Genomic DNA, 144,179 nt, shown 5'->3' with positions numbered 1-144,179 from the left:
AATGAGATTTTTTAAATTTATTTTTCAGATAGTTCACTGTTAGTATATAGAAACACAACTGATTTTTGTATGTTGGTTTTCTACCCTGCAACTTTACTGAATTCATTTCTTAGTTCTAACAGTTTTTTTGTGGAATCTTTAGGGTTTTCTGTATATAATATCATGTCATCTGCAAACAAAGACAGTTTTACTTCTTCCTTTCTGATTTGGGTGCCTTTTGTTTCTTTGTTTTGTCTAATTGCTCTGGCTGGCACTTCCAGCACAATGTTGAATAGGAGTGGTGAGAGTGGGCTTGTCTTATTCCTAATCTTTAGTGGGAAAGCTTTCAACATTTCCCTATTGAGTATGATGTTAACTGTGTGTTTGTCATATGTGGCCTTTATCATGTTGAGGTACATTCCTTCTATACTCAATTTGTTGAGAGTTTTTTATCATGAAAGGATGTTGAATTTAGTCAAATGCTTATTCTGCATCTATTGAAACAAGTGTCTACATTTCTTTTTTTCCAGCTTTATTTATTTATTTATTATTTATTTATAATTGACATATAACATTGTACAAGTTTAAGATGTACAATGTAGTGATTTTATATATATATATGTATAGTGACCATGCTGTATCCCCAGGACTTATTTACCTTATAACTGGAAGTTTGTACCCTTTGACCCCCTTCACCCATTTCCCTTACTCCTTGCTCCTGGCAACCACCAATCTGTTCTCTGTTTCTGTGAGTTCATTTTTTTTAGATTCCACATATAAGTGAGATCATACAGTATTTGCCTTTGACTGACTTATTTGACTTAGCATACTGCACTCACAGTCCATCCATGTTGTTGCAAATGGCATCTACATTTCTAACAAGCTTCAAAGTGAGGCTTCTGCTCCTGGTGTGGGGACCACACTTTAAGTCATAAGACTTTGAGCTATCTGCTAAATATTGTATGCATGTACATTTTTTGAGAGGAGAAGATTCATAGTTTTCATCAGTCTCAAGCAGTCTGCGACTTGAAAAACACCAAGAACCACTGCCTTAAAGAAAATTAAGGTAAAACCAGCTGAGTTAAGAAGTCTTTATGACATTTGAAAATACGAATTTGGAAAGAGGCTAAGAGAGATACCTATGGTGGGGGCCCACGGGAGTCTCTTAGTTGGGGGAGGGAAGAAGGCTGATTCTTCAATGTTCCTTTCCTCTTGAGGGTGAGGAGAGGGGAGGGAAGAGGTTTTCTTTATCTCCGTGGTCCATATGAAGCTCAGTGCCTCAGTTGTGCTCTTGGGCCCTTCAGACTTTCTGGTCCCCCTGCTTCTCCCTCCGCTGCCCCCACACAATTCCAGAAAGCAGTGTAAGGAGATGGAAATTAAACAAAAAACCAAACCTTTGGGGGGCCGGCCCCGTGGCTTAGTGGTTAAGTGCGTGCGCTCCGCTGCTGGCGGCCCGGGTTCTGATCCCGGGCGCGCACTGACGCATCGCTTCTCCAGCCATGCTGAGGCCGCATCCCATATGCAGCAACTAGAAGGATGTGCAGCTGTGACATACAACTATCTACTGGGGCTTTGGGGGAAAAAAATAAATAAAATTATATATATATTAAAAAAACAAAACCTTTGGGGACATAATGATCACTGGAGGTGGCTTTAAAATGCAGATTTCTAGGCCTCAATCTAGATTGCCTGGATCAGCTACAGAGGTTGGGTGAGCCTAGGAATCTGCATATTTAAAAATACCTCAAATAACTCTGATGTGGCCCTCCCCCACCACCCTGTGAGAAACCCTGATCTATTATTTTCCGAGCATTATGCTGGCTTGAAGAAAACAAATTAAATCTCTAGGCACATAACAAATCTAATTTCTCAGCTACTCGTGGTTATGAAAGCCAGGCATCTTTCTTTTTTATTACACTTCCAACTAGGGTCATTTCCTCCTAAGATTCCAGATCCCTTGTGCCCTGAGGTTAAGTCAGAGCATTTCTCCTTACTTGCCTTCCTAATTGCTGGGAACAGCTACTGTGCCAGGTTTTGCAACTTCTTCACCGTACCCTGGAGGGGTGCCATCTCAGTGGTGGGCCTAGTACTTTCTTTCTGCAACATGCTTTGTAGAGTCAGCAAAGTTTATAAAGTGCTTCATGAGCTATTTGGACCTGAGGCATTGCATAAAGAGATTATGCAAACAGAATGGCATCCACATTGCAAGCAGGTGGTGAAAATTTCCTCTCCTCCTCTCCTACTTGCCCCAGCCCTGGGAAGAATTTGAGTGTGGACCTGCTGGGAAGCCTTTGCAGAGAAAGGCTGAGCTGTTAAAAGAGTAAAGTTGAAAACGTAAGCTGGTAACACCTGCAGGCTGGAGGGAGCATCACGGGATGAGATGGATTGAGAGGTTGGATGTTATGCTTTGAGTACAAAAATCTATCAGCTGAGGGTATAATAATACTGCCATTTACTGAGCATCTACTATAGGTCAGGTACTGAACTAGGTGCCCACTTATATACCTTTCTTATTCCATTTTCATCACAATGCTGTGAGGTAACGCACTTTTATCCCCCTACCACAAAAAGGGCAACTGAGGCTCAGGGAAATGTGATGAGTTGGCTCCCTGTAATACAATTACCAAGTACAAAATCTAGGATTCAAAACCGTGTTTCTTAATCACAACTATCTTCTTGCCACTATACAGCTCTGCATCCATTAATATCTGGGTGGAAAACGGAAAGGAAGGAAGGGGATGACAAGAGAGAAGATGTAAGATTGATGCTATAATCAACACAAATCCTTTTCTGGCTTATCTTTATGCCAAGTTTTGGGATATTCTTGCTATTACACAGGCACTATTTCTTTTATGTCATACTTGGAAAATGTTTCCATTTCTGCTGAAGCAAAAATATAATTTTTAAGGCAAGTAGATGGGGATAATATTTTGAAAATCATAACTCAATATATTTTTTATTTCCTTGTAGGTGTTGCTCCCCTTCCACTATCTTGTGAGTCATAAGGTTTATGGCCACGGAAGGAATGGGAGCAATCACAGATCATATACAAGGAGGAAATGGGGGAGAGAGCCTCTATTTCACTGGGACAGCAAGTTCTTTTGGTTCTGAGAGAAAGACCCAAGGAAAGAGAAAGGGGTTTAAGAGATCAGATGCCAGTGTCCATACTTCTTCCCGTGCTAATCGCTGAATCTCATGAGGTGAAGATGCACTAGTAAAAAGTTCCACAGTTTGGTGGGTGATGCCAAAAAGAGGGGGGCTCATGTCTTGCTTCCTATTTAGGACTCTGGGAAGAAAGCTCACAAGGCACCCCTACAGGCACACAATACTCATAGAATATTCCAGAAGATAACCTAGGTTTTATTGAGTTCATCTTTTTGAAATCTGCCATAGAGTTCTCATCTAACTGCTTTGGACAGCTTTTAATTTAGTTTTGTTAGTACAAAGAGTTCTTTTCACCAATTGTATTTGGGAAACACACACATGGTTTCTTTCTTTACTCTTTTCACTCTAGTAACATAACACAATGAGTCAAATTTCATGAAAGGCCAGAAAAATCGGACATCTCCTATGGATGCTGAACTTGTGATTCCTTATATACCAAGGGGTAGAATTGGCTTCCCACTGCCTGCTCCCATTCCTGACAGTACCAGCATGGGTGTGAGCCATGCCGTTAACACTTTGTGTTCACAGTAACAACACTCACATATAGGACAGACAGAGGTGGCAGTGCCCCCTGTGGATTAAGGGCTTTTTAATTTGAATTCATCTTACACACATGGGTTGACCTTACTTTAAGGAAATAGTGTAGAATATTGCAATTATTGGATGTATTGAAAATAGACAATGACTCAAGAATGTCTGAAGCTGCCTGGTTTTCATGATGGTGGTTCTTTGATGTCATCACTATGTCATGGCTATCAGCTTCAGATGCTTGGTGAATTGATTGTAAGGACGGTTCAATTTGTTGACAGTTTCTGGTATCCATGTCCCTTAGAGGTGTCCTCCCTCATGAATTGGGCTTAGCCTTGTAACTTGCTTTGGCCAATGGGACAATAGCATATATGACACAAGCAGAGACTTGAAAAGTGCTTGTGCATTGGGGTTGTCCTCTTGTGCTCTTTTGATCTTGCCACCAAGCCCAGGCTAGCCTACTGGCGGATAAGACACCACGTGGAGGAGAGCTGACAGTCAGCCAGCCCCAGTCAGCCTGGAAGCTGATTACAGCTACATGTGTGAGTCCCAACCAAGGTTGACCAGTGTAGCTCAAATCAGCAGAATCAGCTAGTTTAGCCCAATCTAAATTGATTACCCACAGAATCATGAGCTCAATAAGAAGTTGTGCCTTTAAGCCACCCACTACATGTTTGGATGGTTTCTTATGCAACCAAATCAATACAGATATCAAGAACATGATTTAGTGAGTCTACTCAGAATTGTTTGGTATTGGGGGGATGACCTCATGAAGGACAGATGAATAAAACAATGCAAATTTATTAATATGTTAAACAGCAAGACTGATAGGAAGACAGGATGATTATCAGTGCATTTTCTCGTTTAGGAGAATTTTCATGGAAATCCAAATTATATTCAAAAGGCAGCTTTGATAGCAAAAAATCAGCCTGAGGGAGGTAACTGTTTGATCTCAGTGCTAGCTTGCTGTATCCATGTCCACTCTCATAGTATAGTAGATTTACAAAGGAGATGGGGGGAGAGGAAGAGGGTGAGATGGGGGGAGAGGAAGAGGGCGAGATGGGGGGAGACAGAGCGAGAGAGAGAGAGAGACGGAGAGAGAGAATATCATGTCCTCACGTCCAGGTGTGGTCAGAAGCTCCTCTTCCCCGGAGAAGCTGGAATTACATGTACAGATTCTTCCCCTTCCCTAGAATCCATGAGAACTGCATCAAATATGCCTCTCTGAACGTTACTTTGCTTACACTTGGAAATTATCACATCTTACAAATCAGCTTTTATTATAGGTTGTTTCTATGGCATTTTATGTTTAAAGTTTTTAATTGTATATATTTTAATGTTATGTGAGGAATGGATTGGGTTAAAATGGACTGGTTCATGGAGACCAATCAAGAGGCTACTCTAGTGGTCCAGGCAAGGGAAATGATGATTAAGATTAAGCTGTTGGCTGTGCAGATGGAGAGAAGTAGATGGACTTGAGAGTTTGGAAGTAGGGCAGTCAGGACTGGATGAAGGTGGGGGAAAGGGAGGAATCGAGGGTGATGCCTGGTTTTAGGATGGAGCAGTTTGGTGGTGCTATTTGCCATACGAGGTAAATATCTTTATCTTTGTCTTTTGCTCTATGGAAAAAGAACAGGGGCTCAGAAGTGTTATTTAATTAGAATGACTTGGGCACAGTTCTGGCACCACTAAGCCCTTAGTAAATGTCAGGTTTTATTTTCATTGCCTAGTCACACAGCTAGTCTGACTTCAAAGTCTATACTCTAAGCCAGTGTTGCTCAAACTTTAATGTACTTACAAATCACCTGGAAATCTTCTTAAAATGCAGATTCTGATTCAGCAGGTCTAGAGCGGGGCTTTAGATTCTTTATTTATCATAAGGTTCCAGGTGATGCTGATACTGCTGGTTCACAAACCATTCTTTGAGTAACAGGGAACTGGAAGACTTACATGAACATGGATTATCATAAACACTTTAATAATAGTAATGATGCCACTTTGGCAGCAATAAGAGCTGAACAGTATGTTTCACTCCTTTAGAGTGTGGGTAAGGTATGACCAATAGCTACCTGAGTTTGTCTTTGGGGCTTCAATTCTAAATTGTCAGTGTAAGCATTTGGGGTGGTTCTTGGAACGGAAGAGGTAGGGTATGACGCTTTGACAAGGTAAGAGATCGGGACACCCAAAACACGTACTGAGTAATTTGTTTTAATGTTGTGTATCCAAAGCCATGGCTTTTAACCTTTTTTGGTGAAATTCAGACAGGAATTAATCTGAATTTTCTAGGAAGAAACATCAGAATAGTTCTCTTTGGAGCAAGGTATAGCAGAACTTTTCTGAGCATTCCAACTGAGACCTAGGGCAGTCTTGCATAGAATGCCCTTGAAATGTAAGTGACTGAACCACATTTGACATTCTTTAATGCATAAAGACTCACCCTTCTTTAAGAAGCTATCTCCAGTAGTTGACAGAACATAAAGAGCTAAAGAAGCTATCGCAGGCTGTCAGAAAATATTCAACTACATTAGTACAGGATCGGTTCGCTAGCTGAACAATTTAACCCAGGATGCTGTTGACAGATTTCTTAAGCAGCTCCATCAAACCGCATGCAACCTGACAGCATTTTTAAGTACTAAGCCCACATTTTTGTCAAAGAAAAACATTTTAAGTTGATTTCTCTGGGGGGTGTCAAGGTGTAAAATAGCTTTCATGGGCTGTCAGAGGAATCATGGTGAGTTAGAATCACAAGTGATTTTGATCACTAAACTTTAGGGCTGAAAAAAATTTAGAATCCATAGAAGTCACAGAATCTCAGAGCTGGTAGGAACTGAGCATAACCTTTCATGATGCAGTTGAGAAAGGCGAGACTCAAAGAGGTGAAAGGATTTGCAGTGTCATACAACTAGCGAGTGACCATCCTTAATATAGTTTCTTGACACTACTGATTGAGCAAAATAATCATATTGTTAAACTCTGAGAGAATTTTGCAGGGCCCACATCTCCCATGGAAAGATTTATTAAAGCATTTGGGGAACTGGGAAAAAGATGGGACCTCCACATCCAGATGGAAGGCTTTGACCGTCTTCTGTCCTTGATAAATAAAACAAAGTTTAGAAACAGTCCATGTTTCACAGATAGGAGACTCCTAACATTATCTCCTCCTTCACAGGAGAATTTAAATCAGACAAAGAAATTTCTTCTCTCTTCTGGAGGTTAACACAACCTCAGAGATGCTCATGGGAAAGAAGGGAAGATGGCCCTTGCTTGATAAGGGCTCCTGTCTGAGAGTTCTTTAGGGATGACAAATACGTGTTCCATACATTAATTACATAGCAGAATTGTTTAGTTTCTATGCCTTTGATTTTCTCTGGTTGTAGTTCTATTTTTCCTGCCTTAGTTGTCTAGCAAAATTCCTGTAGAAAAATATCGAGCGCTCTTTTACATGGCCTAAAGGAAGAAGGGTATTGGTTCATACCTAGGTTACAACAAACAGCCAGGACCCTCACTTTCAGGATTAAAGTATAGCACCCAGCATGGCACGCAAGGCCATTAATGATCTGGCTCCTGCCCTGCTGACACCCACCTACTGTTTAGCGATGGGGAACCACATTTCTTTTCAATGTGCATCTTCCTTTTCCCTAACTTCGTGTCTTTGCACTTGCTATTCAATCTGCCTGGAATATCCAAACCCCCTCCTCCCTTCTACCCTGTGAACATTTGCTCATCCAATGAGACCAGGTCAATGTCCCCTCTGTCAAGACCTCTGCAGGGTCCCTGGGCAGCGGCAGTGGCTCTGTCTTCATGCTGGTTATAGCACTCTGCTCTTACCTTAACCATTGGGTCTTTTTTTTATTTATTTATTTTTTAATTTTTTGTTTATTGCAGACCATTGGGTCTTATAATTACTCATTTACATGTGTGTCTCTCTGCAGTGATAGGCAAGCCTGGTCTGCTTATTTGAGTCTCCTTGGGGAGCCCCAGAAAAACTACCACTGTCCTGGCCTCACCCCCAGAAATTCTGATTCAAAAGGTCTAGGGTGGGGCAAGGGCACTGGTATTTATGCTGAAGCTCCCCCAGGAGATTTGAATGTACAGCCAGTGTTTGAGAAATACTGTGATTAGAATGTCAGCTCTTTGCAGAGACTATGCTTATTTGTCTTTTTCATTATCCCTGCCTACTACATGCCCAGCACAGTGCCTGGCAATGGGACTTTTGCAAGCCCGGAAAGTGAAGCCAGTCAAAGTAGGCTCCTGTCAATACATGGTTGCTCACTTTGTTGAATGATCCACATTCTCAAAACGGATTTAAGTCCAGTGGGGGAAGACAAGTACACAAGCAACACAAAGAGGAAAATGTGGCCAGCTTTCATGTTTTTAGTTGATTTGATTGACATTCAAATATGCTATTTAAAAAAATAAACCTAAAAGGAAGCTGCCTAGAGAATCATTTGCTTGCTGTTAAGGAGGGCAGAAGTGGGAGAGGTGGGGTTGAGGTCTGTAGTTGGGGGTGGTGTCCTGGTAGGTAACAAAGTGCTTTGGCAAGGGCAGTTCAGAACAGCCTAAACAAGAATGAATGCCAGAGCCACACTGACTGGGTCCAGCTCTCAGCTCTGTCACTTACTAGTTCTGTGATCTTGGTCAAGTTACTTCACTGACCTCACTTTTTTAAAAAGTCTGTCCTCACTTTTTCCCTCTGCAAAATGAGATGCTGATGTTAATACTGCTAACTGCTTCCTAGGATTATCATGATAACCCAATAAGTTTCGTAGGCTTCCTAGGATTTTCCTGGCTTCCTAAGATTATCATGATAATCCAATACATAAGGCACCTAGAACAATGTCCAGTGCACAGTAAGCTGCCAATGTATGTTAGCTGTTATTATTATTATTATGGGATGAGGAAGCTTTGCTGGAGCAGAAAGCTGATGAAGTGAAGCCAGTCACCTAGCACAGAAGTAGATAAATGCAGTCTTATTGTTGTCTGTTCTCTTTGTTTGTCCAGCATCCTTGATCTAATGTGTTAGAAGGAGCTGCTTCCTTTTATCTTTAAAGTATAATGAAAAAGTGTTTGGGAGATGCCTTGGGGCACCTTGTCCATTCAACTAGAGAATGACCGATGATGGCACTCAGCTTTTCAAGGGAAGCCTCAAGTACATCATTTAAGCACAATTGGCTTGGGGCCTTTGGCCCAGAATACCATCACTTCCCTACAGTCCTACTGGGGACAATTTCTGGTTTAATGATTTATATATATATATACACATATATTTTTTCTCTATCAATTGTTTTTCTTAGGCAACACTGAGAGCATAGCACATATTTCTGTTAAATTCCTTTCCTTTGGAAATGATATTGATTCACAAAAAATATATTTTATGACATCTTTCCTGGACTTCTTTCATGACTTTATAGGAGAATTAACACTTTGGCCACCACCTATTCTATCTAGTGTAGGATATAGCCATCAACTACATGCCAGACAGAAATCATGAACCCTCTGGGTTCAATCTCAACACAAAAATCAAATTTCCAATTGACAATCCCAATTTAATTCATTAGGAAAACAAAAATGTATTTAATATATTGGCCTAGGAGTCCCTCAGAATGTGACTGTATTTGGAGACAGGGCCTTTAAGAGGTGATTAAGTTAAAATGAGGCTGTTAGAGTGGGCTCTAATCCAATCTGACTGGTGTCCTTAAAAGAAGAGATTAGGACACACTGAGAGACATCAGGGGTGCACACTCACTGGGGGATGACAATGCAAGGCGGGAGGCCTCAGAAGAAACCAACTCTGCCAGTACCTTGACCTGGGATTTCCAGCCTCCGGAAGTATGAGGAAAATAATTTTCTGTTGTTTGAGGCACCTAGTCTGTGGAATTTTGGTTATGATAGCCCTAGCAAACTAATAAAGTCCCCTTCCCCCAATTCTGATCCCAAGGTACAGCACTATTCTGGTCTGCTCTTTCTGGATGATTGTGGCTGGCAACAGGCATGATGGTGACAACTCTTTTGTCGGCATCTGGGTGACCCAGCCTCAGGTGTGCAAAGCATCATTTACACGAACAGGTCACATCCCACAGGTCACACTCAGAGCAGTCCCAGCCTCTGAGCGGGGCTGAGTTCTCATGTAATGTTGCTCCCTCTTCTAACCCAGCCTCCTTGTCCCATCCTGCAGAGCAGGGCAGGGTCTTCGCCATGACTATTAAATCAGAATTGAGAGCTTATTTCTCATTGGTTCACTTTCTGTAAAATCCACTTGAGAGATGTAGGGCTGTAATTACTGTTGCTTAACTGCTTTATCTTGCTTAAGAAGACAAATTTTAGCAATGCTGGGGAGTAAATCATTTTCGTGGCCACACTGTGCTGACTAATATGACATAATCTCAAATTAATTTATTCAAAAGAGTACATTCCCAACCCACGCATATTCAGCATGTTGGCAGTTTTCCTTTATCCAGTGTGAGATAATCAAAGCATCCATTTTGACTTTTCCATAATTCCCAAAGCTAAATATGTAACATATTCTTGAGAAGATTCCCCATATATTAGCTGATGCTTGTTTTCCTTTCCTCAACTTCCATGGAGAAATAAATTACAATAATAGCAATTATTCTAATAACAACACAGAATGATAAATAAGTTCTGAGCATTTCCATGGGTGGGGCATTGTGCTATGACTTAATCTTATATTACCTCATTCATTAATTTTAAAAATAATTTTATGATTTAGTTGCTATTAATATCTCCATTTTGCAGATGAGGAAATGGAAATACAGAGAGGTTACCAAAACTGTCTTACTATAGAACTTTATGGAATAAAATACCATCTTTATCTAGCACTTTATCTCTTGTCCATGTTACCGTCAGTTTTGAATATATTTTATTTTTAATAATAAAAAATGCTTTAAAAATCTGTACATATCTGGGGAACAGTGTGGTGCAATGAGGGAAAAAACAGTCTTTAGAACCAGATAAGATGAGCTTAAAATGTTAGCTCTGCTCTTGACTAACTCTATGACCTTGGAAAAATTACTGAACTTAGCTAAGCATCAGTTGATTCAACTGTCGTTGGGGCTCATATTACACCCCTCACAGGACGCAAGTCTTTGTGTAGACATATATTTTCACTTCTCTTGGGTAGACACTTAGGAGTAGAATTGCTGGGGTGTATGGTAAATTTAAGTTTAACTTTTTAAGATACTACCAAACTATTTTCTAAAATGGCAGCATCATTTTACACTCCTATCAGCAATGTATGTGAGTTCTTGTTTCTTCACACTTGTTATTATCTGTTGTATTGATTACAGCTGTTCTAGCCATTGTAGTGGGTGTTAAGTAGTATTTCATTGTGATTTGAATTTGCACTTCCCTAATGACTAATGATGTTGATCATCTTTTCATGTGTTCAATATCCATTTGTATACTTTCTTTGGTAAGATGTTTATTTAAATCCTTTGCTCATGTTTTAATTGGGTTGTTTGTCTTATTATTAAGTTGTAAGAGTTCTTTGTAGATTCTGGATAAAAGTCTGCTGGAATTCTTTTACATTAATTCTGAATTTTCCAATATCAAGTGCGACACACTATACACGATACCTAATAAAATATTTGACAAGAATGATTCTGTTGATGCTATTCAATTCAATTTTGCTCAACAGATTTTTATTGAGTGATGACTATGTGCCAGACATATTCTAGGCATTGGAAATTCAGTAGAAAACATAACAAAATCTCTGCCCTCAGAGAAGTGAGGAGTAATGGTTAATTGTTGCATGGCTATTGGGTGGAAAAAACTGGAATTTGGACCAGGCAGTCTTCTCTGAGGCTCAGGCTCTCAGCCCCACTCTAATCAGCCCAGGCACAAGTCCAGTAAAATATGCTGAACTTCTGTTTAAGAATCCGATTCTCAGCGTGACAAATATTTTTGATCACCATTTGGTAATATGGAAATCCCAAATTCCAGAAGTTACCTATTTAAAAGTGAAAACTGGCATGGAGTGAAACTTGATTTATTTAGTTTAATCCTATAGAATAGATTATCTCTATACATGCCATATATATTGAAGGGCAGCAGAATGTGCCACCCCAAAATATGCCACTTGGGCATGTAGACCTGACGGCAATCAAGACCCAGCAGACTCAGGAAAAGCTTTTCACCTCCCTCTTCACTGCCTAAAAGAATTTAGAAAGGAGGCCTATACAGGGAAGAGAGCTGTTACCAGAGATCACTTTTTATATGGGAGAGGCTTTCTGCATGGCAGAGCAAACTTTGTTTACCATACATTTCTTCTTCTCACCTTCCTGTGAAATTCCTTTCTCCCCTTAGAAGCCTCAGAACCCTGCCCCTTTCCTTAGCTCAGGATGGTGTATCAGCCTCAATTGTCTGGCTGTCTTTGGAGTTTCAGATCTTTCTGGGGTTCCCGTATGTACATACATGTGTATGCAATTAAAATTGTTTGTTTTTCTCCTGTTATTCTTTCTTCTTATTACTGGGGGAGTGGGGGGGGGGGAAGAGGTCCTCAGCCAAGAACCTAGAAGGGTGGGCGGAAATTATTTCTCCTCCCCTACAATATGCTACCCTATGTTTTCCTCTGAAGGCTTAACCTCCACCAGAAACTTACTAGCTGGCTCATAGTTCAGCTCTCTTTCTCTGACACAACACTCTCCTTTTCTCTTTTTCCATATTGTTGGTCTACGAAACTCCTACTCAGAAGTTCTGAGGACCAATCCCACCAGATTTATAGGTAGGGAATTTTATTCCATATCTTTAGGAAGCAGGCTACTGAAAGCTCAGTGAAGTCAGTTCTTTGCCTTGATTTCAAGAGAGTTTTCTCTTGGGATGGCAGAGAGGTTGGGAAACGTTTGATTACTTCTCCCCAGCCTGCCCTTCTATTAGCAGCATCTTCAGCAGCCATCTCCGGTGATGGTGGTTCCCTGTATCTCTGGTCACAGCAGCTTCCAGGGACATCTCCTCCTGGTGGCAGCAGCTTTCCCAATGGCAGCTCCCAACTGCTTCTGTTGGCCGCTCTCTGGAGTTCTACCCTCCCAGACCATTTCTGGCAACTTTAAGTATCTCCACAGAAAGTTCCCTGTTGAACCTTCTGCTCTTTCAAAATGTGCTTTACATAAAGCTGTTTTTAGGATGAGAGCTGGCTGTCACATCCCAGGTGGCCACAACTGGAGCTGCTCCCTCTGGCTGCACTGTGACCTTTCTGCTTTTTTCCTGCTCAAGCCCTCCTGGGAGGGAATAGACCGGGCAGGGAGGCAGCATCCTCATGGAAAGGAGGATACAGAATTTGGCATCAGGCAGACCTGTTATCCAAGGCAGGCTCTGCTTTTTTCTAATTGCATGATCTTGGGCAAGTGACTTAATCTTTGTAGTCCTCAGTTTCCTCATTTATAAAATGGGGAAATAAGTTTTCCTATCTCATTGGGTTATTTTGCGGATTAAATGAAAAGCACTTTGTGTTTGGCACATTATAAGAACTCAGTAAATACTAGCTACTATGATACTATTTGAAGCTGAATAAATATTGCTTGAATAACTAAACTATGGAAGGGACTTGCAAACAGCACTAAATTCTTCACATTGGGTTCAAGGACATCCTAGAAAACTGGCAAAAGAAACAGCTGCTTGTTCTTTCCAGAACACTGCCGTCTCTTGACTCCCACCTTTCCCTTTGGGTAGCTGGAGTGCTCTTCCTCCCTCCTTCACGGAGGAATGACTCAGCTTTCAGATCCAGCTCAAATGTCATATCATGTGTGACATATGCCCACAGGTTTCCCCCATGCGTATACGTCTAAATTCTTCCTCCTACAATTGCATTAGAGCAATCGTTTGTCTGTGTTCTTTGCCAGACTTTGAAAGCTTGAGAGACAGGATTTTGCCTTACTTATCTAAACATTTCATTTTAACACGTACTCGATATAGAAAGCTATTTATGAGATATTCTACATTCTTCTTTTGTGTGTGTATTATGTCTTCAAAATCCTGTATGTATTTCATGTTTATAGCACATCTCAATTTAGATTAGACACATTTCAAGTGCTTCATAGCTCCATATAGCTAATAGGTACTGGATTGGACAGCACAGTTCTAAACGCTTCATCTTCTATATTCTCATGGCACTTTATGCATGTCTCAACTATAGCACTTAAAACAGATTATATTACAAATTATCTGTTCATGGGTCTGTTTCCTATGAGCATTTCTAGGGTGAGGATTTTATCTTACTTGTCTTTGTATCCCCATTCCCTAATGTAGTACTTACCATATAGTAAGTTTTCAATAGATAATCATCAAATGGAATATTATAGCTATCACTTATTGAGCAACTACTAAGTGCCTGGGTCTTTATACCTCATATTCCATTTAATCATTACAAAGCCTTGATTGGTCAGTAGTCATCCCCAGTTTGCAGATAATACAATGGAGACTCAGAAAATTTAAATAACTTCTTGGAAGTTATGAAGTAATAAGTAGCAGAGCTTGGATTGAACACTTCTGGGTCTAAAATTGGAACACGACTCTCATCAATGCATGTGGGTTCTAGCCTAGCTTCATTTCCAATTGGATGATCTCCAGCATAACATCGAACCCCTTGAGCCTCAGGTTCCTATTTGTAAAATGAAAGCATTGAAATAACTAACATCTAGGGTCTCTCTTAGTTTAGGACGCTGCAATTATAACTCCTTACATATAATTGAGTCAGTTTTCCCCCACATCTAAGTTGTTTTCCAGAGAATAAAATATCTCCTAAATTAGGCATACCTATGTCACTTGGCTATTTTCAAAGAGTGACTATATATTCATCTGATTTTATCATAAGAAATATGAATAAAAATTAAATTTTAATAAATGGAATTCTTTTTCTTTTCTATCCTGCATGAAAAAGTAAAGGTTTTTACTGGCATTCTTACTTGATCCTAATGCTTTAAGACAGATTTCCCCATTTAATTAATTTGAAGAACTTTAATGAACTTTGTGAGGCTATGCGTAATTTTAACAAGGAAAGCATTAATTTTTCCCTGAATATTCTCTCCCTAATTCTCACAATCTTCCCTTCAGTGGCTAACATTTATAGACAAAGCTCAGGGGTGCAAAAAGATGCATTTACATTGAAATAAAATCAAGTGGGAATATTTTCCATATTAATTTCCTCATTGGACCAGGACATACCAAAGTCCCTTCTAGTTTTAACTTCACAGAAGATTTTCCCACAAATTGTGTAATAATGGCTTTACATTTTCAAGGTTTTCTGAAAGTGGAACTCATAAGCAGTTAATGATGGGGAATGTAATTTACTCTATAGTTCTAGAGCGGGTGTTGGCAAACTTAGCCTGTGGGCAAAATCCAACCTGCTTGCAGTGTTTGTAAATGAAGTTTTATTGGCACACGGCCATGCTCAATTGTTTATGTATTGTCTATGGCTGTTTTCGGGCTATATATGGCTGGTAAAGCTGAAAATATTTATTATCTGGTCCCTTACAGATAAAGTTTGTTGACTTCTGTCTAGAGCACATTGCTTTGGTCTGCTAAATATCTATGGGAACAGCCTCCACTGTGAGGCACATCAAGATTCTGAAGTGATGTTTTTCTTGGAGGGAGTTCACAAAAGACGCAGCTGGAATACAAGTCTGGCAAAAGTTTGGGAAGAAGAAAGAGGAAGTCATCTCTGGACTTACATTGCTGGATGATAAATTTACTTCATACTAGTTGAGATGCAGATGGGAAACAATGTGCTGCAGTTGTTAGGAGGGGTTCAATTCTAGAATTTTTTACTTATCATTTCTGTGGCCTTACTAGGTAAAGAAAATAATTTTTATCTGCCTCCTTTTCTTTAATTATAATATATGACTGATGATAGTATATACCTCCTGGGGCTGTATGACTCTTAAACAAATTAATACATATAAAGGAATTAGAACAGAGCCTGGCACTCAAAGAACATTAGTTGTTATTAGGTAGTTATTTCAAAGGAAGCAAAGCATACCAGGAAAATATTTTTCCCTTGAAGTTACTCTAGATTTCAATTTAGAGTATGGACTAAAGCAGTCTCCACTAAGACTACATTTATTTTCTTTGTCATGTAGAATCCTATGGTGACATCACACAAGAAAAAATTTATGAGAGAAAATTAATTATGTTTGGCAGGGACCCTATTTGTTTATTATTAAAATATGTTCTGATGATGCTTTAGCTGCCATAGCCAGAGGGAAGTAATGTACAAACCCAAGCAAATCAGCAAATTTGAACATTATTTTCTGAACACAATATATTAGGGAGCGTATGTTGTTTGACAGATACCAAGTCTTTGGGACTCCAGGAGAGGCATCCGTCATCCTGCAGAACAAAATGAAACTATAAAATGGGGGAAAACATCACTATTTACTCTAAGTGTCACCAGTGCCAGCTATCATTTTGGCTTAAAGGAAATAGTAGCTATTATTAGTAGTACCCCACCCACATCCCTTCAGCACTGATGTATGTGTATGGCAGCTTGACTTTCAACCGCCAGCATCTGTGAGCTTTGAAAGATCTCTCTGACCACTGAATCCCTTCCGTCTACTCACATACAGTAGGCCATGCTAGAGACATGCTAGGGAATTAACACCCTCTGGATGCAGTCCTCAACCAATATCTAATGGGAATTGGTAGACAGATAACCCAGCTTTCTTGCCCTTCAGATGCGATATTTCTGAGGTGTGTGGAAGCCATTTTACACTGGCTCCCAGAGCTCCCCAGTGGGATTAAGCTCCAGTTTTCCAAAGTAGTGACTTGCTTCACCATAATCCCTTTCTTGGCTTTCTTCCTTGTCCCATCTCACTTCCCTCTCCCCTGCAAACGTTCCTTGAGACTACCTCTGAAATATACTTCTTGTACTTGAGTCCTTATCTCAGAGTTGGCTTCTGGAGAAACCAATGTGAAGACAAGGTGAGAGCCTGTTGTACAGTTTTTAACCGTATCTTATTGGTGCATTTCTCTTTATTATTTATTGGAGAACTCATAAGCACATAATTGAATAGGTTAACTATGTAATAACCATTTTTACCATAAAAACAATTGGTTTCCATACAACAATCAACTGGATCAATTTTCACACACAAGATAAGTAGAAGTGAAGGCACAAGTATGGTGGATATAGTTTAGGTTCACTTAGAAAAAGACTTTGAAAGGTCTTAAACCTTTTCCTAAGTTCAGAAAGTGATCATAAACCTGTTGAGGTATGCACAGAAATATATTTGCTTTGGTATCCAAACCTATTTCCTTTCTATAAAATTTATCCAAACTTTCTATGTTTCAGCTTGTTTTCATTTTTGGAAACAAAATAAAAACAAACAGGTATTTATAGCTATAGAAAGGATTTGGAGCAGGGATTCTTAATTCTCAGTCTGTTGATAGCAATGATTCACAGCTGGGCTTCAGGGGATCAGTGAAATCTCTGGAATTGCCTGCAAAATGGGACCATGTACATTTTTTCTGAAGAAAGTTTTCTGACCTTACGTTAGATTCTCAAAGGTGTCTATGACCCAAAATACATGGGAGAGGGCAACCACACTAAAGATACCAGAATTGATTAGCAAGGGCCTTTAGATGCATCCTCAAGGAAATCTTTGACAATATTAAAGCATAAAAAATTAAAGACTCTGGTTCTGATCAAGGCAGATTATGGCTATCAGACTTACCTTTATATCATAAACAACTATGAAACTGGACAAAATATATGAAGCAACTGGTTTAAGGCAGTAGACAAAACAGGATTTTGATCTTTGAGAGAAGGAGATACATGAGGTAAGCTCCATATTTGCTTTGCTTTCTGCTTGAGTGAACTTTCCAAACTACAGCACGTGGAATAACCCAAACAGAGAATAGCAGTCTTGCTGGGCTCAGGAAACAGAGATCAGATTTCTGGATTGCTAAATTGGCTGGAATTTACTGGAGACAAGGACTTGAGCAGAACAGGAGTTTCAGAAATCTGCATAGGTGACCCTTTGAGTCTTTGGTCAAATACAAGCTGTACAAGTATAGGGCAAGACTCTGCAAGGTCTAGCAGAGAACAGCTGCTGGGAATGTGGGAGATGAAAGAGACAGAGGAGGTCCAATTGGCCAAAATGAAGAGATGTTGCTCAATACCCCAGTCACTCAGTTGAGACCCTAGAAAGACCATGCCTGGGGATAGGGTGCTCTAGTCCTAGGGGAAGGGCTACTATAGATCCACCCTAAGGAGGTCTAAAACCAAGTTTCAACAGGTTCAAGCTGACCCACCAGAAATCATCTACCAGCCAAAATAAAATATAACACTCTTTATAGGAAGACAACAAAATCCAGACTTTAAAAAACACAGCATTCATGATGACAAGTATACATTTAAAAAAGTTACAATGTGTGTGAATAAACAGAGAAATGTGAAACATAACCAGGAGAAAAATTCAGAGATCATAAAGATACTGAAATTAGTGGGCAAGGATTATAAAATAGCTATTACAAATAAGAATATTAAGGAAAAAATGGTCACAAGGAGAGAACATGTGAAGAATCTCAGCAGAAAAAGATCAAACTATAAGAAAGAACTAAATAGGAACTGCAGAGTTAAAATGTACAAATACGAAATGAAAAATTTACTAGATGGCTTTAATAGCAGATTGGACACAGCAGGAAAAAAAATCAATGCTCTTGAAAACATGTCAATAGAAACTATCCAAACTGAAGCACCAAGAGAAAAACAAGACCGAAAGGTAAAATACCTGTTGCACAATACCAGCAGGTATAACTATATGTATTTTTAATTTAAAAAAGGGAAGAGAAAGTGATTGGGGAAGGATAAAGATTTGAAGAAATAATTGCCCCCCAAATTTCAAACTTGTTGAAAAATATCAACTCACAAATCCGAAGAGCTCAAAAAACCTCAAGCAAGATAACTACAAAGAAAATCACATTCAGGCAAATTTTAATCAAATTTCTGAGAACCAAAGACAAGGAACAAATTTAAAAATCAGCAAGAGATAAAACGCATTGCACACATGGGGACAATAATAAAAGTAATGACTGATATCTTACAGAAACAGTGCAAGCCAGAGACAATGGAATGACTTTATAAAGTATCAAAAAACAAAACTTTTAACTTAGAATTCAATATGCAGAGACACTTTACATCAGAAAAGAAAGAAAAATAACGAAATTTTCAGATAAACAACAGCTAAGAGAATTCATGATATCAGACTTGCACTATAAAAATTCTTTTTTTTTCACTCCCACTGTTTTTATTTTTTTATCTTGATCTCTATTTTATTTTATTTTTATTTTAATTTTTGTTTATTGCAGTAACATTGGTTTATAACATTGTATAAATTTCAGGTGTACATCATTATACTTCTATTTCTGCATAGATTACATCATGTTCACCATCCAAATACTAATTACAACCCATCACCACACACATGTACCAAATTATCCCTTTCGCCCTCCTCCCCCCCCCCTTCCCCTCTGGTAACCACCAATCCAATCTCTGTCTCTATGTGTTTGTTTATTGTTGTTATTATCTACTACTTAATGAAGGAAATCATACAGTATTTGACCTTCTCCCTCTGAATTATTTCACTTTGCATAATACCCTCAATGTCCATCCATGTTGTCACAAATGGCTGGATTTCATCGTTTCTTATGGCTGAGTAGTATTCCATTGTGTATATATACCACAGCTTGTTTATTCATTTGTCCCTTGATGGGCACTTAGGTTGCTTCCAAGTCTTGGCTGTTGTAAATAACGCTGCAATGAACACAGGGGTGCTTGTATCTTTACGCATTGGTGTTTTCAAGTTCTTTGGATAAATACCCAGCAAAGGAATAGCTGGATCATATGGTAGTTCTATCCTTGATTTTTTGAGGAATCTCCATACTGTTTTCCATAGCAACTGCACCAGTTTGCACTCCCACCAGCAGTGTATGAGAGTTCCCTTCACTCCACATCCTCTCCAACACATGTTGTTTCCTGTCTTGTTAATTATAGCCATTCTGACGGGCATGAGGTGATATCTCATTGTAGTTTTGATTTGCATTTCCCTGATAGTTAGTGATTTTGAACATCTTTTCATGTGTCTGTTGGCCATCTGTATATCTTCTTTGGAGAAATGTCTGTTCAGGTCTTTTGCCCATTTTTTAATTGGGTTGGTAGTTTTTTTGTTGTTGAGATGCATGAGTTCTTTATATATTTTGGAGATTAAGCCCTTATCAGATGTATGGTTTGCAAATATCTTCTCCCAATTGTTAGGTTGTCTTTTCGTTTTGTTGATGGTTTCCTTTGCTGTGCAGAAGCTTTTTAGTTTGATGTAGTCCCATTTGTTTATTTTTTCTATTGTTTCTCTTGCCCGGTCAGATGTGGTGTTTGAAAACACGTTGCTAAGACCGATGTCGAAGAGCGTACTGCCTATGTTTTCTTCTAGAAGTTTCAGAGTTTCAGGTCTTACATTCAAGTTTTTAATCCATTTGGAGTTAATTTTTGTGTACGGTGTAAGGTAAGGGTCTATTTTCATTTTTTTGCATGTGGCTATCCAGTTTTCCCAACACCATTCGTTGAAGAGACTTTCTTTTCTCCATTGTATGTTCTTGGCTCCTTTGTCGAAGATTAGCTGTCCATAGATGTGTGGGTTTATTTCTGGGCTTTTGATTCTATTCCATTGATCTGTGTGTCTGTTTTTGTGCCAGTACCATGATGTTTTGGTTACTATAGCTTTGTAGTATATTTTGAAATCAGGGAGTGTGATACCTCCAGCTTTGTTCTTTTTTCTCAGGATTCCTTTAGCTATTCGGGTCTTTTGTTGTTCCATATAAATTTTAGGATTCTTTGTTCTATTTCTGTGAAAAATGTTGTTGGAACTTTGATAGGGATTGCACTGAATCTATAGATTGCTTTAGGAAGTATGGACATCTTAACTATGTTAATTCTTCCAATCCAAGAGCACGGAATATCTTTCCATTTCTTTGTGTCTTCTTTAATTTCTTTCAGCAATGTTTTATAGTTTTCTGTGTACAGCTCTTTCACCTCTTTGGTTAAGTTTATTCCTAGGTATTTTATTCTTTCTGTTGCAATTGTAAATGGGATGGTATTCTTAATTTCTCTTTCTGCTACTTCCTTGTTAGTGTATAGAAATGCAACTGAGTTTTGTATGTTGATTTTGTATCCTGCAACTTTACCATATTCATTTATTACTTCTAAAAGTTTTCTGGTGGATTCTTTAGGCTTTTCTATATATAAAATCATGTCATCTGCAAATAGTGACAGTTTCACTTCTTCCTTTCCAATTTGGATCCCTTTTATTTCTTTTTCTTGCCTGATTGCTCTGGCTAGGACTTCCAGTACTATGTTAAATAGGAGTGGTGACAGTGGGCATCCTTGTCTGGTTCCTGTTCTTAGAGGGATAGCGCTCAGTTTTTCACCACTGAGGATGATATTAGCTGTGGGTTTCTCATATATGGCCTTTATTATGTTGACGTACTTTCCTTCTATACCCATTTTATTCAGAGTTTTTATCATAAATGGATGCTGTATCTTGTCCAATGCTTTCTCTGCATCTATTGAGATGATCAAGTGATTTTTATTCTTCATTTTATTAATGTGGTGTATTACGTTGATTGATTTGCGAATGTTGAACCATCCCTGCATACCTGGAATAAATCCCACTTGATCATGGTGTATAATCTTTTTAACGTATTGTTGTATGCGATTTGCTAGCATTTTGTTGAGGATTTTTGCATTGATGTTCATCAGTGATATTGGCCTGTAATTTTCTTTTTTTGTGTTGTCCTTGTCTGGTTTTGGTGTCAGGGTAATGTCGGCTTCATAGAATGAGTTAGGGAGCTTCCCCCCCTCCTCAATTTTTTGGAAGAGTTTGAGAAGGATAGGTATTAAGTCTTCTTTGAATGTTTGGTAGAATTCACCATGGAAGCCGTCTGGTCCTGGACTTTTATTTTTGGGGAGGTTTTTGATTACTGTTTTGATCTCCTTACTGGTGATGGGCCTATTCAAATTCTCTACTTCTTCTTGATCCAGTTTTGGAAGGTTGTATGATTCTAAGAATTTATCCATTTCTTCCAGATTGTCGAATTTGTTGGCATATAGCTTTTGGTAGTATTCTCTTATAATCTTTTGTATTTCTGAGGTGTCTGTTGTAATTTCTCCTCTTTCATTTCTGATTTTACTTATTTGAGCCTTCTCTCTTTTTTTCTTGGTGAGTCTAGCTAAAGGTTTTTCAATTTTGTTTATCTTTTCAAAGAACCAGCTCTTGGTTTTATTAATTTTTTCTATTGTTTTTTTGGTCTCTATTTCATTTATTTCTGCTCTGATTTTTATTATTTCCCTTCTTGTACTGATTTTGGGCTTTGTTTGTTCTTCTTTTTCCAGTTCCTTTAGGTGCATTGTTAGATTGTTTATTTGAGATTTTTCTTGTTTGTTGAGATAGGCCTGTATCGCTATAAACTTCCCTCTTAGAACCGCTTTTGCTGTATCCCATAAATTCTGGCATGTCGTATTTTCATTTTCATTTGTCTCCAGGTATTTTTTGATTTCTTCTTTGATTTCTTCGTTAACCCAGTCGTTGTTCAGTAGCATTTTGTTTAATCTCCATGTATTTGTGGTTTTTCTGATTTTCTTCCTATAGTTGATTTCTAGTTTCATACTGTTGTGGTCAGAAAAGATGCTTGGTATTATTTCATTCTTCTTAAATTTATGGAGACTTGTTTTGTGGCCTAATATGTGATCAATCCTGGAGAATGTTCCATGTGCATTTGAAAAGAACGTGTATTCTTCGGTTTTTGGATGGAATGCTCTGTATATATCTACTAGGTCCATCTTTTCCAGTGTTCATTTAAGGCCAATGTTTGCTTATTGACCTTCTGTTTGGACGATCTATCTGTTGGTGTAAGTAGAGTGTTAAAGTCCCCTACTATTATTGTGGTACTGTCTATTTCTCTTTTTATGTCTGTTAATAATTGCTTTATATATTTAGGTGTACCTACATTTGGTGCGTAGATATTTACAAGTGATATATCCTCTTGTTGGATTGTTCCCTTGATCATTATGTAATGCCCTTCTTTGTCTCTTTTTACAGTTTTTGTTTTAAAGTCTATTTAGTCTGATATGAGTATTACTACCCCAGCTTTCTTTTCATTGCCATTTGCGTGGAATATCTTTTTCCATCCCTTCACTTTCAGTTTGTGAGTGTCTTTAGGTCTGAAGTGTGTCTCTTGTATGCAGGACATATATGGGTCTTGTTTTTGTATCCAATCAGCCACCCTATGCCTTTTAATTGGAGCATTTAGTCCATTGACGTTTAAAGTAGCTATTGATAAGTATGTACTTACTGCCATTTTTTAACTTTTTTTTTCCTCAGTGTTTTAGTAGTCCTTCTCTGTTCCTTTCTTCTTCTATACAGAATTGATGGTCTCTTTAGTTTGACCTCTGTCTGAAAGCTGTACTCTTTAACTCCCCTCCTCCCTCCTTTTATGTTTTTGATATCATATCTAACCTCTTTTTTGTGCATTTGTATCCATTACCCTGTTACCATGGAAATAGATAATTTTTCCTATTTGTGGTCTTCTCTTTTCCCCTTAAATCAGTCCCTTTAACATTTCTTGTAGCACTGGTTTCTTGGTGACAAACTCCTTTAATTTTTGCTTGTCTGGGAAATTTTTTCTCTCTCCTTCCATTTTGAATGATAACCTTGCTCGGTAGAGTATTCTTGGCTGTAAGTTTTTCCTTTTAGCACTTTAAATATATCGTGACACTCTCTTCTAGCCTGTAAGGTTTCTGCTGAGAAGTCAGCTGATAGCCTTATGGGGTTTCCTTTGTATGTAACTTGACTTTCTCTTCCGGCTTTTAGGATTCTCTCTTTATCTTTAATTCTGGACATTTTGATTATGATGTGTCTTGGTGTGTGCCTCTTTGGGTTTATCTTATTTGGGGCTCTCTGTGCTTTCTGTACCTGGATGTCTGATTCCTTCCATAGATTAGGGAAGTTTTCAGCTATTATTTCTTGAAATTGATTCTCTGCCCCTTTGTCTCGCTTTTCTCCTTCCGGGACACCTATAACACGGATGTTAGTGTGCTTGATGTTGTCCCAGAGGTCCCTTAGACTGTCCTCACTCTTTTTAATTCTTTTCTCTTTTACCTGTTCAGCTTGGGTAATTTCCTCTAGTCTTTCGTCCAGCTCACAGATCCGTTCTTCTGTATCCTCTACTCTGCTTTTGAGTTCCTCTAGTGAATTTTTCATTTCCAGTATTGTATTCTTCATTTCTGATTGGTTCTTTTTTATATCTTCCATTTCTTTGTTGACATTCTCACTGAGTTCATCTATTCTTCTCCCCAGATCAGTGAGCATCCTTAACACTCTGTTTGAACTCTCTGTCGGGTAGGTTGCTCATTTCTGTTTCACTTAGTTCCTTTTCTGGGGTTTTGTCCTGTTCCCTTACTTGGAATGTATTCCTTTGCCTTCTCATTTTGCCTCTTTCCCTGTGCTTGTGTCTATGTATTAGGTAGGTCAGCTACGTCTCCTGCTCTTGGATAGGTGACCTTATGTAAGTGATGCCTTAGGAGGTCTGCCGTGTGCGTCCCTCAGTTCTCAATGTTCCAGGGTTGACCCCTATGTGGGCTACGTGTTTTCTTCTGTTGTGGCCTGTTTGCTCTCCCTGTAGGCGCCCAGGGAGGCCGAGTTATGCTCCTGGCCAGCTGTTGTAATGCTCAGCTGCTTGTAGTTGTTGTGGGGCCTTCAGTCTCTTTATCAGGTGTGGGGAGCCCCAGCACAGTTGGCTGCAAGTTCTAATACCACATTTGTGTTGCAGTATTTCTTTTAAGTGAGTAGGCCCCCAGTGTGGCAGGTTGTTAGGCTCAGGGCCTTACAATTGCTATAAACCTTCAGCCTTTTGGTCTCTTATCAGCTCTCTGAGGATTGCAGCTGGGTGGGGCTGGCCTCAGGCACAGGAGCACCCAATTGTTTCAGGCTTTGGAAGGTGGGGCAAACCTCCTATGTGGGTCTTTGAGAAGCACAAGTCTTCTGCAGCTGACAAGCCCTGCCGCCCACAGGTCCACACACACAGTCAACACAGTCCTGCCCCGTGTGCATGCCCTGACCTCCCGAAGCGGACCCAGTCTCTCCATGGCGGGAGCCCCACACACACCACTACTGCCCCACACTCTCCACCCACTCCTTGTGCATGCCCTGCCCCACTGAAGTCGGCTCAGTTGCCAGGCTGCAGAGAATCCAGTTACCAATCTATGCAGGCCCACAAGTTGCCTGAGGGCTTGTTGTTGGGTGGGGCCAGTGTCTAGGGTGGGCTGGCTGCTCTGGCTGAGCTGGATTAAATTGGTGCTCTAGTGGGTGGGGCAGACCTGGGCTATCAGCCCCCAGGGAGAACTCCAATGGTTTCTGTGTCAGCACGCCCACACCAGGCCACAACAATGGCCACTGCCAATGTCCCAGTCCCTGGAGAGGTGTCACCTCTCACCGAGATGCACTCAGGGCCTATTAGGTGAGTCTCTTTTCACCAAAGCACTGTGCACCTTTCTTTCTGGTGATTTTAGGTTGCTTTCTTAAATGGGTGAGTTTGCGCATGGGCCCTTTAAGAGCCAGTGTTAATTTCTTTGTGAACCAGCTTTTCTGGGGGTGCTCCCCAATGTTTTAGTAGCAGGCAAAGTCAGATATCATGCCACTCGTCTTGATTGTGCTGGGTCCACAAAATGCCCACAGCGGGGGCGCTCCCCGGCTCAGGGCCCCGCTCCTCCAGGGAGGGCTGCTCCCGGGCGGCCGTGAGGCGCTGTGGCTTGTGAACGCAGTGTTTTTTCTCTGCAGAAGGGAGTTTCTGCCTCTTCTACCTCAATTAGGATTGTGCTTTGTTGCAGGAGTTCCTCTTATCCAGTTTTCAGTTCTGTCTCAGGGGTAATTTTTCCATGAGTAGTTGTAAATTGGCTGTGTCCGCTGGTGGAGGTGAGTTCAGAGTCTGCCTATGCCGCCATCTTGACTTCGTCTCTCTATAAAAATTCTTAAAGCTGAAGGGAACTAAGTACAGATGAAAATTCAAATCTGCCTAAAGTAATGAAGAGTGCCAGAAGTGATAAATATGTTAGTAAATATAGAAGACTTTTAAATAATAATTCTTAATTTATTTAAAAGATAATTGATTATTTAAGGCAGAAATAATAACAATATACATTTCATGGATTAGAAGAATCAATATTGCTAAGATTTTACTTCTCCCTAAATTTATCTATACATTCAATGCAATCCCAATCAAAATCCTAACAGGTCTCTGTGTAAGAATTGTCAAGCTGACTCTAAAACATGTATGCAAATATAAAAAGATCTAGATTGGCCAAAATGATCTTTAAAAACAAGAACAAATTTGGAGGATTCACACTCTCTGATTTTAAGAATTACTACAAATCAATAGTAATCAGAGTGGTATTGGTATAAAAATAGACAAGTCAATGGATCAGAACAGAAAGTTCATGAAAAGACCCACACACTATGGTCCACTGACTTTTGGCAAAGGTGCTAGGTATTTCAAAGGGGGAAAGGATAGTCTTTTCAACAAATGGTGCTGAACAACTGGTTGTCCACATGGGAAGAAATGAAATTTGACCACTATATCATATCATATACATAAAGTTAATTCAAGATAGATCAGAGACCCATAAATAAAAGTTAAAGCAGTAGAAATTCTAGAAGAAAACAACAGAAGAATATTTTTGTGATGTTGGGATAGGCAAAGATTTCTCAGACAGGACACAGAAAGCACCAACCATAAAAGAAAAAAATTGATAAATTGGACTTCATCAAAGTTAAAAACTGCTTATCAAAAGACAATGTTTAGAAAAATGAATAGACAAGCCACAGCCTGGGAAAACATATTTATAAAACATCTATCAGACAAAAAACTAACAACTAAGATCTATAACGAGCTCTTATAACTCAAAAGTAAAAAGACAAACAATGAAATAAAAATGGGCTAAAGATTTAAACAGACAATTTACAAAAAGAAGATATACAATTGGCCAATAAACACATGAAAACTTGATCAACATCTTTAGTTATCAGGAAAATACAAATTTCATCCATGTTGGGATACTACTACATACTCATTAACAATTGAAGACGGCATTGAATAACTGGAACTTGCATATAGTTTTTGTGGGAATGTAAAATGATATGACAACTTTACAAAACTATTTGGCAGTTTCTTATAAAGTAAAATGTACACCTATCCTATGACCCAGCAATCCCACTTCCAGGTGTTAACTCAAAAGAAATGAAAATGTGTTCACAAAATGACTTGTTCAAGAATGTTCATAGCAGCTTTATTCATTATAACCTTAAACTGGAAATAACCAAATGTTCATCAACAAGAGAATGGATAAAACAAATTGTATTATATTTGTACAAGAGACTACTAATCAGGTAGAAAGAGGAATGAATCCCTGATACACCCAACATGGATGAATATCAAAAGCATCATGTTGTGTGACAAAGCCAGATGCAAAAGAAAACATACGGTATCATTCCAGTCATATCATGAAGTTCCAGAATAGGCCTAAATAATCTATGACAATATTGCTTACAACAGAGGTTGCTTCTGGGGGTCTGTGCTGATTGATTGGAAGGGGCACAAGGGAATACTCTGGGGTCATGCTAATGTTCTATCTTGACAGGTGTTCGGGTTACACAGCTGTATGCATTTATTAAAACTCATCAAACTATGGTCCTAAAATCTGTGCATTTCACTGCATGCAAATTACATCTAAATTTAAAAAATGAGAATAAAAATTAAAGCTAAGCACATTTCTAGTGTAATTGCATACTTCCCTTGCAGATAGTTTTTTTCTATAACAAAGGAATTGAACAGGTAACACCTTGTCTGCTTTGTGCAGTTCAGTGTGCTAAGTGTAGGTAGACTATGAAGATGAATGAGGCACAGTCTTTGCCCTCAAGTTGCTTATATGCTTGTAACCTGGGAAGGGGAGAGTTGAGCAGAGATTATGGAAGGAAAGGAAAAATAATGCAGCAATATTTCCCTGACAGCTGTGAGCCTAGGCACCGCTATAGCTGGAACTCTGCTTGGCCATAGAGAGTATTAATTAGGTTTAGCTTTTCACCAGCTTAGTGCTGAAAGGGCCATGGTGATTAATGGGACTAATTAGGCCAGCCCCAAGGGCAATATCTGCATGTAAATATAATAGGATTATTCTTTATGCCTCTCTAGCATGTCACCTTATATTACTATTGTGAAATGTTTGGGGCATTTAACCTAATCACTTGTCTAAACTTGTCTTCAAGATAGACAGGCTTTTCAGATTTTATTGTAATTCTTACCAAAAGCAGAAAAATCAGATTCAGTCCAGGTAGAAGCAAAAGAAAAAAGGGAAAATATTCCCACAATCTGGCCTCAAAAGAACCTAGGGAACATGTCATATGTACCACTGTTATGAATCCAAAGCCTGTCAGGAAAGTTCACCAAGTAATGCCTTTCAATTCCCACTATTCTGGAACCTTCTGCCATTGTTTTCAAAATCTCTATTAAACCAAGCCCCTATATTTCTGCAATGGAAATGGTTTATAACAAACTTTTAGATCCCATAAATAAACATCATAAAAATTCCATGTAGAATTAAGCTACACATCCTACCCTGAGGTTTCAATTGCTCTAGTTTCTAGAAGTTGAGAAAGACTTTCTGTTGGTGGTCATCACTATGACCTCTATAGTGATGTTGATGTAAGCATGGGGGTGAGTGGAGGTGAGAAAAAATGCAATGAAAATATGCCAAAATTGATAGTAACATGAGTATAAATATTACTTTTTAAATCTTTTTATTGTGAAATGAAATACACATACAGAAAACCACACAAATGTGCATCTTAGTGCATTATTACAAGGTAAATGCGATTCTAACTACTAACCAAGTCAAGAAATAGAACTTTGCCAGTCACCCCCTGAAATTCCCTTTCAATATTCTCTTTCTCTTCAAAAGTAACCACTATCCTCACTTGTTATAGCAATCCTTCCTTGCATATATTTGTGGTTTTATTGTCCAACTGGGCATGTCTAAAAACTATAGCTTAGTTTTGCCCATTAAATAAAATTGATATGTTTTTAAAGTCTCTTTTATTATACAGGTACCCCCTCAATTCCCTTCTTTTCCTACAATTTACCTCTTTTGACATACAGAATTTCACACATTCTGGGTTTTGCTGATGGCGTACTTGTGGTATGGGTCCATATGTTTCTCTGTCCATTATATTTCCTATAAACTGGCAGGTGGATCCAGAAGTTGGATCAGACTCAGGTTGAATCCTTTGACAAAACCAGAGAGGATGGTGTGTTTTTCCTTCAGGAGACACGTGGTTTTCTGTGTTTTCATGATGTTAACAGCTGTTATTTTTCAATGGCTAGACTCATTAATTTCAATGGGGTTGCAAAATGGTGCTATTCTAATTTGTTATTTATTTTTTTATCATTAATTTGAATACTTTTACAGGAGATACTTATCATCTCCTCTTCAGTTACCCGGTGGTACAGTCCATATAGGAAAGGTAGGATAAACGCTTGATTCTTTCCCTTCATTTACATGATTTCAAGGCAATGAATTGGCTCTCTATCATCCTCATCACTCAAAAGTGACAGATTATATTAAAAATATTATTATATGGTCATGGATTTACAGATATTTGATGGGTTTCAGTTAGTTGCAATTACAATTATTTTGAAACTCAAATTGTCCCATCTTTGGCTGTGGGAGCTTCCTCAAGTTAGCTCCTGAGTCCTTTTGACTTGACCCTTGCAGTCTTTGATAGCTGCCTCAGTATCTGGGATAATAAAATATTCCCAAGTCATGCTGTACATTTCTAGTCCCAGAGCTGGAATCATTTACTTCTCCAGATCACCCTGGTTTCTTTTATTGGGAAATATTTCAGGACCACAATTGTTTGCCATTGCTATTGTGTTGGTTATTGTTTCTAAGCCTCTTCAGTGGACAGAGCTAGGAAATACATATATCTATGCAGTTTTTTTAAAGATAAAAATAATTCATCTGGTCTTACTGATATTTTCATTTCAAATTCAGGAATACAGTCCTTTTTTTTGCTCAACCTGTCCGATACTACATCTTGTCTTCTTTCTTCTACACAGAGAATCTTGGTTCTCAAGGACGCAGGAAATTATAGAATAGAATGTCCCATAACAGCTTATTTTCTTTACCTCACATTTCATACACAAAAGTCTTAGAATAACAATACTAATACTCAACCATGAACCTAATTGCCAAAAGACAGTTAAACAGTTTTTGCCTATGTTTTTCCCATTGTTCCCTCTCCCCATTTTTAACAGTTGAACTACATGCATATTATGTTTTTTTTTTTTTTGAGGAAGATTAGCCCTGCACTAACATCTGTTGCCAATCTTTCTCTTTTTCTTTTTTCTCCCCAAAGCCCCAGTAGATAGTTTATGTCATAGTTATACATCTATCTAGTTGCTCTATGTGGGACACCGCCTCAGCAGGGCTTGATGAGCGGTAAGTAGGTCTGTGCCAAGGATCCGAACTGGCGAACCCTGGGCTGCCAAAGCAGAATGTGTGAACTTAACCACTACACCACGCGGCCAGCCCCTATATGCATATTATCTGAGCATACAGATGTTGCATACAATACTCTCTCCCTTCTAACCCTCATTTAGTCTTCATTGTACAAGTAACTATGCACCAAGGGCTCACCAGCAGTCCTTTTATCAATATCTTTCTAGTCATTTTGATTATCTGAAGTTTATTGTTTAGTAGATTTCTAAAGAGTCAAGCAGTAGATTACTAAACAGTTAGGCTCATGGGGACAATATTCCCTGTTCTTGCATGTTGATAATAGTTTTTGCCCTTTATAATGGAAAGCCAATTTTGCTGGACATAAAATCCTTGCCTCACATCTTTCCTTGAGAGCTTTAAATATGTTACTCTATTTTCTTCTGGCTTAAAGCATTGACATTGAATGTATGATAATAAGCTATTTTTTTCATTATAATTCACAGGCTCTTTTTGCTTACATGATCAAAGGATTTTTTAAAAATTTTATTTAAAGTCTAGTAATGTTATTAAAATCTTGGTGTTGGTTGTTCTGGGTCAGTGTTCTCAGATGAGTAGTGTCCTCTTTCAGTATGTAGTTTCAAAACAGTAAAAATTATCGTTGTAGTAAAGTTTTCTTAAATAATGGTTTGTAGTATTTATTTATTTTTCTTAAAGTTTTTTTCTTTAGGAATTCCTACAATCTATACGTTAAATTTTCTTTGCCTATCTTCAATTTCTGACACTTTTTCTCAAATCCTTTTTATCTCTGTATTCATTTTTGTAAAAAAAAATTTTTATTTCTGTTCACCTTCTATTTCACTTAAGGTATTGTATGTTGCATTTATTCATTCTTGATTTCCTTCTGATTTAGCCTTTATATTTGAAATAAAATTTTCTTTTATTTTAAATTCCACATTGAATTGTAACCTTACTTCTGTGTTTTTCTAATTCTGATCTTTTCATGTGTTTTATCTTTTGCTTAATGCCTTTTATGTCATTTTGAGTTAGAAAGTTCAGACCTGTTCCGTGGGTATGCCTTTCTTGCATGATTACATTTTCTGTAGTGATGTTATTCCGCTCCTTATTCTTTTAAAAAAATTTTTTAATGGCATTTCTTACTTGTTATGGCATTTGGCTTTGATAATTTTTGGTTGCTTATCTTTATATGGAATTAATCATCTTGAACTTTTTAGGAGAACGTGGGGTTCAGCTCTCCTAGCTTCACAGAGCTCCCTTGCGCATTGGTTCCACATAGTGTTCAAGCACGTGGTAGTTTGCCTTTTGCTATTTTTTGGTTCTGTTCCTCTCCCCCTTTTATCTGGACCCTGTCTTTCCTGAATCTGTAAATGTTGATTTCATTCCTAGAAGTTTTTCTAAATTGTGGGACCTTGTCCTGGAAAAGAGCCCTGGCATATCAATTTTGAGAGTCCATGGGGTCTTAGCTGCTCCAGCCCCTTTGGTGTTCTTACCAATGGTCCTTATCCTCATTTCCTATTGGAGTGGGCAACCCCCTGCAGTTTCAGCTGGTGTTCTCAACTCCATCTGTCCTGCTTTCTCTCAGCGGAACACTTTGGCTAGTTGGGCATTCTTTGGTCCTTCAGACACCGATGCTTCTTCCTGCTTTCTCACACAAGCTGGTACCATGCAGGTCTCAGAGTTATTAGTGATTTTTTTCCCCACCTGCTTGTATTTTTGGATTCCTGGGGATAACATCAGCTAGTTTGTTTGAAAATATTGTCTGTGAGTCTTTTTCTCTCTAATTATTCTCTCTCTCTCTCTTGTTTTTTTTGTTTTTTGTGAGGAAGATCGGCCCTGAGCTAACATCTGCCAATCCTCCTCTTTTTGCTGAGGAAGACCGACCCTGGTCCAACATCCATGCCCATCTTCCTCCACTTTATATGGGACGCTGCCACAGCATGGCCCGACAAGCGGTGCGTCGGTGAGTGCCCGGGATCGAACTGGCGAACCCCAGGCCGCCGCAGCGGAGTACGTGCACCCAATCGCTTGCGCCACCTGGCCAGCCCCTATTCTGTCATTTTTATGTGAGGATTTGAAAAGATTCAGAAATGATGTCACTGCCATGATTGCCATCTTCCCAGCTTTTTCTGTTCTTTCAAACATTAGTCTTTAAAACTTTCTCTTGAAGAGTGAAAATGTTTTATATCTTTCTTCAAATACTACTACCAACATTTTTCTGGTGGCAGATAATAAGGCACTTTTAGACCAATACTTATGTCTAGAGTTGATTATATAGTTGAATTTCTGTCATATTATTCAACCCATCATATGTGGAAAAGTGCAAGCTATATAAGAGGGACTTATGTGATAGCTAGATACTAATTACAGATGCACGGGTCTATAATTTCACAGTAAGACCCCAGTGATGCCGTCAAGTGAAGTCTTTAGGGGTTAAGCTCAGCAGGTAAGGGGTGGTGACTGTGATGGAGCTGGGGGACATGTAGCATAAGAGGGTACTCTCTTACTGTGAATGCTTGAGTATTACGAGTATTCTCACTGAAATTGATTCCATCTACAAAATTTGGACAAAAATTTACTGAGGTCTTACAAAGAGGATTTCAACAGTTTTGGGGAATTCAGCAGAGTGGTTCTAAGGGTTATAAAAGTTGTCTTTTAGGCAATATTCTCTCTCTCAGCGGGAGAAATATCACTGAACCTACAGAAAAAGTGCCTCCTCGGGTTCCCTTAGGTGTGCTATGCAGTTTGCTCTTCTCCTTTTGCCCCGGGTCTGTGTGACTACACTAATATATTGTATTCCTCTCTGCTGCTTTTAAAATTTACATAAGACGTGATTTTATTCATTTATTGAGGAAAATGTACAGGGAGGTATTAAGAGGTAACTCATTTCCCTTTTATTTCTTGTTTATTCTGAAGGTGCGTTAGAAGGGCCCCTTAGTTACTTGGAGGTTGCCAAATGGCTGAGCAAATTTACAAAACCCGTGGAGAATGACTTTTTAAGACATGAAAATCTGAACATGCAGCCTTTTAGATTTTGCCCTTGTATTCATAATTCCCATCGGAAGACAGAACTAAAAACCTGAGGGTGACTTTAGGTAAGTCATTTGATGTCTTCAGCTCATTTTTCTTTGTCAATTGATAAGATACGTATTTTCAAAGTTCCCTCTCTTCCATTTGTAATTACCAATGATCTTAAAATGTATTGAAAAGAAACAATCATAAGGTCATTGAATTTCACATTAAGGCTTTAGCCCATATACCATTTTGAAGTATTCAACAAGTGCCCAAGCTTCAGGGTATAGATGGAGTTTGGATAGTTGCAGGGAGATCCATTCTGCTTTAAGGTATTTGAACTACTCATCTTTCATCTCCTCAAATTTCTTCATGGTGTTTTTTGTTAAACAGAATTTTTAAATTTTGATATAGTAAAATTAATCAAATTTTTATGCTGTAGTTTGTCATAGTTTTAAGCTCTTCCCCTCACCTACATCACCAACATATTCTCCTACCTTATCTTCTATTATTTGATAATTTTAATTTTTCACACTTGGGTATTTCATTAAGCTCGAGCTCCCATTTGTATATGGTGCATAGTAGAAATACAGTATTATATTTCTCTGATTAATGAGCCAATTTTCCCTGAGGCCATACAAAGAGCAGTCTTTCTTCCTTCATTAAGTTGTGGTGCACTTTCAGATATTAAGGTTTTGTACATTTGTGAGTCTGTTTCTAGAGCTTCTATTTGGTTCCATTGGTCTATCTGCTTGTTTTTCTGGCCAATGTCTTACTGTGTTTATTACTATGGGATTTATGGACATCTTAAATTTTAGTTAGGCTAAGTCCTCCTCTTTGTTCTTTTTCAAAGTTGAATAGCTATTTGTGCATATTTATTCTTTCATATAAATTTCAAAATAATTTTATCAAATTCCTAAAAAAATCCACCTGTAATTTAGATAGAAATTACATTGAGTTTATAGATTAATTTGGGAAGAATTGATTTCTTCACAGTATTAAGTTGACCCAGCCCAGAACACGAAATCTCTCTCTATAAATTCAGATCTTTCATGTCGTGTAATATAGTTCAATAATTTCTCTATTGAAGTCTTGTCTTTTCATTTTATACATTGTATTGCCATTATGAATGGCATATTATTTTTATTATATGTTCTAGTTAGTTATTGCTGTTATAGGAAAATATTGATTTTTGTAAGTTGATCTTTAATTAGTAGTTTTGCTGAGACTTCATTTTTTTCCAGCTTTATTCGGGTATGATTGACAAAAGTTGTATATATTTAAGGTATACAATGTGGTGTCTTGATATAAGTATACCTTGTGTAATGATGACCACAATCAAGCTAATTTTCATATCTGTCACCTCACATAGTTACCATTTTTTTCTTGTGGTAAGAACACTTAGGATCTACTCTCCTAGCAAATTTCAAGTATACAATACATTATTATTTACTATAGTTACCAAGCTGTACATTAGATCTCTAGAACTTATTCATCTTATAACTGAAAGTTTGTACCCTTTGACCAACATATCCCCATTTTCCCCACCCTCCAGCCTCTGGCAACCATATAAGTGATATCAGGTAATATTCGCGTTCTGCGTTTGACATTTCACATAGTATAATGTCCTTCAAGTTCATACATGTTGTCGCAAATGGCAGGATTTCCTTCTTTTTTTTTTTTCTTAATTTTATTTATTTATTTTTTTTCCCCCAAAGCCCCAGTAGATAGTTGTATGTCATAGCTGCACATCCTTCTAGTTGCTGTATGTGGGACGAGGCCTCAGCATGGCCGGAGAAGCGGTGCTTCGGTGCGTGCCCGGGATCCGAACCTGGGCCGCCAGCAGCAGAGCGCGCGCACTTAACCGCTAAGCCACGGGGCCGGCCCATGGATTTCCTTCTTTTTAAAGGCCAAATAATACTCCTTTATATATATATGTATACACCATATTTTTTTTATTCATCTGTTGACAGATACTTATGTTGTCTCCATACCTCGGCTATTGTGAATAATGCTGTACTGAACATGAGAGTGCAGATATCTCTTCGAGAAACTGATTTCATTTCCTCTGGATGTATACCCACAAGTGAGATTGTTGGATCATATGGTAGCACTGTTTTTAATTTTTTGAGGAACTTCCATATTGTTTTCCATAATGTCTGTACAAATTTACATTCCCACCAACAGTGCACAGGATTCCCTTTTCTCTACATCCTTACCAACACTTCTTATGTCTTATCTTTTTTGATAATAACCATCCTAACAGGTGTGAGGTGATAGCTCATTATGGTTTTGATTTGCATTTCCCTGATGATTAGTGATGTTGAGAACACCTCTTCATATACCCATTGTCCACTTGTATGTCTTCTTTGGAAAAATTTCCAAAGAACTTCTAACTTTAGGAGAGTTGATTTATTTCTGGTTTATCTTTACTTCCAGAGTGTAGCCCTTTGTTGTCACAACTGTAAAACCTGTAGTGTTCATCAGAATCTCCCCCTTTTTGGCAGGCCTTGAACTCCAATTTTTGTCTACCTAATACCAAAGGTCCGTTAAAATCTCTGCTCAGTAATTAGTATTTGGGTGGTGAACACGATGTAATCTATGCAGAAATATAAGTATAATGATGTACACCTGAAATTTATATAATGTTATAAACCAATGTTACTGCAATAAACAAAAATTAAAAAAAAAATCTCTGCTCAGTTTCACAGTCTTCCAGCCACTATTTTTTGAATTGGAAATTAGCCTGAGTAGAAATGAAGCCCCAGATGCCAAGCTCATTTCTCTTGAGCTTTTCTTCTCTTTTGACTCTTGGTCTTGTCGTTCTTCACTTCCTTTGTAGCTCTCCAATGACTTTAAGGAGACATTTAAATACTTGTCCAGTATTTTAGCTGTCCTCAGCGGGAGGGTAGGCCCAAAACAACCTAGTCTATTATTGCTAGAAGCAGAACTTGACAAACCACTTTTGATGAAGCCCCTAAGCGGCTACTCCACAGGAAACTCCTCTTACTGAGAATTCAATAGTAAACTCTTAGAAAGAAGCAGCACAAGAATGAGGCAATCTCCTCCAGCCTTGGGGGTTTGTAGGAATGGGGGTGAAGGAGTTACTATTAAGGATATCAGAGTCACCTGCACCTGTTTTACTTTAATTTCAGATTTAGAGAAAAGCTGCAAAGATAGTACAAAGCGTTCCCATATACCCTTCATCGAGCTTCCCCCAATGTTATTATCTAACATAACCATGGTATATGTGTCAAATCTAAGAAATTTACATTGGTTCAATACTATTAACTAAACTACAGACTTTATTCCCACTTCACCAGTTTATCCACTAATGTCATTTTTTTCCTGTTCTACTATCCAATCTAGGATGCCACATTGCATTTATTTGTCATATCTTCTGATCTGTGAGAGTTTCTCAGACTTTCCTTGTTTTGACTGACAGTTTTGACGAGTACTGGTTGGATATTTAGTTGAACGTCCCTCAATTTGTGTGTGTGTGATGTTTTCTCAAAATTAGAATGGGGTCATGGGTTTTGGGGAAAAGTACCACAGAGATAAATTTCCATTCTCACTGTCATATCAGGGATACATGATATAATTATGACTTATTACTGATGATGTTAACCTTGATCACTTGGTTAAGGATGTGTCTGCCAGGTGTCTCCACTGTAGAGTTACTATTTTTCCCTTTCCAACCTATACCTCTTTTCATTAGCTCTTCACCACGGAAGAACTTCTTTGCTATCTGGATATCACCCTCACAGACCCCTAGCAGCCTTAATTTCTCTAGCGGTGGGACAGGCAATGATAGCCTCAAGGTAATGTGAAGAAACAGAAAAAAGAGGAGAACTTTAAAGCTGTCTTTCAACCTACCTTCCATTGCTGCAGCTGCTGCCTTCCACACCAGGAAGCTGCCTTCTCATTACTCCACTCATTTATGACAGACTTCCTCTTAGCCCCACAGGGCATCTTAAGATTTTCATGATTTTACTTCTTCAGTTCCTGGTTTCATCTTACTTTTGTAAGAGGTGGTTTGTCAACTTGTCAGAAACCAGAAGCCACCCTTGGGTAATTTTCGCAACCCTAAGGGATTCCATAGTAGTGATGACACAATTTTACAGCCAAAGAAATTGAGGCTTAGAGAGGCTAAGGAATCTGCTCAATGTCACAGAGCTACTTATTGCAGAGTTCGGGTTCATACCCAAGCCCTGGATTCTAACCATTGTAATATACTACCTGTCAGACACCAACTCGAGCAGCACATACTCAAAACTATGCCCTCTCCTTTCACACAGAACTACTGTCCTTAGGTGAAACTTGAGTACCAAGCTCAACTGTGTTTCCTTGGGATGTGTTATTTTATGGGAGACATTGTCCTCTTATGTGAAGAGCCCTGGTAAGTCAACCCACAGCCCTCCAGACACCTGCAGCCTTATCTGAATCTGCTGGATCTTTATGGCTGGGGCTCTCAAAATAGCACCCCTGAGACACTTGTTTAAACCAATGCTTCATCTCTGCTGCTCTGAGTATCTCTCTTGAGCAATGTGCCAAGGTCCTCTTCAGACAAGTAGTTCAAGATAGTCTAAGATGAAATTTATCCTGCAAATATTTGTTGAATGCCTATTGGTGAAGAGCTGTGTTAGGTGCTGGCTGAGGAGGAGTGTAATTTGAGGAGAAATAAAGATGCCCAAGACACAACTCCCAACTTCATGGGGTTTAAACTATGGCATTACAGTCAAAAAGTATATATTTCTATCTCCATCTCTATATCTATTTTTATCTCTCTCCACACACACACATACACACACACACATGCACACACACACACACACACACACACACACACACACTTATATAACCGGTTGCAAGTTTTTTCCATTACCTTAGAAGTCAGAGAAATATTTTCTGCACATGGATATAGAAAAAAATGACCAACAAATGTAATTCTGTTGCCAACCCACATGCGTTGTCAGCCTTAGAGAAGTTTTCTGGGTTAGGAAGCTACAGAGTTTTATTTTTTTAAAAACTTAATTCTTTTTTCTATCTGTGCATTTGGTGACAGATCTTGTTTCACTTTCCTTGTTTCTTTGATGATGACAATTTCCTCTTAGAAACATGTTTAATTTTTCCTGTCCCATATGTCATTCCTGTGCAAAATCATCTTGTTGATTCATTCTGATATTATATGGAAGAGAAACCTGGTGGCTTCTTTTTGGTCTCCAGAGCATAATTAAAAGGAAATTCCTCCGAATCTCTTCCATAAGAGAACATACAGTTTGCTAGAAATAATGGGCTTAAAAGGACACATATCATCTCTCTTTAATTATCATTACAGTGGGCCTTCTGGATGCATGCATTTTAATTTAGGTTTTTATACTATCTATTGAAAAACAGCAATTTTCTTCCTCAGCCAGGTAGAACCAATGCTGGGGGCAATTTAGAAACAGACTGTGGCTTTTGTGACATTTACTGGCAATTTTTGGCCATAATGACTGTTCCACTGTACCAGATTCTAACAAAGGATGAAATGTTGCTGGAGAAATGTTTTCTCCTCCCTTTATATATTCTTACCAATTCATTTGGCTTCTGCTTCACAAATATATTGCTATGTTTTTATAAATTGGAGTTCTTATTCTCATGGTTTGGAAAGTCCTTGAATCCTGGTGAATTGAAGCTTTATTTTAATAGTTTCTGTTTTTCATCCCAAGAAACTGGCAGGTTTAAAGATGTGTTATGTGGTGCTTCCCTAGTAATTTCCAAATATTCATGTTTAAAAAAGACTACTTTTTAGCTTAATTAGGAATTTCTCTAGAGATAGTTAGAAAGCAGATCAGTGGATGGGGAAAGTGGTTGTTGAATGGTGACAGAATGCTGGTGGCAGAAAGGTGCTAGAATTTATTCAAGTATGGGTATTTAATTTATGTATATATATGTACATTACATATAACATATATGTACATATATATACAATTTGGTATCAAAAATTAGAAAATTCAAATAACTGGATTTAAAAAATATGTTAATTTTACTTTTATGTCAAATTACCCATGTAAATAAAATCCTAATATCAGATTTTATGTAGTAAATTATGTGCTGGAGTCAGAAGGTGTGATTCAACCCCTGAGATCTACATTAACTATGTATTCTGGTAATTGAGGCAAGCTGTAATGTTAGTTTTATTTTAATGTAACTGAAGACAAATCAGTATTTTAAAGCTATGGGATCACTTCAGAATATGTGTAGAAACCTAATGGAATGACCATTTTCCCAGATCAGCCAGATCAATCCAACAACCTGTCAATTAAGGGAATAGCTTCAACATTCGCAAATAAATCAACGTAATACACCACATTAAAAAAATGAAGAATAAAAATCATTTGATCATCTCAATAGATGCAGAGAAAGCATTGGACAAGATACAGCATCCATTTATGATAAAAACTCTGAATAAAATGGGTATAGAAGGAAAGTACGTCAACATAATAAAGGCCATATATGAGAAACCCACAGCTAATATCATCCTCAGTGGTGAAAAACTGAAAGCTATCCCTCTAAGAACAGGAACCAGACAAGGATGCCCACTGTCACCACTCCTATTTAACATAGTACTGGAAGTCCTAGCCAGAGCAATCAGGCAAGAGAAAGAAATAAAAGGGATCCAAATTGGAAAGGAAGAAGTGAAACTGTCACTATTTGCAGATGACATGATTTTATATATAGAAAACCCTAAAGAATCCACCAGAAAACTTTTAGAAGTAATAAACGAATATGGTAAAGTTGCAGGATACAAAATCAACATACAAAAATCAGTTGCATTTCTGTACACTAACAAGGAAGTAGCAGAAAGAGAAATTAAGAATACCATCCCATTTACAATTGCAACAAAAAGAATAAAATACCTAGGAATAAACTTAACCAAAGAGGTGAAAGATCTGTACACCGAAAACTATAAAACATTGCTGAAAGAAATTGAAGAAGACACAAAGAAATGGAAAGATATTCCGTGCTCTTGGATTGGAAGAATTAACATAGTTAAGATGTCCATACTTCCTAAAGCAATCTATAGATTCAGTGCAATCCCTATCAAAGTTCCAACAACATTTTTCACAGAAATAGAACAAAGAATCCTAAAATTTATATGGAACAACAAAAGACCCCGAATAGCTAAAGGAATCCTGAGAAAAAAGAACAAAGCTGGAGGTATCACACTCCCTGATTTCAAAATATACTACAAAGCTATAGTAACCAAAACAGCATGGTACTGGCACAAAAACAGACACACAGATCAATGGAATAGAATTGAAAGCCCAGAAATAAACCCACACATCTATGGACAGCTAATCTTTGACAAAGGAGCCAAGAACATACAATGGGGAAAAGAAAGTCTCTTCAACAAATGGTGTTGGGAAAACTGGACAGCCACATGCAAAAAAATGAAAGTAGACCCTTACCTTACACCATGCACAAAAATTAACTCCAAATGGATTAAAGACTTGAATGTAAGACCTGAAACTGTGAAACTTCTAGAAGAAAACATAGGCAGTACGCTCTTCGACATCGGTCTTAGCAACATCTTTTCAAACACCACGTCTGACCGGGCAAGAGAAACAATAGAAAAAATAAACAAATGGGACTACATCAAACTAAAAAGCTTCTGCACAGCAAAGGAAACCATCAACAAAACAAAAAGACAACCTAACAATTGGGAGAAGATATTTGCAAACCATACATCTGATAAGGGCTTAATCTCCAAAATATATAAAGAACTCATGCATCTCAACAACAAAAAAACTACCAACCCAATTAAAAAATGGGCAAAAGACCTGAACAGACATTTCTCCAAAGAAGATATACAGATGGCCAACAGACACATGAAAAGATGTTCAAAATCACTAACTATCAGGGAAATGCAAATCAAAACTACAATGAGATATCACCTCACGCCCGTCAGAATGGCTATAATTAACAAGACAGGAAACAACATGTGTTGGAGAGGATGTGGAGAGAAGGGAACTCTCATACACTGCTGGTGGGAGTGCAAACTGGTGCAGCCACTATGGAAAACAGTATGGAGATTCCTCAAAAAATCAAGGATAGAACTACCATATGATCCAGCTATTCCACTGTTGGGTATTTATCCAAAGAACTTGAAAACACCAATTTGCAAAGGTACATGCACCCCTGTGTTCATTGCAGCGTTATTCACAATAGCCAAGACTTGGAAGCAACCTAAGAGCCCATCAAGGGACGAATGGATAAAGAAGCTGTGGTATATATACACAATGGAATACTACTCAGCCATAAGAAACGATGAAATCCAGGCATTTGTGACAACATGGATGGACATTGAGGGTATAATGCAAAGTGAAATAAGTCAGCGGGAGAAGGTCAAATACCGTATGATTTCCTTCATTAAGTAGTAGATAATAACAACAATAAAGAAACACATAGGGACAGAGATTGGATTGGTGGTTACCAGAGGGGAAGGGGGGAGGGAGGAGGGTGAAAGGGATAATTCAGTACATGTGTGGTGATGGGTTGTAATTGGTATTTTGGTGGTGAACATGATGTAGTCCATGCAGAAATTGAAGTACAATGATGTACACCTGAAATTTTTACAATGTTATAAACCAATGTTACTGCAATAAACAAAAAATTTATATATATAAAAAAAAAAAGAAGGTGTGATTCAACCCCTGAGATCTACATTAACTATGTATTCTGGTAATTGAGGCAAGCTTTAATGTTAGTTTTATTTTAATGTAACTGAAGACAAATCAGTATTTTAAAGCTATGGGATCACCTCAGAATATGTGTAGAAACCTAATGGAATGACCATTTTGCCAGATCAGCCAGATCAATCCAACAACCTGTCAATTAAGGGAATAGCTGCATTGAGGTATCCATTCTTTAAATGGTTTCATCTCCTTGTTGGTATATATTCTAAATATGCAAAACAGAGCTAGAGTGGTAAAGTGAACAGTGCATCCGATTAAGTCAGGAGACTTTGATTCTAACCCCGAATCTGTCACTAGCAATATAAACACATGTATCTTTTTACTATTATTAAAGCACTTCTACACATATTGTATCATTTGATATCAACACTTATGGAAGCAGATATTCTTATTATCATTTTTTTCTTTTTAAAACATTTTGTCTATGCTTGTGCGGATACTGATACTCACGAGACAAAGGTCCTTGGCCAAGGTAATTTAGTACCTGGAAATGTTTGGCATTTGAATCCAAGCCTCTGGGTTTTAGAATTCTCATCTGTAAAATGACAACTGGAAGCTCTCTAAGGCTCCTTCAGTTAAAAAAAAGACCCTGCAGAAGTTATGTTTTCTAGATGGAAACAGTATATTAACAAACTGAACTTGGTGGACATAACCAGAAAGCACGTTTATTTTTGTCTCCCAGTCCCCTTACAACTTATTCAGTGGCAGAAATGCCACATCTGTTCCTGGACAAAAACTCAGACAGTCTTGGGGCTTTTCTCAACAGTCTTTTTAAGTTGCCAGCATAGTTCCAATTCAGAATTTAGAATGTCATGGCCTTGTTATATCAAACAGGTCTAACAATTTATTAAGTTAAAACTTCTCTTCTACCTGATCTGGGAGCCTTCTTCAGGAGGGAAGCCAGGAAGGCAAGGCATGCTTCCCTCCCTCCTTTTCGATCTTTCTAACCATTGTTCTGACCAGACCAGAGTCTAAAACGTGGAGGGGAGTGCAGAGGTACTAGAGCAGGAAAGTTCTTACATATCTGGCACTGCTATAAGCTGCCTGTGCCAATCCTGGGTCTGAGTCCTTCAGGGGCCCTCACTGGAATACCTGATGGCACTTCTTGTGATGTGGAGTGGGCATGTCTCTGACCACTGCATCCTCTCAGCTGCTGAACTCTCAGTGGTCCACTTTACATGAGCTCCCTCTGTTGAGGTCAGCTCCCCTCCAACCGACCTCTTGGGTAGGATTTAAAATGGCACCAGGTCTCCTAGCTGGTCCATGGGAAACGCTCATCCATTTTCTGTCTCAGTGGACCAGTCTCAACCCAGCCATTTGTCCTTTGCTCTCATCTTCAGAGCCCATCTCTGCTTTCAGTTTTTGCAGGTGGGAGTTGGAGATCTGGCCAATGTGTCCCTTTGACACTATGGAACATGTCAAGCCTCTCTTGACTAGAAGTGGAGGACAGGCATCCCACACACTCCTTGAGATGACAGGGCTCACAATCCAACTCTGTCCAAAGACACTCTCCTCACAAATTCTCCCTAAATATCATCTTCATTGATGCTCTATATCTTCAATAGAGATGGTCTTTGAATTGTTTCTCAAGCATTAATTTTGACCTTTTTATTCTCTTTGGAATGCAGTATTTATTATTTTCATATATCAGCCGAAACCAAAACGGAAACAGAAAGTGTTCCATTTTTAATATACCCCATGAACATATAGAGAAGCTGGTAAGAGTTTACATCTAAGTATGGCTAGTTCACATTAGCTGTAACACAGCCAACCTAATTATTTTGGCCATTATGCTAATGAACAAACCAAATAAATGATAGGTTTCATTTTCTGTTGATGAAGTTGGCTGTGTCACAGTTTTGTTAGTGGATAAAGAAATCTTAATCTCCTTCTCTTATCAAAGGAATGGAAAGTTTATACCCTTTGACTAAGATCTCCTCATTTTCCCCACCCCTACTCCCAGCCTGTGGTAACCACCATTCTACTCTCTGTTTCTATGATTTTGGCTTTTTTAGATTCCACATATATGTGGAATAACTTCCAGTTATAAGATGAATAAGTTCTGGGGATCTAATGTATATAGCATGGTAGCTATAGTTAACAATACTGTGATATATTTGAAAGTTGCTAAGAGAGTAAATCTTAAATATTAAATATTCTCACGACGTAAAAAATGGTAATTATCTGAGATGGTAGAGATGTTAACTAACCTTATTGTGGTAATCATTTCACAGTATATATGTGGATCAAATCATCACGTTGTATACCTTAAACTTCATTATGTTATATATCAACTATATCTTAATAAAGCTGGGAAAAAAGTACATAAACTTGACTTCTCTGCCTTCCTATTCCTAATCCATTGAACACTCAGAGCAGGTAGCATTAGGTGGTCTAAGACTTTGAAGCTGGATCCGTCTGCTACAGGAGCTTCAATTCTAAGCTTGTGAATAGTTTCTGCCGTGTAGGGCTTTTTAGTCTCCCACGTGGTATGTTAGGGGCTATATAAATGCAAATTTCATTTCATTTGGAAAGGAAATGAGCCACACGAAATGGGTACAACTCTGCAATTAAAAGGAAGGTGTATTCCGTCCTTCATCAGGGCCAAAACAATACTGCATATCCAAACGCATCTTTTTAGAAGTCTTAGCCGGTAAAAAGGAACGTGAGAGTTTGGATGGGCACAGAAACAGGATGAATTCTCTGTTCCCTCTCATTGCTTTATTGCTCAGCAACTATAAGGCAGAATTCACGTTGGTTTTCTCTGGTGATTCCTGATTCTGCACGACACTGAGCTCAAATGAGATTCTTTTTGACCTAATTCTAATAATTAATTCTAATAATGAAAGACAAATTGCTGCACCCTTGTTGGACAGAGCTTTTCTATTGCTTAGCAGACAATGAACAACTTAGGAGAAATGCTTCCTAGATAGAAAAAAGAGAGATATCAGGCAAATTGTGTGCCTGTGGTATCACAGGGCACATGTACAAATGTTGTATCTTTCTTCTCTGTGGCAGAAATTCCTCATTAGCATAGCAGAAAAATCTTGTTGCTTTATCAAAAATAACAAGCGAGAATTGGCTTTGTTTAACAAACATATCTTAGTTTCCTAAACATTGAAGTACACAAAAGAAATATGGAGTTCTGGCAGGATAGCTGACAAGACTACCCTCAAACTAAAAACTAAGAAATGACTACATTAAAATGAAAAAAAAAGTTAAGTACTCAGTTGAGTTCAAAAGGAAATATGAGATTAATTTTCAGTTGCCAATAACAAAGAATGAAAGTAAATTCATAGTGGAATTTTATGAGTGGAAGATCAGAGAGGTTTGAGGGAAATGAACCAGATATAAACCCTAGTGGGATTGAGTCAGAGGTGGATTAAAGATGGCCACAAATTCTTTGCCACTCTTTCCATCAAGAAGTAGAATTTCCATTTGTACCTGGGCTGGCCTGCTACTTGCTTTGATCAATAAAATGAGACAGAAATGACGCTGTGTAATATTCAAAGTCGTGACTTAAGAGATCCACAAGTTCCACCTTCTCCTCATGGAATCCAGCTGCCTTGCTGTGTGAAGCTCAAGCAAGCCTCATATGGAGGAACACCAACATGTCCTCTGCAAAAGCCCCAGCTGCGACCCCAGCCGACAGTTAGCATCAACTTCCAACCACATGAGTGAGCCATCTTGATGTTTCATCCCCAGTAAATCCTCCAGAGGACTGCAGCCCAGCTGATACCCACATGGAGTAGAAAAATTACCCAGTTGAGCTCAGTCAACTTATAGACTCATGAGACATGATAACTGGTTGTTTTGGTTGTAAGCCAATAAGTTTCAGAGTAGTTTGTTACACAGCAATAGATAACCAAAATAGGGCCTGAGATTTTAATGGCCACGTAATAACAGAATGTATGGCCTTAAGCCCCCCGCAATGCAGAAGGGAGATGCTGGAACTAAGACCTCTGCATAAATCCGGGACGTGGAAGTGTTGCTCCCTTGGTAAAAGCAACTAGAAACGCTCTGCCCACCATCCCAGATATGCACTAGGAAGCTTGCCTTTCCTGTCTTTATTAGTGGGCTAGATGAAAAAAACAATCTTGCGTGAGAATTGAAGCCTCAGGCCAACATTATGCCTGGGTGTGGAGTTTAAATTTACACTACTCATTTTGTGCAGGATTTCTCCAAGCTGCGAAATTAACATAAAAATTGATCAAGAATGGATGAAACTCCTTGAGTACTTTAATAGAAACTATTTAAAACTGTTCTGTTGCAACACTTCCACAATTTAAGGTGGCTATGCCACCTATCAGAGTGGGAGGATCCTGCTGAAGATGATCTCACAGTAAAAATCTGCAAACCACATGAAGAAATGATTTACTTTGAGGAAGAGTCAAAAGATGCAAAACACAGAAGGATTAGCAACCATCGAACTGAAGAATCTATTTTTAAGAAGTGTATTTAAAAATAACTCAGAGGGAAAAGGAGGAATAAAAAGCTAAACTCAAAAGAATAAACAAGATTTTTTTTAAAGCACCTGCCCTTCGAAAAGAACCAAATGGAACGTCAAGAAACGAAAAATATTATCACTGAATTAAAACAATCATTGAAAGTTTTAAACAGCAGATTTGGCCCAACAGAAGAAGGAATTAATGAACTGAAAGGCAGATTGGAAAAAATTAGTTCTAAATATCATAGAGTGACAAAGAGTTAAAAAATTTGAAAGAGATTAAGACACATGAATGATAACAGGAAAGTTCTAACATATATCTAACAGAGTTCCAGAAAGAAAGGCAAGAGGTAATGGTAGAGAAGAAATAATTGAAGGGATAATATATTAATTACCTTACTAAGGGTCTGCTAATCACATTTACCTTTGTTATCTCAATTATCAACATAGAAGGGTGAGATTAACTGTTATCCTCATTTTCAGCTGAGAAAAATGAGACTTTGAAAAGCTACATGACCCAGCACTGTCTTCCTCTTCCCTCCACAGTAGTATCTGTGCAAACTCCTGTTCCCCTGTGCTTGGTTCTACCCATTTCTCCATCCCACTGACATTGCTTTTTTTTGTGTGTGTGAGGAAGATCAGCCCTGAGCTAACATCTGATGCCAATCCTCCTCTTTTTTGCTGAGGAAGATTGGCCCTGGGCTAACATCCGTGCCCACCTTCCTCTACTTTATATGGGACGCCGCCACAGCATGGCTTGACAAGTGGTGCATCGGTGTGCGCCCGGGATCCAAACCTGTGAGCCCGGGATCCAAACCTGTGAACCCAGGGCCGCTGAAGCGGAGCACGTGCACCTAACCGCTGCGCCACCGGGCCGGACCCCCCACTGACATTGGTTTTTAGCCAGGTCACCAATGACTTCTGTGTGGTCAAATCCAGTGGGCTGTAGTTTGCCAATCCCTGCTCTATATTAATGCTACATCAGGCCCTCAACCTTGTCCACTGCCACAAATGAAGCTGTTTAATATAGAAGTTGAAGATTTGAGTGGAAAAACTTGCTGAGGGGAGAGGAGGCACTTGAGCGTCATTAACAAATATTGTAATCCCTTTTGTAGAAACCCCTCTCTTCTTAATGCTAACTTTTCTGCATATATACAGGCGAACAAATTCTTGATTCACCTCCTTTCCAGCATAAATAAAAGATATTTAACCAGCCTGCTTAAATCAAGATTTTATATTTTAAAGAAAGTGACATTTCCTACATATGATTGGAAGCATAACATTATAAATGTAACTAGCATTTAGACTATAAGGAATATCTTACTTCTGCCTCATTTTGACTTTATCAAAACTGTCGGAGAAGACTCCAGTAAGGGTAAGCAAGAGAAGTGGTGGATTGGGTCCAAATTTATTTCTTTCCATTTTACAAGATATGAATGAAAGTATGAGAAAGTGAGTTTCAGGGAATAACTGAAGCATAAAGATGAGAGCTTCCCAACCCTCAAAAGAAATAGGTTTATCCTTAGTACTACCCTCACAGCAGAACTCCCAGGGGAACTGAGATCTGCTAAAAAGTTATTGCATTTTGTAATAACGGAGAACCTGGCTATAAGCAGATCTTGATTTTCTCTTGTACTGGACTAGACAACAGTTGTTTAAAGATGGTGTAGGGAAGGCCAATCCCTTCCCACCTCTACGGCTGCCCTACTGTGTCACTGTCCCCAGCCTGCATATAGCAGTGACTGAAGCTTAAATATCTACATCCTACATTTCTCTCTGATCTTACCTATCTTCCTGTTATTCCTGAGAGAGTAAGTTCTATGATCCTTGTTCTAAAATAGGAAGGGCCCTCTCTGATTTTCTTTCTGAGGACTGCCTACTCTTATCAAAGAGGTCAAAGGCCTGTACACTGAAAACTATGAAACACTGCTGACAGAAATTGAAGAAGACACAAAGAAATGGAAAGATATTCTGTGCTCTTGGATTGGAAGAATTAACATAGTTAAAATGTCCATACTTCCTAAAGCAATCTACAGATTCAATGCAATCCCTAGCAAGTTCCGATGACATTTTTCACAGAAATAGAACAAAGAATCCTAAAATTCATATGGAACAACAAAAGACCCCGAATAGCCAAAGCAATCCTGAGAAAAAAGAACAAACCTGGAGGTATCGCACTTTCTGGTTTCAAAATATACTACAAAGCGGGGCCGGCCCGGTGGCGCAAGCGGTTAAGTGCGTGCGCTCCGCTGCGGCGGCCCGGGGTTCGCTGGTTCAGATCCCGGGCGCGCACCGACGCACTGCTTGGCAAGCCATGCTGTGGCGGCGTCCCATATAAAGTGGAGGAAGATGGGCACAGATGTTAGCCCAGGGCCATCTTCCTCAGCAAAAAAAGAGGAGGATTGGCGGATGTTAGCACAGGGCTGATCTCCTCACAAAAAAAAAAAAAAAATACTACAAAGCTATAGTAGTCAAAACAGCACAGTACTGGCACAAAAACAGACACACAGATCCATGGAACAGAATCGAGAGCCCAGAAATACACACATCTATGGACAGCTAATTTTTGACAAGAGAGCCAAGAACATACAATGGAGAAAGGAAAGTCTCTTCAATAAATGGTGTTGGGAAAACTGGACAGCCACATGCAAATGAATGAAAGTAGACCATTATCTTACACCATACACAAAAATTAATTCAAAATGGATTAAAGACTTGAATGTAAGACTTGAAACCATGGAACTTCTAGAAGAAAACATAGGCAGTACACTCTTCGACATTGGCCTTAGCAGCATATTTTCAAGTACCATGTCTGACCGGGCAAGGGAAACAATAGAAAAAATAAACAAATGGGACTACATCAAACTAAAAAGCTTCTGCACAGCAAAGGAAACCATCAACAGAGTGAAAAGACAACCTAACAATTGGGAGAAGATATTTGCAAACCATATATCTGATAAGGGGTTAATAGACAAAATATATAAAGAACTCATACATCTCAACAACAAAAAAACTGATAAGCCAATTAAAAAATGAGCAAAAGATCTGAACTGACATTTCTCCAAAGAAGATATACAGATGGCCAACAGACACATGAAAAGAGGCTCAACATCACTAACTATCAGGGAAATGCAAATCAAAACTATAATGAGATATCACCTCACTCCCGTCAGAATGGCTATAATTAACAAGACAGGAAATAGCAAGTATTGGAGAGGATGTGGAGAGAAGGGAATTCTCATACACTGCTGGTGGGAGTGCAAACTGGTGCAGCCTCTATGGAAAACAGTATGGAGATTCCTCAAAAAATTAAGAATAGAACTACCATACAATCCAGTTATTCCACTGCTGGGTATTTATCCAAAGAACAAGAAAACATGAATGCCTAAAGATACATGCACCCCTATGTTCATTGCAGCATTATTCACAATAGCCAAGAATTGGAAGCAACCTAGGTGCCCATCAAGGGATGAATGGATAAAGAAGATCTGGTATACATACACAATGGAATATTCCGCAGCCTAAAAAACGATGAAATCTAGCCATTTGTGACAATATGGATGGACCTTGAGGGTATTATGCTAAGTGAAATAAGTCAAAGGGAGAAAGTCAAATATCCTATACTCACTCATAAATAGAAAATAAAAACAACAACAACCAATCACATAGAGACAGAGATTAGATTGGTGGTTACCAGAGGGGAAGGGGGAAGGGAGGAGGGCGAAAGGGGTGATTAGGCACATGTGTATGGTGATGGATTGTAATTAGTCTTTGGGTAGTGAACATGATGTAATCTACACAGAAATCGAAATATAATGATGTACACCTGTAATTTATATAATGTTATAAACCAATGTTACTGCAATAAAAATAAATAAATAATAAAAGAAAACATTTTTTAATGGTAAGTTGGCTATTTGGAATTCAGACCACTTGTTACAGGGCAACAATATTGTAATTGATGGTTACGGGTCAAACCAATTACAGAAGTATCTTGAACCTATACTGTGTATAGAGTATGGCATAATTCTAGCAACTGGGAAGTTTGTGGAACAGGGAGAAAGTGGAAGAGGAAGAGAATTCTGCCTTATTCCTGGAGGAGGTAATTCCTAGAGAAATTTTCACTATTGGTACAGCTTGTTGTTGGCCTCTTGTTAACTTCTCCTTCTGCATCTTTCCTGGCTTCTGCTTCCTGACCTGCTGAATCCTGCTATCCTAAGTTCTAGTTTGTGGAGTAATGAGCTAGACTTTTCCTGTTTCCCAATGTGCTATGATTCAGAATTCTTTCCTTCCACTTCCTTATACTCTAATCAAAACATTCATGCCCTCAATGCATTGAATCTCATGCATTTTCAGGGATAGAGGCAGAGGGAATAAATTAGCTTGTATGGAGAGTCTAATATATTTAGAGAACTTTAATGAACATTATCTCATTAATCCTCACAACCACTCTATAAGAATGGCACTTTTGAACCCAATTTAAAGATGGGGAGACTAAGGTTCAGAGAACTGACCTCACTTGGTTTATGAGTTACCTATTGCTATGTAATAAAGATTTTACCTAATATTTAGTGACTTAAAACAATACACATTTATTATCTCACAGTTTCTGTGGGTCAGGAATCCTGGTGCAGCTTAACTGGGTCCTCTACTTCAGGGTCTCTCACAGGCTGCAATTAAGGCATTGGCTGGGTTGTAATCATCCTATAACTCAACTAGGGAAGGATGTAGTCTAAGCTTTTGTGGTTGTTTGCAGGATTGAGTTCCTCATGGGTTACTGGACTGATGGCCTCAGTTCCTGGCTGTCTTTTGGGTGGAGGCTGCCCTCAGTTCCTTAAGACATAGGCCTCTCCAATGTGGCAGCTTGCTTCATCAAAACATGCAAGCTGAGAAGGTGATACAGAGAATCAAATAGCAAGACAGAAGTCACAATCTCCTGTAACCTAATTATGTAAGTGACATCCCATCAACTTTGCTGCATCCTATTTGTTAAGAAGCAAGTCATTATGTTCAGCCCACACTCAAGGGAAAGGGATTACATAAGGATGTGAATACCAGCAGGTGGGGATCATTGGGACCATCTTGGAGTCTACCTGCCACACTTGCACAAGACCCTACAGCTGGTACCTCTAGGTGATAATCTGATTGAGCTATCTCACATTGATGAAGAGTAACAAATATCTTGCAGTGTTTCTAGATGTCCCACTCAATGTGCTATCTCAATGGGATATAAGTTTTGACAGTAAGAATGGGACCCGGTTCTGGAGAACTCTGGTGTCCATGGAGATGAGCTGAAATTCCCTGTGGTGTGAATTATGGAGTCAGGGGTGGTAGAGCCGGGCATGGCCTGGTGCAGGTGGTGGTGGAGGAAAGGAGGAGCTATGTGTAGCAGGCAGAGCAGAGGGAGGCAGGGAAGTCAGTCATGGATTATTGCAGCAAATATCTAAGACTTGCAGCATGCTTTAGAATCTAGTAAAGTGATTTTACTTACTACCACAATTGATCATTGCATAAAAAATCACTAACTGTATAAGGTTCTTAATCAGGTAAGTGAAAGTGTCACAAGAGTACTCCAGAGCATTATGGAGGTAGCAACTCCAGAAAGCAATAGGGTAGTGTGAAGATCTGTTTTAACTATGAGGAAACTGAGAGCCAGAGAGCTTACTCAAGAAATGATAGAATTTGATGACAGAGCTAGTAAAACTGTGTTCTGATGTGATGACTAAAGTACTTTGCCCTACATGCAAATAAATAAATAATTAAATATAATCAAGCTTCCCTCCTTCCATCTATGAGCAGAGGAAGTAGGTTTGGCTAAATAAGGAGATTGATGGCAGGGAAGGTGGAAGCCTTACTACCAAGGGTATGAACCTGGCTGCTGATGAAGGGCTTCCATTAATCCACAGATGCCCATGGCCACTGCTGAACTGATAAGGATCTGAGCAGAGACTGGGGGCCTGTCCCATCTGACTGTCACTGTGCAGGTTCAGAGCCACAGCAACTCCTCCCTGTATCCCTCTCTGGGATCCATACGGGCTTCTATGGTCCACTCACAGCCCCTGGTTGTGAGTGCCACACCTGCATGTGTTTAGTTCCATCCCTCTTCCAAGGTCATAGGATGACTATGAGGTGAAGCTGAGATTTGAACCCAGGTCTCGTGATTCCAAGTGGTTAGCTCTTTCCTCTACACTAAACAGTTGATCGAGCATTGGGAAAAGGCAGATGTGCAATGACCTGAATATGGGAGTTCAGAAGTACAAGGCTCATAGGCTAGAAGCAGTGGGCCAGAATAAGGAAAAGAAGAAAGTGTCTGGAGTGTAAAAATAATAATGATGAACATTTGTTGAGTGTTTTTTGTATTCTGGGCATCCTGCTAAGCACCTGATATGCATTTTCTCATTTAATCCTTTCAACAACCTTGTAGGGCACATTCTGTTATTGCTATTTTACAGATGAGAAATCTGAGACTCAGATAGATTAAAAAGTCTTGCTTAAGGTCCAGAGCTGATAAGTGATAGAGTTTGGATTCAAATCTGGTTATTTTGTCTTCACTAATACATATACTACTGTTGAGCCCGAGTTACCTCCGGAGTCTCATCTCCCACCAGAACTTGACTCATAGAAAACCCCTGGGAAACCAGCCCACCTACCTTCCTGCAAGTTCTCTGCTTTGAGTTCATTATAAGGCTAATGAAATGTTAAGCATAACATCATATCAGTGTCCAATTGGAATTTGCACCTTAGACAATAAAATGTGGAACTAAAATCTTCTACATTACAGGTTATATACTTGGGGAATGTTGGGGAGCATAATTTCCAAAGGAAGAGGTTTTAGCTAAATGATTTATTAAGCTGGATCTTTCTTGGTCCAATGGAAGCTTTATCTGTTGCTTGGCAACTGGTTTTTGAGATGGTGCAACTTGATCCAACTGACAAGCTGAAAAAAAAAAAAAAAAAAAAAAGAACGCCAAAGCAACTTGTTTATCACATAAATTCATTCTCCAATAACTGAATCTAGATTCTGGATCATTTGTCCTCCAGTAACTTCTGTATCTATATACTAAAATTACTAGTTCCCTTGGTAATATCTATACCTATGGTTTGTAGCAAAATGCTAGCATAACATCCATGATGTTCTCTTTGCAAATAAATGTCGTGAGCTTTTTCAAAGCCCTGGGTAAGTGTGGTTTCTCTTCGGGGAATATAAATCTTAAATTGTCTACCCTGACAAAAATAGGAAGAAGTTCACAGATGATGGGGGGACATCCAGATTCTCAGGGACCTTTCATTCATGTCCACCTTGAATCAGATACAATTTCAGTTGGTTTTTCTGAGAACTGCTACATCTGAAAACAGTAAGGACAAAACTTTTCTTCTCTTCTCACCATGTACCTGTCCTACCTGCCCTCTAAATGTACCTAGGGGAAGTCCAGGTATTCCAATAAGGCTGGGCAGCATGCAAAAGTTTTATTTACAAAGAGCTCCAGTGGTAGTAGATCTGAGGCATGGCAAGTCAGGTCTGAGGGTCACACCCTTCTAACAATATCTTGGGCTTTCATACCATCTTCTGCCCAAGATTTAAGAGCTTCTAAGTAGTAGATCCAAGATTTGAACCCAGGTTCATGAACTCAGGATCATACTGTTTCCACTTTACAATGATAGAACCTCCTCTTCCTCAACTGTCAAGGACACTACTGCCATTATTTTTTTGGCTTAAAACAACAGAAATTTATTTTCTCACAGTTCTGGAGGCTAGAAGTCTGAATCAAGATGTCATCAGGGCCATCCTTTGGCCAGAATTCTTTGCCTCTTCCTAGCTTCTGGTGGTTTTCCTGCAATCTAAGGACATTACTGTCATTTTGATGGAGAGTTTTATACCCTGGAATCACCTCTGCTGTCATGTGGGAAATCATGGTGCTGGCTCTATACAACAATCCAAAGAGTGTTGCTATGAAGCTCATGCTTGGACTCAACCTATTAATGCAGTTGATGGCATGACACCAACCTTCAGCTTTATGAATGCTAAAGGAAGAGGAACATCCAGTGAGCACTTATATTCATTATCATTACAATGCTGTGTGTGCATTCACTACCATGGATGTATGTGTGTGCGTGTTTGTGTAATTGTGAAATTAGCAAACACGATTATGACTTTTTATTACGAACCACAAAAAATCATCATGATTATGGAATTAACTGTTTCCATCAATATTTTGTGGGGGGGTGTCATCATGTTAAACAATTAAATACGTACAGTATATTAGGCCTGGAGTTGGTTAATTCATCCATTTAAATGCTCTCATACAAAAATTCAAAATGATATATGCACATGGATAATTATTGCAGCATTATTTTAATAGCAAAAGACTAGAAACAATCCAAATGCCCATCAATAGAAGACCAGTTGAATAAACCAGGGTAAATCCACACAATGGAGCACTATGCAGCTGTATAAGGAATGAGGACAAACTCTATATACAGAAATGGAATGATCTGCAGGCTAAATTGTTAAGTGAAAAAAGCAAGGTACAGAAGAGGATTATAGTATCCTAACTTTTATGTAATAAAGGTGGGGATATGAATCTGTATGTCCATATTTACTTATATTTAAAAAAGAAAAATAAACTAAATTAAAAAAATGGTTACCTATGGGGGAAGGAGGACACAGGATGAGAAGACAGAAGTAAAGGAAGAATTCTGTGAATGTACCTTGTTACTCAGTTTGTTTTGGAACCATGTAATGTTTTACATAATTAAAAAACAAAATTAAGTAAAAAAAAATTAATTGAAAACAAATTGAAACAAATAAACCTAATTATACATCAAGATGATGTCATAAGCGTATAGAAAAAAGAATAACCTCAAATGACTTTAAAACACAGTGTACTCATGGGCCGGCCCGGTGGCGCAAGCGGTTAAGTGCGCGCGCTCCGCTGCGGCGGCCCGGGGTTCGCTGGTTCAGATCCCCGGCGCGCACCGACGCACTGCTTGGCAAGCCATGCTGTGGCGGCGTCCCATATAAAGTGGAGGAAGATGGGCACAGATGTTAGCCCAGGGCCGTCTTCCACAGCAAAAAAAGAGGAGGATTGGCGGATGTTAGCACAGGGCTGATCTCCTCAAAAAAAAAAAAAAAAAACAAAACACAGTGTATTCACTGCGTCTCTAGTGGGATAACTTCCGAGGACAGAAAGAACCACAAAGAAATGTTAAACTGTATTAGTGGCTTTATTGTAGTAGTAACATTAATATTGGTGTTTTGTAATTTTTAGACATATGTTTAGATAAAGCAAATAAGTAATTATGTTCCTATTATCAGAAATCAAGATTTTCTGTTTGTGAAGATGTGGAGAAAAGGGAACCCTTGTACACTGCTGGTGGAAGTGTAAATTAGTAAGCCATTATGGAAAACTGTACGTGCGTTCCTCAAAAAATTTAAAATGGAACTATTATATGATCCAGCAATTCCACATCTAGGTCCTTGGGCAGATGAGTCAATGAAGAAAATGTGGTATGTATATATATACAATGAAATATTATTCAGCCTTAAGAAGGAAATCTTGCCATCTGTGACAACATGGATGAACTTGGAGGACATTATGCTAAGTGAAATATGCAAGACATAGAAAAAGAAATTCTACGTGATCTCTCTTATATGTAGAATCTAAAATAGTCAAACTCATAGAAGCAGAGAGTAGAATGGTGGGTGCAAGGAGTGGGGGGAGGGGCAAATGGAGTGATATTGGTCAAAGGGTACAAAGTTTCAATTACGTAAGATGAATATGTTCTAGAGATCTAATGTACAGCATGGTGACAATAGTTAATACTGTATTATAGACTTGAAATTTGCTAAGAAGATATATCATATTAAATCTTCTCATCACATACACAAATGGTAATTACATAGAGGTGATGGATATGTTAATTAGCTTGATTGTGGTGACCTGTACACAATGTGTACATATATCAAAACATCAAGTTGTATACCTTAAATATAAACAATTTTATATGTCAAAGACATCTCACTAAAGCTGTTAAAAATAAAGAAATCAAGATTTTCAGTGTGAAAGAAAAGAGATACAAGTATAAAATCAAAGCAAAAACCTTATAGTCTTAGATGTGAATAGGAAAATATAATATGAACTTATTGCTTTTTTCATCATAAAATGTTTTCCCCAAATATGCTCACTGCAAAGTTCTTTAATTAATGAAAATCTGGTAGCAATAAGCTCTTTTACTGCCCAGTTTATGTTATAAAAATACAATTCCCTGATTAAAAGACCCAAGGCTCCTTGGAGAACTGACAGATTCTATGTCCGGAGCAGGACTTGGGAAAGATGAACCTGGAACTCTCTTTGTGCCAGAAGGCAGGGGATGCTATAGAAGACTATGCTGACTATGTCAAAAGGATAATGAGAGCCCAAAAATTTATTGTTTCTGTAGGTTGCACATCTTGCTGAAAATTGATAAAGTGTCTGAGTCAAGCTTTTATTCTGACTTTCCTGTATGAATGGTATGTGAGGGTGAATAATAGTTCATGAAGGGAAGTTCCTCTTCATAGGACAATTCTAGATAATAAATATAGAACAAAATTAGAAAATCATTATTTTTCAACCATTAAAGAAATAATGAACGTAGCCGTGACCATTAATAAATACCAAACCATTGGGTGAAAAGTTGATAACTTCAAATGGATGGATTAGGCTGAGGGCCCATGAACACAATGATCACTCTCCCATCAATAAAAAAAGAAGAATCATACATTAGGTGCCTCATCACGAGATACAATAGGATGTTCACAGCACTACCTTTGAGTTATTTTCGCTGAAAACAATTGAACCTGAACTGAATTGAGCCTCAAGGTCTGTCTACTAGTGTATGGAAAATACTGGGGAAGAGAGGAACAAGTTAAATGATACCACAAGGAAGAATCATCAAAATCCCAACCATGCTGTATTCTTCAAGACAAATAAACAAGTTTATCCAACAAATTTGTATCATGAGAGCTAAAAAATAAAAAGGAGGAAGCTCAGTAATAGAATTAGTAGAGACTTAAGAGCCATAATCAAATGCAATGAGCAGACCTTGTAAATCCTGATTCAAACAAATTAACTCAAAAGTGACATTTTGAGACAAATTTGTATGTAGACTAATTGTGAGATGATATTAAGGAATTGTTGTTAATTTTGTTAGGTGGGTTAATGGCATGGTGGTTAGGTTACAAATAATGCGCTTATCAGATAGACACACAAACTGAAATATTTACAGTGGAATGACATGATGTCTAGCATTTGGTTTAAGATGCTCCAGCAAAAAGAAAAAAGTGTGTGCGTGTGTGTGTTTGAATAAACGAAACAGATGGCAAAATGTTGATTCTTTGTTGAATCTGAGGGATGAGCACATGAGAGTTTATTATATATATTTTCCTTTTGTGGATGCTTGAAGGTGTCCCTTATCACAAGTTTTCAAAAATTACCCGAAACTCAAATCAATTATTTTGCATTATTTTTTTCAATGATGTAAACACTTTTTATATCAGTAAAAGCATGGTGATTTTATAATGGCATAAAAGTTTAAGGTTACATATGTGTAATACAAGAAAAGTATATTTGATGCTTGAAGTTGCCATGGCTTTATTTACTGCAATAAAAATCCTAAGCTAATTTTTCCTTTGATTTTGCAACAGGAAAAGGCTGGATTGACAGCTTTTGATTTTATTTTCCTCAAACAGAAGATAAGAGGCAAGATATAAACAAGGATCCCCTTTTAATGTTCTGCAATTCTTGACCTCCTTCTATTTCAGTAAGTAAAACCTGGTTTGATTGTCAGTTTAATGTTTTATTTAAAGTCAGATTGCGGTTTGTAATAAATAAATTCTAGAAAGGTGTGGGTAACAGGCATTGCATTTTGGGCAAATCTAGCTGTTAAAAGTAATTATCAGAGAAAGCGAAATATTTCTTTGGTGTTCGCATAATTTCATTATTTATATCATTTGCTTTTAAGTAAATATCTTGCTTTATTTTTATATATCCTATTTATCATGGCCTATACTTCTCCATCTTTTCCTCTTCACCCTCTTTTCCTGGCTCATATCTTAAGGCTTGGTTGAAATGTTACTTCTTCCATGACTCTCCTGATTATTAATGATGATGCTGTTCATTTAGTGCTCACTAATAGGGCCAAGTGTGTTATAATGTCTTTACATATAAAAACTCATCCAGTCCTCAGTACAAACTTACAAGATAGGTGCTATTTTGTACCTACTTGCAAGCCGAGGCCCAGAGAGCTTGAATCACTTGCCCAAATAACAAGATGTAGAAGATGCAAAGTCAGGTTATACTGAGGGATGGCCAGTAGGGTGACCAATGCCCCCGCTTGCCTGGGACTGAGGACTTCTCAGGAAGCTGAACACTTAGTTGTAAAACTGGGACAGTCTTGGGCAAACCAGGGTAGTTGGTTGCCCTAGAGTAGACGTTCTCCTGCAGTGAAGCCAAGATATTTGTCCCTACCATAGATTGTTTCTCTCTACCTGGGACTAGGAGGAAGGGGGAAGAGTTGAAGAGTTGAAGTCAGAGGTCAGCTTTTGCTGTTTTTTTGCTGGGTTCCTAGAAACTGGGGAGAGGATTGACTTGTGGATCTTGCTTTATACACCAGAAGTGTGTTTGACAAATCTAAGTAAATTGCATGCTTGTAGGCTACACCTTATTTTAAATGTAGTCAGGTCTTTAAAGAAGAGAAGGCTCTGATTTGAATCCACACTTACATAAATGTCATTTACGTCAAATGTCCTATATTGACCTACCTCCATTTCCCTCTCATAAAAAGGCACCAACAGAGTAGGGAATGAGGTACGGAGAAGATAAATAATTACTAAATTCAGTGTGAAATGAAATCATCCTTGCCTACAAGTGATGATAGTCATTCATGAGCAAAACACTGTCATCAACTTCCTTAGTCACGAACCTTACCCCAAAAGGTATCTTCTAGTTCGTGAGAACAGGCTATTTTATTTTGCATCCTATATCTTTACAACAATTCTACAACCTATTTCAGAATTTAACGATATGATAATTCAGTGTTTCAATAGACTGCACAATATGGTCAAATAACTCCAATGGCCAAGGACCTACCCCTTTATTTCTTAAAATCAATTTGTAAGTGTAATTAAAACATGGGAGGAATTGTGTACCTGACACCATTTCACATCCCCTTCTGAAAGGATGCCATTAATTGCCCATATCCTTTTATCTGTCTGAGTCCTATTTATTACAGGGATGTCCTCAGGGTGAACCTTGGGGATTGCTTTCCTGAAACATTAGGAAGATTTAAAATCTTCAGTGGTCAATGTGTTAGGAACTGTTTTATGATTTGGTCATTTAGGATGACACATGTCAGCTCCTTGACCCCAGGAGATAGCTTGAATGTCAGAATGAGCGTCCAGATAGTTTATTCAATTGCATCAGCCTTTGAGGTACTGTTTTTGAGAATGGAGCCAACTTCATGAATGACTGTTATAAAGATAGAGGTGAAATTTGTCTACCCTATGTGTCCACAAGTGTGCCCTCTGGTCAGAAGACAGAATGTCGTCCTTTGGTCTGCTGACATTTGTAATTCACTCTACATAATGTTAAAAAATCATTATAATTTTTATTATGTATTTTCAAAATATTCTCACTTATAAAATATGGACAAGCCAAAGGAAGAAAATTTTAAGTCAGCCATTATCCCATCCTCTGGTTGACATTTTATTAGTAATCATTTGTGTTTTTTCTCTTTGAAGAGAGACAAATTTATTTTTACCAAAAAGAAGATATACTTCAATAAATAGTTCAAAAATTAAGAATAAATAAACAGGATGCAAATCAACATAGTATATCATAACTTTCTTCAAAAATGTTTATATATTGAAATCTTTTTCCCATGCTATTAAATATTTAACCTATAGTGTTATTTTTAATGACTGTATAGAATTTTGTTGTATGGATATGACAATTTATATAATCCTATTCACTAATGTTGGAAATTAGGTTTTTTCCCCGTTCTTTAAGCACTGCAGGATGAACTTTTTTGTGGCCAAATATATGCACATATTCATGATTATTTCATTGGACAAATTTCTTGAAAGTGGAATTCTTGGATTGAAAGGCACTGGATGTGTATGCGTATTATTCCAGCATAATTATTCATAGCACCCCAATTCTCTCCCCAAATTGTCCCAATTTAGATGGTCACGATATGAATGTTAGAGAAATGCTTTTGGAGCTTTAGAAATGAGCATGAAAAGTACTTAGAGCTCACTAGGTGGAAGATGAATAAGGAGCAATGAAATCATCATTATCCACACAAGATACCACTTGAAAATTCTAGTTTCCAAGGGAAAATCAAGAAATGCTTGAAGTGGGTGAACCATAACAGTGGGGCCTATCACTATGGTACTTCAAGCTAGATTTATCAAAGGGCTGAAAATTTTTTGACTTGGAGGTACCTTGGGTCCCTGATTGCTGGAAATTCATAGGGTATCCCGAGAAGTGGCAAAACTGTTGTTAGTCAGGTCATAGCTTACCAAGAAGGGTAGTCCTAAAGGAACTGAGTTCCTCCAGCAGGGTGAGCTAGCTTGAGAACCTGAAAACAGAGGAGGGGGTTCTGGGCTCGGCTGCCTACTTGCAGATTTTCCTCAAGTCCAATACTGTTACTTATTTCATGTACACCAGCATTACTTTCTCAAAGATACATATACTCTTCTTTTGAATTTCCAAGGATACAATTCTGGACACATAGTAATTACCTATTAAATACCATGTATCATGAATAAAGGGGATAATGAATACTGTGATAGAATGTATAAGACATGAAATTTGGCATCTAAATTTTTAATTTCAGGCTTTTTGTCACTAACTTTATTATTTTTTTCAAAGCTAATTATTTACTGCCCCCTACGTCTGTTTCTTCTTCTACAGAATGTTTTGAGCAGAGCTTGAAGGAATGCATTGCTAAAGCCCTGGAATTTCTAGGAAGGTCTAATTACTCCCACATTGCTTTGCAGTTACAATGTATCTCTTTTATTTGGAGGAGGAGTAGGTTTTCATGAAGAAGCAGGTGGCAAGCAGAATTCTTCATCTTTACTGATGAGAAAGACATTTCTAAACAGTTATGGTAGATAACTCAGCAGTGAAATCTCTCTAGTTAACTACCCAACCATCTGCCATTAACTTGTTACATCTCATGAGCAGATTTGGTATTTTCATGAATGCAATTATTATTCTGGCTACGACCAAATGATGAGGTACAAGAACGATCAACCTAGAGATTTTGCTTATCATGACACTTAAATCGTATTCGTAGTACAACCCAATTGGTCGTAGAGCCATTAGTCAAAAGTGGATAAAAAAATCACTTTGAAAGTTTGTACTTTAAATTTTGCAGTTTTGAATTACACTTCCTCATACCTTGCCTTTTTTGAAAATATAGATGTTATATTTCCCTTTTTTATCTGAACATTATAGTCTATAATAAAATATAATGGGTAGTCAAGATTTCAACAAAAACTTGCTGGGCATAAATCTCACCCTTCTTTAAAAGAGCAAACATCTGTGGTTCATACCTGCAGAGACTGTAATTCTATCCTTACACAATTGAGTTGGCATTCCAATGATGTCCTCTGGACCTCATGTTTAATTAGCTGCAGCCCTAATTTTAGATGGTTTATTCAAAACATTAAAATAAGCCTTAAAAATACAGACAGTATTCCTACTATCAAATGTTTTAACAACAGATTGTAACTATTTCATAGATCTCAATTGGATACACACACAAAACCACTTTATTCTTTTCTCCAATTGCTTAGTGGACTAAGTTTTCCCCTGAAAGGAAATCTCAGAGCAGGTCCCATAATGTTTCCAGTTACTCTCATGTAATAAAAGCCCTCCAGTCATAAGAGTAGTCTTATTTTAGTAATTGATATTTCCATTCCAAACTCTACTTCAGATCTAACAGCTGGGGGTGGACCAGGCTGGGAGGGGTAGAAATACAGTTTGGGAAGATTCAGGATTCTTTCTTTTTCAGCTGTATCTCCTCCTCCCTGCTCAGTTGGCTGGCCTTAGTTTTGGAACTCGCCAACATAAGGAATGGAGCTAGGGGGTAGGAAAGGTCTTAAATGACTGGTACTGCTGTGATCTCCTGTTTATACTTGCGAGGCTTGGCAAGCAGTTAAAGCTGTCTTTTGGTGTACTTCAGAGTTTTTCAGAGATCTCCCAGTGGGAGCATCTGATATTGGTGAGTGTACTGTCTCGTCTAGCGGGCTGCTTAGGGACATTCTCCCCAACTACTTCATCCAAAAATACATCTCCAGCCTCTTTCTGCTCAGATCACTTTGCTCCATATCAGGAAGATTTATTAGGCAATTTTCCTTTTAAAATAAATCTCTCTCCCATTTTTGGAGCCCACATCTTGCTCAAAGGATGGACAGAGAGCCTTTGTCCTACAATGGGTGGAAATGCATAGCACTGCCCTCTACTCTGATGTCATGGGCTGCTTTGATCAGCCTCTCCTTGGTGTGAGTCAGACGCTAGTTCACTGTGTCTTTGATTGCCAAATGATACAGCTCTGGGGTCACCATTATTTATATAGACTATAGTGTTACTAGTGACTCCTGCAGTTATGCAATGCATATCAAGCCTTCTAAGAGTCCTCTTAAAATTTGTCTCACTAGGCTTGGGGTGAGCTGGGAAACATCCCTCTCCTTTCCTCCAGTGTGGGAGGAGGGTGGGAAAATACCACAGGACTTCAACAATGCTCTCCAAAGATAATTTCCCTCTGGCTTCATCAATTCCAATCCTTTTACATCATCTTGATATGCTGAAATGCTCTCACCTCCCAGTCTGGAGTTTCCTTTTTGCACTTTTAATAGAGGAATGGGGATAAACAAATTGTATATTCATACAATGGACTACTTTTCAGCAACAAAACAAAACAAGAACAACACACACAAAACAAAACCAAAAAACTCCCATGAAACTGATACACACAAAAACATGGATGAATGTTAAAAGTATTATTTTGAATAACAGAAGCCAGGCAAAAAGTTTACACATTCTATTAAATCATTTATGTGAAGTTCTAAGTCAGGCAAAATTAAGCTTTCGTGGTAGAATTCAGAACAGTGGTTGTCTCTGGTTGGGAGAGAGGATCGACTGGAATGCGCATCACTGAGGTGACAGGAATGTTCTATGTCTGGATTTGGATGATAGTTACCTGGATACATATATTTATCAAAACAGATCCAATCTGGTATGTGCTTACATTGTATGTAAATCATACATCAATAAATAATTTAAAAGAACTTAGATTTTACTGGACAGATTTTGCAGAATATTGGCATGAGGAACATTGAAGCCAACTATACAAAGGACACCCTAAATTCTCCTTCACTCACAAAAAATTACCTTGCAAGTTTGGCTCAGCATTTCAGCACATCAAGATGATTTAAAAATTGTGTTCTTTCCTTGCTTTTTGTTGTCTGCTGACGTTATTATTTTGTCTTCTCTGTCTTCACCCATATCATCAATATAAATGCTGAGAACCTGCCCTCCTCAACTCCTCTCAGGTTGAGATCAGGTCGTTCTATCAAATGCCTGCAGTTGTGCTCCTTAATAAACTATGCCCCCACCTAAGCCTATTAGCCCATAAAGTAGATGCCTTGGGGCCGGCCTGGTGGTGCAAGCAGTTAAGTGTGCGTTCTGCTGCGGTGGCCCGGGGTTCGCCGGTTCAGATCCCTGGTGCGCACCGATGCAATGCTTGTCAAGCCATGTTGTGGTGGCATCCCATATAAAGTGGAGAAAGATGGGCATGGATGTTAGCCCAGGGCCAGTCTTCCTCAGAAAAAAGAGGAGGATTAGCAGATGTTAGCTCAGGGCCGATCTTCCTCACACACACACAAAAAAGAATATGCCTTAAGTCATCTACATGAATGTCACAAAACACTTTATCAAATATGTTGTTGACTTCAAGATGCCTTATATTTCCATGATTCCTCTGATTTACCAAATTATCAATGTTTTCAAGATGTATTTTCTTTATTAAACTAAAATATGTGAAATTGAGCCAACATCTCGTTCAAAACCATTTCTGATATTTTCTTTTTTTTTTTTTTTTGGTGAGGAGATCAGCCCTGTGCTAACATCCGCCAATCCTCCTCTTTTTTTGCCGAGGAAGACGGCCCTGGGCTAACATCCGTGCCCATCCTCCTCCACTTTATATGGGACGCCGCCACAGCATGGCTTGCCAAAGCAGTGCGTCGGTGCGCGCCCGGGATCCGAACCAGCGAACCCCGGGCCGCCGCAGCGGAGCGCGCGCACCCAACCGCTTGCGCCACCGGGCCGGCCCCATGATATTTTCAATGTCATGGATTCCTTTTACATTCCTTATCTTTTTCAATGTATTTTATTTTTATGTTTACAAGTATATAATATAGATAACACTTGAAAGGCCATAGCCTTTTGCCCTTTTTAGATGATATTAGATGAAATGGAAAATGCCTCAAAGCTTCCAGCAATATGGCAGACTGAGCTGATAAGGAAAAGCAAATAGTCAGAGATGCTAGACAAAATGTAGTAATCTTTTTTAATACAGCTAAAGTTGAAAGAAAATAAGGAAAATCTCCTGATACTAGAAATGAAAGGGAAACTGAACACCAGAGCACTAGGCAGACACTGCTACAATGAAGGCTCATGGGAGTATCAGGTCCAGGGGTCTGGAGATAGGGTTTTGATGCCCACACAGAGACAGAAGATGTGTGCTTGAGCCTGCACATTTAAGGAAGCTAGAATTGAGTCCCATAAACAAAGCTGTAGAGCCCCAAAAGGCTGTCCTAATAATGCAAAATGGATAACTCTTCCTCTCCTTGAGAAATATTCAAAGAATATTGATATCTTCCCAGCGATGTTATAAAAATAACAGTTGTCTGTGAGAATAAAAACATCAAGAAGATACTACCCAGAGCCATCTATAGATTCAATGGAATCCCTATCAAAATTCCAATGGCATTTTTCACAGAAGTAGAAAAAACAATCCTAAAATTTGTATGGAACCACAAAAGACTCCAAATAGCCAAAGCAATCCTGAGAAAGAAAAAAGAACAAAGCTGGAGGCATCACACTTCCTGATTTCAAACTTTATTACAAAGCTATAGTAATCAAAATAGTATGGTACTGTCATAAAAACAGACACATAGGCCAATGTAACAGTATCAACAGCCTGGAAATAAACCCACGCATATATGGTAAACTAACATTTGACAAGAGAGCCAAGAATACACAATGGGGAAAGGATAGTCTCTTCAATAAATGGTGCTGTGAAAACTAGATATTCACATGCAAAAGAATGAAATTGGACCCCTATCTTATACCACTCACAAAAATTAACTCAAAATGGATTAAAGACTTACACATAAGATCTAATACCATAAAACTCTTAGAAGAAAACATAGGGAAGAATCTCCTTGACATGGGTCTCGGCGACAATTTTTTGGATACAACATCAAAAGCACAAGCAACAAAAGCAAAAATAAACAAGTGGGATTACATTAAAATAAGAAGCTTTTGCACAGCAAAAGAAACAATCAACAAAATGAAAAGGCAATCTATGGAATGGGAGAAAATATTTGCAAACCATGCTATTGAATAAGGAGTTAATATCCAAAACATATAAAGAACTCATATACTTCAATAACAAAAAAACAAACAATCCAAAGAAAAAATGGGCAGAGGAACTGAATTCTGTCAATTTTCCAAAGAAGAAGTCCAAATGGCCAAGAGGTACATGAAAAGATACCCAACATCACTAATCATTAGGGAAATGCAAATCAAAACCACAATGAGATATCACCTCACACCTGTTAGAATGACTATTATTAAGAAGACAAAAGATAAGTGTTGGAGAAGATGTAGAGAAAAGAGAACCCTTGTGCACTCTTGGTGGGAATGCAAATTGGTTCAGCCACTATAGAAAATAGTATGGAAGTTCCTTAAAAAATTAAAAACAGAGCTACCATATGATCCAGCAATTCTACTTCTGTGTATATATCCAAAGGAAATGAACACAGGATATCGAAGAGATACCTGCACTCCCATGTTTATTGCATTATTATTCACAATAGCCAAGATATGGAAATAACCTAAGTGTCTGTCAACAGATGAATGGATAAAGAAGACGTGGCATATACATACAATGGAATATTATTCAGCTGTGAGAAAGAAGGAAATCCTGCCATTTATGACAATATAGATGGACCTTGAGGGCATTATGCTAAGTGAGCTAAGTCAGACAGAAAGAGACAAACGTTGTAGTCCACTTATATGTGGAATCTAAAAATGCCAAACTCATAAAAACAGAGACTAGAATGGTGGTTACCAGGGGCTGAGTGTCGGGGAAATTGAGAAGATGTTGTTTAAGGGTATAAACTTGCAACCAGTAGATAAATAAGTTCTGGAGATCTAATGCACAGCATAGTGATTATAGACAACAATACTGTATTATAGACTTCAAAGTTGCTAAGAGACTTGATCTTAATTGTTCCCACCACAAAAAAGAAATGATAATTATGTGATGATAGACCTCAAACTTAGCTAACACTATGATGGTAATTGATAAATGTTTCAAATCAACACGCTGTACACCTTAACTTTACACACTGTTATATGTCAATTATATCTTAACAAAAAAATCATAAAGAATGGGTTCTGAATTGATATTACCTACATGGTCCAGAAACCCAAAGCTGAGAAGTTAAAATAAAAAATTTAAATAAGATGAATGAAAACCACCAAGTTCCAGTGGGGGAAAAGTCTGTTATAAAATCCAGAGCAATATAGGATTCCCTCCCAACTCCATGGCCTCCCAAAAAAAGATGTACTCACAGCAAAAATCGCACACAATTATGGTTCTGGCAACATGGTGATCTTGCTACTGAGAAAACTCTCCTGCTATAAAATGGCTAGAAAATGCTGGACAACGTATAACAAATTTTGAGTGTATAGTTCACAAAAAAGAAAAATGAGGGAAATCCACAGAAGGAAAAAACAAAGAGGTGGCTGTAAACAAGAAATAAAATTATGATCTGAAGTTACCACTTTCCTTGAGTGAATGGAATGGAGGTTGCAAGTCAGTATTATCAAGGTTTGGGTTTTAATACACAGAAGAGGCAATGAACCTTTGGTCTCAAATGAAGGGGAAATTTGGAACCATTTCTTCTGAATAAACCCAAGAATTTAGAGTGATATCCTTAATTTACTGGATTGTCTGTTGGTATAAATCACCTTTCTAAATTCCTATACTCTGTCCAATATTGCAGTAGCTAGATGCCTAAGAACACCACTCCTGAGAATCTCTTGTAAAAAAGCATTTAGGCTTAGATTTGGCCAATGGTATAGAATTCTGAGAGCTGAGTATGGAAGAGAAGCTGAAGTCATTGTTTTTCCCCTTGTGATCATGCACAGATGTGTAAGCTGTAGATGTTAAGTTTTGCAGTGGCCTCTTGGTGTAATACTATGAACCACCCTCCAAGGTTGTGCAGAAGCTGTGAACCTCTGAGGTGTCTTTTGAAGAGATTGACCTGAATGGTTATACTAACTTCCTACTCCCCTGAAACCTGGTGGTGAAATGGAGCTATAACAGCCTTTCCTGAACTTCATACTTCAAAAACCTCTGATGGTTTATATTACCACTTATTTCCGATATTCTTGCAAGAAATACCTAGACTGAATCCTGATTGACAGACTTAGTTAAAGTGTGGGTAAGAAAAAATATCCTACAAGTGGAGCAGGTAGACATCAAAGGAAGCTTGTCTGTCTTGGCCTAGGCTCTGGGTAAGGAAAAGTCTCCCATGAAAATTTGTCATAATGGATCTGCTCCTCAAGCAGATGGTCCAGGAACCACAAGGTTACAGAATTAACACAAAAGTGATCATAAAGAAGTGAAACTCCTGGTGTACCCAGAAGACTCATATAGAAATCCTCTCTGAAGGTATGAACCCTCAGGCCTGGCCACATAGATTTTTACACATACAACCCCATTGAACTTGAGCTCACAACCCCAAATTAGGAAACTCACAGGATAACAATCCATCATAAGTGAGAACTACACTTATTATCAGGTGTAATCACAGCAGGATTATACTCTTAAGAACTTCAGATAATAGAACCATTTGATTAAGATGATAAAATAAGTATGTTTGAAATAATTAAAGATGTAAAGAAGGAAATCAAAGACAACTATGAAAAAAATACTTGGCAGATTTGGAAAATAACCAAATGGATTTCTGAAAGGAACAAAATAGCCAAGAAAATTAAAAACAAAATTGCTAGTTTTAAAGCAGATTAGACAGTGCTGAAGAGAGAGCTAGTAGCTAGAAAATAGCTCCAGAATGAAACACAGAGAGTTAAAGATATAGAAACAGGAAGAGAATTTAGAGACGTAGAGGATAAAATGAGAAGAACCAACATACATCTAATTGGAGTTCTAAAAGGAAGAAATATGAGAGAGTCAATTCTTTTGGCAATAATAGCTGGGATTATTTTATAATCAATGAAGGAATTAACCCTCAGATTTCAGAAGCACAAGTATCCCAGAGAGAATTAAGACTAAAAGTATTCTGGGGCCAGCCTGGTTGCATAGTGGTTAAGTTTGTGTATTCTGCTTTGGGGGCCCAGGGTTCGCCAGTTTGGGTCCTGGGCGCAGACTCACCACTCATCAAGTCATGCAGAGGCAGCATCCCACATAGAAGAGCTACAACTCTACAACTATGATATACAACTGTGTGCTGGGGCTTTGGGGAGAAAAAAGAGGAAGATTGGCAACAGACGTTAGCACACGGCCAATCTTCCTCAAAAAAAAAAAAAAAGAGACTAAAAGTATACCTAGACATATCGTTGTGAAACTCCAGGACACAAAAGACAATGAGATAATTTCTGAAGCAACCAAAAAGAAAAGACAGGTCCTATACTTTAGAAAGTAGATAATTTAATCTCAGACAAGTCACTTAACCTTTATCAATAGCTGATATCCTAATTTGAGATGTCATATTTTTAGTCACTTCGTTTTATGGTCCGTTTAGTACTTTTGATGAGTCACTCTTAAGTCGCTATTGGTGGGCTGCCCATACCCCCTTGGCACTCACAATTCCTGTGGACTCAAAAGTTTCCAACTGCAAGTCTGCCTGACCCTCTTCCTAAGGACCATCTTTGTCAACCAGGAGAGCAGGCTGGGACTTCTGGGGAGTTGATACCGCTCTTAACCAATGACACAGAAAACATCCCAGCTCCCTCTTCCCTCATTTTGGATAACTCTGATTCACATAAACTATCCCATAGAGTTCTCCAGGGGGACTGGGCTTCAGTTTCCCATAGTGGTAACTTGCTCTATAATGTATCCTTAGTTGGCTTCCTTGCTTCCTTCCTTCCTTCCTTCCTTCCACTAATTCTCCACTGGTGCTTCCTGGGATGATGTCTCACATAAACTACGTGCATTCACATCCTTGTGTCAGGGTCTGCTTTGGGGGAACCCAACTTAAGACAGACATAAAAATATACGACTTTTGTCCCACAATTTTAAACAAACACTTTTTTTGGAGGGAGAATATTGTTCTTCATTTTCAGACCTCTAAACTCTGAATTACCAAGTGGTTTGGCTATGTCTGTGTGAGACATATATGAGGCAAGCAGGATATAGTTCGTTCTGCCTCTTCTTGGCTGTTTCTCATCAAATTCTGAGTGAGGAACATCTGACTCCAGCCTATGAAAGTCATGCTCCTTTTATCTTTTTGAAAATTTCTTATTTTGAAATAAAGACTCCCAGGAAGTTGAAAAATAGTACAGACAAGTTCTGTGTACCCTTCACCCAGCTTCTCATGATGATAACGTCTTATGTAGCTTATAGTACAATACCAAAACCAGGAGATTGACGTTGGTACAATCTACAGACATTATTCAGATTTTACCAGTTTTTGCACGCACTCATTTGCGTGCACATGTGTACGTGCATGCGTAGTTCTATGCAATTTTATCACATGTACAGGCTCATGTAACCACCACCACAATCAGGATACAGAACTGTTCCATCACCACAAAGGAGCTTCCTTGTGCTACTCCTTTAGAGGCATACCCACCCCCACCTCCACCCCTCACCCCTGGAAACCACTAATCTATTTTCCATCTATATACTACTTTTTTATGTATTACCTTCAGACTTGTGTAAGAAGAAAAGTTTTAATCTCTTACAGAGACACAGCAGATTAACAGGCAGTTTTTCAATGTCAATGGGATTTTCAGACTTGATTCTGAATAAATTCACTGACACTTTTGATACAGTGAAGTGTTTCTAAGAGTTTCCTTTATATGGGTACAAACAATGCTACTTCAAGGGAAATAAATGTTCATTTCAAAATTGTGCTTTAAATATTTATGAAACTGATGTGACCTGCTTTCCTAGGTTGGGATACAAAATAAAGGTATTTCTCATGATGTTTTTATTTGTACTAACCAACACCTCCCAGCCCTGATACCTTCTATTTGCAAAAATGTCTTTCTTCTTTCCATACAGTCCACCTTGATGATAATTTTAAGAACTTTAGTGTTGGTTGTTTGGTCCCAGGGCCTCAGTTCTGACTACTACTACCTTGAACAAAGAACCTTGGAAATATTTTGTTACTATTGTTGCTTTGGCCCAAGAGTCCCAGGCTTTTGCATCGCTGCTGTTTTTCTCTCATGGTATTGCTGATAGTCATAAAGCCTGATGCAGTCCTTCTCTGCTGTGAAGACAAGACCAAGCACATACTGCCACTGCTGGACTAGAAGCTTTTTGGGTGCAGTTGGGAAGGAGGAAGTCTCCACATACCCACAGAAATGTCTAGATCTGAAGGCATTCTAGCGTCAGCCATGCATTGGGAATGGGATCAGTCTTCCTTACAACCTTTAAGAAGGACGTAGCTTATCTGTGTTCAAGAAGTGTCATTTCTGGCTTTCATGCTGCTTCCAGGTGGTGCCGAATTTTACAACTGTGCTACCCCACCAGTGAAGTGGGGAGGGAGAGAGAGAAAGGAGGTGCCAAGGTGGCGTTTACTGCATCTCCCCTCTACAAGGCCAGGGGAAGCTTACCCATAACCCCTATAACCCACCATCTCCAGTCTTTTTTATTTTTTGTGAGGAAGATCAGCCCTGTGCTAACATCTGCCAATCCTCCTCTTTTTTTTTCTTTTGCTGAGGAAGACTGGCCCTAGGCTAACATCCATGCCCATCTTCCTCCACTTTATATGGGATGCCGCCCCAGCATGGCCTGACAAGCAGTGCATCGTTGCGCGCCTGGGATCTGAACGGGTGAACCCCAGGCCACCGCAGCGGAGCGTGTGCACTTAACTGCTTGCGCCACCGGGCCGGCCCCCATCTCCGGTCTTTTTGAGCCTCGATGTCCTTGTCCTTAACCTTTACGCTAATGTACCCTAACAAGGCTTACCCATTCCTGCTTGAGATGACTGGACATTTTAATACCACATGTCTTGGCAATAGACAGTCACAGCTTTAAAAAATATTTCTTGAGATCTGGATCTTTCCATCTTATCCAGAGTCATTTTGTTATATTCAAAAGTAAACAAATTTTAGAACAACCATCTCTAAAATTGACTCTAGGACTTTCTTTAATTATACAGTTCTGTTATTACTAGGCATAATTTCAATGGGCAATTATAATAAATGGTAATTTATTCCAATGGATGCATTTCCTATGAAAAATCATCTAAGCAGAGGTTGAGTCCTGATGCTCCAATTACAGAGCCTAGTGAACCATGCTGTGCACCTCCTCTCTCCAACTGCTCGTACAGTTCTTGGCACCAGTAAAGAGCAAAACAGATATGGAGATCACATTCTAAAATGATGAGACAGGCAATAAACAAATAATTTTATGCATGATAAAAATGAAAAAGACCAAAGGGAGTTTTGGCATAGGGTGACTAAAGGTATGAAATTCTTTAGCTAGAAAAACCAGAGAAGACTCAGAAAGCACCCATAAAAAATCCTGAGGAAGACAGTGTATGCTTCACTAGGGCAGGGGTTTTCATGTGTTTAGTCCACACAAACTAGAAAAGTGCCTGACACATACAAGAAATATTTATGAACTGAATTAATAAGCGTTTCAGGCAGCGGGAACAGCAAGTGCAAAGGCCCTGAGACAGAAAGGTCAGTGTGGCTGGAAAAGAGTGAGTGAAGAGAGAGTCAAAGGAGAGGACTTTGGAGGGATATGTAGGGGGTCAACTTTCGCATTTTGGCTTTTATTCGATTTGTAATGTAAAAATTTTGGCTTTTACTCTATTTGTAATGAGAACCTACTGGAGATTGTTGAGCAATGGAGTGATTTCATCAGATTTTTATTTTTAGTTTATCTACCCAGTTACCAGGGGATGCAATGGGATGACTTGGCATGGGAAAGATGGATGGGAAGCTATGACTTGGAGGGCTCAGCAGATGCCTGGGATCAGCCCTGCCATACAAGATTCTTCATGACGTAGGCATCTCAATTTAACTCTATCTTCCCTGGAGCCAGTGGAATTGGAGGATGCGCAAGTCATGAGTAGCACAGGATCAGGAGTGAGGCTGAGATGTGTAGGTGACACCCAGGAGCGAATGCAGTGAAAGGACATGAAAATGCAGGAAGAGGGAAGGGCTGAGAAAAATGCATTGTCAGATGATCAGTTGCAAGGACAGCTAAAATGACTGATTGCATTGGAAAACTGATCAGTCAGAGGCACTGTGTTGGCATGGCCTTTCTCATTATAAAGAATCAAAATTTGCTTTCAAATAGACTCACATGATGTCTGTTTTCGGTCCTTCCTTGATCTTCTTAGAAAAAACATTTGGGCTCATTGTTCAAAATGAGTATATTTCAAGAAAAAATTAATATAATCTTAAAAGTTTCTTTGTTATATAACTTTAATATATAAAAGTTTTCTTTCACAAATGAATAAATATGCTCATATAAAACAGCTCTGCTATGAAATAAAAATTGATCAAAACATGATTTAAGAAATAGAGTTTTGTAAAGTGTTTGGATTTTCACTAATTTCCAAATAGTTATATCTGGGCCGGCCCTGTGGCTTGGTGGTTAAGTGCGCGCGCTGCGATGCTGGTGGCCCGGGTTCGGATCCCGGGTGCGCATCGAGGCACCACTTCTCCGTCCATCCTGAGGCCGAGTCCCACATACAGCAACTAGAAGGATGTGCAGCTATGACATACAACTATCTACTGGGGCTTTGGGGGGAAAAATAAAATAAATAAAATCTTTAAAAAAAAAAAAAACAAAAAAAACCAAATAGTTATATCTGTTTCTCTGCCAGTATTTTATTTTGCTTTTTTCTCTAAGTCCGCAATTTGCCTAAGCAGATTCTATTATTTTTGAGTTTGTAGATGTGTAGGAAAGGCTACATTTATAAATGGAGAAAACCCAGCTGGAAGCCACAAAATTGTGATGATAGTTAAGTAGAAAACATGATCACTTTAACAAAAGTGGCCAAAAAAACAAAGATGATTCAGCTATATTATTCTCATTTATCTCATATTTTCTTCATCTTTGATAGGCTCATATGATAACCATCCTGTTCACTGTAGAATTAATTTCTATTTAATTCTATTTAACTATCATTTGTTGTATCTCTGTACCTTACAACACAGCTTCAATTTAGTAATATGCAAGCATAGAGTGGTGTGAGTTGGTTTATAGCACCTATCTTTGACTCACTAGCAGAGAGTGGTACAGGATGGGGGTGGGAGATGGGGTAGGTTGCAGAAATGGCTCCATTTCTTCTCCCTGGATGCAGGCCTTTTACCATGCAATTCTGTGGTGTCTCCTACTCCAATTCTGGGCCAGGCTAATAGAATGAGGTAGAAGTGGCAGTATGCTCATTCTGAGCCTAGGCTTTAAGGGGCCTTGAGTGTTTATGCTTATTCTCTGATGCTCTGCACTATTGTGGCCTGTGCCAGGTGGAATAATGGCTGCCCAAAGATGTTGACAACCTGAATATGTTACCTTACATGGTAAAGGAGACTTTGCAGGTATGATTATGTTAAGGATCTTTAGATGGGGAGGTTATTCTGGATTATCTGGGTGGGCCCAATTTAATCACATGAGTCCTGAAAAGTGGAGAACCTGTCCTAGTCAGTCAGTGGGAGATGTGACTATGAAAGAATGGTGAGAGAGATGCTGACTTTGAAGATGGAGGAAGGGGGCCATGAATCAAGGAATATTGGTGACCTCTAGAATTTAGAAAATGCAAGCAAATGGATTCTCTCCTAGAGCCTCCAGAAAGGAATGCAGCCCTGCTGACATCTTGATTTTAGTCCAGGGAGACCTGTGTCAGACTTTTGACCTCCAGAACTGTAAGATAATAAATTTGCATTGTTTAAGCCATTAAGTTTGTGATAATTTATTACAGCAGTAACAGAAAATTATGCATGGCTACAGATAACTGATACAAGAGAAAGTAAACAGATTTTCTCTCTCTTCTGGTTTAAATAATCTCTTTTGTATAATTCAGTCCATATTATGGAATATTGAGTCAATTCAAATTTAAACTCCCCATTAAGGCTGTTTTCCTGCTTACCCTTCTTCCCCAATTGTGGTTGGGTGGGGAAACTTGCAGCTCTTCTAGTGTTGGGTGTGGGCAGTGAGAGGCCCTGGCTGTTCCTTTGCAGGGCTGGTCTGGTCCCTCGATGGGTGCTGCTGTATCCTCTGGGGTGTGCTTGCTGTGGTCCTGGCACTGACTGCCCTTTGGCATCCACTGCTGAAGTCCATGGCTTGTAGATCTTGTGGTCTGCCTTCTTCTTTTTTTTTTCTTTGTGAGGAAGATCAGCCCTGAGCTAACATCCGTGCTAATCCTCCTCTTTTTGCTGAGGAAGACTGGCTCTGAGCTAACATCTATTGCCAATCCTCCTCCTTTTTTTTTCCCCCCAAAGCCCCAGTAGATAGTTGTGTGTCATAGTTGCACATCCTTCTAGTTGCTGTATGTGGGACGCGGCCTCAGCATGGCTGGAGAAGCAGTGTGTCGGTGCGCGCCCAGGATCCGAACCCGGGCCACCAGTAGCGGAGCGCATGCACTTAACCGGTAAGCCACAGGGCCGGTCCGTGGTCTGCCTTCTTGTTACAGTCAGCCATCTCTCTTTGCTTCTTGGGCCCCACCTTGATTCTCTCTGGCTTTGTGCACCCTTCAAGGTTTGACTCACTCCTCTGTTCATCCACTCCCTGGGTGGCCTTCCCTGTATCCCTCAGATACTAGGCTACTTTCCACTCCATATGGACCCTCCATGGCAAGTTCCCCAGTAGCTTCATTCTGGTCCTTCCCTGGGGCATGTGGAAACTTCCAGATTCATTCCACATATGGGAAGTTGGGAGTAACACAAGAGTGTCACATCAGGACCACTCTATAAAGTGTCTTTCTTCCCCACATGCTTGCCATCTCAGGAGTTCCCAATTGGGATTGTACCCCCCCAAACCACTCAGATTTCAACTTCTCTCTTAGACCATATAACAGACCTCCCCACTGCAGGATTCAATTTAAAACAGGGAAGCCAAGGCAAGTCTTCTCATGCTTTCCTTCCTCTTGTCCTCCTTCCTCTTCCCCACATCCCCCCAGGGCAGAAGGAGTGGAGTCCTTATTCCTGTCTGAGAGGGATTCCCAATACATCCCAGCCTCCTTCTAACTAAGGTAGTATTTTGCCTGCCCTAATCACTGAGCTTATAATCGCAAATGAGATGCAGGGAGAAAAACAGTGTCTCTAATAATGCGAGATCAAAAAATATTTTTCCTGTTACGTGCCAGGCACTAAGCTAGGTGCTTCAATGTAAAGTATAGCATTATTCAAAGATATCTCTGTTTAGAGAAGAATGTGGTGTGTGTGTGTGCGTGCGTGCATGCATTTACATATGGCTGTGAAAAGAAACATAGACAGTTTTGTCTAGTGTAACAGAAAATTATTTAGACAACTTTTTTTTAAATTACGTAATGTTTCTGAGTAGATTAAAGAACAGAAGAGAGATTTTTTAGGATGGCATATAAAACTGAGTGATGGACCACTTGAATCTGCAAAAAATTGTTCTACCAACAGATAACTGTGGTCAAGATTTGGTTCTGAAGCATAAGACAGATCATTTGTACTAAAGCTGAGAATGAGATGAATGGGCAAGTCTCTGCTAAGATGTGATTCTTATAAAAGTAGTCCTTTCTGCATCCAATAACATCAGATTTAGGGCTTAAATTTGATGCGCTCATTCATAACTTCAGATTTGGTAAAAATGGAGAGTAACTGTTTTGACTTGTTGGCAAACTCCCAAGTCAGATTCTCAGCTTCATCCTGGTACTTGTTTTTAAAAATTATCCATTAAAAATCTGATGTGGAAGAGAGGACAATAAAAGCCTACAACAAATAATAGTCAACATGGCACGTGTAAGAGCACTTTGCAAATGGTAGTGTGCTGTTCTAGGTTGGGTTCTTTGGAAAAGACCCTGAGGCAAGGATTCCTATACACATGATATATTAAGGAAGTGCTCCTAGGGGAGGCTGGTAAGGAAGTGGGAGAAGCAGGGCAGGGAAGAGAGGATGTCACGAAAGCTTGCAATCTCGGGCAAGGTTCCCTGAGGGTTACCTTCAGTCTGATTCTGCAGGGGAGATCTGGAGTGTAAGTTATGCTCCAGATTTTGTCTCGACTTGGAGGAAAGGAACTAGGCTTTCATACTCTGGTATCTATTAGTCATCGATTCAGGACTGCCAGGAAAAGAGGGAGCAGGGCGTGTGGAGAACATCAATCCCAGACACTTTTGGCTCTCTGCAGTGCAGAACGCAGTTCCAGTTGACTGTGGGATAGCCTCCAAGTAGATCCACAGGTGCAGGTATTAGAAACAAAGGCACACTGAAACCGGAGGGGGCATGCACTGAAATGGCAAAAGGGATCAGAGGGGTTCTAGGTGGAGTACTGAGAGTGTTCACTACACATGTCAACTAAACTAATGTGAGGTCATATGAAGAGGGAAGACTAAGTGTCCCCAACATATTCTTACTGTTCCTGAGGATTTTGGGAGAACCATTAACATCAGTTCAGTAACAGTGGATATATAATTGTGATGCTGCTTAAACTCCAAGTTCCTTTCCTGTCTTTCTCCATTTCCAGATAAGAGACTTGCTATGTCCAGAGCTAAGCTTTCTTTACCAAGCTCAAATACTTTTCAATTCAGGAATGTTAGTTTCCCAAAGATGGCACCATCTGTCATGATAGAAGACAGAAGACCAAAGACATCCCTTTCACTGACCTTCCAATTGCATCGCGCTACCAGTTTAGGCTCCTTTGCCTGGCTTCTGAGGCCCTCTGTAATCTGACCCATTTTACCTTATCCAAATCCGTCCCCTCACCCCCTCACTTTCTAGCCTTCATACTCCCCTCTTGCCGGGTTGACTCTCAACTGTGCGCATCACATAACGTGCTCATGTCTGCTTTGTTCCTTTATCCTGGCTGTTTCCACTGCCTGGATTTCCCCTTCCTTCTCTTTCACCTGTGCAAATTCCATTCACTGTTCAAAGTTCAGCCTAAGTCACTTCAACATGATCATCCCTGGACAACTCCAGGCCTCACTGCTATCACCCTTGTTTGAACTTTCATGAGTATTGAAGTTGTCACTAGAGCATTTTACGTGCCTTTGTATTGGGCTTTATCTGTGTGCTATGAAAGTGTTCTGTGAATTATGCTGAAGTGCAGTGCTATGGTTTAGGCCAGTCCAGCTGTTCTCAGCCCTGGTTGCTTTTTAGAATTACTGGAAAGGTTTACAAAATACTGATGCCTGGATTCCACCAAAACCAATTATATTAGAACCTCTGGAAGTGGAGCCCTACATATCATTTTTTAAGAACCCTGAGTGATACTAATGTACTGTCAGAGTTGAAAATTTTCTTTGAGATACAACTGAATAGAACAGTGGTTGTAAGTACTCACCTCTAGAAAATAGATTCTTCTATTATTACAAAGGGAAATATCCAACACTAGAAAGAGCTTTCCATTAGCATATGATGTCACTTATGGTCACAGGATTCCCTACTCAGGATGACTAAATTGTTGTCAGGGTTCACATGATGTCAAGATCAGCTAAACCTTTGCAGAGAACAGCAGTCAGTCTGAGCCATCCTACACAAGCTCTGCATCATCTTTAGCTAAACAAGACAACAGAAAATAAGGAGGAAACACCCATCTATTTCCGTAACTTCAGATCCCTGTGTTGGGCCTTTTAAGTTTCATTTTTGCTAACAACAACTCACGGTGGCACTCAGGTATGATTTCCACCATGTTCTCTAGAAGAGACCTCTGTAGGTATTTCAAGGAGAAAGAAATTTAGTATAGGCAATTCGTTGCTTACAGAACTATTGGAAGAGTTAGAGGGATCAAAATCAGGAGGCCCCCTCTAGGCTGACTTCAAGGTTATATACCAACATAACCGCAATGCAGAGACCAGGAAACTACTACAGTGACTATGAGATCTAGCCAGCATTATACCTGCTGGGCCATATTTTTATGCCCAAAGAACATAGAAAAGAATGCTTCAATCTCCTTCCTGCTTTCCATATCTTCTATTAGCATATATAGTTGGCAGGATTGACATCACATCTGGAATATTAGTGTCAAGGGAGTTTGATAAACGTAGTTTTTAGACTTCCAGCCTTTTAGATATTGTGGGTAGATATGGATTCTGAATGCCAAAAGGCAGTATCTCACATACATTTCTGAGCAAGCCCATGGGTCAACTACTATAGAGCTTTTAGTGAAAAATAATGTTTTACGTCAATGGCATTGCCTCATCTCTGGGTTACAAAGATAAAAAAGACCCAGATCTTGAGGTAGTAAGTTCCTTCAAAGGAGTTCTTACATCTTAGGCTCCATGTGTGGCCCATAGCTCCTTGCAGGGTTTGCCTTGTTACGTCAGTAACTCCTAAAGTGGACTCATGCCAGTTGTGTGTGCTTGGGCTCATTGCTTAATCTCCTTAAATATAATTAATGCATGAGAAATTGGCATCCCTGATGGCAGCAGTTAAGCACTGTTTTTCCCAAGACAACTCAAAGTTTAGGACAAAGTTAAAACATGGAAATGGTTCAATATGAGGACCTTTGAAAGTTTTCGGTTTGTAGTACATATGGAACACTTAGTTAAATGTTTTTATTTTTTATTATTTAGACAGAAACAGTGGAATAAAATGACAGTTTGAAATGTCAGTGCTAATATATGCTAATATACACTGAGAAGTTAAGGTTGGTTGGCCCTTACCTGCTTGTCTTACATTTATTTCCATTCAAACTGAGATTTAAACATCAGTGGAAATTTCTAATTGAGGGAGCTGTAACATTTTGGGAAAATTAATAACTTCTGTAAGCCTTAACCTCTACAAGTGTAAAGACGGGAGCATTGCACATTTGTCAAGATTAAATAAAGGAAATGCCTCTCAAATTTCTCTACTAGTATTCTCCTAACGGCAGAGAGAGTGCAAAGGTACCCATGGAAAATTCAAAGCTTCTTTGAAGTCTTTTGTTTTACCACGAAATGTCAAGTGAATTCTATGTATAAATACGTATTATATTCATTACAGTTTTATTATACAAATATGTTAGATATTTTTCATCAAGTAAAAATGACATTTTAGGAGAATGGATCAATTTTATCCTATGGTTTCCAGTAGATTCTAGCATGCTTTAGCATTCTCAATGCCTGCAAACTGTGGGTGACTGAATGTTGGTTGAACGAATGAATGAACGAATGAATTGCAGCCTAGATCATAAACAAAGCACAATCCAAATGGTTGAAATGCATCAGCACCACCGAGTATACTTTCCTTCCCTGTGAAATATTCGTGAAAACAATGTGAAGAACCGAGAGAAGTCTTTACATGAAGGTTATTCGTTTGCAAATAAAACATACAGAAGGCATTGGCTTAATACCTTAAATTTGCTTTACTAGGAGAGTTATTTCTGAATAAAACACATTGGAAAGATGACCACACTCCCCCCTCTTCTGTTATAAATTGTGTAGAAAGTAGAGTCTGCATATCTGCAAGTCACTAATGTGTAGCTTGAGTTTGTGAACTGGCGTTGTATCTATGCTGTCACTTAATTATTTTGAAGTTAGTGGATTAATTAATGGTTAACAATTATGTGAGAATGATGCACAAGCCACTTTTTCCAATATTAAATTTAATATTTAATAACTATTTCACAGATTATTTATATGAGTAAAAGACAGTCTTATGGAACCTCCTTCTCAAGAAAATGTAAAACACTTCCAGTTTTAATTTAGCACTGAGATTGCTGTTTCTTTGTCATAGTATTATGGATTTTCCTGCAAGGGCCCCATTTTTGCTTCTATCTTACAACATGGTCATGGTTGAATAGCTTTAATCAGGCGCCAATTAGTCCCAAATCTATAACTCATTTCAGTCTGGGTCTTTGGTGCTTGTGCTTTCTCCTTTCCAATGGGGAGGGAAATGTTAGAAAAGTTTGAGCAAATGATCTCAATCTCTGATGTATAGTTTGTAGAGAGATATTTCTGTAACCTGCCCAATAAACTGGTTATCATATTAAACTCATTTTTAGCAGCTTATATTCACTTAAGCATTGCTCCAGATGGTGGCTGTCAAAATGTTTCTTATAATTAGCATCAGTAAACTTCTCCTGGGCCTTTAAAATTCATTGCAAATCACATGTTGTCTATAATCATAATAAGATTGGAAATGTTATTAATATCCTGCTCAGTATTCTGCTACACCAGTTTCTGTAAAACTACGTGGATCAACAGAGCCAACTCCTCTACTGTGTTGATTCAAAAGCTGTTAAATGGTAAATGTGACTATATCTAGATATTGTTAAAATTAAATATAAAACGGATACCGGACTTGAGAATTCCCTGGGCAGACAAAACCATTTAAGCCATGTAAGCAAAACTAAATCTAGCTTATTTCAAGAACATAAGTGAAACTTAACTTAGGTTATTTCTTGTAAATACCTCTGACAATCATAAAAGAAACTTGTCATCTTCCTAAAAATAGTATGAGATAATCACTTTTAACCAATCCCTTGCCATCTGGAAACCCCTACTGTAATAACCAATCATTGTATTGATTAAATAACTCCCCCATTTTCACTTTATAAGCCACCCTGTAACTTCATGCCCCTGAGCTTCAATATCAGCTCTTATTTTCGGAGGCTTCCATTTTGTGAACCATTCTTACTATGCACAATAAACTCCTACTAAATACTATTTATTGATTTGGTGGGTGTAATTTCACTATTTTTGGATTTTTGACAATATATACAAATTGATTTGATCATTTCCATGGAGTTGACTAATCAACTCTAAAATGTAAAGGCCTGCCAAACCATGTGTTTAGTCAAGCACACAAACTGTTCTGTTCCTATTAACATATTCTATATAATAATCATTTGAATCACACCATATTCCAATGAACTGGGTGTCTCAGTTGTTGAATTAATCAGGTCTCTTTTGGTTGCAAATGACAAAACCCTATTTGAACTGGTTTACAAAGAGGAAACAGGATTGAAAGGGCACTGAGCATTTTAGTAACCAAACTTCAGAGGTATACTGAACAGTCCCAGGGATAATTGGGTCCAGTGACTCACATGAATGCTGTCTTAGTTTCTGTCTTTCATGTTCTTTGGAGAAACCAGGAAAGGAGTGTGAGAAGCAGGCCAGGGAAGGGGAAGAAGCCAAACAAGGATGCTATTCCAAGCCAATTCCCAACTTCAGCCTGATCCTGCAAGGGGAGCTTCGAAGTATAAATTACAACTCAGTTTGCTCCAGTTTGCTCCAGCTGGAGGCAAGGGAGCCTGGTTTTCATCGCCAGCACCCATCAGTTATTGACTAAGCCCCCAATCCCCACCCTGGGAAACATAACCTCAGGCACTTCTGGCTCCACATGTCAGGGCAAAGAAGCTCCAGTAGCCAAAAGGATGGTGTTTTAAAAGAGTCACAGGTGTGGACCATTAGAGGCCAAAGCACAGAGAAGCTCCAGTAATGCAAAAGCTGTTGGCCTAATAGAGTCACAGGTGTAGACCATTAGAAGCTAAAGCACACAGAAGCTGGGGAAAGGGTGCACAGAAATGGTTAAAGGGATTCGCAGAGGGACATGGGTGGGATGCTGACAATGTCCACTACAAACACTACTGAAATTATTTTTTGTCTTTTATCTTTCTGTGCCTGTTGGCTTTACCTTTTCCCCAATATACCAGCTTCCTCCATGAGTCAGGGAACATGGCTGCCAATTGCTGTTAAGTAACATATTCTGTAGCTTTCACTACCAAATCAGGAGCTTTGTACCCAGTGCTAACTAGAAAAGTCATGAGGAAGAACTTGCGTTGTCCTGGTTTGGGTCCAGTGCCCACTTTTGGACCAATCAACTCTAGTCTTGGGAACAGGGTGATATAAAAACATAGTGGCCCTACAAGAGCTACATTTGAAGTAAAGGAAAAAGCAGTTCCTAGGAGAAGAAGGGCTGTGATGTTACTGGAAGAGAGTAAATACGCTGAGGAGACAAAAAGAACATTTGGTTGGAGGATGATAGGATGGGGTTGTCATGGCGAGAGTTGTCAGTGCTCCACAAAGACATGCTATTTAAGATTACGTCATTACTATGGCTGGGGGCTGCAGATGCCAGTTTCTGACCACAAAAGTAAAAACGAAAGAAGAGATTATAGATTGTTTTGGAAAAAAAATCTCGAAAGGACACCCTCTTGGGATAGATATAAACATGAATACCTAATAATATAGAACAGATATTACATGAACGAGAATTCAGTGTTCATTAATTTATTCTATTGGATTCTTATGCATGGACTTCCCTGTTAAACACAAAAAGGATTTCAAATGTAGGAACTATACAGCTGGAGGAGAATTGGACCATTTAGACTATCTAAATTTATCTCTTAGCCTGATTTTTCTTTGTAAGGCTACAGATGCTTAATAACTGTCTAATCTGACAAAGCCCCACAACTAGTATCTCAGAGGTGAGATACCTACTTTTATTTCTCCAGTTTAAAAAGATGCCATCTTTGCTTGTTTAACATCCCTTTCAACCTATATACCCACTTCTGTTTATCAAGCATTTTTAGTGTAACATGCTCTGATATTAGCACAGCCTTGCATGAATATTTCAGTCGCTGAGGGACAGCATTGTTATCAAGCATCAGCAGCTGCTGTTTATTGGTGATAAATGAGTTTTGTTCCATTGAGAGCAATTTTCCTGGTTTTTACTCTATTATCTAGGTAGAGATGAAGCATATAATATATTCTTAAAGGGGTATTCACACAGTTACCCTATTACTATGGCATTGAGGGGAGGGGTTGTGGAGAGAGAGACACAGAGAGGAAAGGGAAGAGAGAGGGAGAGAGAAAGAGAGAGAGGGAGGGGGGAAAAGAGAGACATACATGCAAAGAGACAGGGAGACAAAGAGGTGAAGAGAGACACACAGAGAGGCAAAGACACACACACACATACAGAGTTGCAGATGGAGAGAGAAAGAGAGAAGTGCAGGGAGAGGGAGAGCACAAAACAAAGGCAGAATTGGAAAAGACTTTGGATCCTCCACAGTGCATCTATCTCCAGGGTTTTGCTGTGCTATAATTTGTAAGGAAATATTATCTGATGGGGCAAGGTGGGGAATCATTAGTATTTATGACGAAGTTTCCAGGAATGTATTTCATAGTAAGATGGGTGCTTCTGCTACTGTTTGGAGTTAGTCTCCCTAGTATTGACAGCAGAGGCTTAATTTAATGAGTTACTTTATAGGTTGGCAGAGGCATCACTGTGTTTACCTCTGTTGAACACTGAATCGAGGGAATTAAGTGGAAACAGTTCATCAGCCTGAGTATTTGGATACACTGTGTGCAGGGCAGAGAAGCTTAGCTTGTTGAAGAAATAAGTTTAGGGAAAATGGAGTACTTTGAAAGCTGGCTGCTAGGAGTTGCTCCAGATCTTAGGGGTCATTTAAAGAACAGCACTAATTCAGAGCAATTCAACAAACGTTTCTTGAGCATATACTGTATGCCAGATCGCACACTACGTGCTAGGGATTCCAGGGTAAAGCATAGTTCCTGCTCTCAGAAATATTAATAGATTATTTCAAGTCATTGTAGTATATACTGTGGTGGAACTGAATGCCTGATTCTACGGAAATACAAAAGAGAATTCCCTCAGGCCTCTCGGGTGGTGAGCACGGGCCAGGAACATTTGTAGTTCAAAATATAGCAAAGATGGGGAGGTTGACTTGTCAGGATGGACTACATAGAGACAACAGATCCGAGTTCTGAGTTGCCTGACCCGAAGGATAGATCCTGTATGGTTATCCTTAGTAGTTATTCTTAATGCTGGTCAACAATGGCTATTCTAACGCTGCTCAAGGTAATGCCTATCTTTTCTGGTTATCATTAACGCTGGTTCATAATGGTTATCTTAATTCTGGTTAACATAATGCTTATCCTGAATACACTGGTCAACAGTAGTTACCCTTAATGCTGGTCAACGTAATGCTTACCCTTATTGTTATCCTAAATGCTGGTCAAAAATGGTTATCCTTAGCGGTGGTGAACAGTGGTTATCATTAATACTGGTCAACAATGGTTATTCTTAATGCCTACCCTTAATGATTATATTTAATGCTATATAAATGCTATACTGAACAACTATTTATGGCTTCCTCTACTTTCCGGTCACATGATAGGTATGCACTTCCTGGCCCCCTTATAGATGAGTGGCCTCATGTGATTAGTTCTGCCAAGGCATTGTGACTGGAGGTGATGTGTGTCACTTTCAGACCAGAGGAACATTTAATCCCTGGAGTGAGAGCCTCCAGAGCTCTCTTTCCTTCTTGGATAGTGACCGGCAATATCTGAGGTGGCAGTTGCTCCATTAGCATGAATATGATGAGCAGAGCAGCTCTGTAGCCCTGCAATACAGATGTAACATGAAGGATAAATAAACATGTTTAATTAGAAGCCACTAAGTTTTGAGTATTATTTGTCCCTGCAGCAGATCTGGGGACAACGGTTCTCAGCCCCAGTTGCACATTGGACTCAGCAAGGGAGCTTTGAAAAGATATGAATATCCATGTTTCACTGCAACTTATTTGGAATAGAATCCATAGGTCTGAGTCCTGGATATCATTATTTTTTAAATTGAGTTTTAATGGAATTTAAAAACAACTCAAATAAAGAGTGACTAGAATGTAAACTTCACAAGAGCAAGGACATTGTCTTGGTTACTGCTCTATACCCAGTTCTTGAAACAGTATCTGGCACATAGCAGACACTAAATAAATATTTGTTAAAGGAATGAATAAGTGAATAAGTGAAAACATACAATCGTGCCTAGTTTATTTAATTTTCCTACACCAGGGTCTGCATCCTGCTCCCTATGACATCTACTCAAACCAAACCCATTACCTGGGGCCCTCCTCTAAAAGGAAGCTTTGCATTGGTTGGTTTGCCTACCTTCTAGCACTGGATTTCTGCATATGTGTCATTCCACCACTGTTCTGAGCTTCTGTTTGCTACAACTCCTGGAACACTGATCATTAGGAAGCCCACAAAGTCCAATGTCTCTGCAAAGGCCATGGACCATTACTTTATTCCCATTACCTATATCCTGCCTGCTTCTGACTTCTTTCCCTTCCCATATACTCAGGTTGTGCATGGTTCTTCTGAGTTTGGGCACTTGGATAGTTATATTCTTGTCTTCAATAACCATTATTGTTATAATACTTTATATTTCTTTAGTAATTAATCATTTTTACATAGTTTGTTACATCTCATTTAAGGCATTCATAAAACTGTTATCCTACTATACAAACATGCTTTATAAATTGAAGATTCACAATAGACTTGAAGTTTCTTTGTCACTGTATTTCAGAATCATGGCCTTGGCATCTATAAGGAAGTCATAGTGAAATTTGTTTATATTGGGGCCCAAATTTTTAAAAAAGGCTCTCTTTTATCCCATTCTTACTTTTCCCATCATCTTATTCATCTTGACTGCTATTCTATCTCTGATCATAGATGTGAAAAAGGAAAATGATACTTAAATCATAACAATCTTCAAGACCTAGCTGAGTACTTCCTCTTCCACTAACCCTTTCCCCAAACTTCCCAAATCACAGTGAACTTTTAATTCTTCTCCTAAAGAAGCTTTTTGGCCTGAACTAATCGTCTTGGTTCTTGGATTGTGTTTGATTGTGTGTCTGGCTGTATGGCTATTAAGTTCATTGAAAAATTAAGAGTTCCCTAGTAATTATTGTATATCTTCCATAGTGCTGAGCAGTAGAGCTGATATTCAGTACATTTTATTCAGTAAATACTTGAATGAGTACATTTATTCAAGTATTATAGTAAATATATGATCCTTGACTGACAGATTGAATAAATAGGAGAATAAGTGATAGATGTGTGTATATACATGTATATATAGGTATACATATATATACCTTTATTACATTCATCAATTGGAAATTTATGGTTTATATCAAGACCATAATTACAGTGAAATGATTCTAAATCTTGAAGCTCGTGTTAGAGTATTTAATCGCTTATAAAAATCGAGTTTCCAAATTCACACATCCATCACATTCTGTAGCATCTCACCATAATTGTTGGTTATGAATTTTAAGCAATGCTCCTAGCAAGACTAATGCCTGAAGTGTGAAACATAATCAAGTATTGCCTAGTTGCACAACACTGCTAAACACTTACAAGAAAAAGCTGCAGGTGCAGTTCTATTAGAGAATGGTTAGTGCTAATGAATTTTCCACCAGAAATATAAATACATAAATCTGGCCCCCAGCCAATCATTTCTTTCATTCCAGTAAAGAATATTGTGCTTTAAACAAGTGAGGGAATCTGTATAAGGTCATTGGTTTTAAGATCTATCTTAAAACCTTATTTTTAGCCATTCAATATAGTGATGGTATTAATAAATTTTTAATTTTTAAAAATATTATCTTTCTGAATCAATTGTAAAATTCTTTTTTTATTGATGTCTTAATAGTTTATAACATTGTGAAATTTTAGTTATACATTATTGTTTGTCAGTCACCATATAAATGCATCTCTTCACCCCTTGTGCCCACCTCCCAAACCCCCTTGCCCCTGGTAACCACCAAGCAGTTCTCTCTGTCTGTGTGTTAATTATCTTCCACATATGAGTGAAATCATGCCGTGTTTGTCTTTCTCTCTCTGGCTTATTTCGCTTAACGTAATACCCTCCAGGTCCATCCACGTTGTTGCAAATGGGACAATTTTGTCTTTTTTATGGCTGAGTAGTATTCCATTGTGTATATATATATATATATATATACCACATCTTCTTTTTTTTTTTTTTATGGAAGTAAATCTGAGATTTAATGGTATATTGTTTTTTTTTTTTTCTAATTGAATATTTTTTTAAATTTTTTGTTTATTGCAGTAACATTGGTTTATAACATTGTAAAAATTTCAGGTGTACATCATTATACTTCTATTTCTGCATAGATTACATCATGTTCACCACCAAAATACTAATTACAACCCATCACCACACACATGTACCAAATTATCCCTTTCACCCTCCTCCCTCCCCCCTTCCCCTCTGGTAACCACCAATCCAATCTCTGTCCCTATGTGTTTGTTTATTGTTGTTATTATCTACTACTTAATGAAGGAAATCATACAGTATTTGACCTTCTCCCTCTGACTTATTTCACTTTGCATTATACCCTCAATGTCCATCCATGTTGTCACAAATGGCTGGATTTCATAGTTTCTTATGGCTGAGTAGTATTCCATTGTGTATATATACCACAGCTTCTTTATACATTCGTCCCTTGATGGGCTCTTAGGTTGCTTCCAAGTCTTGGCTATTGTGAATAACGCTGCAATGAACACAGGGGTGCATGTACCTTTGCAAATTGGTGTTTTCAAGTTCTTTGGATAAATACCCAACAGTGGAATAGCTGGATCATATGGTAGTTCTATCCTTGATTTTTTGAGAAATCTCCATACTGTTTTCCATAGTGGCTGCACCAGTTTGCATTCCCACCAGCAGTGTATGAGGGTTCCCTTCTCTCCACAACCTCTCCAACACATGTTGTTTCCTGTCTTGTTAATTATAGCCATTCTGACGGGCGTGAGGTGATATCTCATTGTAGTTTTGATTTGCATTTCCCTGATAGTTAGTGATTTTGAACATCTTTTCATGTGTCTGCTGGCCATCTGTATATCTTCTTTGGAGAAATGTCTGTTCAGGTCTTTTGCCCATTTTTTAATTGGGTTGGTAGCTTTTTTGTTGTTGAGATGCATGAGTTCTTTATATATTTTGGAGATTAAGCCCTTATCAGATGTATGATTTGCAAATATCTTCTCCCAATTGTTAGGTTGTCTTTTTGTTTTGTTGATGGTTTCCTTTGCTGTGCAGAAGCTTTTTAGTTTGATGTAGTCCCATTTGTTTATTTTTTCTATTGTTTCTCTTGCCCGGTCAGACATGGTGTTTGAAAAGATGTTGCTAAGACCGATGTCAAAGAGAGTACTGCCTATGTTTTCTTCTAGAAGTTTCATAGTTTCAGGTCTTACATTCAAGTCTTTAATCCATTTGGAGTTAATTTTTGTGTATGGTGTAAGGTAAGGGTCTACTTTCATTTTTTTGCATGTGGCTATCCAGTTTTCCCAACACCATTTGTTGAAGAGACTTTCTTTTCCCCATTGTATGTTCTTGGCTCTGTTGTCAAAAGATTAGCTGTCCATAGATGTGTGGGTTTATTTCTGGGCTTTCGATTCTATTCCGTTGATCTGTGTGTCTGTTTTTGTGCCAGTACCATGCTGTTTTGGTTACTATAGCTTTGTAGTATATTTTGAAATCAGGGAGTGTGATGCCTCCAGCTTGGTTCTTTTTTCTCAGGATTCCTTTAGCTATTCGGGGTCTTTTGTTGTTCCATATAAATTTTAGGATTCTTTGTTCTATTTCTGTGAAAAATGTTGTTGGAACTTTGATAGGGATTGCAATGAATCTATAGATGGCTTTAGGAAGTATGGACATCTTAACTATGTTAATTCTTCCAATCCAAGAGCACGGAATATCTTTCCATTTCTTTGTATCTTCTTCAATTTCTTTCAGAAATGTTTTATAGTTTTCGGTGTACAGATCTTTCACCTCTTTGGTTAAGTTTATTCCTAGGTATTTTATTCTTTTTGTTGCAATTGTAAATGGGATGGTATTTTTAATTTCTCTTTCTGCTACTACTTCGTTGTTAGTGTACAGAAATGCAACTGATTTTTGTATGTTGATTTTGTATCCTGCAACTTTACCATATTCGTTTATTACTTCTAAAAGTTTTCTGGTGGATTCTTTAGGGTTTTCTATATATAAAATCATGTCATCTGCAAATAGTGACAGTTTCACTTCTTCCTTTCCAATTTGGATCCCTTTTATTTCTTTCTCTTGCCTGATTGCTCTGGCTAGGACTTCCAATACTATGTTAAATAGGAGTGGTGACAGTGGGCATCCTTGTCTGGTTCCTGTTCTTAGAGGGATAGCTTTCAGTTTTTCACCATTGAGGATGATATTAGCTGTGGGTTTCTCATATATGGTCTTTATTATGTTGAGGTACTTTCCTTCTATACCCATTTTATTCAGAGTTTTTATCATAAATGGATGCTGTATCTTGTCAAATGCTTTCTCTGCATCTATTGAGATGATCATGTGATTTTTGTTCTTCATTTTATTAATGTGGTGTATTACGTTGATTGATTTGCGAATGTTAAACCATCCCTGCATCCCTGGAATAAATCCCACTTGATCATGGTGTATAATCTTTTTAACGTATTGTTGTATGCGATTTGCTAGTATGTTGTTGAGGATTTTTGCATCGATATTCATCAGTGATATTGGCCTGTAATTTTCTTTTTTTGTGTTGTCCTTGTCTGGTTTTGGTATCAGGGTAATGTCACCTTCGTAGAATGAGTTAGGGAGCTTCCCCCCCTCCTCAATTTTTTGGAAGAGTTTGAGAAGGATAGGTATTAAGTCTTCTTTGAATGTTTGGTAGAATTCACCAGGGAAGCCGTCTGGTCCTGGACTTTTATTTTTGGGGAGGTTTTTGATTACTGTTTCAATCTCCTTACTGGTGATTGGTCTATTCAAATTCTCTACTTCTTCTTGATCCAGTTTTGGAAGGTTGTATGATTCTAAGAATTTATCCATTTCTTCCAGATTGTCGAATTGGTTGGCATATAGCTTTTCATAGTATTCTCTTATAATCTTTTGTATTTCTGAGGTGTCTGTTGTAACCTCTCCTCTTTCATTTCTGATTTTACTTATTTGTGTCTTCTCTCTTTTTTTCTTGGTGAGTATAGCTAAAGGTTTGTCAATTTTGTTGATCTTTTCAAAGAACCAGCTCTTGGTTTTATTAATTTTTCTATTGTTTTTTTGGTCTCTACTTCATTTATTTCTGCTCTGATTTTTATTATTTCCCTTCTTCTACTGATTTTGGGCTTTGTTTGTTCTTCTTTTTCCAGGTCCTTTAGGTGCCTTGTTAGATTGTTTATTTGAGATTTTTCTTGTTTGTTGAGATAGGCCTGTATCGCTATAAACTTCCCTCTTAGAACCGCTTTTGCTGTATCCCATAAATTCTGGCATGTCGTATTTTCATTTTCATTTGTCTCCAGGTATTTTTTGATTTCTTCTTTGATTTCTTCGTTAACCCAGTCGTTGTTCAGTAGCATTTTGTTTAATCTCCACGTATTTGTGGCTTTTCTGATTTTCTTCCTATAGTTGATTTCTAGTTTCATACTGTTGTGGTCAGAAAAGATGCTTGGTAGTATTTCAATCTTCTTAAATTTATGGAGACTTGTTTTGTGGCCTAATATGTGATCAATCCTGGAGAATGTTCCATGTGCATTTGAAAAGAACGTGTATTCTTCGGTTTTTGGATGGAATGCTCTGTATATATCTACTAGGTCCATCTGTTCTAGTGTGTCGTTTAAGGCCAATGTTTCCTTATTGATCTTCTGTTTGGATGATCTATCCATTGGTGTAAGTGTAGTGTTAAAGTCCCCTACTATTATTGTGTTACTGTCTATTTCTGTTTTTATGTCTGTTAATAATTGCTTTATATATTTAGGTGCACCTACATTGGGTGCGTAGATATTTACAAGTGTTATATCCTCTTGTTGGATTGTTCCCTTGATCATTATGTAATGCCCTTCTTTGTCTCTTTTTACAGTTTTTGTTTTAAAGTCTATTTTGTCTGATATGAGTACTGCTACCCCAGCTTTCTTTTCATTGCCATTTGCGTGGAGTATCTTTTTCCATCCCTTCACTTTCAGTTTGTGAGTGTCTTTAGGTCTGAAGTGTGTCTCTTGTAAGCAGCATATATATGGGTCTTGTTTTTTTATACAGTCAGCCACCCTCTGCCTTTTAATTGGAGCATTTAGTCCATTGATGTTTAAAGTAGCTATTGATAAGTATGTACTTACTGCCATTTTTTAACTTTTTTTTTTTTCTCAGTGTTTTAGTAGTCCTTCTCTGTTCCTTATTTCTTCTATACAGAATTGATGGTCACTTTAGTTTGACCTCTGTCTGAAAGCTGTACTCTTTAACTCCCCTCCTCCCTCCTTTTATGTTTTTGATATCATATCTAACCTCTTTTTTGTGCATTTGTATCCATTTCCCTCTTATCATGGAAATAGATAATTTTTCCTATTTGTGGTCTTCTCTTTTCCCCTTAAATCAGTCCCTTTAACATTTCTTGTAGCACTGGTTTCTTGGTGACAAACTCCTTTAAAGATTTTATTTATTCATGTTTTTCCCCCCAAAGTCCCAGTAGATAGTTGTATGTCGTAGGTTCACATCCTTCTAGTTGCTGTACGTGGGACTCGGCCTCGCGTTGGACGGAGAAGCGGTGCCTTGGGGCGCGCCCGGGATCCGAACCCGGGCCACCAGCATCAGAGCGCACGCACTTAACCGCTAAGCCACGGAGCCGGCCCGACAAACTCCTTTAATTTTTGCTTATCTGGGAAAATTTTGATCTCTCCTTTCATTTTGAATGATAACCTTGCTGGATAGAGTATTCTTGGCTGTAAGTTTTTTCCTTTTAGCACTTTAAATATATCGTGCCATTCTCTTCTAGCCTGTAAGGTTTCTGCTGAGAAGTCAGCTGATAGCCTTATGGGGTTTCCTTTGTATTTAACTTGACATTCTCTTGCGGCTTTTAGGATTCTCTCTTTATCTTTAATTCTGGACATTTTGATTATGATGTGTCTTGGTGTGAGCCTCTTTGGGTTTATCTTGTTTGGGGCTCTCTGTGATTCCTGTACCTGGATGTCTGTTTCCTTCCTTAGGTTAGGGAAGTTTTCATCTATTATTTCTTGAAATAGATTCTCTGCCCCCTTGTCTCGCTCTTCTCCTTCCGGGACACCTATAACACGGATGTTAGTGCGCTTGATGTTGTCCCAGAGGTCCCTTAGACTGTCCTCACTCTTTTTAATTCTTTTCTCTTTTACCTGTTCACCTTGGGTAATTTCTTCTAGTCTTTCTTCCAGCTCACAGATCCGTTCTTCTGTATCCTCTACTCTGCTTTTGAGTCCCTCTAATGAATTTTTCATTTCCAGTATTGTATTTGTCATTTCTGATTGGTTCTTTTTTATATCTTCCATTTCTTTGTTGACATTCTCACTGAGTTCATCTATTCTTCTCCCCAGATCAGTGAGCATCCTTAACACTCTGTTTGAACTCTCTGTTGGGTAGGTTGCTCATTTCTGTTTCACTTAGTTCCTTTTCTGGGGTTTTGTCCTGTTCCCTTACTTGGAATGTATTCCTTTGCCTCCTCATTTTGCCTCTTTCCCTATGCTTGTGTCTATGTCTTAGGTAGGTCAGCTACGTCTCCTGCTCTTGGATAGGTGACCTTATGTAAGTGATGCCTTAGGAGGCTTCCAGTGTGCTTCCCTCAGTTCTCAATGTTCCAGGGGTGGCCCCTATGTGGGCTACGTGTGTCCTTCTATTGTGGTCTGTTAGCTCTCCCTATAGGCGCCCAGGGAGGCTGAGTTATGCTCCTGGCCAGCTGTTGTAATGCTCAGCTGCTTATGGTTGTTGTGGGCCCTTCAGTCTCTTTATCAGGTGTGGGGAGCCCCAGCACAGTTGGCTGTAAGTTCTAATACCACATTTGTGTTGCAGTATTTCTTTTAACTGAGTAAGTCCCCAGCGTGGCAGGTTGTTAGGCTCAGGGCCTTACAATTGCTGTAAGCCTCTAGCCTATTAGGTCTCTTGTCAGCTCTCTGAGGATTGCAGCTGGGTGGGGCTGGCCTCAGGCACAGGAGCACCCAATTGTTTCAGGCTTTGGAAGGTGGGGCAAACCTCCTATGTGGGTCTTTGAGAAGCACAAGTCTTCTGCAGCTGACAAGCCCTGTTGCCCACAGGTCCACACACACAGTCAACACAGTCCTGCCCCGTGTGAGCGCCCCGACCTCCCGAAGCGGACCCAGTCTCTCCACGGCGGGAGCCCCACACTCTCCACCCGCTCCTTGTACACACCCTGCCCCGCTTAAGTCGGCTCAGTTGCCAGGCTGCAGAGAATCCAGTCACCAATCTATGCAGGCCCACACGTTGCCTGAGGGCTTGTTGTTGGGTGGGGCCAGTCTCTAGGGTGGGCTGCCTGCCCTGGCTGAGCTGGATTAAATCGGTGCTCTAGTGGCTGGAGCAGACCCTGGGCTAGCAGGCCTCAGGGAGAACTCCAATGGCATCTGTGTCAGCACGCCCACACCGTGCCACAACAATGGCCGCCGCCAATGTCCCAGTCCCTGAAGAGATCTCAACCCTCACCAAGATGCACTCAGGGCCTATTAGGTGAGTCTCTTGTCACCAAAGCACTGTGCACCTTTCTTTCTGGTGATTTTAGGATGCTTTCTGGAATGGGTGAGTTTGTGCGCGGGCCCTTTAAGAGCCGTTTTTAGTTTCTTTGTGAACCGAGTTTTCTGGGGGTGCTCCCCAATGCTTTAGTAGCAGGCAAAGTCAGATATTATGCCGCTGGTCTCGATTGTGCTGGGTCCACAAAATGCCCACAGCTGGAGCACTCCCCGGCTCAGGGCCCCGCGTCTCCAGGGAGGGTGCGTACCTGTGAGCTGCTCCCGGCGGCCGTGAAGCTGGCGGCTTGTGAAGGCGGCGTTTTTCCTCTCCAGAAGGGAGTTTCTGCCTCTTCCACCTCAGTTAGGATTGTCCGTTGTTGCAGGAGTTCCTCTTATCCAGTTTTCAGTTCTGTCTCAGGGGTAATTTTTCCACGAGTAGTTGTAAATTAGCTGTGTCCACGGGAGGAGGTGAGTTCAGAGTCTGCCTACGCCACCATCTTGACTCCACCTCTCCACATCTTCTTTATCCAATCATCAGTTGAGGGACGCTGGGGTTGCTTCCACTTCTTGACTATAGTGAATAATGCTGTGATGAACATAGGGGTATATAAGCCTCTTTGGATTGTTGATTTCAGGTTTGTTGGATAGATACCCAGTAGTGGGATAGCTGGATCATAAGGTATTTCTATTTTTAATTTTTTGAGGAATCTTCATACTGTTTTCCATAGAGGCTGCACCAGTTTGCATTCCCACCAGCAGTGAATTAGGGTTCCCATTTCTCCACAACCTCTCCAACATTTATTATTTTTTGTCTTGGTGATTATAGCCATTCTCACAGGTGTAAGGTGATATCTTAGTGTTTTGATTTGCATTTCCCTGATGATTAGTGACGTTAAACATCTTTTTGTGTGCCTATTGGCCATCTGTATATCTCCCTTGGAAAAATGTCTGTTCATATCCTTTGCACATTTTTTGATAGGGTTGTTTGTATTTTGTTGTTCAGTTGTGTGAGTTCTTTCTATATTATGGAAATTAACCCCTTGTCAGATGTACAGTTTGCAAATATTTTCTCCCAGCTGGTTGGTTGTCTATTCATTTTGATCCTGGTTTTATTTGCCATGTGAAAGCTCTTTAATCTGATGAAGTCCCACTTGTTTATTTTTTCTTTTGTTTCCCTGCCTGAGTAGACATGGAATTCGAAAAGATCCCTTTATGACTGATGTCAAATAGTGTACTGCCTATCTTTTCTTCCAGGAGTTTTATAGTTTCAGGTCTCACCTTCAGGTCTTTGATCCATTTTGAGTTAATTTTTGTGTATGGCAAAAGAAGATGGTCTACTTTCATTCTTTTGCATGTGGCTGTCCAGTTTTCCCAGAACCATTTATAGAAGAGACTTTCCTTTCTCCATTGTATGTTCTTAGCTCCTTTGTCAAAGATTAGCTGTCCGTAGATGGGTGGTTTTATTTCTGGGCTTTCAATTCTATTCCATTGATCTGTGTGACTGTTTTTGTACCAGTACCATGCTGTTTTGATTACTATAGCTTTGTAGTATACTTTGAAGTCAGGGAATGTGATGCCTCTAGCTTAGTTCTTTTTTCTTAGGATTGCTTTAGCTATTTTGGGTCATTTGTTGCCCCATATGACTTTTACTATACCTTGTTCTATTTCTGTGAAGAATGTCATTGGGATTCTGATTGGGATTGCATTGAATCTATAGATTGCTTTAGGTAATATGGACATTGTAACTATGTTTATTCTTCCAATCCATGTCCATAGGATGTTTTTCCATTCCTTTATGTAATCATTGATTTCTTTCAATAATGTCTTGTAGTTTTCATTGTATAGGTCTTTCACCTCCTTGGTTAAATTTGTTCCTAGATATTTTATTCTTTTTGTTGCAATTGTAAATGGTATTATCATTTTGAGTTCTCTTTCTGTTAGTTTGTTATTAGCATATAGAAATGCAACTGATTTTTCTAAGTTGATTTTGTACCCTGCAACTTTGCTGTAGTTATTGATTATTTCTAATAGTTTTCCAGTGGATTCTTTAGGGTTTTCTATATATAAAATCATGTCATCTGCAAATAGTGAGAGTTTCACTTCTTCATTGCCTATTTGGATTCCTTTTATTCCTTTTTCTTGCCTAATTGCTCTGGGCAAAACCTTCAGTACTATGTTGAATAAGAGTGGTGAGAGTGGGCACCCTTGTTTTATTCCTGTTCTCTGAGGAATGGCTTTCAGTCTTTCCCTGTTGAGTATGATGTTGGCTGTGGGTTTGTCATATATGGCCTTTATTATGTTGAGGTACTTTCCTTCTATACCCATTTTGTTGAGAGTTTCAATTGTAAAATTCTTGAGAGAAAGAATAGTAAACTTCTTGTGAGCAAGAATAAAATTGTCTTGATCACCTAGAACAATGCTTTGAACAAGGATTATGTTCATTAACTGTTTGTTGATCTGATCACTTATTAAATTGAATTAAATAATTAAATAGTTAAATGTGCATGCAACATTGATTATACATGATCTATTATAAAATAGAGTCTCATTAAATCAGGTTGTTTTTTCTCATATCATGGTCTTCTTTAGCAGTCTGGTGAAATCTGGGTCCCCCTTCTCAGAATCAATGTTTTAAAATGCATAAAATAAAATGCATAGAACTTGGTGGTATCAAGTTCATGGATGCCTTGAATTCTGTCCATGGGTCCCCTAGTCCATAGACTCCAGGTTATGAATCCCTGCACTGGGGGCATGAAAGTCTAATAAAATGTATAAATCATAATTGATAAATAACTGTTGCCACCATGTGCACACATTCCACGGAAAATTCCATACAATTTACATGTGATAAAAGTCTTAGAGTGGAATCAGTTTTTCTAAAAGTGTCAACAATATAATTATGTTATGAAATATATATGTTTTGACATAAGTAAATGAGAGTATGACTAATGAATAAATGATTTGCATAGAACTTTATGAGAAAAGGAAAATTTGCCATAGATATTCCTCCTTGAAGACATGTTTACTCTTTTTATGTGTCATATACAAAATAAACCGGAAATAAACTGTACTTATAACTACTGATACATAATTGATATATGGTGAGGACGATTGGTCCTGAGCTAACATCTGTTGCCAATTTTCCTCTTTTTGCTTGAGGAAGATTGTCACCTAGCTAACATCTGTGCCAACCTTCCTCTATTTTGTATGTGGGACGCTGCCACAGCATGGCTTGATGAGCAGTGTATAGGTCTGCGCCTGGGATTTGAACCCAGGGACCCTGGGCCGCCAAAGCAGAGCATGAGAACTCAACCACTATGCAACCTGGCCAGCCTCATAATTGATATTTTTATTGTATGGGGTTTCTATTTGTCCATGTATTTGAAAAGATTCCCTGGTAACTCAATGGATATATTGCCATGACCCAAACTAAAAACTGATAATAACGAGTTATAATCCATGATTGCTAGCTTCAGTTAGCCATTATTTATAGTAATCATCTATTAACAGTATAGGGCATGATATACATTTGGTTTTTGTGGGTGTATACACACACACACACACACAGAGACACACATGCACTGGAGGCAATGTTGCATAATGGAATGAAGTTGGGTTTGAAATCAGATGCATATGGCTTTGAATCTTCTCTCTTCCACTTAGTACTTTTGTGACCCTAGGGGCCTCCCTTTCTCCTTTCTTTCCTCTTTTGCCTCATTCAGAAGTATTCATGCTATGTTTAGCTGGTTATACTGTGATTAAAAAAAAACTGATGTGCAATCTGTCTCTCTAAACCTGAATCTCTTTATATTTAAAATGTGGAGCATCTGATCTATTTTATGCAATTGAGATGAGGAATATGATGAGATACTAAATGAGGAACATTTTATGGAATTCCTGACACATAATAGACACTCTCTAACAGGCCCTATGTGTGCTTGGGGCTCTCCAACGAAACATTTATGGAAAAAGAGTCATTAAAAGGAAATTGGAACGGTAGTGGCAAGGGAAATTGGAGGAAGATGGTCAAAAGGTAAAAACTTCTACTTATAAGATAAATAAGTCCTAGGGCTGTAATGTACAGCATGATGACTATAGCTAACACTCTTGTGTAATACATAGGAAAGTTGTTAAGAGAGTAAATCCTAAGAGTTCTCATCTCAAGGAGAAATTTTTTTCCTTTTTTCTTTTCCTTTTATTGTCTCTATATGAGAAGATGGATGTTAGCTGAACCTATTGTGGTAATCATTTCACAGTATATGTAAATCAAACCATCATGCTGTATGCCTTAAACTTAAACAGTGACGTATGTCAATTATTTCCCAATAAAATTGGAAAAAATTCAAATATAATAATGTAGTTAAAAGTAAAAAAAGGAAATTGGATGCAATTTGAAATGGCTTTCCCATAAAATTTTGGTGTCTTTTAATCGCATTGATCTAGCAAAAGAGCTCAAGGCCTACTCACCCTACCCAATACTTGCATCCTTGCTACAGCTGGTAAAGCTCACTGGAACTAAGACGATGTGAATAACACTGTTTTAGGACAATGAAGGCTAACATAAACAATACATATCAGAAACGTTAACTCTAGACCAGTGGTTCTCAAGCTTAAGCATGAATCACCTGGATGACCACAGATTGCTGGGCCATATTCCCGGAGTTTCTGATTTTGTCCCCAAATTTTTGTTTCTAACAAGTCCTGGGTGATGTTGATCTGCTTTTCCACACTTTGAGGATAACACTTGGAGGCCTAGACTTTGCCACACTGCAAATAGTAGTGTAACAGAAGATATAGTGGAGTTCAGAGAATCTTGTAGTTTGCCAATGAGCCACAGAACCTCACTTGAGAGATCCCATTTTATTATTTATTTACTTTTTGGTATCTTCTTTTTTTTTTTTTTTTGAGGTAACATTGGTTTATAACATTGTATAGGTTTCAGGAGTACAACATTATAATTCGACATCTGTATATACTATAGCGTGCTCACCACCAAAAGTGTAGTTTCCGTCCATCACCGTATAATTGACCCCCTTTACCCTTTTTGCCATCCCGCCACCCCCCTTCCCCTCTGGTAACCACCAATCTGTTGTCTGCTTCCATGAGTTTGCTTTTGTTTTGTTGTTCATTTGTTTTATTTTCGTTTTGTTTTTTTATATTTCACACGAGTGAAATCATGCTGTATTTGTCTTTCTCCATCTGACTTGAGAGCTCCCATTTAAAAGGAATGGAGAAGACAGACAGGAAGCATGGTAGACAGATTAATGGCCCCCAAGATGTCCATGTCCTAATCTCTGGAACCCATAAATATGTTACCTTACATGGCAAAGGGACTTTGTAGATGTGATTAAGTTAAGGACCTTGAGATGGGGAGATTATCATGGATTATCTGGGTGGGCCCAATGTAGTCATAAGTGTTCTTATAAGGGAAAGAGGGAAATAGAAGAGTCAGAGAGAGGGAAAGAGGTGTGATGACAGGAGCAGATAAGGAGCAAGAGATGTGACAATGGAAGAAGAGGTTGGAGTGATAAGGAGAGGGGGCCATGATCCAAGGAATGCAAGTAACCTCCAGACACTAGAGAAGGCAAGGAAAACAGATTTTCCCCGAGATCCTCCAGAGGAAATGCAGCCCTGCTGATACTTTATTTCAGCCCAATGGGGCCAGTTTCAGACCTCTGATCCCCCAAACTGTGAAAGAATAAATTTGTGTTGTTTTAAGCCACTAAGTTTGTGGTAATTTGTTACAGCATCAATAGGAAACAAGTACAGCAAGTAAAAGTCAACGTAGCTCCTTACTCAATTTACCCAAGCAAGAAATTATTATCCATGCTTCAGAGTGCAATTATTTATTCTTTCCTTTAAGGAAATTGGTAAAACAGTTTAAAAAATGAAGTTTCTAAGCTATTTAATGGGTCTGTAGATATATTATCAGCCACCACTCTATTCAACAGTACCCCTCAATATCTCCTCATTGTCTTTACTCCATCGACTTCTGTACCAAGTCAGCTGACCCTAGGCTGTTGATTCAAGTGTAGCTGTAAGAGTCTTAATGTAAAATCAGGTCTGGTCTGATTAACCAATAGAAACTTCAGGTGTGTTGGTCTCGTAACTCGCAAACTATTAGGATAAATGAAACACAAATGTATTGTGTGTAGTCAGCCAAAGAAATTGCATATACTGTTCTTAGTTAAGTTTACAGAGACATCTCTATCCATTCTCAAACACAGATTGTACAGATTGATGTGAAAACTAAGGAAAAACAAATGTGTATATATATTCTTCTTAAGAATATCTCTCTGAAGAAAAAAAAAAAAGAATATCTCTCTGATTGTTGTCTGGCCCATTATGATATATCTGGACACCTGGGCCAGTGAAGTGCTTGTTTTCATAATTTTTGTATGGTGCCTACATATTTCATATTTATAAAACATTAGTAGGTATTTTCTTCTTTTAGCAAATGCAAAATCTTATAATTCACATTTATAAAACAGATGAATTAGAACATTGCCTCAATACTAAGGCATATGCCCTCCCCTGATATTTTGATGGTTTTGAAGTAATTATATACAATCAATGTGATACTCTGTTTTTCTCCCCCAAAACTGCTATTGACCAAATGGTAATTTTTACACTTCGTGTGTCCTAGATGAACAGAAATATAGGAGTATTATTATTAGTTTTTTGTTTGGCAAAAAGATTTATAATGAGTTTTAAACATGTATTTAAAATTTCCTGTGAACATTTAGAATAAAACTAGACTAATAAACTATATACATGGATTTTTTAATATTCTTAGTTAAGATACATTTTATAAACATTTGAAAGCTTTCCTGGGTCAAGGAAGAGTTGAAGACAGTCTGGAGTTCTTTACTTCGGGGGTCATTGCTGATCTAGAATGACAAACGTGCCTGCAGTCAAGAGCAGAGATTGGAATCTGAGTGAATTCCTTATGGAGACAAGATTTTTCTTTAGTGGGTGGGAATGCTGCTTGTAAAGCAGATCAGAAAATATATGTAATTATTTATTTACTGTATATTGATTCTGTAGGTTTCTCTCTGTCAGGATACATAGGAACAAATGACCTCATTAATTTTTGCGAGTCTGCAATCTTCACATGGTATATAGCCACACCAACAGTTGAGAATAAATTAGAATCATCCAAATTCCTCAGGCTAAGCTTTGGTGGGAATAAAGAGTGAGGTTTATTGCTTTTGATATTAAGATACTGAGAACATGACTTTGGTTGGGCTCTAGCATTTAATGTGATACAGTGTGGTATAATTTTTTCCACCTCTCATTTGACACCAGCTACCAGCGTGTCTACTCTAAGAATTAGGGTAAATCAATGTCATGTATTCATTTTATCATTACTTGTTAAGTGTGGGTGATATTCTTTGCAAATTGATTTAATATTCCCTATTTTGAGTCTCTTTCTAATGCAGCATAGAGAAGAGTTCTTCTTTGGTATTGTAAGGAAGAGAAAAAAAGAAAATTCACTAAAATTAATAGGAAAGTTGGTGATACTCCTTGATTTAGAGATACTATTGTTTCACCGTTAATCTAATTTGCCATTTATTTCTATTGGAATAGTAATTTAGGACAATAAATAATTTACACTAAATGAATGTTTGTTGACAGAATGAGTACCATAAAAACGTATTTGATAGAATTGTTCCTCATTGGAGATTTATCCATACCCTTATGTTCATTATGGATATGCATTTGGTCTGAGGGACTCATGAAGGCAAGACCGTATATGTGAATTGGGATTTTGAAAAATTACATTTTTGCTTCTCATATTTTCCTTTGAATAACTTTAGAATTATTTTCTCCTGTCACATGAATGACGCTTTTAAAAAGTTTCATTCCTTGCCTCTCTGTGTTGATGTGCATGCCTCCTTTCATGAGACCTAAATTTTCCTTTATTTCCAAATTTTCTGTCTTTATTGGTAAACCTATTACAGATCCATTCTGACACAAAGATCTTTTAATTTTCCACTGGAACATCAGCATCAACACGTAACACAATGTCCCTTGGTTGTCAGAATTTTTTGAGAACCGTAATTAACTAGATGCATGCATCGTTGATGTTTACATGCAACAGATGGCTTAGCTGGGAGAGGTAGATAAATTTAGCTTCTGTTGAGCATGTATGAGTAATACACTGGAAGGAAAAATGTGTAGAAAAAAATGACTTGAATTTTCCTATATTGTGAGAGTTTTGTAAATTCAGCTTTGGGGAACTGTATCTTTTTATAAAATCAAAGTTCCTTGAAGGTAGAGGTCTGGCATATGTTTGTCTTGGTGAAGAACTGGCATGAATATAGCGAAGTTCGTGGTTTCAGATTCTGGAGCAGGACTCTTGGCTCATCATGGACTCTTAGGGAATAGGCAAGTAGCTGATCCTAAAGCACAAAAACTATTTATTATTCATTGTAGTTAGAATAAGTGTTACATTCTCAATAAATGATTGCTGGTAAATAAATGAATGAGTGAATGAATAAATGAATGACTGCTATGGACAATTAGCAAGGGCTAGTAAAGTCACAGTTTACAAAATCCTTTCATATGCATTTTATTTGAACTTCATGACAAATCCATGTGGTAGAAATTATTGTCCCCGTTTTATAGCTAAGAAAGCCAAAATTCAGAAAGGTACAGTGACTTGTCCAAAGTTCTTAGCTGGTAAATGGGGAAAGCAGAATTCAAACAGAACTTCTGGCTCCAAATTCCCTACTCTCTTGGCTACAACCTGTCATGTCCTATGTTCATTCTGAAGTTGAGTGTCTAGGAGGTTAATGGAAGGACTTCTGGTGGGATATTTGGAAGCTGCAAATTTCCTTGAGGGCCTAGCCTAGGTCTTCCTTTATTTATGGCTTATGAGAGAGGAGGTCCAGTGATCCCTGACCTTGGAAAAATACACCTGACCCCTCTGATGGCAGCAGCTTCCAATATAGAAACCAGAAGCCATTTATTTATTTATTTGTTTATTTATTGAGGTATAATTGACAAATAAAATTGTAAGGTATTTAAAGTGTATGCATGATGATTTGATATACATATATATTGTAAAAGGATCCCCCCCATCAAATCCAGGCAGGTAGAGCCATATCTCTGGGAAATAAAAAATTATTTCAACCATCTTCCCAGCTTAACTGTAAACACCAAGAGGGCAGGGACCTCACCAGACTTTTCCACGAACTTTTCCTCAGTGCTTAGCACAATTTCTGAAACAGACTAGCTCCTCAATAAACACCATCGCTCACTTATTGACTTTAAATTGTACCTGAAAACCTGACTGCAAAGTCAGAAGTCTTTAAATGATAAATTATTTCCATTAATATTAATGGGGAAAGATTCTGCTGCATCCCATCCCAACCCAAGACCTCTAATTAATTTTTTATAGGTAGAAAAATATTTCAACTGAACAATGAAAATAAGCTTTTATAAGTAATAAATAACAACTTGAAAGTAAATGAATACTGTTTGATATGAAATATAATAAAAGCTATTACACTTGACTAAGGCAGATGAGAAGTCTTGAGAGTGGATGGGGGTGGCAAAGAAGGGGTATCAGGGAGTCATTCTTTATAAGGTATATTTTTCTTTCTGACCAGTTTTATCTACTAATTTTTCAACCTTTTGGGAGATCATGGTTATTTTGCACTCAAACTGGCCTTAAAAATATTATAGCACAGAAAACCACTTATGGGTAAAAATAAAGGCTAATTTATGAGAGGACTTTGAAACATGTGGAAAAACTTCATGTACCCAACAGCTTGAAGATCTATAAACAATTTCTGTCACTGGGTATATAAACCCAAAGCAAAGCATTTGGGTTCATTCCAATAAGTCATACAATTCAAATATGTTCCACATGATTTTCTCTGACTAGGAAACTATTCTTTTGAGTAAATTGTGGAATGTGTCTTCTTCTGAAATGGTAATGTTGATGTATTATTTTTTTAGTGTATTTACTTAGTGCTTTTTGGGGTGAAAACAAAAAAAGAATCATCCCAAAAGTGGAGTAACTCTCTAAAAACTCTTAGGAAGACAACTATTAATGGACAGGCACTATATGAAGTCAGTGTGTATTTGATGATTGATTGATGGATTTAATCCTGATTCTGAGCAAACTAGAAGCTTGAAATTGACTTGGATGGTGTTGACCTTTGTAGATGAACATGCACAGCTCTGTCAAAAACTTACTAACTTTGCTTTTGTTGGAACAAAGCCGGAAACTAGTTGATCTGCTGCTTGAAGAGGGAAATGAGGGCACGGTAGGGAGAAGGGCTGGCTCCAAAGACCCCCACAGCCTAGTCTTTCCCCCCTCGGGTCCCATCTGTCTACCCAGATGCCTTTCTCCTTACCTCCCTGCACCCCTGTGATTCATTGCATTTTTAGTTTTTAAAGTCTCAAAAACAGTTTGAAAAGGCAACTTGAATTTCAAACCTTAGTTAGAGATATTTAAAAGTCTTTCTAATGTTGGTAAAAAATGAACTCAACTCTTCAATTAGAATTTAAAGGTAGATAGACACTCTTGTAGGACTTGTAGTCTATCTCTATTTTTACTTTACGTAATAATTACTATTTAAGTATCTTTTCTCCCAGAGTAAATGCAACTCCTTGTGGGGTAGACTTTATTTTTTTTTGTTGCATTATCTCCTATGCTTCACATATACAAAGACTCGTGTCTCTTGAAAACATGAGTGCAATAGATGCCACATGGAGAGACTGAAAGTCTCTTGTAAGCTCTCCCATATATTCTCTCATTAAGTCATATACTTATATGCATGTTGATCTTCCAAAGAAGAGTCCAATATGTGGCTGGTATTCTAGATTATCTAGTTGGTGTGTGCTAAAATTAATGTTAGGTTTCCAGTTTTAACCATAGCCCATTGTCTGAAGTATTATGACTCTAAGATGCATTCCATAGCTGTGGTTATCTATATTCTACCTAATGCAACGATTTTGCAGTCTCTGCATTCATTTCTGTATATGTACTTTGAAATTCTCCTTGGAATCTCATGTAGATATATTTGTTTTTAGGCTCCCTTACCTTTGCTTTGGGTGGGATGCTGGCACATTTGTCATCTGGGATTATTCTTTAACATAGCAATAACATGACCTTTAGTTTTCAATTTTTTGTGGCATTGAAATTGACTCAGTCGTATCCCTTGCTTCAACTCTTACCCACTTATTAGTTTCCATCCTGTGATACAGGAATTCAACATTCAATGTAGTAACATAACAAATTCTAGGAATCTGAAGTTAGCAATATGCTAACCCTAAGATATGCATTCTTAAATGTTGCTTGAATGTTTGGAAGTTATAGGACACGTTCAACATTCATGTTTTTTCGTTTTTAATAAGAAAAAGTTATTTTTATTACACAAATGGTAATGGATTATATGAACAAACAATGGAGAATCTGAATTTATAACAACAGTCTTTAAGAAACGGAAAGACATGTTGATATCTAAATAAAAATGAAACATCCTTTGGCATTTGGAAAGGAAGATAGAATTCCAGAGATTGTTTTCCTCATCAAATGAGAGCTAATAAGAACTGATGACTGAGACAGGTGGTAGAATTAACTAGGCCAACCATCCAATCATACAAGCTGACACAAATCACTTGAATGTACTTTTCAGGCTGAAAACATGGGCTCTGAAACCCATCAAAATAAATTTTACAGATGGTTTGACAAAATGTCATCATGTAGAATGCAAATCATTTTCTGCACTCTTTCAATACATATTTGTTTTTTTTTAAATTCCATCCTAGAGGTTTCTTTTAGCTCATAACTCTTCTAACAAGAGTTATAAAAACAAATCTATCTTATATATTTCATGAGAGAACCTGAAAAACACACATGTACACACACCTACCCACAGTTTTTCCCTTGTTAGAAAGAATGTGTATTCATGTAATTGTATTTTAAAGTGTTTTGATATTGTAATGCTTTAATAACAGGTTTTCAGATGGGGTGAGGAGGGAAATTAGAGAGTACTGGTTATACCTTACCATTGCTGATCTGATCTAGACCATCATGCCTCCCTGCAATTAGAGTATGATAACATTCCTGACTGGTCTCATGTGCTACCGGGGAGAAAGTTAAGTGCTGACCCTAGAAGGATCAAATATCCCAACAAATCACATAGTAGTTACAACCCAAATGTGCCTGGACTGCATTAGACACAGCCTGGTCAACTGTCCCACCCAGACATAGTTGGGCAGGCTAATTCCCTAGATGAGAGATGGAGATGGAGTCACATGGGACTATGTGAGTAGAGTTTTCAATATACATCATCCCAGGAGAAGGGTATTAATATACTCTTTCACAAGGACTCAAGAGACATTTAGTGACTTGTTCAAGGTTGGTTGCTCTATCAGCAAGGAATAGAACTGGGACTCCAACTTAGTGCCTCAACCCATGATATTTTGCTTTTTCTGTGACATTACACATGCCTAACAGCACTGGTGTACCAGTAGATGTTTAACAACTGGGTCTCCAAGGGAAAATGAGAAAGCTCCGATTTGTAGTAAATTCTCCCATGATGGCCCATATCAAGCTACCAATATGCTGTCATTGTGGGAGATCAAGATTTGGCCACCCTGAAATATATCTCTTTACCCTGATTGTTTTCTCTGACGGACATTTGACCTCCCCCACTAACTGCCTAAAGAATTTGACATAGTAACTCCTTCCTGGAACAGATCTTCTATCTGATGGCTGTAATATAATGTAAAACAGATGTTACAATAGAAAAGCCACCAACAAGCCCATCTTATCGGAAGTTCTGTCACTCTGGCCACATTCTCTGGATGGCCCTGCCAGGAGTTGCCAGACAAACGTTTACATTTATAGGGGAAATCTCCATTTGTAAAGGTACCTCCCTCTCTGTATTGGGAAGAGGGGGGATGACCTCATTTCTAGAAACTTATCAATGTGGAAGGTGAGGCCTTAAATCTGCATAATAACCTTACTCTTGTTTACAGTGCTTTAGTGGTAATCTCCTGTAACTGACACCCCCCACCTCCAACATCCTCCTTTGTCTTTAGCTGAAGATGGTATTTAAGATGAGAATTTCTGCTATTGTGTTGAGAAACGCAGTGTCCCTGGTTTCTCCCATGTATACATGTTATTAAACTTGGTATTATTTTCTCCTGCTAACCTGTCTTGTAAATTATTTGGCCAGCCATAAGAACCTTAAGGGAAAGGGCAGAGGGGGATTCTCCCTCTTCCCCTACAGTAGCCAGAATTGGGAAGTGATACACAGTAGCACGCTATTATATAGTACTTCCATCATACAGATATAATAGATGCAAATAACTTCAAGCACATAGATAATAGTAAAATAATTAGGAAGTGATGAATTTGAGTAATACCTTTGTTTTTGATAATTTATTTCATTGCAAGTTTGTATAATTTAATTTTTAATAATAGCTATGTTTAACTACTGGTTTGCAAAATTTCTGAATATTTAACAATTGGCTCTTGTGAGTCAGAACATGCTGGCTCCAGCACACCATTGCCTGATATTTGCATGAAGACCAGGGATAATGAATATCAGCATTTTAGAGATTTCATGTTAAGTCTACAACTTGCGCACTATTTGTTACTTCTTATCTATTTCTGTGCCTGCAATAGGAATACTTAGATGACAAAAAAAGGAGAATGTGAGCTTCTTTGTGAAACTCTATGAAGGGGAAAATTTGGAAAACAGAGCCAGACTTTGAAGCCAGGGCTGGAGAGAGGAACTAGGCAGGAACTGGGAGCTACCCGAAAATTGGGACGGAGGTTTGGAGCCTGAAGCAACAAGCAAGAAGGCCTTGTGCTCCTGGACAGATTCCCAGAATAATTTTTCTCATTGCTGATCACCAATGTGTTTTTCCTAGACAACTCACAGATATATATGCTGTTTTATTTTAATGCTATAAATTTCTACAGGCCTATTAAAACTTCACTTCCTCCTTTCTTACTTCCCTAGATGACTCAGAATTTTTAATTTCCACGATGTAAGATCATTTGAGCTTCATTTCTGGATCACACCCAACTCTTCTCTCTGGTATACATCTCTTTCCTGATACAAGGTGTGAATTCTCAACTGTCTGTAAGAACATCTCCACCAGGGTGGCCCTAAACCTCACTTTGGCCCCAAAAAACTCATCATACTCTCTCAATGCAAACTGAGCTCACCCGACTTTCTGGCTTCTGTTGGTGGCCCCTCTCTTTACCTAGTCAACCACACTTAAAACTTCTGAGTCATATTTGACTTTTCTCCCTCATCTCAGTGGCCAAGTCTAGTCAATTCTATCATTGAAAGACCTCCCTAATATGTCTCTTCCTTCTGAGGAACCTTTCCTTTCTTTTATTTAAATTTTTTTCCAGCTTTATTCAGATGTAATTGACACATAACATTGTGTAAGTTTAAGGTATACAACATGTTGATTTGATACGTATTGCAAAGTGATTACCACTATAGCTTTAGCTAACACCTCCATCATATCACGCAATTTGTTTTGTGGTAAGAATATTTAAGATCTACTCTCTTAGCAACTTTCAAGTACATAAAACGGTATTATTAACTATTGTCACCACGCTGTGCATTAGATCCCCAGAACTTATTCATCTTATAACTGGAAGTTTGCGATCTTTGACCAACGTCTCCCCGTTTCCCCCACCCTTAAGCTCCTGGCAACCACCATTCTACTCTTTTTCTATGAGTTTGGCTTTTTTAGATTCCACATATATGAGATCATGTAGTATTTGTCTTTCTCTGTCTGACTTCTTTCACTTAGCATAATAGCCTTTTTCTATGGAACTCTTACTTTCTATGCAACTGCCCCACACTAACTCTACTAACAAGGCTTTTGTGTCTTATAATTGGACATTGCAATGACTTCCCCTCTGTCTGTTTGCTTCTGATTCCTGCAATCTGCTCATTTTGTCAGGTTTATCTTCCTCAAGTGTCTACCTAAAATCTGTCATTGCCTCCTGAATCTAGCCTAGATGTCTTCTCCTGGCTTCATAGTCTTACATTCCAAATGTCTGTCCCATGATTCCAATCTCTACTCCACACTAGTCAAAGTCGTTTTCTCCGGACTATGCCTTTCCCTTTCCCAACTCCTAACTTTTACCCATTCTACTATTTCTGCCTGGAATTACCTTTTCATCAATTATACCACTTTTTCCTGACCTCAGTTTTCCATTCAGATTACATCCTTCCTCTCTGCAAATCTCTGGGGAATCATTTGTTCTTTTTTTATGGCACCCAGCACCTTCTAACTTCTATAAGTCGTTTGGGTAATTGTTTTATCCTTCCTGCTAGAAAAGAAAGACCATGTCTTACATTTATTTTGCATTTTTGCAGTGCTCAGAATAGAGATATTTGCTGACTTATTGAGATGGGCAGCCAGCCGCATTTTAGAGAGTTTCTTCTAGACTAGCTTTGTTAGGGCTGTGAGGGAAAAAATATGCTGTGGAATGTCGATTGCCAGGGTGGGGAAAATTAACATTAAAAATAATGTAACAATATTAATAGTTATAATTTATATTTCTGGTCTGTTGTCAGACACTTGCTAAGTGACATATATATGTGTGTGTGTGTGTGTGTATATATATATATATATGTATCTCCTGATCCTTACTACTCAGCAAGGGATGCATTAAATATGAGTAAACTGCACCTCAAAGAAGCTAAGTGACCTTTTCTAGAATTTTAACTCAGGACTCCCTTTAACTGAAGCTCATGTCTCTAGTATCTATTTGGGAAGGAGGACACTACTAGCATAGAAATACCTGAGAATGGGAGGACAACCCCACCACTCTCTCTGTGCCCTGCCCTCTGCTAATTGTTCAAAACAATCCTCTGTCAATTCTTCCGCACAAACGTTTGAAATTTGCCTAAATTTTACACCCACATATCACTTGATTTCAAGGATGGTGACTCTTGACCCCCTACTGTGCAAGGCCTGAAACTCGTTGGGTGTGCCTAAGGTTTGTTCTTTCAGCTTGACCCTTTTCACACCCTCTTTCATATGTACATGGTACTGACATCACCTCAGAGAAAGCTCTTTATACTCGGAAATGTGATAAAAGATTAATGTTAAATAAAGGTCAAGAGAAGTGTAAATATCAAGTATAATAAAATCGAGGCAACTTACATGTGAAAAATCCTTTTGGAGTGAAGAACATGGATAAATATCTAAAAAATAAAATCCCAAAGTGTGACACCAATGAGGGTCTTTCAAGGGATTTTTTACTAGATATTAGACCATTGGATAACTAGCTTCTGGGCTAGAAGAGGTAGTTGGGGCTCAAATGACAGCACTTCCCAATGTTGGCTACTGAGCAGCATGATTGAACTTGTCCTCAAGGGGTTTTGAGGTCATGTCAAAGTTGAGACCTCTAAATTTTCTATTTATTTATGTACCTTTTACTTTATAAACAATATGATATAGGAGAAAGAGGGCCTTGGCATTAGGCAGGATTTGATTCCTGGCTCCACCCCTTGCTAGCTGGGCGTTCTGGGGCAAGTCACCTAGCCTCTCTGAACCTGAGTTTCTTCATGAATAAAACGAAGTTAACACTACCTATCTCAAGGCACTGTTGCCAAAATAATGAAATATACAACCATTGTCTATGGATGTGTAACTTAGTGGCTTAAAAAAACAATCACTATTGTTATTCACAAGTCTAAGGTTAGAGCTGGCCAGGCTTGGCTGATGTTGGCTGGGATCACTTGTGCATCTGCCATCAGCTGGCAGGTCAGTGGGGAGAGGCTGGAGTAGGATGGCTTCACTCACATGTCTACTGGCTGGCCAGCTGCTGGTAGGGATGAGAGAGTTGACCCGGCCACATGCCTCTCATCAGCCGGCATGCTAGCTCGAGTTTGTTTACATGGAGGCTGAGTAGGGTTCCTAGATAGCTAGCCAGAGCAAGTCAGGATGCTGGCCCGTATTCAGGGGTGGGCGAAAAAGACTCCACCTCTTGATGGAAGGAGCAGCAAAGTCACATTATAAAGGGATATAGATATGGGAAGGGGTGGAAATTGTGGCCATTTTTGCAATCTATCACATGACCACTTTGAAAAATTGTCAGTATTTTCTAAAACCGAGCACATGCATTCCTTTTGACCCAGTAATAGCATTCCTAGATATATATATAAAATATGTATGCATATAAGCTCAAAATTTATGTACTAGCATGTTCATAGCAGCACCATTCATAACGGCCCCAAACTGCAAACTATCCAAACGCCCATTAGCTTGCCTATTTAGAATAGATAAATACGTTGTGGGATTTTCACACCATGGAATATTATGTGCAATGAAAACAAACAAACTACAACTACATGCAATAATATGGATGAATCTCACAAGCATAATGCTGAAAGAAACAAGCCAGACACAGAGAAGTACATATTTTCTGGTTCCATTTACATAAACTTCAAAAACAGGCAAAATCAATCTATTCTGATAGAAATCAGGATAGTGGTTACCTTTGGGATAAAAAGGATTGGAAATGGGCACAAGGCAGAGGGGGGACCTCAAGGGTGCTGGTCATGTTCTGTCTCTTGATCTGGGTGCTGATTAAACAGGCGTGTTGTTTGTGAAAATTCATTGAACTATACTCTCATGAGTTAAGCACTGTTTTGTATGCATGTTTGACACCAATTAAAATGTTTATAAAAGATAGCAGACTTGAAATTACCTATGCATAGCAGGCTTTCAAATATTTGTCCTTCCCCTTCCCATTCCCAAAGGAGACTGTGTGTAGTAACAATTTCCATAGTTATATGTTTAGACTGAAATAATAAATCATTTATGTGAATGTAAACAGGACACCCAAAGATAATTAAAACAATGGGCATATTAAAATCTTGTGCTTTTAAAATACCTATCCTACCTGAGATATGATGTTGGCATTCAAAAGGCTGAATCTGGTATAACGGCTGGGTTGTACAACGGCTGGGTTGTATACCGTCTGGACAGTGTCTCAGCTGTCGTCAATCTTTTTTTCCACCTGTTCAGATCAGCAAACTCAGGGTTACATCCAATTTTCAGGTCAATAGGCTTATCTCCATTCCTTTTTTCCCCACTCTAAAGAAAGCATATTGGAATGTAAGAAATCAAGCATAACTTTATTGCAGAGATAATTGTACATTCTCTCTAATTTATAGCAGAGGGGAAAATCATTCCAAACTCTGAAGATACAGTGGGGAACTGGATAGATTATGTTCCTATTCTAAAGGAACTTTACATCATTCATAGTGAGAAAATACTTGCAACGTATCCACAGTTAATCAGGATAACTAGTGTATTATGACAGTAAACTAACAACTGCTAAATCAGAGCATGGCACTAATATAGAGTGTTAACATGGATAGGGCTGGGTTTTGCCATGGCAAAAATGATTCCCCAAATTCAGAGGCATAAAACAATTAAGGTTTGTTTCTTGCTTTTGCTGCATGTTCATTGAGAGTTGGCTGGGAATTTTGCTCCACCTTACCCTTAACCTGGGACCAATGTCAATCTGAAACATTGCATATCATCATGCTACAGGGACAGAAAACATGACAAAACACACACTCACTCTAAAAGCTTCACCTGAAAGTGATACATGTCACTGCTGCTCACATTTCACCAGCCAAAGCTATTATGTAGCCACACCTAACTTCAGGTGGGTAGTGAAGTTCAAAACTATCATTTACTCAGGAGAGAGAGCCAGACTATTGAGGAACATCCTTAATGACTACCATATATCATCAATTTGCAGGTCTTAAAAAAGCTTTCTTTCATTCTTGGACACAGAGTATACCTTGATCCCTACTCTTTCTAGACAAAATATATCTTAATAATCACAAGAAGGAGTGGCTGAGAACTTGAATATGAATTAGCACATCTACCCTTGTATTATTCATAAGATACTGGAGCTGGAAGAGACCCTCCAATAGCATCTAGTTCAACTCCTTTATATTAAAGTTAGGGAAACCGCTTCAAGTCAAAGAGCTATTTATGGTAAAACCAGAACTTGAACCAAGTTTAATGTTTTTAATTCAAAGTGTCAGCTTTGTATGTAAAGGAAAGAGACTGTCTACTGCAATAGTATTTCAAGCATTTAGAATTTTGGCCAATATTCAGTGTTTGTTCATTCAATAAATATTTATTCAGCACTTATAGGCATGAACTAGATACTGTCGGAAATAAAAGATGAAATAGCCACAGAATCTACACTCAAAGAGAAAGAGTCTGGTAGAATCAACCAAGTAATGAGATAAGTATAGTAAGAGTTACAAAGGGAATAGCAAAGATCATTTATGCCCTCTACAAGATGAACTGTTAATGATAGCTGGTCAAGAATTGATACGCAACAGTCACCTGATCTTTGACAAAGGTGCCAATAATACACAATGGGGAAAGGACAGCCTTTTCAACAAATGATGTTGGGAAAACTGGATATCCACACACAAAAGAATAAAATTGGGCCTTTATCGTACACCATACACAATGATTAACTCAAAATAGATTAAAGACTTAAAGATAAGATCTGAAATGTAAAACTTTTAGAAGAAAACATAGGGGGAAAACTTCATGACATTGGTTTTAGAAATGATTTCATGGGTCTGACACCAAAAGCACAGGAAACAAAAACAAAAATAAACAAATGGGACTACCTCAACTGAAAAGCTTCTGCACATCAAAGGAAACAACCAACAAAATGTAAAGGCAACCTACAGAATGGGAAAAAATATGATTTGCAAATCATATACCTGATAAGGGGTTAATCCTCAAAATATCGAAGAAATGCCTACAACTCAATAGTAAAAAAACTAATAACTCAATTAAAAAATGGGCTAAGGACATGAATAGACATTTCTCCAAAGAAGACATACAAATGGCCAATAGGTATATTTAAAAAATGCTCAACTTCATTAATCAGCAAGGAAATGCAAATCAAAACCACAATGAGACATCACCTTACACCTGTCAAGATGGCTACTATAAAAAAACCAAAAGACAACAAGTATTGGCAAGGATGTGGAGAAATTGGAACTCTTGCACACTGTTGGTGGGAATGCAAAATGATGCAGCTGCTATGGAAAACAGTATGGAGGTTCCTCAAAAGATTAAAAATAGAACTACCATATAATCCGGCAATCCCACTTGTGGATATTTATCCAAAAGAATTAAAATCAGGATCTCAAAGAGATATTAGCATTACTATGTCCATTGCAGCACTACTCACAATAGCCAAAATGTAGAAACCACCTAAATGTCCATCAACAGATGAATGGATAAAGAAAATGTGGTGTATATATATACACAATGGAATACTACCCAGCCTTAAAAAAGAAGGAAATTCTGCAATATGTGACAACATGGATGCAACTCAAGGACATTTTGCTGCTTGAAATAAGCTAGTCACAGAAAAACAAATACTGCATCTTATACAAGGTATCAAAAATGGTCAAATTTTTAGAATCAAAGAGTAGAATGATGGTTGCCAGGGGCTGAGGGAGGGAGAAATGAGGAGTTACTAATCAATGGGCATAAAGTTTCAGTTAAGCGAGATGAATAAACTCTAGAGATTGGCTGTACAACATTGTGCCTATAGTCAACAATAAAGCATTGTATGCTTAAAAATTTAAGAGAGAGGGTAGATTTCATGTTGTGTTCTTATCACAATAAAATAAAATTAAAAAAAGAATTGATATGCAATCATATCTAGTAATACTAGCTAATATCAGTTGATTCCTTTCTGTGCACCACACACTCTTTTGAGGACTTCCTAGTTCCATTTTTTTAGACTGATTTAGGAAGAATTGGAATATTTATTATATTGATCTGTCCATTTATTCAGGTCTTCTTTTATCCCATTCTATGACATTTTATAAATTCATCCAAAAAGGATTTGCACATACATTGCTAAATTTATTCCTAGGCATCTTCCAATATTTTGTTGTTGTTGATCGAAACATTTATATACACTCTCTAATTAGATATTGCTGATGTGTGGGAGATATGTTGTTTTTGGTATGGTGATCTTGTATCAACAATCTTGCTGAATTCTCTTACTAGTTCTAATAATGGCTTGTTGATTATTCTGGATTTTTCAAGATGATCATATCATCTATGAATTAGGATCTGTTATCTCTTCCTTTGTAATCCTCATACCTCATTTATCCCCTTTTTCTAGTAGTATTTCATTGGCTAGGGCCCCCCATTAAATGTTCAGTGATAGTGAGACAGGGTAACTAGTATTTTTCTTGACTTGGATAATTCTTAAGATTTTACCATTAAATATGATGTAATATAGGCTTTTAAAAAAGATATTTTTGGTGCTAATAAAGGTCTTCTTTCTTTCAGGTTTTCTAAGAATTTTATCTTGAATGGATGTTGAATTTTATCATGTGTTTTCTTTTTGTTTCTATTGAGCTAGTCGAATGACTTTTCTCATGTGAGTTGTTTATATGGTAGATTACATCAATGCATTTGTCTGATGTTTTATCAATCTTGCATCCTTGAGTGTAAAGAAACTCTACTAAATTTATTGTATTAATTTTAAAAACCACTGTTGGATTTTATTTACTAATAAAATAAAATTTACTTAGAGCTATTTTTTAAAATCTATGTGCATTTATAATTCCTTTTTCTCATACTATTTTTGACTGGTTTTGATGTTAAGTTCACACTAACTTTGTATATATACATACACTATATATACACTATACACTACACTATATATATACACTAATATGGAAAATTTTTATGGTCCAGTCCATTGACCAGAATTCAATCACTCTCCACATGGATGTCCGGGAAACAGAATCCAGCTGTGCACCCAGTAAGAAAAGAAGAACACAGATATTGATTAGCACTAGTAGTCTGCTACAGTAATTTATATTGTTCTAGAAAATTTTCGTTGCATCTACATTTTTATATTTATTGGCATAAATTTATTCATTGAATCTTTTATGATTTTTATAAATTTCTATTATATTTTTGGTTATGTAGTTATAATAGTGTTTATTGGCATATTCTCTCTATCCATTTATCAGTCTTGCTAGAGGCTTGTTTAGTTTGTTAATTTCTTTCATAAAACTAGATTTGTGTTTTGTTGCATCTCTCTTTCTCCATTTTTTATTTTCTGAATTTCTATGCTATCTTTGTTATGTTTTTCCTTTTATTTTCTTGCATTTACTCTATTGTTTATTTTCTAGTTTCTTGAGCTCTTTTGTTGATTTTGACTCCTTGATGTTTCAAAAAGTTCTCTCTCTTTTTTTTTTCATAAATACCACCACACTTTTTTCCCCATTTACACCACCAGGGTACTAAAGAAAGCTCCCAACCTTCCATAACAGGGATTTATCCATACTTAACACAAGGCAGATATACTAGGGGGTAATCTGTGGCAGCAATAATGGTAAGGGGTCTATGGTCCCCAGAAAAACTTATTGCACCCCAATCCCAGGAATTTATCAGTATAGATAGCTAAAATTAAGCCAGAAATTAAAAGTTACCTAAAGCACACAATCTTAATTACATCACACAGTTCCTTTTACTATACTCAACAGGAACATTACCCAAGGCATTCAGTTCCAAGCTATTATTTCTTCTTGTTCTACATTAACATAAAACAATTGCACACCCGCATCTCAATTATACTTCAGTTCCTTTGTCTCCAACTAGGTTGTGCATATAGTGTGTCCACATCCACACACATTTAGAAGAACAGTTTAAATTGTTTTGCTCAAAGCACAAAGATACAAAAACAATTCATTCAAGAACAACTTTAATTGTATAGAAATATACAACAAATGTGCTGAATCATCACCTAGAGAAGCAGGTAGTTGCAAGTTGTAGCGCAAATGTGGAATTGGTCTTGAAGGGATTCATGGAGGAGAGAAACCAGAAGACAAGAATGTGTATGTTGGCAAAGAGTACTTAGGAATGAATTCCTAGTTTGGAGTTGGGGGTGCTTTGTGAGATCCTTGGTGGTAGAGGTCACGGTCTTACTCATATTTGCATTTATCCATAGTGGTCTTGGCTCTTGGAAGATTCTCTGAGTGTTATTTGTGGTTGATAAAAAAAATTAGAACTGAAGAATGGGAAACATCTGTGTGGTCAATGCTAAAATAGCTTGTAAGGTTAATATACATGATCAGAACTTTGGGATTATAGAATTGGAGGGTGTTATAGATGTTAGACTGGAAGAGAATCTAGGAGTAGTAGACTCCAGCCTGTTATTTCACAAGTGAGGAAATTGCAGCTCATAAATATAAAGCGTGGTTCTCATGGTACCTGGAATATACCAATTAAAATGAATAATTATAGGAGAATTCAGGCTTTTTGGGACATTTTGTGGTTATAATAATTTTATATACATCCAGATCTGATGTATTTTTGGAAAGCTTACTCTAGGTCAGGAATTGGCAAATGATGGCCTATGGACCAAAACCAACTGGACCCTTGCTTTTGTAAATAAAGTTTTATTGGAACGCAGCCATGCCTATACATATTGTCTATGGCTGCTTTTACCTACAATGCAGAATTGAATACTGGCAGAGACTGTATGGCCCACGAAGACTAAAATATTTACTATCTGGTCCTTTACAGAAAAGGTTTGCTGACCCCTGCTCTACGTAGGTGTATTATCTAAGATATCTTTTATTCCACAGCTGATATAAGGGGCTTGTATTTTTTGCTTTTCTGGAGCTAAAATTAACTTGACAGTTGATTATAATTTAAAGAGTGGCACCACGTGTTAATTTTGAGACATAAAGGCATTGATGTAAAACTCAAGAGCCCCTGGAGAAACTGTTAGCAAGAAAACATTCTTTCATGGACTGGGGCTGTGGGTTTTCCTCTCGGTGAGAGAGATGGATGTTGGGAAATGGGCTGAACCAGTAAAAGTCATTATGAAAGTAATTTCCAGTGATCCTGTAACATTTAGAGTTCATTTCCTCAAGAGCTGCATTGCCTCGGTGCATCTTTAGACCTTGCTCATTCAGCCAGATCGCCCTTTTGAAAGGCAATGGAATTTGCCCTTCTTAACACAACCCTCAGAAGCTGGGGAAGTGGAGCTTGTTATGGGTGAGGGCTTGCTGGAAGCTTTACATGTAAGCCAGTGGCAGGAATGCTGCTTGGAGGAAAGAGGACAGGAAGCTCAAGACCACAGCCAGTTTAAAATGCCGCCTCATTAGTAGCAATTAGTACTCAGTCATGCCTGGGAGATTGTCCCCATAAAGCAGGTCAAATCAATTACTGCCTGCCTCTTAGACAAAGGAGGAGGCCATTGCAGATTGCTGCGGCTAGTTCTAGGCTTTTGTGTCTGAGACCAGGAGCAGATTTAATTACATTTTAAAACCTTCTCCGCAGAGGAGGGCTTCCCTCTTTTCTTATGCCCTGTGTGCACAAAGAAATATAGCTCCTGTCAAAAAAGGCCCGTTAGTGTCTTCAAGGTTTTGGTTTGGCAGGAGAATTGGGGCAAACTTCAAGGATGCTGAGACTTTGTGACTTTGTGAATGGATGCAGGGACCTGGAGGGGTTTGCTCATGGTGAGAGAGATTGAAAGAGAATGAAGTTCACACGTGACATGGATGCTAATTCCTCTCACTGACATACATAAACCAGCTCTAAAGAAAATCAAAGAATTGATTGTGTCCCTGCTAATGGTTAAGCTGGTAACAGCGTTTTTGTCTTTTTAGGAGGCGATGGAGAAGGGTCAGCCAAGGTGCTTTGTGAGCTTCTGGGAAAAAAGAAACGGAAGGCTGGCCAGGGCCCTGGTGTGGATTCTTAACAGCTGGTGAATGTGCCTGGAGGTGCTTTCTGTCCCCCTGCACTGCTGGAGCCCAGAGAAGAGCAAAGGGGATCCCTTGGGAAAGAGTTGAAGAGTTTCGCTTTTTATGTAGCATTTTGTGTCATTAAAAATTTGGATAATTTTCACTTGGTGTTCACAATAAAGTGCTCTCAATTAATAATACTTTGCATTTATATGGTTCGTTTTATCTGATGCTAAACATACTTTACAAATGCCACGAGTTGCTTTTCTGGAGTGTGGCTATGTCCTGGATAATATAAAACTTCTCTTTACCTGCCCTCTGTCATCAGTGGAGAAAACTCTCTAGGCCCCTCCCCAAAAGTGCCCCTCAGAGGTGTCTTTAGCTATAATCAGAGAGATAGGTGGCAGCACAATGGTAAGCTCAAAGGCAGAGACACCCTGTGGTGTGGCTGGGGGTCTGTATCTGCCTCCTCGGTCTCATCACCCCAAACGTCCTCCAAAAAAATACTATCCCAGAAAAAAACCCACTGTTCTTGCTATGCTAACTGAGCTTTATGAAAAGTCCCTTCTTCTGGGCCAGATTGATGTCCCTAAGTCTCTTCAATACTGAAATTCATTGGCAAAAAGCTTAGAGTGGCATTTCTCACAATATCTGAGACTATCTGCATAACAATCACTGAGGGTGCTTGTTAAAAAGCGGATGACCAGGCTCCTCCAAATCATACGGAATTAGAATCTGAGCATGGGATATTCATATAATTCTTACATCTACTAAAGTCTAAGAAGTGCTTGTTTAATTTCCTGGTGACATGAAGTTTCATTCATGCCTAGTAATTCTGGGGATACGAGACTTGATATGTGCTGTATGTGTTTCCCTAATTCGTGGTTTTCCAAATCCCCACTATTAAGCATGAACCTTTCTCTGATTTAACCTTTTCTATGTTTGGCCAGTGTTCCCAGGATGGAGGAGTTGCCAGCCTAGGTCAGGGCTTGGGGCTGCCAAAAGACCAGAGGAGTTCTTAAGGCTCTAGGTTCACCGTAAGTCATGGAGGTTTCCATAGGAAAGAGAACAGAAATTGAGACAGGCAAGGTATGGAGAAATGGGCTAGGAGCTGTGGTCAGGAATCCAGTGAGTGAAGTCCAGACACCAGCATCCAGAATGCAATGATATGAAAATGACTCTGAGCTTTTCAACAAGGCTCCCTCAATGAAGACTTCACAACATGGACAGATGGACACGCTTCATCAGTCATATTTGCACACGGCCCTGTGTTTGCCTCCACCACTGCCCTTTAAACATCCTTGACAACTTTAATATCTGCATCGTTACCTGTTTATCCATGCAGCTTTTAATCCATTCATTAGGTATTCTGCGATTCCCACTACGTTCCCGCTACAGAGTTCCAAACCAAGGATTCAAAGACGAAGAGACAGGGTTCCTGCACTTGAAGGACATCAGAAGAGAAGAGATGTGTGTATGAGGAGCCAAGGAAATGTGCAAGCTGCTCCTTTCAGCACCTCCACTTTCCTTCCATTACGGCCATTCCTAAGTGTCTTCTCGATTTGCATCTCTCCATCAACTAGAACAGCCCATATTCATGACCTTGAATCTACACCTTGGCTGCTTAGACCCTGATATCTTTATCAGCCATATCTCTCACTCTCTCTCATCTATTCCTCAGCTGCATGCTGGCATTTGTTCTCCCCACTTTTTTTATTTTTCATGACTGATGTAGACCTTGCTTGTCCTTTTACCCATTTTCACTCTGGTTGCACCCTTTCAATACTTCTTTCTTGAGCTTTAGAATTTCTTTTCTCCTTGAGTTGATGTGGACTTTGCCAGGGCAATTCAAGCCCCTGGGTTCCATTTATATTTGCTTTCTCTACTCATGTGCAATGGTCATTGGGGTGGAGAAAGTCATGAAAATGTATGGCTGGGACTGCTCCACATCCATCCTCTGTGGCCTCTGCTTGGCCCTTGCAGAGACTGCTATTCTTTTATTTATATTTCCTTTCTTGCTTTGGCAGACATTTTCTCTACCTGTCAAGGCCTCAATATAACTCTTGTCTCCTTTTCTCTGAGTAGATGAGCTTGTCTCTTATGTTCTGTAGAATATCCAGAAGAGTCAGCTGAACTTTCTAATTCCCCCTCCTCCAGGTCATTATATCCTTCTCACTGCTCCAAATTTATATTTCTAGTTAACTCATCTCTTTTGTCTCAAGAACTCATCTCTTCCCCTCAAGGCTAATTCTTACATCTGAGTTCAATGAAAGAAAATTTCATAACCAAATAATTTTTGCAAGTCCAGTATATCATGCTTCTCCTTTTGGGGATTTACGTGGCACATTAGCATATTAAAAGCTTTGAAAAGTTGTGCAGTAAAAAAATGTTTAACTTTGCTTAAACTAATGTTTCTCATTAACTATAGAACCCTTTCTTTGAGCAACGCCTATTAATATTCTGGGCAACTCACTTTGGAAAACGTTACTTGAACATCTAGAAGTTTCAGAACTTGTTTTAATAATTTTTTCATCCTGTCTCCCAGTATAAATCCCCTTCCCTATGGTCTGGTGTCTTTCTGAAAATAATGGATCTTCAATAAATGTTTGCTAAATGAGAAAATTAGTGAGTTTATACATTCAATAATGAGTATTTATTGAGCAATGACTGTGTTCTAGGCACTAGAGATACAATGATGAGTAAGACATAAAATCTCTTGCCCCCATAGAGCTTCCTTTCTAGTGGAGAACGCCGACTATAAAGGGAGAGATGAATGTAGAATATAATGTCCGGTGATGATAGAATTCTTTGAAGAAAAGCAAAGGAAGAAAATAGCGTAGAGAGGGAACTAGATACTATTTTAGATGGAAGGGGGGTGGTCAAGAAAGACCTCTTTATAGTGGTGACATTTGAGCCAAGGTGTGAATAAAGTAGAGGAGTGAGATATTTGAATATTTATAGAAGGAGGAATTCAGGTAGAGGGAAAAGCAAGTGTATAGTGGTTTTAAAATATGTCCACAAATTCTTTGATATCCTCTTTTCAAGAGAAGGAACTTTACTTCCCATCCCCATGAGTATGGGCTGATCTAGTGACATTTTTTTTTTACAAAGAGTATGTGGCAGAAGCGATGGTGTATGCTTTCTTAGGCTAGGTCATAAATGGTGTTGCAGTTTCCTCCTTGACTTTTCTCTTGGATCACTTGCTCTGGAGAAAACCAACTGCCATGTTGTAAGGACACTCAGGCAGCCTGATGGTAATAGTTCTTCTTTTCTCATCTGGCTTGATTTTTGTGTAATCCTGAGCAAACCGAGGTTATTTAGTCCTTCCAAACTCCACTTGGTTGGCACAATCTCTTGTGTTGAGCCTACTTCAGCCTGTGAAATAAAATCACCCCAAATCCAAAACCCTTTCAAAGCTAAGGAGATAAATTTGTATGGTGTTGGCAGAATCTGAATTGAAGGGCAAGCAAATAGCACCAAGGGGTTATAAATCCCTGCTTGCTTCAACTATAAACCAATCTGTCCACAGTGAGAAAGCATTTAATAAAGGGTTTCATTGTACTGAAGGAAATGGAAAATTATACTCCATGAGTGACTGGTCTGCCAGAAACAGCCTGGAACCAGCAGCATGGGTGCCTTTTAATAGTTTTAAAAAATCAATAACTTCAGTCTTTTTAATTAAATTGCTATAAGTGGGAAGAACACTTAATTACAGCTTCTGTTCCTTCATAAAATGTTCTCCATGAAGAACATGTATAATCAGATTTGGATTCTTCCAAGCCAACATACATATATATTTTTCATTGTGTTAGTGGGCTGAATTCTGTGTTTTTGGTGGCCTGGAAATAAAATGAGAATAAACGGGAAAAAATAACAAAATGGAAACCTACCTAGACAGCATCTGTGACATCATAAATCCTAACTTGGGCTCTAAGGAAAGGAGGAAAAAAAATCAAGATTTCAAATAGCAGACACAGCACATCCTGTTCCTATTCTAAGCAAGAGCAGGCAAGAATTGGCCAATGTTCAATCTTGAGAAGGCACCTGGAGATTTTTAATATATTGGTGAGAGCAGTGGGTGTTTTCAGGGATAAAATGCTAACAAAGTGTTTCTAAAAATATCCTTAATGCAATGGAAGTCATCTCTTCAGTTACTCTATTTTAATTAGATTCTCTCCTCTGTTGATTTCTTATTTGTGCTGCTTTCTTTTTATTTTTCTTACCCTCCTGCTGTCCTGGGGGCTCTTGCACGTTAACACAGGTGGTGATGCTCAATGGTACTGCCAGGCTGCCAGGCCAATGCTGCTTCTCTTCCCTGGATCCCAGCTTACACCAGCCCCCTGCTCTGATTCATGATCTAGAAAATTCCCTCTGCTCAGGTATGACAAAACTTACCCTGCACAGATGCTGGCCACAGCTTAAAGACCCCCACCTTTCTTTATCCCTTGTCAATCATTTTCTGAAGCTACAGACCTAAAAGTAAAGTAATATAAAACCTTCAAACTTCAAAAAAATCTTTATCTCACACATGAGCATGATCAATTTAAAAGTCACCTTGCCATGCTATAGGGGATGAAATAGCATACATGGTGGGAAGCCATGCCTTTCTTTGATTGCTATGCAAAGTGACGTGACTCTGTGACTTGTGGTGTAAGAAGCCCAGGAAGCTAACGCAGGTTCAACATGTTCAATAACTTTAGACACACTCTAGCAGCTTTATATAAAATCAAACAGTGTCATAGATGAGCTGAGGAACATGAATTGAGTATCTATCTATCTATCTATCTATCTATCTATCTATCTATCTATCATCTATTTATCTATCTAAGCTGCAGCATCTTCAACCAGAAATAACACACAGGACATGGCAGCTAACCTTACTACTTACTCCCTCAGCATCCTTCATTATGGAAGATGTGCTTAATCTCACAAAAGACAGGGCCAATTCTCTTGTCTTATTTTACTATTTTAGGTCCAGTATTCCCAGCCTAAAAGCCCATAAGTAGGTTCACAGGAAAGACACCAAAATGAACAGATCACAAAATGAGTCCTAGAAAGAACACTCGTAGAAATGAAGACTCTCTCTTGGAAAAGAGCAATCTTATAACAATGTGGGAGGGCTTATTTTTCTCAATCCACAAGTATGAAAGGAAAGCTGTTTGAATGCTAGCGAAGGATTGGTTCAGGCAATGGAGACCTCCTCTGGGTGTGTCTATACTTGGCAACTAGGAGAGGGCCCTGTTTGCCAGCAAAGCTCAACTCTCGGCAAAGGGTCAGAAGAGGCCTGCCCTGGCCTGACACTTCCTTCTGTCCTCAACCTTCTGCAGCCCCCATAGTTTTGCCATATTGGGGTTGGATTGGGATCAATCTCTTGCTTTTGTATGGCTTTTGAAAGAATCATTATGACAGTAAAAAGAAATATTTTGTGTGATGAGATCGGGATTTTCTTTACTGGCACTTCTCTGTCAGTCTTTGCTAGGAGATTCCCAAAGAGAGAGACCATGCACCCCTTACTCGGTAACTCCCCCAAAGAGAGTGATCTGGGTGAGGGGTTACCATCATTAGCTAATTGCCATTGAAGATGGTAAAAATCTGCATTAGACAGACTTGTAAAGGAGTGATATGGTGGAATCTCTGGGACTGAAATATTGGCAGTTATCCATTATCATTGACCCAATGGAAAGGAAGGGGCTTATCTTCCTAAAGCACAGGTTAATGCAAGGGAATCCAGTTGCTATGGAAGAATTTTTTTTTTAATTAAGGGAAGAGAGTTTATATTCAGGAACAAGATCATTCTTGCAAGAGTCTGAGGAAGAAGGAAATATGAAAAGTATTGGCCCTTCCAAGAAATCCTACATGATAAAATTCAGAGCATGCCATCTGACACAAATCTATTTTAGACATCTTCTGTGATTCTGTGGTAGGTAATTGGCTCTGTAGCCAACCTTGCCATTGCTAAAACACATGTGCTTCTCCCCTTCCTCTATACGCCCATCAAACACACGCTCCATAGAGCTGTGGTTGGGGTGACCAACTTGTCCTAGTCTGCCTTGGACTTTCCTGATTCTAGCATTGAAAGTCTCACATTCCAAGAACCCCTTTAGTCCTAGGGAAACTGGGATGGTTGGTCCCCCCTACTTGGCTGCACAATAGAGTCATCTGGGGAGCTTTGAAAAATCCTGATACTCATGCCACACACCAGACCAACTACATCAGAAACTCCAGGGGTGGGACCCAGGTGATTCCAATGTGCAACTAAGGGTGAGAACCAGAAGCTGAGAAGTCATGCTAACTTTCTGTGCTGAAGCCAGGTCCTCGAAAGGTAAAATGACACAGATATATTTTTCTTTCATATCCTATTTGTGATAAATGGTGCCTGCATTTTAACTAGATTAAATTTATCAGAATCATTGCCTTGGTCCCCGAGATTGAAGACCTTTTTGTATGGCAAAGTCATTCCTTGAAAGAACACTGATTGTAAAAATGGGTAGCTCTCTAACAGTGAGCAAAATTTCTATAGAACTTTGGAATGCCGCCCTTCCTTCCCGGTCTCTTTTTTTTTAGCTCACTGAGATGGGAGACTAGAAGTAGCCATTTGGAGCTTCTCATTTCAGGTATTGGTGATCATTCATGGGGATCTCAGCAGCTTGCTGCCTTTCCTCGTCTTTGGGAATGTCACCAGTGAAAAATGTCACTCACTCAACTTGGGCCACCTCATTTATTTTTTAGGGCTTGTTCACCTATACTTTTTCTGAAAAATCTCCAAAAGAAGATAATGATATAATTTCCTTTAATAGCAAGGAGGAGGACAGGTGTGTAGGTGACCTTAGAAGCTCTATACCCCTTTCCTTTCTGGGTTTTAGTGATGACCAGAGAGGTCTTACAGGGATAGGAATCTGAAACACTCACTCATCCTGAACGGCTAAGAATCTCCTGGGTTGACGTCCCCGGGGAATTTGCATGTAGAGGGTAGTGCTTTCCATTCATTTATACAAGTAGTTGAGTCCCTTTATGCCAGGCACTGTGCCATTGACTGTGAATACACCGGTGAACAAGGCATTGTATGGTTTCTGACATCATGGCAGTGACATTCGGATGGACCTCTCATTAACAAAAAAGACTGAATTATCAGTCTCAGAATTTCAGGCATTTATAGAGAAATTTTTGAGTTATCTTGGATTTCCTTATATCATTGTATAGGCTACCAAATAATCTGCTGACAGTAAAGTTGACCCTGTAGCTCTCTTTAATACGATCTGAGTGATATTTATATGAACATATTTGTTTGTATGCACACAAACAGCTATGTCTGAATATTATTTAATTTGTAGGCTAAATGCTTACTGAAAGCTTATTGCAAACAAGGTATTACTTAAATAGCCAGCCCTAGTGGTCTACTGGTTAAGATTCTGCACTCTCACTTCCATGGCCCGGGTTCATTTCCCAGTTAGGGAACCACACCACCCATCTGTTGGTTGTCATATTGTGGCAGCTGCATGTGGCTGTGATGCTGAAAGCTATGCCACCGGGATTTCAAATACCAGCAGGGTCACCCATGGTGGACAGGTTTCAGTGGAGCTTCCAGACTAAGACAGACTAGGAAGAAGGACCTGGGCACTCACTTTCAAAAAAAATTGGCCATGAAATCCCTAGGAATAGCAGTGGAACATTGTCTGATACAGCCCTGGAAGGTGAGAGGATGGCACAAAAAGACCAGGCAGAGTTCTGCTCTGCTGGACACAGAGTCACTAGGAGTTGGAATCTACTAACAACAAAAATTACTTGAACAGACATGGTAAAATGACTTTTAAGATAAACACCTTATTTTAAAAATTACTACCAATACCTTCACCTCTCAAACTCTTGTTTTTCTATCACTCTGGTATTTAGTTGAGCCTGTAAAAAAAAGAATCGTAGAGGCCCCTGCCTATATTTGTTTTCACGAGAGTCTTAAGGCATTGAAGCTCTGGCAATCAGCACACTCCAGGCAGTTTGATTCAAGAGATGGTTAATAAGCTTTTGAAGAAAATCTTAGCGGGTTACAGAAAGGAGTAAATGAGAGACAACAATCGAAGCCTCAATGGAGTGGCATGGCACATCAAGGGCTGGCTGCGCCCCATTGTTCCGGTGGTGCTCCAGTCACATGGATTAACACTTTAAAGAGTCACTCATGTTTATCATTTAGTAGGATTATTGCTTGGCATTTCAAGACTCTCTCTACTTACAAAATTGCATAAATTGTATTTTTTCCTTCTTTCCTCTAGTGTTTGTTTTTCTTAATCTTTGAGAAAATGAAGTTTTACTAAATACATTTTTTGTATGTTGTACTTGATTTTAACATCCAGCATGAGTACTATCTGAAATCATAGCACTTAAGATAGATCATATTGTGTTAAGGAGAAAATTCTTAATAAAACAGAAATCATTTGGGTGAAGAAAAACAATCTTTAGGCTGTTAAGAACCTTAATAATTTCATCTATCTATATCTATCTACCTACCTATCTATCAATCCATCATTTATCAATCCAGTTTCTTTTAGCATATATACCTTTATGCTTAATATAACCAGGAATGCTGTAGGAATATGAGGATTACAAAGATGAATAACCTTCTTCCCTATTCTTAATTTTTATATAGTCCAGTATTTTTTTTTTTTTTTGTGAGGAAGATCAGCCCTGAGCTAACATCCATGCCAATCCTCCTATTTTGCTGAGGAAGACCAGCCCTGAGCTAACACCTATTGCCAATCCTCCTCCTTTTTTTTTCCCTTTTACTCCCCAAAGCCCCAGTAGATAGTTGTATATCATAGTTGCACATCCTGCTAGTTGCTGTATGTTGGACGCCGCCTCAGCATGGCCCAACAAGCGGTGCGTCGGTGCGCACCCGGGATCCGAACCCTGGCCGCCAGTAGTGGAGCGTGCACATTTAACCGCTAAGCCACGGGGCCGGCCCAGTCCAGTCTTTTAACTAATAATTACCAGATCTATTTTGGTGATGGTAACTTGAAGGCAGTTCCTCACATATAGGATGCACACAATAGCAGATGATGACAACTCAAGTGTTCTTTTCTAAAGTAAACAAATGCATTGGTGACTGGTACAGCTCTTATGGGTCCCTCTGGATAGAGTTGATCAATGAAACCATAATTACTAATTAGCTGCTCTGTGCAAAGCCCTCACCAAGTGTATTGCAAGGGATGGATGAATAATCCAGTTTCTAAAAGAGCTTAAGATCCAGTTGGAGGCAAAAGGATAGTAGAGGGGACAGGCATGACTCCAGCCATAGTTAGTCAGGGAAGTTTGAATGACACAAAGGGATGTACACAGGATCTGAGAAGCTGAGTAGGGGACTGATAGGTGCAGAGGAGCTGGCAGGGCATTCTAATTTGAGCACACAGTTGCCATGGAAAGCTTGAGAAACAGTTTCCCGTGGGACCTGTGGCTGACACCTTCATGACTGGCACCACACCACACTGTAGTGACAGACACCTGCTCCTCCTCTCTACCTCAGGGGTTGGCACACTTCTTCTGTAAAAGGCCAGAGAATCAATATTTCTGGCTTTCTGGGCCACGCAGTCTCTGTTGCATCTACTCAATTCTGCTATTTCAGTGAAAGCAGAAATAGACAATATGTAAACAAATGGGCATGGCTGTATTCCAATAAAACTTTATTTACGAAAACAGGTGGCAAGCCAGATTTGGCCTGTGAACTGTCATTAGCTGACCACTTCTCTATTTTACATATCCAGTGTTTGATTGCCCCCTTTTTCTTTGTCTTCAATGGTAGTAAAACAGCCATTTTCTAAAAGGAAACTTAACTAAGAAATGAAAATAAACTAGCCCATATAAATGAGCTTAGAAGACAAATGTTAGAGAACAAATCATGGACCAAACAGAAGCCACAAATGAGCTTGTCTGTACTTCGCGTGCCCCTTTCTTGGCTCTAATTCCATCTTAACAAACTCCAGTTTTCAACTTATTTACGAGGATGAAACGACCTGTTACATTTTGGGTTCAGTGAATGGATAGAAGTTATCTGATTTCGCCATGTTCTGTCTGACCCTCATCTTTTGGGGATGACTAGGTTGGGGTGGGATGTTCCCTAGAGTCACCAAACTGCATCTTTGCAGCGTATACTATTGTAAACACGCAGTGAATTCTTATTCATTAATTCCCAACGAGAGTAGAAGAAGCATTTCCTCAGAAGTCACGATCCATATTATGCACAGTGACAAAGCCCGTTCTTTTATGTAGTGCATAAATAAGACATTATTAATGAATATGTAGGTAGATTGTATTAGAGAAGGCATAATATCTTCAAATTTAGTATTCCATTTCCCACACAGCAGTTTGAATCCATCAATCTTTACAGAATATAGGGCACAATGATAATTTATGATTCCTAAGCCCTTTGGTAAACAATAGCTCTCACATACACAGGAGATGGAAAACACACCAGTAATATTAACAGAGAGAATTTAGTATAAATAATATTCCTAGGCATTGGAAAACTAAAACGGCAAAAAGGAAACATGTATCATGGAGGCAGCAACTGTAGGAAGTACTATCACTTCTGTTGCTTGACAAAAAAAAAAAAAAAAAGGAGGAAGAGAAGAAGTTGACATTATTAACACTTAAAAGGAGGGGGCCCACAGAAGTGGGACTCAGGCCTCTGGGGAGGTGGCAATGGTTGGCTGGTGTTGGTGTCTCTGAGCTCGGAGAAGGGGAGCATGGGGCCGGGACCTAGACCTCTAAAAAAAAGACTTTGCCAGTGAGTGATGATATCTCCAAGGGTCCACTATGAGGCTGGTTCTGACAGTGGCAGTGTCAGCAAAATTTCAAAGTGGAATCGATTGTTGCTACTGGAATGAATTGCCACTGCTAGGGCAAAGAAGCATTGCTAGAATCATGCTGACAGAAATAACAGCAAACAGGAAGAAGCAAATCCCTTCTTCCTTCTCCAGGCTTGAAATGTTCGTCTAGCGCCCCCTATTGGCAGAGCCTAAGGAAGAGCAGCTGGCAAGCTGAAACATGGTTTGCAAAGTCACAGCTTTGCACCACAGAGCTGAATATGGAAGGGTTTGAAGCTGCGAGTCAAGGGCTTAACAACTGGCACAACCTCTAAGAGCATGCTTCTGAAAAGTGGCATGTAAATAACATTTTATTAAATGGAATGAAATTTTTTCACCAAATATCAGAATAATTTCAATAGCTGCTTTATCTATATTCCTGGAAAAAAGCTGCAGACGATTGATGTACGTTTTAAGTTTTCCTTGTCTCTCCTATCTTCAGACCAGGGGTCAGCAAACTTTTTCTGTCAAGAGCCCGATAGTAACTATTTTCAGCTCTGTGGGCCATATGGTCTCTGTCATACTACTCAACTATACAGTTGTTGCAACTACTCAACTCGGCCTTTGTTGTGTGAAAGCAGCCATAGACAATATATATGGAAGTGGCTGTGTTCCAATAAAACTTTATTAAGAAAAACAAGTGGCAAGTAGGAATTGGCCCACTCTTGCTCTAGTGCAGTGATTCTCAACCCTGGATGCACATTTAGATTAATCCTGGAAAGCTTTAAAAATACTAACGCCAGGGGCCGGCCCCATGGCTTAGTGGTTAAGTGCACGCACTCCACTGCTGGTGGCCCGGTTCGGATCCTGGGCATGCACTGACGCACCACTTCTCCAGCCATGCCGAGGCCGCGTCCCACATACGGCAACTAGCAGGATGTGCAACTATGGCATACAACTATCTACTGGGGCTTTGGGGAAGGAAAAAAAAAAAAAAGGAGGAGGATTGACAATAGATGTTAGCTCAGAGCCTGTCTTTCTCAGCAAAAAGAGGAGGATTAGCACGGGTGTTAGCTCAGGGCTGATCTCCCTCACCAAAAAAAAAAAAAAAAAAAAAAATACTGACGCCCAATTCCAACTTCCAGAGATTGTTATTCAATTAGTTTGAAACGGGGCCTGGGCATTGGTATGTTTTACAGGCTCCCTAAGTGATTTGAATGTGCAACCAGAATTGAGAACAACCACTGCTTTACACTCCCTGTAATCCCTTAATCAAGTGATCAGTCATCAATAACTCTTAAGTGTCCTAAGGGGATTCACTATTTGAAAGAACCCAGAGGTGAATTATCTAGTGAAATTTTTTGGAAACAAAAGACATCATTTCCTTATTTATCTTCTGTAAGTTCAGATTTTCATATATCAATTTTTAAAAAGTAGGAAGCAAATGTACATACACAAATAAGGCCCTTATGCATTTGTTGGTTTGGAGTAACGTGATCTGTGACAAGACTCTGGTGTCTTCTTCACGTCTGTGTGTCCAGCATCTAGTATATGTCTGGCATGCAGTGCTGGCTGAAACATATTTGTTGAGGGAATAAATAAACAAGTGAATCGAGAAAGGAAGGAAGGAATTACCATAGAAATCTTCACCATCATTCAATTGAGATTGTGCCAAGGCTTAACAGGCTACTACTAGAAGGCCACCATTGATAATTTGTCAAGGATATAATAGCCTTTATTTCTGTACATAGATTAATTTCTTTCAGGATACTGGTAAAAGCAAGTTATATGACACCCTTAAGTCAGGGCAAGACCCAACGGACATTTCTTTTCCTTAGGCCACACTAGTAAAATTCTCACTATTTTTATTTACAGTCTCTCTGTAGAGTCCTCAAAAACCCAACAGTGTTTTGGATGGTGCTGTCATTTCCATGGCAATTATGTTTATGGTATTCCTAGTGTTATTAGAAGGGAGACGGGGGAGATAGAAATACTTAGGACAGTAATATTGTTTCCCTTTGTCTTATTGGACTGCTCCAGGCACCAAGACCGATGGCTTGGGAATAATGGCCACAGCAGCTGTGACTACAGTGGGGATTACACCTGGATCTCATTATTAAGAAATCAGCACTGCCAAAGCTTTATAGTCAAAGGCTTCCTATTGAATGTCTTAATTACCAACAAGCTTCCTTCTTTTAAAAACACAGCTATTTAGTCCCCCTTTTGAATAATGAGATTTTAAAGTATTTTGAATAGTTTAGATATTTTAAAATTGAAGTCAAAAGTGGAAAGAAACCATTGTAACTTCCTAATGTATTTTCCCCATTACAATGATTCTATAGGTATTATCAGACCACAAAACAGCTGCCAAATAAGATAGCAGTTTCTGTGAATATTGTATATTTTACACACATGTACATTTGCACAGCTAAGTAAGGGCTCCTAGTACTTAGAGACATTTTTTTATTCTCCTGTGAGATTCCAGACCTCCAGTCTCTAATCTAGTCCTGACTTTAGTTAGAAAAACAAAAGATGTATAACTTATCACCCTCTACTCATCTGTTCTCAGCCTTGATTTAACATTGGAAGCACTGAGGAGCTTGAAAAATCTCTGTTGACTGGGTCTCACTGCTAGATGATTTAATTGGTCTGGCGGGGAGGGGTCCGCTGGTAAATTCCCCCAGATGATTCTAATATGCAGACAATGCTGAACACTTTTACTTTATGTCCTGTGCTGATAACCTGGTTTTCTAATTCAAACCATTTTGCTTTTCTCCCCATTTCAAAGGTCTTTCTAGGACTAGGACCTTGCCTTTTCTGAAGACCGGAGAGCTATCTTTGAGTGGTCTTATAGCTGAGGCTGTTGACTTCATTGTTGACCTTTATTCTATCTGCCTACAATTTGAGTTTGGGCTCTTTGTGGAGTCTTTGCTGGACAGGCCTGTTAAAATGCACTCTGTACTGCACTGCCAAGTGCTGCATGCTTGGCTGGGTGGCATCTATTATTTCGCCTATTACCACCACACACAGACTATCACACTCTGCCTCCCAGTCCTTGCCTACCTTCCCAGCACCTTTCATACCCCAGAGGACAGAGCTCATTCATTCTTTTTTTTTTTTGGTGAGGAAGATCAGCCCTGAGCTAACAGCCACGCCAATCCTCCTCTTTTTGCTGAGGAAGACCGGCCCTGGGCTAACATCTATTGCCAATCCTCCTCCTTTTTTTCCCCTTTTGCTCCCCAAAGCCCCAGTAAATAGTTGTATGTCGTGGCTGCACATCCTTCTAGCTGCTGTATGTGGGACGCCGCCTCAGCATGGCTGGACAAGCGGTGCCTCGGTGTGTGCCAGGATCCGAACCCAGGCCGCCAGTAGCGGAGCGTACGCACTTAAGCGCTAAGCTACTGGGCCGGCCCCAGATCTCACTCATTCTAAGCACCTGCCTTACTCAGCCTATCTCATTATGTTGCAGTTTCCTGGGCTGTATCTGATTGTGTCCAAAGATATGAAAAACCATAAATAATTTATATAAGCCTATGTATTTTATATAGAAAAATACTTTAGTTCAAAGAACTCAGGTATGTGTAAATGATGTCAGAATTCTTCTTAAGTCTCTTTGAGTCACATGATTTCAAAAGGAAGTAAAATTTTCCTCAAGTTCTTTAGAAAGAAGGAAGGGAATTCACTTGAAAGAAATACACAAGGCTCAGTTCTAAACCAAAACAATCACAAATATTATAAAGAAATGTATTTTATTGACATCTTTCTTTTCCTTACTCTCTACTCCCGTAGCAGAGACAAGGCTATCCGTTCACCAAACCCTGTTTTCTTTTCCTCTTCCTGGGCAGACAGGGAGACTCATTTCCCTGGCTTCTTCACAGTTGAAACCACGTAACTGGGTTCTGTCCACTGGGGTGTTGGTGGAAACTATCTAAGCCATTCCCAAACCAAGTCCTTAAAAGCATCCACCCAGTTGTCCAGTCTTCTCTTCCCCTGCTGCTGCACCCTTGGAGGCCATGTTCTCCAGAGGATGCGGCTACAAGGTGGTGGAGTCTCCAGAACCATGTACCCCTGAATGAGATGAGGAGAAAAGCCTCTCTGACCATCTATACACCATCAACACTATACATTGAGTGTTTTTGTCACCATAGAATAGCCTAGCCATCCAATTAATACATCTCATTTCTATTTTTTCCTTATATTTTGCTTCAAGATATAAATGACAAAATAATACAAAGTTTGATGTAGAACCACTTTTTTTTTTAAAAGAAAACAAGAATTACTTTAATTTTAGGTTAGTACTAGATGCAATTAGACTTTCATTTTGAATTTAGGCAAGTTTCTTTTTTATTGATGTTTTAATAATTTATAACATTGGAAATTTTGGGTTGTACATTTTTGTTTGTCCATCACCATATATATGTCTCCCTTCACCCCTTGTGCCCACACCCCTACCCCCATTGCCCCTGGTAACCACAATACAGTTTTCTCTGTCCATGTGTTGGTTTATATTCCACATATGAGTGAGACCATACAGTGTTTGTCTTTCTCTTTCTGGCTTATTTCACTTAACATAATACCCTCCAGGCCCATCCATGTTGTTGCAAATGGGACGATTTTGTCTTTTTTTATGGCTGAGTAGTATTCCATTGTACGTATATACCACACCTTCTTGATCCAATCATCAGTCGAGGGACACTTGGGTTGCTTCCACTTCTTGGCTATAATGAATAATGCTGCAATGAACACAGGGGTGCATAAGCCTCTTTGGATTGTTGATTTCAGGTTCGTTGGATAGATTCCCAGTAGTGGGATGGCTGGGTCATAGGGCATCTCTATTTTTAATCCTTTTAGGAATCTCCATACCGTTTTCCATAGAGGCTGCACCAGTTTGAATTCCCACCAGCTGTGTATGAGTGTTCCTGTTTCTCCACATCCTCTCCAACATTTGTTGTTTTTTGTCTTGGTGATTATAGCCATTCTAAGGGGCGTGAGGTGATATCTTAGTGTTGTTTTGATTTGCATTTCCCTGATGATTAGTGATGTTGAACATCTTTTCATGTGCCTATTGGCCATCTGTATATCTTCTTTGGAGAACTGTCTGTTCATTTCCTCTCCCCATTTTTTAATCAGGTTGTTTGTTTTTTTGTTGTTCAGTTGTGTGTGTTCTTTATATATTATGGAGATTAACCCCTTGTCAGATATATGTCTTGCAAATATTTTCTCCCAGCTGGTGGGTTGTCTGTCCATCTTGATTCTGGTTTCATTTGTCTTGTAGAAGCTCTTTAATCTGATAAAGTCCCACTTGCTTATTTTTTCTTTTGTTTCCCTAGTCTGGGTAGGCATGTCATCTGAAAAGATTCCTTTATGACCAATGTCAAATAGTGTGTTGCCTATATTTTCTTCTATGAGTTTTATAGTTTCAGGTCTCACCTTCAGGTCTTTGATCCATTTTGAGTTAATTTTTGTGAATGGCGATAGCAGATGGTCCACTTTCATTCTTTTGCATGTGGCTGTCCAGTTTTCCCAACACCATTTATTGAAGAGACTTTCCTTTCTCCATTGTATGTTCTCAGCTCCTTTGTCAAAAATTAGCTGTCCGTATATGTGTGGTTTTATTTCTAGGCTTTCAATTCTGTTCCATTGATCTGTGTGTCTGTTTTTGTACCAGTACCATGCTGTTTTGATTACTATTGCTTTGTAGTATGTTTTGAAGTCAGGGATTGTGATGCCTCCAGCTTTGTTCTTTTTTCTTAGGATTGCTTTAGCTATTCGGGGTCTTTTGTTGCCCCATATGAATTTTAGTATTCTTTTTTCTATTTCTGTGAAAAATGTCATTGGGATTCTGATTGGGATTGCACTGAATCTGTAGATTGCTTTAGGTAATATAGACATTTTAACTATGTTTATTCTTCCAATCCATGTGCATGGGATGTCTTTCCATTGCTTTATGTCATCATCGATTTCTTTCAATAATGTCTTGTAGTTTTCATTGTATAGGTCTTTCACCTTCTTGGTAAGATTTCTTCCTAGGTATTTTATTCTTTTTGATGCAATTGTGAATGGTATTATCTTTTTGAGCTCTCTTTCTGTTAGTTTGTTATTAGCATATAGAAATGCAACTGATGTTTGTAGATTGATTTTGTACCCTGCAACTTTGCTGTAGTTATTGATTATTTCTAATAGTTTTCCAATGGATTCTCTAGGGTTTTCTATATATAAAATCACGTCATCTGCAAATAGTGAGAGTTTCACTTCTTCGTTGCCTATTTGGATTCCTTTTATTCCTTTTTCTTGCCTAATAGGCCAAAACCTCCAGTACTATGTTGAATAAGAGTGGTGATAATGGGCAGCCCTGGCTCATTCCTGTTCTCAGAGGAATGGCTTTCAGTCTTTCCCTGTTGAGTATGATGTTGGCTGTGAATTTGTCATAAATAACCTTTATTATGTTGAGGTACTTTCCTTCTATACCCATTTTGTTGAGAGTTTTTATCATAAATGGATGTTGTATCTTGTCAAATGCCTTCTCTGCCTCTATTGAGATGACTTTGTGGTTTTTATTCTTTGTTTTGTTGATGTGGTGTATCACGTTAATTGATTTGCGGATGTTGAACCATCCCTGCATCCCTGGTATAAATCCCACTTGATCATGGTGTATGATCTTTTTAATATATTGCTGTATTCGGTTTGCCAAAATTTTTTGAGGATTTTTGCATCTATGTTCATCAGCGATATTGGCCTGTAATTTTCCTTCTTTGTATTGTCTTTGTCTGGCTTTGGTATCAGGGTGATGTTGGCCTCATAGAATGATTTAAGACGTGTTCCATCTTCCTCTATTTTTTGGAATAGTTTGAGAAGGATGGGAATTAAATCTTCTTTGAATGTTTGGTAAAATTCACCAGAGAAGCCATCTGGTCCTGGACTTTTATTTTTTGGGACGTTTTTGATTACTATTTCAATCTCTTTACTTGTGATTGGTCTATTAAGAGTCTCCATTTCTTCTTGATTCAGTTTTGGAAGGTTGTATGAGTCTAAGAATTTATCCATTTCTTCTAGATTATCCAATTTGTTGGCATATAATTTCTCATAGTATTCTCTTATAATCCTTTGCATTTCTGTGGTATCCATTGTAATTTATCCTCTTTCATTTCTAATTTTATTTACTTGAGCCTTTTCTCTTTTTTTCTTAGTAAGTCTGGCTAAGGGTTTGTCAATTTTGTTTATCTTCTCAAAGAACCAACTCTTTGTTTCATTAATCCTTTCTATGTAGACCCACTTTTTGAAGACAAATTACCAAAATATTTTACCATAGCAGGATGATAATAATCTATGAAATATTCCTATTACTGTAGGAATTCATTATACTTTTAATACCTCCTCAGGAAATGAGTAATTGACCTATGTTATGGCATACACACATGTAGCAAATTATTACAGACACAAATTAACACAGAACAGAGATCTAACTGCTCTATGTATGTTTCTGTACATCCATAGTGTCATGAGGCCCTGGGATGGAAGTTACCACAATGTTAATCACATCCTCCTTCTTGAAACTTTTTGTCACTTGATTTCTAGGGCACCGCATTCTTCCGATTTTCCTCCAATCTCAACAGCCACTCCTTCTAAGTCTCTTTTATTGTTTTTTCTCATCTCCTTGAACTCTGAAGGGACGGCTGCTCCAGGCCTCAGTCCTTGGATTTGTCTTTCTTTCCACATAAAATCCTCACTAGATCTTCTAATTCATTTTCATGGCTATAAATACTATATATACATCAAGAACTCTTAAATTTGTATCTCCAGTTTTATTCTCCTCTGAATTTCAGATTTGCATATATAGCTGACTTCTTGACATCTCCATTTGGATGTCTAATAGACATATCAAACTTAGCATAAGCAAAATTGAATTCATGATTTCTCCTGGAAACCTACTCCTCCCACAGTCTTTCTTGTTTCTGTAATAGGCAATTCATTTTTTCCAGTTGCTTTGGCTAAAATTCTGGGAGTCATCTTTAGCTTCTCTCTCTCATCTTACACATTCCCAGACTGACTGTATGGAGAAGAGCCTCTCTGACCATCTATGGTGGAACCAGCTGCACTCTGTCAATGAATACAGAATTCAACTACTTATTTCCCCACTGCTTTCACTATATTCTGTGTTTGGATTATTGCCTTCTAACTGCACTATCACAATCTATCCTCAACAAAGAAGCTACAGTAATCTTGTTAAAATGTAAATCAAGTCATGTCATTCCCTGTTAAAATCCTTCCACTGGCTTCCTATCACACTCATAATAGAAGCCAAAGTCCTTATAATGAAATACAAAGCCCTACAGGATTGATCCTTTATTACCTCTCTGATGTTTTCTTCTACAACTCTCCCTCTGGATTCCAGTCCAGCTACATTGGCCTCCTTCCTGTTCCTTGAACAAACCAGGCATCCTTCCAATTCAAGGCCTTGAGAGGGAAGCCTTGTTATTTGCTATGCCCGGAACATTCTTTCCCCCAGATGTCCACAGGCCTTCTCCTTCATCTCCTCCAGGAGTTTGTTGAAACATGAACTTTACAGTGAGGTCTTTCCTGACCAGCCCATTTAAAAATGTACCCCCAAACCAGGTCCTCCCTATTTTCCTTCCATTCTTTAAATTTATCCGTATTACTATTCACCATCTGACACCTACTTACTTGTTTACCATCTCTCTTCCACTAAAATATAAACTCTACGATTATTAAGATTTTTGTCTATTTTATTCACTATTATATCACTAGCACCTAGAACAGTGCCTAGCACAAATTAAGTGATAAATAATTAATAAATGAATGAATAAGTAAAGGAAGGAAGAAATGAAGGAACAGATTTTTCTCCAGGATTTAAGTAGTATTGGCCTTAAACCATTTCAGACAGGTGCTTAAAATATTATCTCAGGGTGGCCACTCAGTCAGTGGATTCCAATTAAATCCTGTTACTAACTTGATATATGCTGATGTTTAACAGGTGTTAGAGTTATTTCTATTTGACCTGCTGTGGTTTAAAGAGATTACCAAACATTCAAAGAAGATTTAATACCTAACCTTCTCAAACTATTCCAAAAAATTGAAGGTAGAACACTTCCTTACTCATTCTATGAGGCCAACATTACCCTGATACCAAAACCAGGCAAGGACAACACAAAGAAGGAAAATTACAGGCTAATATTGCTGATCAACATAGATGCAAAAATCCTCAACAAAATATTGGCAAACTGAATACAGAAATACATTAAAAGGATCAGACACCATGGTCAAGTGAGATTTATACCAGGGACACAGGGATGGTTCAACATGTGCAAATCGATCAATGTGATATACCACGTTAACAAAATGAGGAATAAAAATTACATGATCATCTCAATAGATGCAGAGAAAGCATTTGACAAGATCCAACATCATTTATGATAAAAACTCTCCATAAAATGGGTATAGAAGGAAAGTACTTCAATGTAATAAAGGCTATATATGACAAACCCACACCCAACATCATACTTAATGGCGAAAAACTAAAAGCCATCCATCTGAGAATGGGAACAAGACAAAGGTACCCACTCTCGCCACTACTATTCAACATAGTACTGGAGGTTTTGGCCAGAGCAATCAGGAAGGAAAAAGAAATAAAAGGTATGCAAATTGGAAAGGAAGAAGTAAAACTCTCGCTGTTTGTGGATGACATGATTCTATATATGGAAAACCCTAAAGAAGCCATCAGAAAACTATTAGAAATAATCAACAACTAGAGCAAAGTTGCAGGGTACAAAATCAACTTACAAAAATCAGTTGCATTTCTATACACTAATAATGAACTAGCCGAAAGAGAAGTCAAGAATACAATCCCATTTATAATTGCCACAAAAAGAATAAAATATCTAGGAATAAATTTAACCAAAGAGGTGAAAGACCTGTGCACTGAAAACTCTGAGACATTACTGAAAGAAATTGAAGAAGACATAAAGAAATGGAAAGCTATTCCATGCTCATGGATTGGAAGAATAAACATAGTTAAAATGTCCATATTTCCTAAAGTAATCTATAGATTCAACGCAATCCCAATCAGAATCCCAATGACATTCTTCACAGAAATAGAACAAAGAACTCTAAAATTTATATGGAAAAACACAAGACCCTGAATAGCCAAAGCAACCCTGAGAAAAAAGAACAAACCTGGAGGCATCACAATCCTTGACTTCAAAATATACTACAAAGCTATAGTAATCAAAACAGGATGGTACTGGCACAAAAACAGACACAAAGATCAATGGAATAGAATTGAAAGCCCGGAAATACAACCACACATTTATGGACAGTTAATCTTTGACAAAGGAGCCAAGAACATACAATGGAGAAAGGAAAGTCTCTTCAACAAATGGTGTTGGAAAAACTGGACAGCCACATGCAAAAGAATGAAAGTAGACCATTATCTTATACCACACACAAAAATTAACTCAAAATGGATTAAAGACGTGAATGTAAGACCTGAAACCATAAAACTCTTAGAAGAGAATATAGGCAATGTACTCTTTGACATTGGTCTTAGCAGAATTTTTTGAATGCCATGACTACTCAGGCAACGGAAAAAAAAGAAAAAATAAACAAATGGGACTACATCCAACTAAAAAGCTCCTGCAAGACAAAGGAAATCATGAACAAAGCAAAAAGACAACCCACCAACTGGGAGAAAATATTTTCAAATCATGTATCTGACAAGGGGATAATTTCCAAAATATATAAAGAACACATACAACTCAACCACAAAAAAACAAACAACCTAATCAAAAAATAGGCAGAGGATATGAACAGACATTTCTCCAAAGAAGATATACAGATGGCCAACAGGCACATGAAAAGATGTTTAATATCACTAACTGTTAGGGAAATGCAAATCAAAACTACAATGAGATATCACCTTGCACCTGTCAGAATGGCTATAATTAACAAGACAAAAAATAACAAATGTTGGATAGGATGTGGAGAAAAGGGAACTCTCATACACTGCTGGTGGGAATGCAAGCTGGTGTAGCCATCGTGGAAAACAGTATGGAGATTTATCAAAAAACTAAAAATAGAAATACCATATGATCCAGCTATCCCACTACTACATATTTATCCAAAGAACTTGAAGCCAACAATTCAAAGATATTTATGCACTCCTATGTTCATCGCAACATTATTCACAATAGCCAAGATGTGGAAGCAACCCAAGTACCCTTCAACTGATGAATGGATAAAGAAGATGTGGTATATATATACAATGGAATACTACTCAGCCATAAAAAAGACAAAATCGTGCCATTTACAACAACTTGGATGGACCTCGAGGGTATGATGTTAAGCAAAATAAGCCAGACAGAGAAAGACAAACACTGCAAGATTTCACTTATATGTGGAAGATAAACAAACACAGAGATAAAGAGAACAGAGTAGTGGTTACCAGAGGGGAAGGGGGTTGGGGGTTAAGCGAAAGGGGTAAAGGAGCACATATGTATGGTGATGGATAAAAATTAGATTATTGGTGGTGAGCATGAAATAGTCTATACAGAAACTGATAAATAATAACATACAACTGAAATTACACAATATTATAAACCATTATGACCTCCATAAAAATAATTGAAAAAAAAAAAGAGATTTCTATTCCCTGCTCAGTGAAGATGAATAATCTGATTCTAATGCTTCATATGATTATGTTATTCAGGGTCTAGTGAGAAAAACAAAAACCATACTAGGTACTTCAACTGAAGAAACTTAATGCAGGGAGCTGATGACACAGTCATTGGAGGTTAGAAAGATCAAAAAGGGAACATTGAGGTAATCTAGTGATTATAACTGCAGAAAGGAGCTGCTACTCCTGGGGTTGTGGGAATAAAGGAAACAGAAAAAGATTATCAGATTAAGAAGCTTGGAAAATACCATATCACCCAGTAATTCCACCTTTAGGTATATACTCAAGAGAAATGGAAACACAGATCTACACAAAACTTGTACACAAATGTTCGAGTAGAAGTGTTCATAATAGCCAAAAAGTAGAAACAACTCAAATGTCTATCACCTGATGCCTGGTTAAAGAAAATGTGGTATATCTGTACAGTGGAATAATATTCGGCCATAATAAATGAAGTACATACTAAAACATAAATGAACTTTAAAAAAATTATGCCAAGTGAAAGAAGTCAGTTACAAAAGGCCATAAATTATATGATTTCATTTATATAAAATGCCCAAAATAGGCATATCCATAGAGACAGTAAGCAGATTGATGGTTGCTTATGGCTGGAGGAGGGGTGAAAAGTGACGACTAATGGGTACAGGGTTTCTTTATGGGATAGTGAAAATGTTCTAAAATAAGATTGTGTTGATGGCTGCACAGCTCCGTGAATATACTAAAACACACTGAATTGTACACTTTAATTGGATGAATTTAATGGTATGTGAATTATATCCCAATAAAGTTGTTAAAAAAAGAAGCTTAGAAGAGAGGCTCTGTGGATCTAGGGCTCAGACCACTGATGAAGGGCCCAATCTGACAGCTTCTGGTACCTCTGAGGTAACACGATAAAGCTGGTTTAGGGATGGAAAAAAAAGTTGGAGGCTGGAACCAACTGCACTGCTGGGATAAAGACCTATTGCTGTTGAGATGAAACTCACAGCAACAAGCAGAAAAGTATTCTCTTTTTCTCTCCTTCAGCCTTTTAATCTCTGTCTAGCTATCCCTGAACTTCATTGGAAGCCCGTTGGCAAAGGAGAAATGTGGTTTGCTGAGATCCAGTCCCAAGGCAGAGTATAGAAGGGTGGATTTGAGTTATTAATGGCCTAAAAACTGACAGAATGTAGACCTGTGGTACCTCAGGATCCAGGCACACTCTATTACACATATTTTAAATTCCATTCAACGGAAGTAGCAAATTTATTATTCTGCCTAACAATATACAACTCTCCTTTGCATAAACAAAGATGATCTCATCCTCTCTTCATTAAGGGGAAAGACAAAGTCCCAGCTATCATGATAGTTATCTCTGGTTGGCAATCACTGTTTCTCTTTCTGGAACAGAACTCTCTTATCCCTCCTTGAGTTTACTCACAATCACACTTGAAAATTCTGTAAGCTAAAAGCTAAATTATTTTAATTTTTGCAATTTCTAAATGAATCTAAAATTATTTCAAACTAAAAAAAAAGACTAAATTTTGAAGTTCACCACCACCAACAATACTGATATAAGATAAGGGAAAAGAAGAAGAGAAAAAAAAAAGAATTAGTATTATATATACACACATGCACGCATGTACACACTTATACACACGGAGCAGGAGGCAAGGAAGAAAATATAACTGAAGACTCATTTTTGTCACTGATGATCTATAACTGTTCACAATGCCATCACTGATATTTATAACATCCCTCTTCCAATAGCCTTTCCATATGCCTTTTTCCCTGAGCCAGCTGGTTGCTATTATTTTACCTGGTTGGGTGGTTCTGCCTGTTATTTTGTGGGGGAGGGTGCTGTTACCATTAACTTTTACTCTTGGACATAGAAAGTATGAGAAAGATTCCCAGAGAATCCCTCAGATTCCAGATGTAATCCACTGTGCCCCATTGAGCAGCAGCAACTCAAACTCCCCTTAGTAATCTCGATCAATCATCTCAACCGGGACAGAACTTTACCCTTCTTTGCCTTTGGATTCAGGGCACCAGGAGTCCAAAATAGCCTGTGCCAGTTGCAACCTCCAATTCAATGAAATCATGGTTGTGTCCCTGGCTTGGAACTAAGTTCTCCAAACCAGCAAAATCCAAGCAATGGGTTTAAAGTCAAACATTCTGTGAGTAGGATATTAGGTGTAATAGTGAGAGGAGCCACTCCCACTTCCATCCTTTGATTCCTGCACCCATGATTTCTGCCTGTGGGAGCTAGACATAGATATTGGTTGGTAATTTAAAGCATATTCTACCTCCCGTGAGATAGTTCTCAATCTTTTTTGTCTTGTTTATCTCCTAACTGGTCATAACTAAACCTTTAGTCGGGCTTTCCTTCCTTCTACTAGACCAGCTGCTCCTGGATGATGGAGTTTGTGGTAAGATCAGTGAACTCCATGGGCATGCACAAATTGCCATGCTTTTTTTTTTTTTTTTCTGTGAACTGAGTTTTTGGTTAGAGGCAATCATTTGTGGGACATCATGATGGTGAATAAAGCATTCCGTGTGTGCACAG

General features: G+C 38.5%; 1 long non-coding RNA gene across 1 annotated transcript; it reads left to right on the top strand.

Moving 5' to 3' along the window:
- Positions 1 to 25,152: 25,152 nt before the first annotated feature.
- Positions 25,153 to 119,350, top strand: LOC147912014 (uncharacterized). Its single transcript, XR_015550600.1, has 3 exons — positions 25,153 to 25,191; positions 58,122 to 58,237; positions 119,084 to 119,350. It is a non-coding gene; the product is annotated as an uncharacterized LOC147912014 (long non-coding RNA).
- The last annotated feature ends 24,829 nt before the right edge of the window (positions 119,351 to 144,179 follow it).

This window comes from Ceratotherium simum, chromosome X (assembly GCF_057802395.1).
Source record: "Ceratotherium simum simum isolate JZ-2026a chromosome X, ASM5780239v1, whole genome shotgun sequence".
Lineage (NCBI taxonomy): Eukaryota > Metazoa > Chordata > Mammalia > Perissodactyla > Rhinocerotidae > Ceratotherium > Ceratotherium simum.
This window is presented reverse-complemented; position numbering and strand designations above follow the sequence as displayed.